The sequence below is a fragment of the Juglans microcarpa x Juglans regia genome, chromosome 1D, assembly GCF_004785595.1.
Source record: "Juglans microcarpa x Juglans regia isolate MS1-56 chromosome 1D, Jm3101_v1.0, whole genome shotgun sequence".
In the NCBI taxonomy this organism is placed as follows: Eukaryota; Viridiplantae; Streptophyta; class Magnoliopsida; order Fagales; family Juglandaceae; genus Juglans; species Juglans microcarpa x Juglans regia.
This window is the reverse complement of record NC_054594.1, coordinates 40114568-40258397: the sequence shown is the minus strand read 5'-3', so window position 1 is coordinate 40258397 and position 143830 is coordinate 40114568. Positions and strand designations below refer to the sequence as shown.

The 143830-nt window shown below is 38.1% G+C and overlaps 10 protein-coding genes and 2 long non-coding RNA genes across 17 annotated transcripts in view; 7 read left to right on the top strand and 5 right to left on the bottom strand.

Moving 5' to 3' along the window:
• The window catches only part of LOC121261536, an 8719-nt gene extending 1739 nt beyond the window's left edge, over nucleotides 1-6980 (top strand). Inside the window, exons 3-4 of one of the 2 annotated variants that reach the window (XM_041163971.1) lie at nucleotides 6638-6688; nucleotides 6791-6980. In XM_041163971.1, coding sequence (XP_041019905.1) covers nucleotides 6638-6688; nucleotides 6791-6931 — 192 coding nt within the window. In that variant the 3' untranslated portion in view covers nucleotides 6932-6980. Of the gene's footprint in view, nucleotides 1-6637 lie in introns of both variants that reach the window. The other variant, XM_041163963.1, reaches the window with a different exon arrangement.
• Nucleotides 6981-34826: 27846 nt separating this feature from the next.
• Nucleotides 34827-37348, top strand: LOC121262098. 2 transcript variants are annotated; one of them, XR_005940039.1, is made up of 5 exons: nucleotides 34827-35083; nucleotides 35403-35839; nucleotides 35933-35985; nucleotides 36968-37005; nucleotides 37192-37348. It is a non-coding gene; the product is annotated as an uncharacterized LOC121262098 (long non-coding RNA). The 2 variants fall into 2 exon arrangements; XR_005940040.1 differs by having other exon boundaries at nucleotides 34839-35083; nucleotides 35400-35839.
• A 40734-nt stretch (nucleotides 37349-78082) lies between these two features.
• LOC121247497 lies at nucleotides 78083-81670 on the bottom strand. The gene is made up of 3 exons (XM_041145835.1): nucleotides 81505-81670; nucleotides 81173-81315; nucleotides 78083-78283 (listed from the first exon to the last, which is right to left on the bottom strand). Exons 1-3 carry the CDS (start codon nucleotides 81668-81670, stop codon nucleotides 78083-78085), a joined length of 510 nt encoding a protein of 169 aa, XP_041001769.1.
• Nucleotides 81671-84558: 2888 nt separating this feature from the next.
• Nucleotides 84559-85086, bottom strand: LOC121247487 (transcription factor Pur-alpha 1-like). Its single transcript, XM_041145827.1, has one exon. The coding sequence runs from the start codon at nucleotides 85084-85086 to the stop codon at nucleotides 84559-84561; it is 528 nt and encodes a 175-aa protein (XP_041001761.1).
• A 1902-nt stretch (nucleotides 85087-86988) lies between these two features.
• On the bottom strand, nucleotides 86989-87477 carry LOC121247478 (probable uridine nucleosidase 2). Its single transcript, XM_041145817.1, has one exon. It carries the CDS (start codon nucleotides 87475-87477, stop codon nucleotides 86989-86991), a length of 489 nt encoding a protein of 162 aa, XP_041001751.1.
• Nucleotides 87478-90121: 2644 nt separating this feature from the next.
• On the top strand, nucleotides 90122-90595 carry LOC121247469 (uncharacterized mitochondrial protein AtMg00810-like). Its single transcript, XM_041145813.1, has one exon. It carries the CDS (start codon nucleotides 90122-90124, stop codon nucleotides 90593-90595), a length of 474 nt encoding a protein of 157 aa, XP_041001747.1.
• A 16733-nt stretch (nucleotides 90596-107328) lies between these two features.
• On the top strand, nucleotides 107329-112572 carry LOC121247461. The gene is made up of 7 exons (XM_041145807.1): nucleotides 107329-107351; nucleotides 107714-108147; nucleotides 108241-108293; nucleotides 109299-109336; nucleotides 109523-109841; nucleotides 111142-111458; nucleotides 111890-112572. Exons 1-7 carry the CDS (start codon nucleotides 107329-107331, stop codon nucleotides 112506-112508), a joined length of 1803 nt encoding a protein of 600 aa, XP_041001741.1. The 3' UTR covers nucleotides 112509-112572.
• A 761-nt stretch (nucleotides 112573-113333) lies between these two features.
• Nucleotides 113334-116228, top strand: LOC121259129 (O-fucosyltransferase 36-like). Of its 2 annotated transcripts, XM_041160628.1 has the most exons (3): nucleotides 113335-114829; nucleotides 115509-115758; nucleotides 115916-116228. In XM_041160628.1, the coding sequence occupies exons 1-3, from the start codon at nucleotides 113619-113621 to the stop codon at nucleotides 116090-116092; spliced, it is 1638 nt and encodes a 545-aa protein (XP_041016562.1). In that variant the 5' UTR covers nucleotides 113335-113618; the 3' UTR covers nucleotides 116093-116228. The 2 variants fall into 2 exon arrangements, with proteins under 2 accessions (XP_041016569.1, XP_041016562.1); XM_041160635.1 differs by lacking the exon at nucleotides 115916-116228 and having other exon boundaries at nucleotides 113334-114887; nucleotides 114918-115581.
• Nucleotides 116229-117439: 1211 nt separating this feature from the next.
• LOC121260644 (uncharacterized protein C23H3.12c) lies at nucleotides 117440-121911 on the top strand. The gene is made up of 8 exons (XM_041162592.1): nucleotides 117440-117974; nucleotides 118066-118130; nucleotides 118224-118322; nucleotides 118758-118805; nucleotides 119893-119962; nucleotides 120118-120189; nucleotides 120656-120784; nucleotides 121578-121911. The coding sequence occupies exons 1-8, from the start codon at nucleotides 117759-117761 to the stop codon at nucleotides 121719-121721; spliced, it is 843 nt and encodes a 280-aa protein (XP_041018526.1). The 5' UTR covers nucleotides 117440-117758; the 3' UTR covers nucleotides 121722-121911.
• Nucleotides 121912-122732: 821 nt separating this feature from the next.
• Nucleotides 122733-127247, top strand: LOC121259755 (26S proteasome regulatory subunit 7A-like). The gene is made up of 10 exons (XM_041161491.1): nucleotides 122733-122916; nucleotides 123874-123955; nucleotides 124422-124513; nucleotides 124598-124675; nucleotides 125096-125157; nucleotides 125480-125624; nucleotides 125755-125973; nucleotides 126073-126254; nucleotides 126412-126587; nucleotides 126839-127247. The coding sequence occupies exons 1-10, from the start codon at nucleotides 122830-122832 to the stop codon at nucleotides 126994-126996; spliced, it is 1281 nt and encodes a 426-aa protein (XP_041017425.1). The 5' UTR covers nucleotides 122733-122829; the 3' UTR covers nucleotides 126997-127247.
• On the bottom strand, nucleotides 124682-143481 carry LOC121262224. Its single transcript, XR_005940060.1, has 3 exons — nucleotides 143466-143481; nucleotides 142545-142553; nucleotides 124682-124874 (listed from the first exon to the last, which is right to left on the bottom strand). It is a non-coding gene; the product is annotated as an uncharacterized LOC121262224 (long non-coding RNA).
• On the bottom strand, nucleotides 127253-140347 carry LOC121258392 (protein STRUBBELIG-RECEPTOR FAMILY 7-like). 3 transcript variants are annotated; one of them, XR_005939381.1, is made up of 17 exons: nucleotides 140066-140346; nucleotides 137227-137359; nucleotides 137052-137123; nucleotides 136901-136966; nucleotides 136738-136809; nucleotides 136587-136658; nucleotides 135984-136055; nucleotides 135831-135896; nucleotides 135659-135721; nucleotides 135270-135568; nucleotides 131450-131733; nucleotides 131043-131314; nucleotides 129482-129614; nucleotides 128838-128974; nucleotides 128566-128722; nucleotides 128064-128369; nucleotides 127253-127732 (listed from the first exon to the last, which is right to left on the bottom strand). XR_005939381.1 is itself a non-coding variant. In XM_041159918.1 (17 exons), the coding sequence occupies exons 3-17, from the start codon at nucleotides 137340-137342 to the stop codon at nucleotides 128226-128228; spliced, it is 2025 nt and encodes a 674-aa protein (XP_041015852.1). In that variant the 5' UTR covers nucleotides 137343-137359; nucleotides 139809-139900; nucleotides 140066-140347; the 3' UTR covers nucleotides 128009-128225. The 3 variants fall into 3 exon arrangements, 2 of the variants coding, with proteins under 2 accessions (XP_041015852.1, XP_041015839.1); XM_041159918.1 differs by lacking the exon at nucleotides 127253-127732 and adding an exon at nucleotides 139809-139900 and having other exon boundaries at nucleotides 128009-128369; nucleotides 140066-140347; XM_041159905.1 differs by lacking the exon at nucleotides 127253-127732 and having other exon boundaries at nucleotides 128009-128369.
• Nucleotides 143482-143830: the final 349 nt, after the last annotated feature.

The following is a 143830-nucleotide window of genomic DNA, read 5'->3' as shown; positions in this document are numbered from 1 at the left end:
TAACTTGGTCAGCAAATCTTTTGGTCGAAATTGAATCCCGAAGTTGTTTCTCTCTCCTCTTTTTTCCTAGTTTTCGTATTCTATCTTTTTGTTTTTCTTGGACATGTGCATGCATCTTAGCGATGTCATTTTCTAGCGAGTTTTTGGCTTGTAATCGTAGAAGTGAGAAGCCTTGAAACTTTGGACCGTTAGGCGAGCAGATTTTCTAGCCAAATTCTAAGTTAAGCAAGACATTTTCAAACATGAAAGTTTCGAGATTTTCAGCTAATCAGTTTAAAAGAACATGGTCAATAAGGGGATGTTTAGAAATAAATTCCATCTCATCCCATCTCATTTCCTTCGCAAACAATTCAAACACAAACACTTTCTAACTAATCATTACAAATTTTTCAAACTAATCATTACAACTCTCACAAATTTCCAAACAAGAAACAAGAAACAATTCAACTTTTTCAAATCGCAAAACAAAAATTATATTTAAAAATTATATTATAACAATATTTTAATGTTATAATAATTTTTATTCAACTTTTTCTCTCTTCCTTCCCAAAATCCAATAAATACTTAACTCAAATCATCTTGTTACTATTCACAAATCATCTCACATTTACAAAATTCTCATCTCATCTCATCCCCCAAGCATCCCGTAAGTCTGTTGATTGAAAACTGATCCTAGCTAGGTGTAGTTTCTTGATTTTTTTTTTATTCTCTCTCTTTGTGTTTTTTCTTTTGCTGGGCATATGCATGAATCTTAGTGATATGTCATATAACTATCACAAAATGGCATGTTTGCTTTCAAAAGTTAAACTAAAAATTAGACAAAATGGCAACTGAAGGCATAAAAAATGTTGGAAACACCGTTGGATTGAGTTTTTACTTTCTGATAGCCAGGGTCAAAGAGGGACGGTAGGGTGGGTTTCTCGAGATACGAGGGTTTTAGAACTACCGGCAGAGGGTGTTCACACTTTCTGCTTGATTGAGAGTAGGAATTGGAATCACCGCAGGGGCAGGGGAGGAAGCTACCGTTTAGGAGAGACATGGGGAAAGACCTAGATTGTAGAGAATGACTGACTTTTCTGTAGCTCACAAATCCAGAGCTTATGCAATTGGCATGAACATATAATCCCTTATAATTTTCCATAATGGCACCCCATGTGGACCTTGAACCTCATTAGAACATATTTCGCCTCACAAGCATCCATATTTGTAATCTATAATAGTTCTAGCCAATGCACCCATCTCACGTGGATGTCGCCAAGTTCTTTAGAGTAGTACGAGATGGGAAAGTTGATGTCTTCAAAGAGTTTCTTAGTTAATTGCACTCTTCTAAACCGAGAGGTGGAGACGAAGACAAGGAGTGTTCATTGTTTGTTTTTTCTATCAAGTTCTCAAAAACTCATATGTTAATTGATATCATTGGATGAATATTTGGAAGACTTAAGCACCTCTAAGGGCATATTTTCTGTTTAGACTGCTTTCCCGTTGAAGATTCTTAAATTATACACGTGGCGAATCTTCCCTAGAGATACAGTCAAAGCAAAGAAAGTCGCTTTCAATGGGGCCTTTGCTCTCCAGATTTTCTTCCATGGGAGCGTATTGTTCATAATTACGTGACAAAAAAATCGAACGCTGAACACCTTTTTCTTCGATGGGGCCCAGAACGGCGTCTTCAACCCTTTGTTCATAAATTTGTGGAGTGCAATAGGTCAAAAAATTCATTGGACGCTAAAACCTACCAAGCTTGTGCTGCTTCGATGAAGCTTTTATTCCACCGAGAAAAGCCACCTGCAATCTCCAAATTGTTCACCGCTGAAGCATCCTTGACACCAGTCACGCTTAACACCTCAGGGAAAACTTCGTTTGGAACCTATCACCACAACTCAAATAATGCCAAAATATGATCTTGCTCCATCTTACCCTGCAATTTCCTATAATTTTCCATAATGGCACCCCATGTGGACCTTGAACCTCATTAGAACATATTTCGCCTCACAAGCATCCATATTTGGAATCTATAACAATTCTCCCCAATGCACCCCTCACACGTGGATGTCGCCAAGTTCTTTAGAGTAGTACGAGACGGGAAAGTTGATGCCTTCAAAGAGTTTCTTAGTCAATTGCACTCTTTTAAATCGAGAGTTGGAGACGAAGACAAGGCCCTTTCGTGCCCCTAAAGAAGGAGTGTTCATTGTTTGTTTTTTCTATCAAGTTCTCGCAAACTCATATGTTAATTGATATCCTTGGAGGAATATTTGGAAGACTTAAGAACCTCTAATAGCATATTTTCTGTTTAGACTGCTTTCTCGTTGAAGATTCTTAAATTAAATATGTGGCGAATCTTCTCTAGAGATACAGTCAAAGAAAAGAAAGTCGCTTTCAAAAGGGCCTTTGCTCTCCAGATTTTCTTCCATGGGAGCGTATTGTTCATAATGACGTGACAAAAAAATCGAACGCTGAACACCTTTTTCTTGGATGGTGCCCAGAACGGCGACTTCAACCCTTTGTTCATAAATTTGTGGAGTGCAATAGGTGGAAAAATTCATTGGACGCTAATACGTCCCAAGCTTGCGCTGCTTTGATGAAGCTTCTATTCCACCAAGAAGAGCCACCTGCAATCTCCAAATTGTTCACCGCTGAAGCATCCTTGACACAAGTCACGCTTAACACCTCTGGGAAAACTTCCTTTGGAACCTATCAAAATAATTTCTTATAATTTTCCATAATGGCACCCCCTGTGGACCTTGAACCTCATTAGAACATATTTCGCCTCACAAGCATCCATATTTGGAATCTATAACAGTTCTCGCTAATGCACCCGTCTCACGCGGATGTCACCAAGTTCTTTAGAGTAGTACAAGACGGGGAAGTTGATGCCTTCAAAGAGTTTCTTAGTCAATTGCACTCTTCTAGTCCGAGAGTCGGAGACGAAGACAAGGCCCTTTCGTGCCGCCCCTAAAGAAGTAGTGTTCATTGTTTGTTTTTTCTATCAAGTTCTCGCAAACTCATATGTTAATTGATATTCTTGGAGGAATATTTGGAAGACTCTAGCACCTCTAAGAGCATATTTTCTGTCTAGACTGCTTTCTCGTTGAAGATTCTTAAATTATACATGTGCGAATCTTCCCTAGTGATACAGTCAAAGCAAAGAAAGTCGCTCAACAAAGGGCCTTTGCTCTCCAAATTTTCTTCCATGGGAGTGTATTGTTCATAATGACGTGACAAAAAAACCGAATGTTGAACACCTTTTTCTTGGATGGGGCCCAGAACAACGTCTCGAACCCTTTGTTCATAAATTTGTGTAGTGCAATAGGTGAAAAAATTCATTGGATGCTTCTACCTCCCGAGTTTGTGCTACTTCGATGAAGCTTCTATTCAACCGAGAAAAGCCACCTGCAATCTCCAAATCGTTCACTGCTGAAGCATCCTTGACACAAGTCACGATTAACACCTCAGGGAAAACTTCCTTTGGAACCTATCACCACTCCACAAATAATGCTAAAATATGATCTAGCTCCATCTTACCCCGTAATTTCTTATAGTTTTCCATACCCCATGTGGACCTTGAACCTCATTAGAACATATTTCGCCTCACAAGCATCCATATTTGGAATCTATAACAGTTCTCGCCATTGCACCCCTCTCACGTGTTTTTTTCTATCAAGTTCTCGCAAACTCATATGTTAATTGATATCCTTGGAGAAATATTTGGAAGACTTAAGCACCTCTAAGAGCATATTTTCTGTTTAGACTGCTTTCTCGTTGAAGATTCTTAAATTATACATGTGGTGAATCTTCTCTAGAGATTTAGTCAAAGCAAAGAAAGTCGCTTTCAAAGGGGCTTTTGCTCTCCAGATTTTCTTCCATGGGAGCGTATTGTTCATAATGACGTGACAAAAAAACCAAACACTGAACACCTTTTTCTTCGATGGGGCCCAGAACGGCGTCTTCAACCCTTTGTTCATAAATTTGTGGAGTGCAATAGGTCAAAAAATTCATTGGACGCTAAAACTTACCAAGCTTGTGCTGCTTCGATGAAGCTTTTATTCCACCGAGAAAAGCCACCTGCAATCTCCAAATTGTTCACCGCTGAAGCATCCTTGACACCAGTCACGCTTAACACCTCAGGGAAAACTTCGTTTGGAACCTATCACCACAACTCAAATAATGCCAAAATATGATCTTGCTCCATCTTACCCTGCAATTTCCTATAATTTTCCATAATGGCACCCCATGTGGACCTTGAACCTCATTAGAACGTATTTCACCTCACAAGCATCCATATTTGGAATCTATAACTGTTCTCCCCAATGCACTCCTCTCACGTGGATGTCACCAAGTTCTTTGGAGTAGTACGAGACAGGAATTTTGATGCCTTCATAGAGTTTCTTAGTCAATTGCAGTCTTCTAAATTGAGAGTTTGAGACGAAGACAAGGCCCTTTCATGTCCCTAAAGCAGTGTTCATTGTTTGTTTTTTCTATCAAGTTCTCGCAAACTCATATGTTAATTGATATTCTTGGAGGAATATTTGGAAGACTTAAGCACCTTAAGAGCATATTTTCTGTTTAGACTGCTTTCTCGTTGAAGATTCTTAAATTATACATGGGGCGAATTTTCCCTAGAGATACAGTCAAAGCAAAGAAAGTCGCTTTCAAAGGGGACTTTGCTCTCCAAATTTTCTTCCATGGGACCGTATTGTTCGTAATGATGTGACAAAAAAATCATACGCTGAACAGCTTTTTCTTGGATGGGCTCCAAAACGGCGTCTTCAACCCTTTGTTCATAAATTTGTGGAGTGCAATTAGTGAAAAACTTCATTGGACGCTTCTACCTCCCAAGCTTGCGCTGCTTTGACGAGGCTTCTTTTCCACCGAGAAAAGCTAACTGCAATCTCCAAATTGTTGATCGCTAAAGTATCCTTGACATAAGTCACGCTTAACACCTCTGGGACCTCGAACCTCATAATTCCTTATAATTTTCCTTAATGGCACCCCATGTGGACCTTGAACCTCATTAGAACATATTTCGCCTCACAAGCATCCATATTTGGATCTATAACAGTTCTCCCCAATGCACCCCTCTCACATGGATGTCGCCAAGTTCATATCCCTAATAATGCACGATAAAACAATAGCAAATTCTGAATCCCAACACACCTTTTGAATTAGGAAAGCAAACCTTTGCCCAACTTGCCAGATGGTATTTCCTCCTAAAAACACCTCAAAGGAAGTCCTACTGCACCTTCTCACTGTGGTCAGCCACAGTTGGTGGAAACAAAGGGCATGAAATACGTGGGCCAGCTTGAGAGTGTGCTCTTGATCAAAGTGATCCTAACAACCTTTTGACAAATACACCATCTCCTATAAGCCAATCGACTAAATTTTCTCAACGATTTCATCTCTTATTTCCTTTGTCTCCAATGTGGTCAATAATTGGAGACCCAAATACTTAATTGGTGAAGAGGACATTTTGCATTCTAGAATAGTTGTCAAACTTACCACGTTCTCAGCCTGACTCACCTGGACCAATTTCGATTTGGTCAAAGTAATCTTCAAATGGACATTGGTTCAAAGCATAGGAATAGAACATGGAAATACTGTAGATGATTTGGATTGGCCTAAAAGAATAGAAAAGTATCATTTGCATATAAAAGATGACACATGCTAGTAAATTGACATTCCTTGCACTCTTTTTTTTTTTTTTTATAAGTAAAAATATTATATATATGAATAGGAGTAACCAAGTACACTGGACGTATGCAAGAAAACACCTTGCTCATACTAGCTAGCCCCAAATGACCCAAAAAGCCCATGAAAATTTGAAATCTATCCAAAGTACATCAAGCCCGAATTGGAATAGAGCACACCTCCCCAACCCACACCCCCCATAAGACTAATACTCCACCCAAAACTCCCTCTACGACGACATCTTCATAATGCCCTCCCTCTACGAGGACGTCTTCATAGCGCATGAGAAGTAGAGCGAAATTTCTCAAGGTTTTTTTGTTTGTTGAGATTTGAGTTGAAAAGAAATTGATCGAAGAAAAGAGCGGTTACTTTCTTATGGAGTTGTGGGAAAACCCTTGAACAAGAAAAAGTAGTGAAAGTTTGAGATTGAAAAGAATTTTGCGGGAAGCTCTTAAAGATGAGTGCGCTCCTTTAAAACTCCTTTTGACATTTTGCAGGTTTCTTTGTGGATTTTTTAAAATAATAAATTGTAGTGTATGGTTGCGATACATTTGTCCAAAAAAAGATATTTCAGTTGGGATAGCTACAACCATGCTACGTATCATCTTTATCATAGTTACTCCATCCACTAGTTTTGCTAGTGTCAGCGTCTTTCTTGTATACTTGGGTAGAGTACCATTACAAATTTACTAATAAATTCTGCTACCATTTTATGTTTTACCATTTGTTTCGGTTGTATTTTAAGAAATTGGTTTGATTAATGCTCGAAAGATATTATGATTTATTTCCACGGTGCAACTGACAACTCAAGTTTTTATACTGGCTGCTTTATACCAAATTCATTTATTCTGTATGGGGGATATAGCTTCTTGGAGTTAAAAGCATCTCAGGCAGTTCCTGTACTTGTTTTGATAACTTATTTTGCTTTGGCTTCTCATGAAAATGTTGCAAGGCAAACGATTCTCTCGATAACAGTGGATTTCTCTGCTTTGTGGGTTCTCATGTATGTTTAGTCAGCACTCTTGCTTTTTTCTCTACATTCATTTTTCAAATATTTTATTTTCATCTACTGTCGCTTTTAACTGGGGATGAGATCGTATTGCAGCGCCACCAGTGCTACCGGTTTAGCAATTTCAACCAGGTTATCTACGAGCTTAATTATTCTTTATATATACTGCATCTGTTTTTTGTATCTCATGTTAGTGTGCTTAGGTTTTCAGCCATCAAGTGTACAATGCAAATGTAAGGTGCTTGTACAATGTAAGGTGCTTGTGCATTCTGTGCTTAGCTTGCTAGTTTGAGTCTTACAGTTGTATGGTATTTTACATATAACATTGTCTACAGCTTTGAATTTTGGTCTTCTACTATAGCATTTATTGTATACAATTTTACACGCACGTGCTATCCCAACTCGTACTCTATACTGAACGAGGGAATCCGTCTTTGATTTTTCTTGTGCCATCTAAAATTACTTCTCTTTTGGTTTTTTGGTCCTACAATGGTTTTGAGGACAGAAAATATACTGTTTTCATTGACATTGCACTTTTGCCCTCAGTGAATTTTGCATATTGCCTGGTGATATGTAATCAGAGTTTATATTATTGGTTACTAAATGATGATAAAGCTCTTATTTCCCGTTGAATAGCGACATAGGAAGGTGGCTTTCTGGTCTTTTCGCTTCCAATTAATCCCAGATCATTCAAACCAAATATTTTCCTCTCGCATGATGTTCATCTGAGTTCAACTTTTAGCTGTTGATTGAAGATATATTCCTTATTTTCTTCTCATGCACTAGATCCTTCTCATAGTTTTTTGGTCGTTGTCATGATTCTTAAATGCTCTGATCACTCAAACCTTAAGAGTTAACTATTCATTTACACTGTAAATGGCCAGCAATGCGTGCTGTGATTTCAGGTTGCGGACCTTTTCCACCATACCCACACTGTACTCGCACTGCAGTCATGGTATGGTGCTTTTGGCATGGTCATGTTGTGGTCTGATCTTCTAAAAAGTGAAACCCCTACTATTTATTATCTTCCCCAACTGATCGAGCAGAAGAAAGTTCCACTTTTCAGCTCCATCTCCATTCTCGAAAGCTGAAAGAAACAGGTACCCAGAAAACTTATCACTTTATTGGTTCTGTTACCACTCTAGCCAGTATTTCTTTCTTAGCAATTTGTTGTTTCTTCAATATTCAACCTTTTTCCTAACTTGTTGATTTCAATGGTGGAAGCATCTCATGTAATTAATCCATGCAGTTAGCGGGTGATGCTAGTTTGCTAGATGGCTCTTATGGGAGGGAGGGAAACTGCATTTTAGAAGATAACATTTATAGTCGGCGAGTTTTCTTCCTTTTTCAATTTTTCCAACATTGTGTCTAAAAATTAAATAATAGAAAATTATCCTTGCCCCCCTAGAGGGCAAATCTCTTGACATGGATTCATCCATGCCAAAAGGTACTCTTTTACCTGCTATACTAACCCCTTATATTTTCCGATGCTGGACCTGATCCTCACAACTAATACAAAGCTTATCGGTGATTTGATATAGGGTTAATTACACTTTTCCCCCTTGAACTTTCACTCAATTCACAATGTGCCTCCGAAACTACTAATTGTATTAAAGTGGACCCTCGAACTTTCAAAACTTCCCAATCCCTCCCTTCTGTCTACCAGCAGCGTTAAATCTAATAGAAATTCAATACAAAGATATAATTTTCATCTAATTTATTATCATTGACCATATAAAATACAAAATAATATATGATATCAATTAATAATAAATCATTAATCATTAACCATATATAAAATTATTTTATACCTAAGTTGCAAGCAAATATGAATAATCTATGTATACAATGAAATTATTTGATATTTATTAACAATATATAAATTAATAAAAAATTTATTTAATGATTAATGATTTATTATTAATTAATAGCATATATTATTTTATATTTTATATGGTCAATGATAATAAATTAGATGAAAATTACATCTTTATAGTGAATGTTTATGCATATGAGCAGCACGTGCAGTGAATTTCCGTTAGATTTAACGATGCAGGTAGACGGAAGGGGGGATTGGGAAGTTTTGAAAGTTCGAGGGTCCACTTTGATGCAATTAGTAATTTCGGAGGCATATTGTGAATTGAGTGAAAGTTCGAGTGGGTAAAGTGTAATTAACCCTCTGATATATTTATGTTTCTTGCTTACATGTCTTTCAAAGTTTTTATTATTATTATTTTTATTTCACTTGTCCAAAGAAAGGTTGTGTATTTTTCAGTTTGATGGACCTGAAAAACAGTAGTACAAAATTCAAGTTATTTGAGATCCCGTTTGGAAAATTATAACCTCTTTAATTTTAGTTGTGGTAAATTAATTTTGAGTTAATTTTGTGTTGTATAGTTCTATAATTTGTCTGCAAATATTTTGGTCGAAATTGATCCCCGAAGTTGTCTCTCTCACTCTTTTATTCCTAGTTTTCTTATTCTATTTTTTGCTTTTCTTGGACATGTGCATGCATCTTAGTGATCTGTCATGTTCTGGCGAGTTTTTGGCTTGTAATTGTAGAACTGAAAAGTCTTGAAACTTTGGACCTTTAGGCCAGCAGATTTTCTAGCCAAATTCTAAGTTAAGCAAGACATTTTCAGACATTGAAAGTTTCGAGATTTTCAACTAATCGGTTTACAAGAACAAAGTAAGTCTATTGGTTGAAAACTTATCCTAGGAATTCCTTATTTTTTGGGTCTCTCTCTCTCTCTCTCTAAATCTGTTTTTTCTTTTGTGGGACATATGCATGCATCTGAGTGATTTGTCGTTTAACTATCGCAACTTTCAAAAATTGAACTTAAAATTAGACAAAATGGCAATTGAAGGCATAAAAAATGGTGGAAACGCGGTTGGATTGAGCTTTTACTTTCTAATAGCCAGGATCTGAGAGGTATGGTAGGGTGGGTTTTCCGAAATAGCTATTGATGGATACAAGGGTTTTCGAACTACTGGCAAAGGGTGTTCACATGAGTAGGAATTGGAATCACAGCAGGGGAGGGAATTACCATTGAGTTGAGCCATGGGGAAAGACCTAAATTGTAGAGAATGATAGACTTTTCTGTAGCTCAAAAACCAGAGCTTACGCAATGGGCAAGGAAGTGTTCTTCTCAAGGTAGTATATGGGGCGCCTTTTTTTTTTGTATGGTTTGAATCTGTATCTGGCTTGAAAGTGAACTTAGCAAACTGAGAATTGTTTTGAGTGGGAAATGTTTGTAATGCGGAGGGCTTGGTAGCATATTGAGGTGTAAGTTATCCTTCTTGCCTATGATGTTCGCCTCTCTTTGATTTTCTCAGTCACGACGGAATACAGAAGTTACAGCGTGACTTTTTTATGGAGTGGGAAGTGTACAAATTTCATCTTGTAAATTGGGCAAGAGTAAGCACTTCGATCTCTAAGGAGGGTTGGGAGTTTGAGACCTACTATTGCTCAACTGGTCATTATTGGGCAAATGACTACTGATATAAACAAGAAACGAGGGCTTTGGGGAAGGGTGTAATAGACAAGGTTTTGTGGGGCTTGGAGTGGTTGGTGCTCGACTAAGGGACATGGACCAGATGGGGTGTGGGGTTTTGGAAGCATGTAAGAAAGAGGATACGGGCTATTTTACCTGCATACTCAACTTGGGTTTGGAGAAGGATTCACAATTAAATTTTGGCAATTTATGATGTGAAGGTAAGGTCTCCAAGGAAGCATTTCCAAAAGTGTGAGATTTTGCGGGTGCAGGAAGCCTCAGTAGCTGATATTTCAGAATTAGCAGTGGTTTATTTATCTCAATGGAATGTCAATTCTTTAGAGTAGTACGAGACTGGAAAGTTGATGCCTTCAAAGAGTTTCTTATTCAAATTGCACTCTTCTAAACCGCCTGAGTCAGAGGTGAAGACAAGGTCCATTCGTGCCCCTAAAGGAGTGTTTGTTGTTCGTTTATTCTATCAAGTTCTCGCAAACTCGTATGTTAATCGATATCCTTGGATGAATATTTGGAAGACTTAAGCACATTTCATTGCAGATTTTCTGTTTAGACTGATTTCTTATGGAAGATTCTTAAATTATAAATCGGGCGAATCTTCTCTAAATATACAGTCAAGGCAAAGAAAGTTGCTTTCAAAGGGGCCTGTGGTCTCTAAATTTTCTTCAATGGGAGCATATTGTTCATAATGACGTGACAAAAAAACCAAACGTTGAACACCTTTTTCTTGGATGGGGCCCAGAAAGTCGACTTCAACTCTTTCTTCATAAATTTGTGCAGCACAATAGGTGAAAAAACTCATTGGACGCTTCTACCTCCCAAGCTTGCGTTGCTTCGATGAAGCTTCTATTCCATCGAGAAAAGCCACCTACAATCTCCAAATTATTCACCGTTGAAGCATCCTTAACACAAGTCACGCTTAACACCTATGGGAAAACTTCCTTCGGAACCTATCACCACACCACAAATAATGCCAAAATATGATCTAGCTCCATCTTACCCCCACAATTTCTTATAGTGTTCCATAATGGCACCCCATGTGGACCTTGAACCTCATTAGAACATATTTCGCCTCACAAGCATCCATATTTGGAATCTTAACAGTTCTCCCCAATGCACCCCTCTCACGTGGATGTCGCCACGTTCATATCCCTAATAATGCACGATCAAACAATAGGAAATTCTGAATACCCAACACACCTTTTGAAATAGGAAAGCAAACCTTTGGCCCAACTTGCTAGATGGTATTTCCTTTCAGAAATAGCTCAAAGGAAGTCTTGCTGCACCTTCTTACTGTGGTCAGCATAAAAGCGGGTGGAAAACAAGGGCATGAAATACATGGGCCAGCTTGAGATCGTGCTCTTGATCAAAGTGATCCTAACACCCTTTTGACAAATACACCATCTCCAATAAGCCAACCAAAGCTCAAATTTCTCAACGATTTCATCTCTTATTTCCTTTGTCTCCAACATGGTCAATAAAGGGAGACAAATACTTCATTGGTAAAGAGGACACTTTGCACTCAAGAATGTTTGTCAAACTTCCCACATTGTCAACTTGACTCACCAGGACCAATTTCGATTTGGTCAAAGTAATCTTCAGATGTACATTGCTTCAAAGCATAGGAGTAAAACATGGAAATACTGGAGATGATTTGGATTGGCTTTAAAAAGTCGCAAAATATCATTTGCATAGAAAAGATGAGACATGCTAGTAAATCCACATTCCTTGCACTTACCACATTCTGTTGCATTCTGGGAAGCAGAGGCCTGTGTATTTGCTCGCCTAAGATTCTCCATGCCCCTCCATTCGTTCAAGGGTAAGTACGACGCCCTTCCCACCTCCTTCCCTGTACTCTACTGCTACCAAATACCCAGCCTTCTTTCGACATCTTAGCGCAAGATATGCTCAATTTTGATAACCTACAGCCTTTCCTCCAATTTAGTGCAATCCCTCATCGTATCTGCCATTGGACAACCGCTCCACACTCTTCCCACCTAGAGATATTTGGCTCAATGACCTCTTGTTCTTCTCAGCAATATGCAGCACAAGGAATCTATCATCCGCCTGTAGCTCTAAACGCTTCAATTCTACCAATAAAAGCTTTGAGGAGCCCATTTGCCAACCAATCCAACCCGAACTGGTAAAAAACTAACAATAATCTTACGATAATGTAAAAGATATGAACAAAAGAGGTTAACTTTAGCGAAGTTCATGATGGCCATTAGAAAGCAGGACAGAGTTGAAACCAACACTCACAATGAAGTATTGAAGATTTCCCTCACAAATCAACCTTCTCTATGCTGAATGACCGAAACTTAAAACGGCTTCAGGGAATTTTATATGTTGCAAACAGACTTTAACAGGAAAACTTAGGTTTGTCACCATTCAATTTCCCTTATATGAATTATGTTCAGCTGCCTAATGTTTTTTAGGCTGATGTCTCCTTTGGTTGTTGCTCTGCCCCATCATTTGTTATTATGATACACATTGTTTATCTGTTGTGCATCTCTTAATGTGGTTTTTTATTGTGTTTATTGCTTTGCTACGTGAATGGTAAATGGTGAATGGAAACGCATCAAGAAACTGCCCTGTGAGATTTGCTGTGTGGGCTTGGACATTTTTAGTGGGGCAGTTCTGAAAACAAACGGTAAAGTCGTTTTCCTTTTATCTTGGCAAGCCCTTTATATTTACAGAACTCATTTCTGTCAATTCTTCATTCATTCAAAAATATTGTATTAAACCATGTATTTAAGATCAAACTTTTACCATCCACTAGATACAGTCAGCCAGGATTACATTTATGTGATCTTACTGGAACAACCCATGTTCTCATATTAATAGTTGTTTCCTTAGTCCACCTTAGTTGTTTACTTTGATTGTATATGGTCATTGACATAATTTGTTTGCTTGCATTATCAGGGAAAAATATATTTTAACGTCGTAGCTAATCAAGGGAAACAAAGTGAGTGAATGGAAATAATTCAGGTTCTCCAATTTATTTTTTGCGTTCAAACTAGGTCAACGGCAATAATTCAGGTTCTAAAATTTCACCAGGCTTTCCCATGCCAGGCCCACTTTTGTACAACCATTTATGCTTTCCTGAAAATTAAGTAGCTGATGTTTGTTTTGCATTTTTCTTCGAACACTTATCAAGCATTGTTTCCTTTGGTCCACTTTTGAGGGGTGTAATACGTGGTGGTATTGTTGTCCAGTGTGTTCTTTAGATCTTGGATTTTGATGTCTTCTTATTTATCAGCATAAATAAGGATTGTAATAAGCTTGCAATTAGCCATTTTATAAGCAATCATGTTTTCATGAGATAAATATTTGATTATGATATTACTCTCGGGACGGGAATGCAACTTGGTGAAACTACGTGGGTCCAGTGCTCCAAATTTTTGTACTGTAGTGTTTCCCTTTGATGATCTTCAATCCTGCAGTTGAAATGGATGACTTGTTCATCAAAGATTACGAACAACTACCATGAGGTAATTTATTTTTCCTTTCATTCTTCTTGTCTATCTGCTAAGTAAGAAGTTGGTAGTTATTGTCATCTTGAATCACCACCACACCTTTTTCATTGAAAAACAAGGACGGAGCAAGGGTTTTTATTTTTATTTTTTGATAAGTAAGAAGTTTTATTAATCCACGTAAATAGGCAATGTCTGAGTACAGATGAAGTATACAAGAAAAAAGCAGTGTTCCCTATTTTCAAAACATCGACCATTTCTTTCGATCCATGTACACCACATTAAACATAGAGGCACCATCTTCCAAATAGCTGCAATGTTAAGGTGGCCTCGAATCCCACTCCAACATGACAATAAATCCATCATCTTCCTAGGCATAACCCATGATACCGAGCCTAATGAAGATGTCATCCCATAAAGCCTAGACTACTTCGCAATGGAGAAGTAGGTGGTCTACTGATTCGCTACTGTGTTTACACATGAAGCACCAATCTTTTAAGTAGAGACCATGCTTTTTCAGCTTATCGATTATCAATAATTTCCCATGGGATGCCAACCAGCTAAAGAAAGCAACTTTGAGGGGAGCATTGCTCCTCCAAATGCTCTTCCAAGGGAAGGCATTGGAGGGGTGAACAGTCAATATCTTGTAATAAGAGCGAACTGAAAATTTCTTGTTCCTTGTACATGTCCATAGTAGTCTGTCCTCCTTTCTTGCTTGCACTTTCAGCGTATATAAAACATTCTAAAAGTCAGCAATGTCGCCCATCAGTGAAGATGCTCATATTATCAGCCACAGAAGCATCCTTATCTGACACAATCCTATAAAGAGAGGAGAAAGCGTTTTTCAAGGCCACATCACCACACCAAATATCATACGAAAAAATGATTCGCGTATCCCTTCCCACCTCAAATCTGGAATTACCGAGTATATCATCCCATCCATTCCGAATGAATTTCCACACCCCCACTCTGTAGGCCCCTCTTACTGCATTAGAGCACCAATCCCCCTAAATGCTCCCATATTTAATATCGATGATGCTTTTCCAAAGAGTGTCCATTTCTTGATGATATCGCCATAGCCACTTACCAAGAGGAGCCTCCTTGTTGAAGGTTCTCAATTTTCTAACCCCCACTTCACTACAAACACAAACACAAACACAAAGGGGTGCAGACTTTATCCCATTTGTTTAAATGGAATTTTTTCTCATCTTCTAACCCTTCCACAAGAAGTTATGGTAAATCTTCTCCAGTCTATTTGCCACTCCTGCAGGCAGAGGGAACAAAGATAAAAAATACGTTGGAAGATTAGATAATGTGCTCTTAATAAGTTTGATTCTATTGCCTTTAGACAAGTAAATTCTCTTCCAACCCACCAGTTTGCATTCGATTTTCTCAACAATCTCATCCCACATTGCCTTGGATTTATGAGGAGCCCCTAAAAGAAATCCCAGGTATTTCATAGGCAAGGATGACACCTTGCAGCCCAAGATGGCCGCCACTTCACTTCAATTATTAACCAAACCAACTGGAACAATTTCAGACTTTGATAAATTCACAGTAAGACCGGGGACAGCTTCAAAACAAAGGAGAGCTCTCAAGGAGCGAATTTGGTCGGGATTTGGGTCATAGAAAATCAACGTATCATTGGCGAAAAGGAGATGAGTGATTGATATGCTACCATGCGAGGAACCACCCACCGAGAAGCCCGAGATGAAGCCCCTGTCCACCACCCCCTCCAACATTCTACTTAGCACATCCATCACAAGAATGAGTAACAAGGGGATAAGGGGTCCCTTTGTCTCAAGCCCCGAGAACTATTGAAAAAGCTTTCGGGAGTGCCATTGAGCAAAATACAGAGTCTGACAGTTGTGATACAATATTTTATCCACTGACACCATCTTTCCCCCAAGCCATGTCTGCCAAGGATATACAACAAGAAATCCCAGTTCACATGCTTAAACGCCTTCTCTATATCCAATTTACACAAGATACCTAGGGTGCCGTCTCTAACTCTATTCTCCAAACATTCATTAGCAATAAGAACAAAGTGTAGGATTTGTCTTCCTTTAACGAAAGCATTTTGTAACTTCAAGATGATTTTCCCCATACCTTCGCTTAGTCGCTTAGTAAGAACTTTTGAGATGATCTTGTAGACCCCACATACCAAACTTATTGGACGGAAATCTTGCATCTCCACCGACCTCCCTTTTTGGGATAAGGGCGATGAAAGTGGCGTTAAGACTTCTTCAAATTTCATAAAAGAGTAAAATTCGAGAAAAACGTTCATGAGATCCTCCTTAACAATGTCCCAACAAGTTTGAAAGAACGCTATTGTGAAGTCATCTGGGCCCGGTGCTTTGTTTTTATCCATCCCTTTAAGCACGCTAAGCACCTCGTCCTCTTTAAAGGACCTCTCTAACCAAGTCGCACTTAATTGATCAATCAAATCAAAAATGAGTCTGTCTACCTTAGGCCTCCATTGATATTGCTCTGTTAACAACATGTCATAAAAGTGGACAATGTGGTTCTTGATAGTATCTCTATATGTCAAAACTCTACCTTTTGAATGAAGGGCCTCAATGGCATTGCTTTTACGAAGGGAGTAAGCAACTCTATGGAAAAACTTTGTGCTCTTGTCCCCTTCCTTCAACCAAAGGACCCGAGATTTTTGTCTCCAAGGATCTCCTCCATAAGAGCAATTTTTTCCAAGTTAGCTACTACAATCATTTTCCTTGTCTTATCATCGTCCAAAAAAGATCCATCCACTTCTTTATCATCAAATTGATGTAGCTCTTGGAATAAAGGAAGCCGCTGGTCATTAATGTTCCCAAAGACTTCCCAATTCCATTTTCTTAGATTGTTTTTGAAAGCTTTTAAGCTTCCCGGCCAAAACAAAACTAGGGGTGCCCGTGAGTTCATAAGAGGCCCATCACGATCCAACTTTCTCCATGAACTCGTTAACCTTCAACTACATATTCTCGAATTTAAAGTATCTCTACCCCCTATGAAGACCCCTGCAATCTAATAAGAGGGGGAAATGGTTAAAGCAAAGCCTAGAGAGCCTTTTTTGGCAAAGGTTGGGGAAATGGACCTCCTAGGAGGGAAAGACAATGAACCTATCCAACCTGGACCAGGTCCTCCCGTTAGACCAATTGAAATCTCCCCCCGCCAAAGGTAGATCTACCTAGTCCAGTTCAAAAATAAGTGCTGAAAAGTCAACCATGGTTGTACCGATGCTGGAGTCCCCTGATCTTTCACTCGGGAACTGAGTGACGTTGAAATCGCCTCCAATACACCACAGGATGTCCCACCAACTACACAAACCAGCGATCTCATCCCAAAAGAGTTGTCTTTTGCTGTTAACAGTTGGCCCGTAAACTCCTAAGAGCCCCCAACTGACTCCCAACCGAAACCATCTTCTACATTCGAGAAAGAGAAAGCTACCGAAAATTTGCCAATGAAATCCTCTACCAAATTAACTACTCTCTTATCCCACAACACTAAAATGCCCCCTGAAGCACCCTTGGAGACAAGCGTGGTCCATCCCACATAAGGGCAATTCCACAAGCTTTTTATTAATTGCCTGTTGATAGATTTCAACTTAGTCTCTTGCAAACAAATGACATCTGCCTTCCATTCCCGTAATAAATTCTTCATTCTAAGACGCTTGCTCCGGTCATTCAATCCTTGAACATTCCATGAAAGGGCTTCATGGAATGCTAAGGTTCACCCTATCATTGTGTGTCCCCCTGCTCACACTTCCTTCCCTTGCACCATAGTTTATGGAGCAAGCAAGCCTCTTAAGCTCCTTAGCCTTTTTAGCAGTAGATTTGGCAAGAAGTGGCTACCTTGCTTCTTTGGCAGTGAGAAGAGCTTTAAACTAGTCCTTAAATCCTTCGCATGAAATCCCGATGCAATGACGAAGATCCTATACCTATTGTAAAACCCAATCAAATTGCATGCCAGCCTATGACGGTGCCAGTGGCAATGAGCATAAAGGACTAGGTACGTCTCCTGCATCCCCTAGATCCATGTCAACTCCGAACTCCTTGCAAACTAACTGTAAATCAAACCCAAGTGAAGATTCAACATCCGAGAGAAACCCATCAATCGATGACTTATCATACCCTTCTGCCACTGTGCACAGAACCGGTCTCTAGATCACATAATGTTGAATGAAGGCCTTGGGCCCTAAAGGGAACCTCAAAGGGCTTAGAGGGACCTGATCGAGGCAGCCTGGTGGAGGATGATGCCTCACATAAATTTCTCTCATTCGTGATTAGGAACGGTACCAAAATTTGAGCCATAGGGTCCGCGGAGGCCATTGCCCTTTCTGTGTCTTCGGCGAGCTCCCAGAGGCCTGGGGACAGGCAGCGACACCCTTCTCGACCAACCCAACCGATGCTTTCAGCTTCAAGGGGATGTGCTTCTCAGCGTAGCTCTGTGGTTGCACCCTAGTAGTGGTCGTAGAGTTGTTGGCGACCGTCATTGTGTTCTGAGTCGTCGGTGGGGCAGCAAGGTTAATCGCCGGAGGCGTTATGCCTTTTCGGCCCAAGGCCAAAGACTATCGAGCCCGAGAGTGTCCCCTGGCTTTCCAGGCAAGATGGATGGGCCTAATGGGCTCGACCCAGTCCATCCTACTAGTAGGTGCTCGGGCCCCCCTTTGCTGTGGGCTCGGAGGCCCCTTTAAGTTCTCGCTCAATCCAGGTATTTCCTTCCCTAGACCTTTCAAGTTTTGGCCTAACCCCTTCAAGTTCTTCAAATTCACAAACCCTCCCTTTCCCACGTCCATTACCAAGCTTAGGCCTACATCCACTTTATTCATCAGTACTGAAACTTCCTCTAATACCCTAGACAACTGTCCTCTGACAGCCCACGAAATACCTTCCACCTCCCCCAACTTCGTACGCTCAACAGAGGAAACCCCACTACCCACAAGGCAATGGGAATCACATTCAACACTGGTCTTCGACGCCATGGCAGAGCTGCCCCCTATCAGAAAGTTTGCTGGTGACCTCAGAACAAAGGCATAAGAAACACCATTTCCAGGAGGCTTATCTGTTTCCAGCCCATACCCGGCCACCCCACCCCGATGTAAGCCACCCTCTGTAAACACCTCCGCAGGACCAGACCCCTTCTTGAGGTGGTTAGCGAAACCTTCCCAGCCGCATCCCTTCACACCTTCAGGGACAATCAAAGAGCCCCTCCTCTTGCCATTCCAGAATTCCTCCAAATGTAGAAAATATCCTCTATTGTTGCTGTGCCGTTGAAGAAAGAGGACCCCATTACCTAGCCTCAACTTTACGAAAAATCCATCACTCTGTCGAGAGACAAGAGCTTCCCTCCACCATCCTTGCCACCCATGAAGCTAATGTCCCGTTAATGAAGAGAAACAGAGCCATGTTTATGTTCCTCTCAGTGATGCGAAAACCTTTACCTGCCACCTTCGAGAAGATGAAGGTTTTAGACTCCACCATAAAACTCCCATCACCTTCCATCTTGGTAGCTAGTAAACAGAAGCAGGAAAAGGAAGAAAAGAAATAAATGAGAGAGGAGAGGGAAGGGAGTTAGAATCAACTCCGGTAAGAAGTGCTGGTGAAGGATTTTTATTTAGCAGGGCTGGATGAAGTTGTAGAATAACATCTTCAAAAATAACTCTTAACAAATGAATTATGAATTACAAATGAATTATTATTTAGGGGGGCTGGAACTAGGAATCTGTTTAGGTTTTTTTTTTTTTAATGTCTATGACTTGGTTGTGTGACGAAAAAAATGATAGACTAGAAAATGTGCAATGGTTTTATTGGGTTGAGGTTTTTGTGAGATATAGAGCCAAATTTTTCAAGGTTTTTGTTTGGAGTAATGCTCCTCATCATCCAAACTTTCATTATCCTCACATCATCTTATAATATGTCATTAGATGATTAGAGATTATTTATTATATTTCACTTATAAATCTATCATCTAATGACACATTATGGGATGATAGGAAAATGATGGAAGTTAGGATGATGAATAAATTTTTTCTTTTGTTTATTGAGATTAAGTTAAAAAGAAATTGATCGAAGAATAGAGCAGTTACTTTCTTGTGGAGTTGTGGGAAAACCTTGGAACAAGAAAAAGAAGTGAAATTTTGAGATTTGATTGGTATATCAGATTTAAAAGAATTTGGAAGCTCGAAAAGAAGGTTGCGCTCCTTTAGAACTAGTGATAAATTGAAGATGATATGTAGCTACAACCATGCTACATATAATCTTTATCATAGTTACTTCATCCACTAGTTTTCCCGTCAGGGTCTTTCTTGTATACTTTGGTATTGTACCATTACAAATTTACTAAAAAATTATGCTACCATTTTATGTTTTATCATTTTTTTCGGTTGTATTTAAAGAAATTGGTTTAATTAATGCTCGAAAGATATCATGATTTATTTCTACTGTGCAACTGACAACTCAACCATCTTAGACGGTTCCTGTACTTGTTTTGATAACTTATTTTGCTCTTGGCTTCTCGTGAAAATGTTGCAAGGCAAACGATTCTCTCGATAACAGTGGATTTCTCTGTTTTCTGGGTTCTCATGTATGTTTAGTAATCACTCTTGTTTTTTTCTCTCCATTCATTTTTCAATTATTTTTATTTTCGTCTACTGTCGCTTTTAACTGGGGATGGGATCCTATTGCAACGCCACCAGTGCTACCGGTTTAGCAATTATAACCTGGTTATCTATGAGCTTAATTATTCTTTGTATATACTGCATCTGCTTTTTGTTTCTCCTGTTAGTGTGCTTAGGTTTTCAACCATCAAGTGTACAATGCAAATTTAAAGTGCTTGTACAATGTAAGGTGCTTGCATTATGTAATATACCTCAAGGATTGAAATAAGATAACACTGATTTGCTCTCTTCGAGGGAGCTCCTTCAAGAAAATGAAAAGGAAAATGAGAGAAAAGAGAAAGAAATACGAAGAAAATTTTATATTATTCCAGAATAATCCTCCAGGCTCTTGGCTCAAGTACATATAGTGTGAAGTATTCCCCAATGCTATTCCCTATATGGCCCGTACTAATAACATCATAATGAGATACTCAAATAAGACTTTCTAAGCTCAAGCCCATTATGGATTACAATTAGATTTCCAGCAAAAACAGTAAAACAAACTATAAGATGGAATTCACGAAACACGTTCTGATGTGGTCCATGGGCCCTTCCTTTGATATAAGCCCGGAGTGTGACAAACTCTCCCCCTTCAAAATACCTTGCCCACAAGGTGCAGTAATGCTTTAGTCCTCCCTTTTTAGTCGAGACTAGCTTCTTACTTTCAATTTTCCTGAGCTAACCCACATCATCCTTAACAATGACACCTACCATTGAGAGAACCTCATAAGCCTTTAGGAATGATGAGTTCAGATGGTCTTCTTACTTTCTTCAATAATGTAATAAATGTCGCTCTTACTTTCCTTCTTCCTGGTCATATAATTTTTCAAATTGGTCTTCTCATCACCACTCTTGGTGGAGTGGTAGTATAGCAGTTTAGAAAGCTTTGTTTTATTTTGAAAATGCTCATGGATGCCAAGCTTGAGGTTCTTAAAGAATGCCTCATAGGACTTGCTCTAGTCTGGATCACCAAGAACATTAGTTTCTGCTGCTGAATTCACAAGCCCATTTACTCCAAAAGCACCACCAAGAATAACAACTTGCCCAATGTTCTTAGAAAATGCAAGATCTTGTTGGAGTGCTAATGCAATAATTGTAAGTGGGCCTAGTTCCATCACCATCACCCAGGTTAGAGGTTTGGTGGAGACAAATTTTGGGAGCCCCATCCATCAACAACATGGACAAAATCTGAGACTCGAAGTTTCGTTTCTTTAGTAATGGTGACATGAGATCCTTCAGCAACAGGGATGGCAGTTCTTCCAGCAACTTCAAGTGAACGCAGGGCATTTCTTGAGTTCAACAAGTAATGCCCAACAACTGCCTCTAAGCCCATTCCACAAATTGTTTGGCATGGTTCAACAAGTGCACCAATTTCAGTCATTGGATTTGGGAGATAAATGGTCTCATCTTCATCATCATGAATAACTCCATTAAGATAAAAATCAAAACCAAAGAAATGAAAAATATTATCCCAAATTTTGTTCCCCAAATGATTTCTCTCAAGTCCTTTTCCTTTGTCAAAAGGCCAATGAGTTCTTTGATTTTTAACCCAAAAATTCTCCTCAAGGAGGCAGGTCTCTAAACTCCCATTATCGACACTCAAATTGATGCTCATCGATATCCAAATTGATGGAGAATCAAAATCCTTAAGGAGTTCTCTCATTTTCCTTTGCTCATCAAGTCTTTTAGAGATGCTGCCACTAAAGTCAAAATCATTTGCTTGTTTCATGTGTAGGAACACCTTCAAAGCCTTTGACAAAAAATTGTAAGCAACATAACTTGTGGTCATGGCGCTCCAAGAACCCCTATCTCTCACAATCATTTTATCAAACACCCGACTTGCAAGCTTGATTATGGTGAAAGCTGCATAAATTCTCAAAAAAATATTCCCTATATCCATTGATTGCAGCGTTGTACTTTCTCCAACACTCAAGCACTGACCACAAGCTTTTTTAATAAAAGAGTATGTGAATTTTTTTTGTTGAAAAATCTCATTAAACATGTTAGGCTCAAGATTACCTCTAGATCTATGTACCTCCCTCAATTTCTTGTCAGCTTCAACCAATGATTTAATCCTCTTCCATGTTGTGCCTGAATGGTAGGCAACAATTGCAAATACAACATTTTGGCCAGTAAAATAGAGCAATGGAAGCTCATCCCAACACCAAAATTTCATCTCATACCCAAAACACATGACATAAGTCGACGGATTAAACCATAGGATAGCAAGTATACCTGTAAATCCAAGAGGAAGGGATCTCCGAGGATCAAGCAGTTCTCGTAACAACCTTTGGAGGAGAAACGAAAGATCCCGCATTCTCTGAACAAGACCATTGGTACCCCCACCAAAAAGCCGATTGTACGTTTCAACCTTTTCTAGAATCTCAGTAGCCTCAAGGTCACGTCGCTACCTTAATGAAGCTTCTCCAGGAATCAACAAGATAATGTGACGGTGACATAGAGGACATCTACACGGTTGGAGTGGTGACCGACAGGAAGGAAGAAGAGAAAAAATAATTTCTGAGATGATGAGGAGGTAAACGAGATTCTTAGGGAAGGATCAGAGAATGGTAGAAATGGTTTGGGATTTTTGGGAACATGAGAAGGAATAAGCTGAGCGGGCTTGATTTCATCTTTTTCTTCCACAACAACTACATCTTCCTTTTTCATTCCTGAAAGTTGCTAGCAAATTCGTCAAAGGACTATTGAAATACATGGTGCATTTTGTTGTGGCTCTCCCGAAAATCTTTCAGATGTTGTTGAATAACATTAAAGCGTTGAAGATTGTGTTCCATTAGCTCTTTGATATTAAGTAAGGATGAGTTGATGTTTTCCATTCTCCCAGATTGATGAAGTCGATGCCAAGGAAAGACTGGCTCTGGATACCACTTATAGCACACCTCAAGGATTGAAATAAGATAACATAGATTTGCTCTCTTCGATGGGAGCTCCTCCAAGAAAATGAGAAGGAAAATGAGAGAAAAGAGAGAGAGAAAATTTTAGAGAAAATTTTATATCATTCCATACTAATCCGCCAAGCTCTTGGCTCAAGTACATATAGTGTGAAGTATTCCCTAAAGCCATTCCCTATATGAGCCCGTACTAATAACATCATAATGAGATACTAAAATAAGACTCTCTATGCTCAAGCCCATTAAGTATTACAATTAGAAGTCCAGCAAAAACAATAAACACACTATAAGATGAATTCATGAAACACGTGTTGATGTGGTCCATAGGCCCTTACTTCGATATAAGCCCGGAGTGTGACACATTATGTGCTTAGCTTGCTAGTTCGAGTCTTACATATATGTGGCATTTTACATATAATGCTGTCTACGAAGAGTATTTTTCAAGTTTCCTTAAAAATATGAAAAGTGTTTCTTGGTTATTTTAAAGAATCAGACCCCAACCAATTTATAAAAAGCATTGCTATTCATAAGCACATACACCCCATACCATAATTTTATTTATTTATTTTTTATTTTTTTAAATTTTTTTTAAAGTTTTTATTTTGTTTTATTATTCTTAAAATAATTGAATTATTTTACTTATAATCTATATACCACATATTTAATAAGAGAATAAAATTAAAAAAAATCATAAAAGTAATGGTGTGTGGTGTATGAGGCTTAGGAATAGAATTTTTCATTTATAAAATCTGAAGTTATAAGTTTTTTTTTTTTTTTTTTTTAAAAAACACCAATTTAAATTGAGTGCATCTATTTAAAATAATATAGATACGACATATTATAACTTCTATCCTTTAAATTGAGTGATTCTATTTAAAATAATAATAATGATATTTTATATAGCATTTCATTAATTATTTTACCACTTGTTTTATTAAAATTCAACCAATTTAAAATATATTTGTATAAAGGATCTGTAATTATATTTAAGATTTTAATTATATTAATGGAGTTTTAAAATCTAATGGATGGTAGGGTTGAATTGTTTGAATGAAATTTTTTAGCAAGTTATCATATTTTAAGTCGGTTTGTAGAACATACCATCAATATCAGTTAAATTGTAAGATTTGATTTATAAGATTCAAATTAATTTTTTTTTAACAATAGTTTTTGTTTTACATTTATATAATTTATTTTAATTTTGTGTTTGGGTAATTATCGGATGAAAATTTGAAAAATAAAAATAGTAGACTTGTATTCTTTTCATATTTGAAGATGTTTTAATTTGATTTTAATTTTTTCTTTGAGAAAATAGAAAAATTGAGAATATGGTTTGAAATTGCTCATGCCTAGGGGTGTAATTTTAAACTGGAAAATCGGTCCGGACCGGACCGGTTTTACCGGTTTTGAACCGGTCCGGTCCGGGACCGGTTCATAAAAAAATATACAAAAAAAAATATTTTTATATATAAGTTATTAAGTTTTATACAATATATTGTATATATATATATATATTAATATATAAATTTATAAATTTATATGTGAAATTTTTATATATAATATATATAATTATATATATTCATATATGAAATAATTTCATATTATAATTTATAAATTATTACATTAAATGTTAATACTAATATATAACTTTATAAATAATACTAATAGTCTAATATAGACTATATAGACTATAGTTATACTTATAATTAATACTAAAAGATTTTACTAAAAGTTTATAACTAATACTAATATTAAATATATAGTTTATAACTAATGCTAATATATAACTTATAACTATACTAATAGTCTAATATTAATACTATTATATAGTCTAATATATTATTTAGCTTTACTAATATATAAGTCTATAACCATTTAATTAATAGTCTAATACTAATAGTTTAATATAGACTATAGTTATACTTATACTAATATAGTTATACTAAATCACTATAGACTATAATTATACTTATACTAATATAGCTATACTAAATCACTAAAAGTTTATAACTAATACTAATATATAGTTTATAACTAATACTAATATATAACTATACTAATAGGCTAATATTAATACTATTATATAGTCTAATATATTATATAGCTATACTAATATACAAGTCTATAACTATTTAACTAATAGTCTAATACTAATAGTTTAATATAGACTATAATTATAATTATACTAATATAGTTATACTAAATTACTATAACTAATACTAATATATATAATATAACTATACTAATAGACTAATATTAATACTATTAATCTATTATATAGTCTAATATATTATATAGCTATACTAATATATAAGTTTATAACTATTTAACTAATATTAATAGTTTAATATAGACTATAATTATAGTTATACTAATATAGTTATACTAAATCACTATAACTAATACTAATATATAACTATTCTAGTAGGCTAAATGTATATTACAAATATTTATATATATAACTATACTAATATTAAATTTATTACAAATATTTATATATAGTTATATTAAATTACTATAGTCTATTAAATGTATTACATTGAAAATATATTAAAAAATGTTTATATATAGTTATATTAAATTACTATAGTCTATTAAATGTATTACATTGAAAATATATTAAATGTATCAGCATTACAAATATTTATATATAGTTATATTAAATTACTATAGTCTATTAAATATATTACATTGAAAATATATTAAATCAAAATGTATCAGTATTACAAATATTTATATATAGTTATATTAAATTCATAATATCATTTAAGAATAAAACACATAGTCACGCAAGCTTCAGCCGGCCCTTCATTGAATCATTACTCATTAGTCATTGACTAATGACTCATTAGTCTGTAGTCATTACACTTCAAGTCTTCAACCCTAAAAAGTTAGAAACTAAAATCGCAGATCGCCGCTCCAGTGCTCCAAGCCTCCAGCCTCCAGCCTCTATCTCTCACGCACACGCAGCACGGCAGCACCGTTTTCAGCTCAAATCTCAATCTCTCCCGCTCTCAGTCTCAAATACTCTCTCTTCTCTCAGTCTCGTCTCTCCCGAGTCCAGTGTCTCACTCTCTCTATTTTGTAGTCTTCTCTCAACTCTCTCGGAGTCTTGCCGTCTCTCTGCCGAATCTGCCCCTGGGTAAGTTTTTTTTCCAGTTTTTTTTCTAGTTTTTTTTCAGATTTTTTTCCAGTTTTTTAGTAAAGTAATTTTTTGGAGTGAATCAGATTTTTTAGTAAAACAGATTTTTTATAGTAAAACAGATTTTTTATTGAAGTAATTTTTAGTAAAGCAGATTTTTTTATTTAAAGTTAAAACAGATTTTTTGTAATAACAGTTTGTAAAACAGATTTTTTTAAATCAGTTTTTTTATTTTATAAACAAATTTTTAATGACAAACTATGAGATTTACATTTTTAAAAAACTGGAAAACCGGACCGGACCGGACCAGAAACCGGTAAAACCGGAAGTACCGGTTTAGGAGGGTAACCGGTGCGTAATCGGTTTTGGAAAATACAAAACTGGTACATACCGGTTCGGTCTTAGATTTTGTTCAAAACCGGACCGGACCGGACCGGTTACACCCATACTCTTGCCTTTACTTGCCAAACAAGTTTCACCCCAACGGTTAAAAGGAAACAACGTCCAAAGCTACCGCAGCTTTTGACACTTGTTGATTCCCCTTGCGGCCGAAATATGTGTAGTTTTCTGATTGAAGTCAGATCGGAGTGAGATTTGCGAAAATTTCGATATAGATCCCCTTACTCTCACCATCTTGCTCCCTCTCGCAGTCTCCCAGCTAAACAACAACTATATTCTGTCCATGGTGAGTTAGAATGTTGTTTGGTTTGCTAATATATTATCAGTTTCATTAGTTCTATTTCTGTTATCTGGATATTTCGCTTGATATCTCTTTTTTCCCAATGAGTTCCTGTATTTGTTGGTGTGGCCGATGCCATTAGATGTATCAAGAGGTGTTTATGGTTTATTGCCTGCGTTTCAAACATTTGATGAAAGATCGGTGAGAAACGCCATTTGTTTTTTCAAGAAGGTATATTCATCCTTATCACTTGGTTGCTTACATGCAGTTCTCACTCATGTTGAGGCAGTTTAGGTGCATCTATTTTAAGTCTGATTTGTCCATTCCTTTGAGTAGGTTTGCTAAAATGCTCGAGTAGTAAGTGGAGGTGAGCATTAGTTAATATTGGAGAAGGCAATTATATATTCAGTGGTGAATGGTATAGTGAGTCATGAAATAATTAAAAAAATAGTGGGTTGTTGGCTTAATTGTGATCTTTATATTACTGCATGATTTTAATGAAGAAACTAGTAGAGTCAAACAAAATGATATTTTCTTCACCTCATTTTGTGCCAATCTTCATAGAAAAGGTTCTGACATGTAACTTATTCTAAATTAATTACATTAACTGTCACACGTCAGTTTTTCCTAAATTTGTAGTTTGAGACTGCGTTTGGTTGTAAGACTCAGCTGGGCTCAGTCTAATTTTAAGCTGAGTCTAACATCCAAATATCCAATTATCAAATTATTAAATTCATCTCAATTTAAAACCTCATTACACATGGAACCCACAACCTTTTTCAACTTAACATATCTTTATGCGTATGACCCATAATCTTTTTCAACTTCTCATAAAAAGTATTGAACTCATCTTAACATTCAAACACACTTTAAACTCAGTTTAGATGGGCTCCACATAATTCCCTCTACTACTCAACTCACTATTATTCATAAAGAATCGACTCAGCTCAACATTCAAATGTAGCCTATGAGTTAGTTTGCTCTCCATGTAATAAGTTTTTATTTCTGCTCACAAGTGTCTCACATGTGCTGCTGGCTAGAATGTCAAAATGACCCCTACAAAACAATAATGCACCCTTCACCATTTCACCTTCTCTCTCATTTCCTTAACCCTATTTTTTCTGAAAAATTGCATAACACAAACGAGTGGGCAACTCAGTTTTTGTAGCCTCCAATTATACCCATGTTATCCACGGGCATTTCTTTCATAGCCACAACTAAAATTAGACAAAACGGCTATTGAAGGCATAAAAAATGGTGGAAACACCAGAATTTGAGAAGGATGGTAGGGTGGGTTTCCCGAAACAACTATTGATAGATACAAGGGTTTTTGAACTACTGGCGGACGGTGTTCATACTTTATGCTTAATTGAGAGTAGGAATTGGAATCACAGTAGGGGAGGAAGTTACCGTTGATGGGAGGCGTGGGGAAAGACCTAGATTGTAGAGGGTGACCGACTTTTCTGTAGCTCACAAATCTAGAGCTTACGCAATTGACATGGAGGTGTTCTTTTCAAGGTAGTAGGGGGCACTTATTTATTTATTTTAATGGTTTGAATCTGTATCAGGCTTGAAAGTAAACTTAGCAAATTGAGAATTCATTTTAATCGAAAATGTTTGTAATGTAGAGGGCTTGGTAGCATAATGCGAAGTGGGAGTCGGATCAGAGGCTATACGAATGGAAGTTGGATGTTGGATTCAACCTCTGCCAAAGTCAAAGTCGGAGTCGAAAGTAGGGTACTCCGATTCAAACATTGTCGATGCTCAGTCCTAGAAATGAGGATGGAGGCAGAAATGAGGATCGTGGCCCATAAGAGGAAAGTAGAGCAGAGCTTTAATCAGCACGTTCGATCCTTCAAAGTAAGGGATTTAGTGCTAGGGGGACAGGAACAACAAATCAGGATGAAGGAAAACTTAGGTCGTGGTGGGAAGGGCCTTACGTAGTTTCAGCCAGTAACTGGCTAGGGTCTTATTGGCTCAAAGATGCGTAAGGAAAAGAGTTACCCCATCCTTAGAACGCAGAGCATCTGCGGAAGTTCTTTAGTTGAAAATGAAAACAGAATGTAAAATGATTTGCTTAATTGAGCGAAATAGTAATGAAATATTTTGTCCCTTCATTTGTTTCTATTTTTCTATTTTACTCAATAAAGGTTAAATAAAATATATGACCGACGAGAAGACCAAGAAAACCAAGTACCGTGTCTCCATGGACTTGCCTCAACCCTTGCCTTAGTCTACGAGGTCGACAAGAAGATCAGGGGAGCAAAGTATCGTGTATCCACGGACTTGCCTCATCCATTGCCTCAACTTATGAGGTCAATGAGAAGATCAGGGGAGCCAAGCACCGTGTCTCCACAGATTTGCCTCAACCCTTGCCTTAGTCTACGAGGTCGATGAGAAGACCAAGGGAGTCAAGTATTGTGTCTCCACGGACTTGATTTATCCCTCTCATTAGATCCATAAGGCTGACAAGAGAAAAAGTAAAAGTAAAAGAACATCGAGGGGAGAAACTAACATTCAAGGCCAAGCAACAAAGAAAAAATAAAAATTTATTAATACTTGGATAGAGGTCTTTACAAGGAAAGGAAATAATGTAAGTAATTTTACAATAGGGAAACATAAACAAAAACTAAGGTGCGGGAGTGTCAGGGTCTGGCTCAGGCGCATTGGGCTTATGATCAGGGGCGTCGGGAATCATATCTCTACCTAGGGTACAGTCGTGCTCAAGCGCGTTGAGGTTTGGAGGGAGATCGTTGGGGTCGAGGGCTCTTGTGTTTACCTGAGTGTTCTCCAAAACGTGGTCCCGCATCCTCTTTAGACCTTCAATGTATCTGTACAACCAAGCATGGTCGCAAATGAATATAATCAACCTCAACTACCCCTCTAAGCAGAGAACAACCTCTTGGACTTGAGACAAGTCGCTCTGTAGATCTTCAATGACCACATTCTGGGCGGCTAACCTTTTCTCAGCGCCCTTTTAACTTTTCAGATGTTTGGTCGGTCCTCCTCTTCTCTCGGTAGGTAGCAGCCTAGGCAGAGCCGTCAAAGAATCTTTTCGTCCTATCAAAGCTTTAGAAAGGGATTGGCAATCTTTGTCCAACTGCTCAAGCCGCTGAGCCTCTAAGTCTCAAAGGCCCCTCAAGTCAACATTCTCCCCCTGCAACTGGCTCAGTGACTCTTCAAGAGCTGCCACCTTTACAGTCAGTTTATCAACCGACTCTACGACCGAGCTCCTCGCTGCCAACACAGTTAGGACATCATTGTGGTTCAACTCGATCTGCTCCTTCATCGTGGAAAGCTCAATTTTTAAGGTCTTCCATCAACGACGAAGCTACTTGACTTGTTCCTGGCTCTTTTTGTGAGCAAGCTGAGCTTTCACCGGCTCCACTTCCAAATGCTTCTTCTTCTCCCTCTCCTCTTGAGCGCATCATAGAGCTTGTCGTGCCAGCGAATGTAGGGCCTGGTTCTCCCCTTTGACTGCTTCCTAGCCATCCATAACGAAAGCGGTCAGCCGAGATGCATCCTGTCACAAACAAAAACAAACACGGGAATAGTCAGTATAAGATTCCTAATCGATAAGAGGGCAGAAAAGAACAAATTGCGAGAGATCTTGGAGAAAAAGTCTCCATCAAATACTTAGTCACCCGTTTGAGAAACTCTGCCCGAGCTCCTCCCACCTCCAATCGAGCGGCAAGAGGAATGGCCTCCACTGAGCTCTCTTCGAAGGATGGCTAGGTAGTCACCTCCACATCTTCAATTGCGCCCGCAACCCTCTCAACAAGGCTGATGGCGGGCTGTGAAAGAAGGTGGCACTTAGTGGCAGAAGAAAGCTCCTCGCCAGAACTTTGAGGCCCCTATCTCATTAGGGCTTTGCAGACTCTTTCCTTCGGTCCTCACCTCCACGACCATCTAAATTTCCTTAGTAGGTGACCTCGCGACAGGTACGAGAGAGAGAGAGAGCAACAGTCGTCCTCTCAGCAGCAAGGTTAGGAACCGTGGCCAACTCTGGCTCCACTCCTTCCCTTCCATAAGTTCTCCCGATAGGCTCCTCGGCTAGAGCCATCATGAGCTCGACGGCGGGGCGGAATAAGCAGGGCCTTCTTGTGACAATTGAGTGCGAGGGGACCCATGGGAAAACATCCTCTCCACACCTGGGTGGGGGGGCCTTTTGCTCAATCTTCAGCAGCACCCTTGAAGACTTGACCTCCGACGGTGGATTGCGCCATGGACGGAGAAGAGGGGATCATCTCCACATTCAACTCAGGATGAGGCTCTACCAGAGTTGATCGACGAGGAGCCGATTCTAGAAGGGCCCCATAGAAATGCGTCGAGAGCATGTTGGTCTCCCGAGACAACCTGCACAGGTCCGTTGGCCGACTGGCACCGTAAAGACAGTAACCGTGACTGGCTTTGCTATCAAAGCTGCCGCGGAAGAAGGAGCGGTCGATGCTTTTGGGATGGTAGGACTCTCCCCCTGCCTCCTCGATGGATTCGATGGATGGATAGAGGGGCTGGTAGTGAGGCATGCACAAATGGTGGGGGACATCGTACCTCAATTAGCATCGAGGACTACCTTAAAGAAAATCGAGGAGGGGACACTGGGCTACTGTCGGCCCTAGCAACCTCCATGTGGAGCTTCTTCTCCTTGCCTACGGGAGGAGGGCTCGGGGAATGCTTCTGAGCCAGGGTGGCTTTGGACTGCATAGGAATGATGCGGTCGTAAAAAAATGGTGTGATCAAGATGAAGTAAAAATGCCCTTATATTTTCTTCCCCAATAAAAGCCTCCAAGAGGATATCGAATGGGTGATTCTTTACTTTGACCTGGGCAATAAGACGTAACTCCTCATGAGAGGTCTTCGGGATGCAGCAATAAAGCTCGCCACCAGAAGAAACTTTGACCTGCAAATATTCCCCTCACGTTTTATAAGGTTGTGGGTCAGAAGAAACTCACGACCAGTAAGGTTAGCGTGCTCTGAGTTTGATTCTAACAAAGATCGCCGCCAGAGAATGCAGCAATACATCAAGATCCTTCAAGCATTTGGGTGGAGTTAAGAGGGGCCAATCTGAGATGATCTAGCAGGTCATGGACAGGACTAGGGAAGGGTAACCTTAGCCCTTCGAGGCATAACCTGCATCGTTGACAGCCCCCTCACATGCTCCAGGAGCCTAAAAAATCACATTCTCCAAGATATGAAAGGTAAAAGCCAGTGATGACAAGAACTCAAAAGTGACGTTTGAACACCAGCTGTGACCAATATAGAATTGCTCCACGGTGAAAACCTCGGGCTGGTCTAGTTCCCCGGAAATCTTGGGTCGAACGACCTTATTGAGAGCCATTGAGATTGAGGTTGAGAAAAGTGACAAAAAAGGAAATGAGTCAAGCAAAAAGAATGAGAAGATTAGAGCACAAAGAGATGAGGATGTGGTAAAGGGGGGAGAATACGGCAGAACCGTGTTTATATAAAGGGGAAGTGACGGTTGGCCTTCTGTACCCATGTGTCAGACGATGGATGCAAAAGGGTTCGAATCTCGTAAAACGTATGACACAACACGACATGGGAAACCAAACGGCGCATTAAGACTGAGGAGCCTAATCGTTAGGATGATGAGGGTAAAAGTGTATAAGAATGAAGGAAAAGAGAAAAGAAGAGGGAAAATCAAATTATCATCAAATCGGTTCAATGAGAATTAGCAGGGTAATGGAGAGGGTAAAAAGGTCCAATCCAAGAGGTCGAGATCCCACAATCCAAAGGAAAGCCCATCGGTCTGATAAAGTGAAGATGATGGCCTTTGGTGGGCTTGTCCCACCAAGTGAGAGAACTGTTTGGCCCGGTCAAAGAATAATGAGGCGCCAATAGAAGTGGTCAGGGGTGACATATGCCGACCTGTCAGCCGCCTTGAATCATCACTAGCATGTGGATAATAGGAAGTGTGCGGGGGAAGCTACAACCACCAATCACCTGGGAAAAGGAAGGTGTGCGCCACCAAGATAGGCCGAGGGGATGTAAACTCTTCAAGTTCCGAGAAAATGTTTGCTAGGAAGCGTGTGAAAGAGGTAACCACGACTTATACACTGAGGAAAGAAAGGTGACACCACTCTAGCAGGTTGTAGGAATGCGTGCCCAAATGGCAACCATGGCTCTCCCCACGAGGGGGGATAAAGGGACTCGTCGGCCCTGACTGAGAAGGCGCCGAAATGTGAGTCAGAGCTCAACATTGTATTAATTATTTTCCTTAGGGTATCATGCCCCCTGACTGATTCACGTGCATGAGGCATGAGGTACGATAAGACAGCTTCTTGGGATGAAAGCAACAGAACTCCAAACTACTGTACGACAGGTTTGAGGGGTGAGATGAAAATTTTATGTTTTGTTTTGAAGTTTAAAATATTATGTTTTAATATTATTATTGTTTTAGGATTTGAAAAAGTTGAATTGTTTATTATATTTTGTATGGAGATTTTAAAAAGGTGTAATGATGAGATGGGATAAGATGATACTTTTGTATTTTGTCTTGTGCCCCAAACCTGCATCAAGGTATGATCAATCTCACGGAATTTTAAGGCAAAGTAAACATTTCCTAAAAATGAAAACTGACTTAAGCATCCAAGGATCCCCTAACCACTCCTGAGCTCCATTCTTTACTTGTATGTTTACAGGTCCCTTAGTCCACCTCCCATCTATCCAAGGAGTCCTCCCAGTACGTACGAAACACATCTAAAACAGTATCTATATTTGATAAGAGGCAAATTGTGGAACTAGGAATCTATGTGGGTTTTTTTTTTTTTTCCCCGAATGTCCATGACTTGGTTGTGTGACAATTGTGTGACAAAAAAAGAATGAAAGACTACAAGAATTTGCACTACAAAGAACAAAGGGTAGGGCTCTCTCGTGCTATCGTGAGGTTGAAGGGGGTTGGACAAATTCATCTAGATTCTTTGTGATGTCGTCATAATTTTGAGGAGCTTTGTTGCCGATTGAGCTCTGCCTGAGAGCTATTGAAGAGCTCTATCTAGAAACAGAACCATCAAAAGGAAAGAGAGGGAGACACTCTACAAACACAGAAAAACGTGTAGTATTTCACAAATAAAAAGGCTAAAACTATAATTATTGAAATTTATAAGAAGATTTTTGTCTATTGATAATTTTTTTAAAAAGAATGTTATACATCAGTCACTATTAACTCCCACATCCCCACACTTATAACTTTTTCATAAGGTGTATGAGTGTTTTTCATATAGTGTGAGAGTATTTTTTATAGGGTATGAGGTGGTAAATAGTAGTTGATAAGAATAATTTTTTTTTTTTTTTAAATGTAACCATTTTTCATAACCTACTTTTAGTTTACTAATAATAAAGAGTGCGGCACTACAACCATCAATATGCAACCCAATTTGGGATTCAATAAGTGTATTTCAATTTTTTTCTTTTTTTTATGTATTTTTTTTACACTCTTAAATATATATATTTTTAAAATAAATTAACAACATTATTAAAAAATACTTCTTTAATTACTAAGTAAAAAAAAAATATCAAAACACTATCGAGACCCACCATCAGTGGGTTTAGCATTTCTCATAAAAAGTAGTTTAATAATTAAAACCCAAACAACTTTATGATTAAAGTAAAAATTATTTAAATAACTTTTAATTTACAAATTATTTTATTTCACTTAATTATTATAATTTTTTTTAAATTTTTATAATAAAAAATAATTTAATTTTTAAAATAAAAATTATATTTTAATAATATTTTACTCAGGTTGCACCGAACCCCAACAGATCCGTAGTATATAGGTAGCATCGTTCTTCCGTTATCCGACGCCGCAGGCTGCGTGGCTTTCTTGCAGTGTTTAGACCCAGGTCGTCCCAAATTGTCTCTCTCCTGGTAACCATTGTTTCGAGAAGTTATCCCCTGAAAATGGTCCGCTTTCTTAACAAATGCTGTGCCGTCTCCACATTTCACTAGCCTATTGACATTAGAGTCTGGATTTGGCTGAATGAGCTCCCATGCCTATACTGGGTGCTCTCTTCTCTCCTCTACTTCTCCAAGTTCCTTTTTCTTCTTTATTTTCTCCTATCTTCAATCTCACATTCAGTTCCGTATGAATTCTATTTGAAGTTTTTGTTTTTCTTATTTTTAGTTGAAATCCCAATTCACTTTATTGCTCATTTTGATTACTCTATTTGAAAAAGTGTAAAAAAATCATTTTTTTTTTAGTGAGATCACTTTTTTACTAAGGGGTGCGCGATTGTTGTGTATCTGGACTTGAAGTGCATTACTCATTTTAGTTGTATAACTGGTGATATGCAGAGTCTGTCATTTTTGTATCTGTTAGCAGAGATTGCTACTCCGCAGCCTGCCTGCAAAGTCGTTTGTGTGCAATCAGGGCTCAAACCCTTATTCATGGTAAATTTTCATAAACTCCGTTTACCTCTGCGAACGTTAAAAGACTGTCCTATGCTTGGAAATCTTTGCGACTGCCTAAAGAACTAAACGTAAATGTGAAACACGTTGAGGTGCAAAGGAGTAGACTACTGATCAATGCAGTCGCAACTCTTGAACCCAAGGCCAAGGGTTTAGTTCAGAATAAAAATGGACAAAAGGGTTGCGATGTTACACACTTTGGTATCGATTCAAGTCTCCCGACAATTGAACTCAAGTAGTCGAGTGAAGACTCGAAGGAATTGGATGAGAGAGAGAGGTCGAGAAGGCTGAGAATATCGAAAGCAAATAAGGGTAACACACCGTGGAACAAAGGCAGGAAACACAGTGCTGGTAACAATATATTTATAGATCTTGGCTTCTGGATTTGTCAGTCTGTTTCCAGTATTTGTTTTACATAAGCTCAAATCTCTATATGCTGGGCAGAAACCCTTCAACGGATTAGAGAGAGAACAAAGCTTGCAATGCAGGATCCTAAGGTGATGTCGTGTAAGAATTATTTTACATGTACTTTTGAAATGAACTTAGTTTGTTTAGAATGAAGACGGTTATTTCGGTGGAACTTTCAACTTTAAATTCTTGCTCTTTCAGTTGCACCTATTTCATCATATAAATGCTTAACTGGACCATGTACTCATCTCATGGCACACATGGATGGTGGGTGGTGATTGATCACCGTACATCCTACTTAAAACTCATTTTTTTAATATACATTGGTAAGTAACAGGCTCACCCTACTTAGAGTACAAACTTCAACATGCTAGGATATGAAAATGTCAGGCAATCATGTTGGTGACTTTGAAAAGCCCCCTCACAATCCTTTGCTTTGCGACCGATGTCAGATATTAGGAGCATGGCCTGTCTCTTGTTCTTAAATTCCCTTCAGTTTACCGCTGGTCTACACAAAATCTTGCTCATATCCAACAATTTGTTGTTGAATAGTTTGAACTTTCTTGCTGCATGTAATGAGATTGTCAGGTTAAGAGTACAACATTATGCTGTATGAACTAATTCTCTGTGCTGATTTAAGGAGTTGGTGGCTGTTCAATACTTATTGCTAGACTAATACCTAACCAGTGTACACACCGTGACAGAATCGTAAGCAGATACCTGTCTAATATTTTTCAGAATATTTTATTTGCGTTTTCTCTTTTTGACCTGATAAGCCATCTTGAGTTTGTCCAAATTGATTTTTTTTTTTTTTTTTTTTTCTCCATCTGTAGTATCCTTGTATATTTGGAATAAGCTGTATTTAGTCTGTAGTCTCCTTGGGTCATCTTTTGACAATAAGTTAGATGGCCAATCCAAAGAGTTGGATATCAATGGCATGATTTATTATGAGGTGTCAAACATATTATGCATTTGTTGAGCATGAGAAAAGAGATGTTCGTATTGTCATTACTACCGTCCATTTGGATAGTTTAGAAGTGATTATTCTCTTAACAAAATTTGGTCGTGCAGGTCAGAATGAAATTAAGCAACCTAGGACACGCTCAGAGGTAGGCCCTGTACCATTCAGTTTATTAGCGTTTTAGTTTACCATGGACATTGTCCTAACCCTGGCAGACTCCCCAGTCTTTAAGGACTATGACAGGGATTCCGAGTTCATGAATTTCTATTGTCATACATCCCACCATGTCATTTCTTAATGTTGTACTTTCTATTTCTTTTAATTGATTGTACAGCACAGAGACAAGGGTGAAAATTGCAGTTGGAGTTCGATTGGGGAGGCAAAGGCGACGTGAGAAGCTGACAGTGCAGGAAGGTTGCTGCTTTGAGTGGCAGAATCTAATTGCAGGAGCAGCAAAACGAGGCTTTGTTGGCGTGGAAGAGCTGCAGTGGGATTCCTACAAGTTATTAGATGATGAGCTCAAGGAGTGGAGAGAGTGTTGAACAGAGGTAGATGATGGTTGGGACGTCGTTTCAGTTATATGGTTCATTTTGACTGATTTAACTTTATTTAAATTAAGAATGTGTTTTGTTTCGTTTCGTCTCATCTCATTTCGTTATTATAATTTTTTTAAATTCTCACACAAAAATAATGACAATTCAGTTTTTTCGAATCTCAATTCAAATTTTTTAAATTCCAAAACAATAATAATATTAAAAAATAATAATAATATTAAAAAATAATATTCTAACAATATTTTTTTCAATTTTTATCTTTTATCTAAAACAATCTCATCTCATCTTTAAATCCAAATTAACCGTGACATGCGATTTATTAAAAAAATATAAAATGACATCCAAAATCGCATAATAACATTTCTCTTGTTTTTCTGAATGTTTAATTTTTATAATATGATAAAATTGCTCTGCTCCTAGGTACAGGTACCCATTTTTTTCTTTTTCTGAAGTTCTGATTGGGCTGACGAAAGTTGGGTCCAATGCTGTCGACTGGGCCGACTGCAGTTAAGTTATGTCTTATAAAAATGCGTGTGAAATTTTTTTCAATTCTTCTATACACAGTCGTCCCATATAGATGCCGTGCAGTCAAATGACATCACGTTAGCTAATATTTTAAAAAAAAAAAACAAATACAAAAATGGAAAGAAAAGCAAATTGAAACCCATTTCTCTGGTTTCCCGCTTTTGAGGGTGCGAGACCAAAATCTTCTGGAAAAACTCTACATTCAGTTCCCAAAGGCTTCTTCCTCGTGTGAATGCAGAAAATTGGGGTGGGCATTTGCGTTGGGTGGATAAGTGCATATAATCTTTTGAGTCCCAGATGAACTCTCAAATAGGAACTTCTAAATATTTGTTTAGATAAGTGCATGAGCCCCAGATTTTTCTTTGAGTACGTGCATTATCCATATTTGTATTTTTTTTTCCTCACTCTGGAGAGGACTTCTATATATTTGTTACTTTCCTTTCCAACTTTATGTCTTTAATTGGGCTACCATGAAAGCTCCTTTAGTCTGGCAACTCCACATCAACGAAGTTTCAGTGCAAATGCATAATATCAAACCTGATCCCAAAGTATAAAAGAGGAATTACCTTACAATTCTCCCTCTCTTTGGCAATATACACACGTATGTCTATTCTGGCACATTTACAACAACCCCATTTAATTGCATGGCGTGAAGAGCTCAAATCAAATCAATTCAAGCTCACATTTACAGCAACCCCATCACGAAAGACAGCAAAATAAACGAAAGAAAAAACAACCGCTCGCAATTTAGAAAACTACTTTTCTGTTCAAAATAAACATCACGAAAGTTAAAAACCCGGCTTTTCTCTTTTTCTTTCGTCAGTTTTCCCCCAGCAACCAAACAGAGATTATGAAACACTGAAAATTTGCAGATATTTAGGAAAAAGAAGAATAAAGAAAGGCAAGTAAGATGAAGTAAAACTGAAAGGTGGACCTCGTTGGAATAGAGGAAATGGCACGGACAATCCGATAAGAGTGTTTAGAGGAAGAAGAGGAAGCAATAGAGAGTTGCAATGGCGAGCAAAGAGAATCCATGCTAGAAAGGAGGCTGACGAATGGAGGGAGGCTTAAAGGGAGGAGGCTTCGAGGGAGGGAAACGCTGCTTCGAGTGGTATTTGGCTTCAAGGGAGGGAGGAATGGAAAGTGGAAATACGGGAGATGGAAACTAAGAGAGGGAGAAAACGACGTGTTTGAGGTTTTTTTTTACCACGTCAGCCCGCGCTTACCCGACACTTACACGAGGCGACTGAATGTAGAGTTTTTCAACTTCTTTTCTTCCTTAGCTGCGTGTACAAGGATCTGAAACTTAAAACAGAATTGCTAAATCACCCAATAAAGTGTCCCAAGGATTTGTCTCGATGCAAAAGATTTTTTTTTTTTAATTTTTTGTACTTAGTGATTAAAGAAGTGTTTTGTAATGATGTTGTAAATTTTATTATTTTTTAAAAAATATTTAAGAATATAAATAAAATAAATAAAAAAACAAATAAAAAAAATTTGTTCTTTGTCGGTACCAACTCGTGCTACATCCTCGGTGGATGTAGCACTGCTCGAAACTTTAAAGGGAGCCACAAATTGAGAGATGATGAATAATAAGGAATGAATATTGAATGAATTAACTAGGCAACAATATACATGCATCAAAATTCAAAAAGATAATCACAGATAGTGAATATGAGCTCCGCGGGGAAAGGATTTTCTATCCATCTACGAAGACTCTGACACAGCAAAATCAGCAAGAAAGAAGGAAAGCAATGATGGTGATCATCATCATCATGGCGCCGTTGTAGTTTTGTTGGAAGAGGGGTGATGATTTTCCTACAGAGAGGGCACGTGGGATGATACTTCAACCAGGCATCGATGCATTGGACATGGAAACCATGCTTGCATGCGGGAAGCACCCTGAAACTTTCATGGCGGAAAATCTGGCTTAAACACACCGCACAGTCAGCGTCGAGGTGGTCGCGTTCATCACCATGATCACCATGTTCTTGATCATCACCAACGTCATCCTTCGCAGCAAACAATTTCCAGAACCAATATTTGGTGCATGCATGAATAGAGTATACAAGAGATGTGATCGTGAAGAAAAGCATAGTTTTTAGCATCTTGCCGTCGAATACCTGCTGCATGCAGCTGATTCACTCGAAACCTATTTATCAAAGAACCCTTGGCTCGGGGTATGTTTTTTCGGGGAAGTTGGGAATTGCTCAGTTCTTACTTAATTCTCTCTCTCTGTATATCAATTCAGAAATATTCAAGTTGACTGGGGCAAAGTCTCCAGGCTCGCTCTAACTTCATGGGATATAAAAAAATGTAACACGCGAAATAAACAATAAATGTTTCACATGCAAAGCCAAACAAGACTGAGAGTTTAAACTTTTGGGATAAACAATGATTTCATATAGTATCAGAGTAAAAGTCTTGAATTCGAACCCTAATTCTACGCTTTACTTCAATTAATTAAATATTTCACATGTTAACCTATTGAGAGAGAGTCTGGCCCACACGTGAGGGGAGCGTTAATATATAAAATAAATAATAAAAATCTATCTCTTCTTATTAGCTTAAACCTTTGAGACAAATGATGATTTCACAATACGGCATGTATACATTGATGAGACAAATGCCTAGTTTGTTTTCGCAGATAAAATAAGATGAATTGAGATAAAAGTTGAAAATTGAATAAAATATTATTATAAAATATTTTTTTAATATTATTGTTAGTTTGAAATTTGAAAATTTTGAATTATTTATTTTATTTTGTGTGAAAATTTAAAAAAATTATAATGATTAGATAAAATAAAATGAGATAAGATAAAAATGATTGTGAAAACATATAAAGTAAACTCAACATCTGATCAACAGGGCGAAGAATTGAATCAAATAGATAAAACCTTAACCTAATCAAACCCTGTGTGTAATAATGTCGATTAAAACCTTGCGTATGCCATATAGTTTAAACGGTCAAATGTTGTTGTTTGTGATACTGTGAGTTTTAGGAGTGGTTTGGATTAAAAATGAGTTGAGATAGATTGAGATGGTTTGTAAATAGTAGAATAAAAATTAAATTATTTATTATATTTTGTATAGAGAGAAAGTTATTTTAAGATTTAAAAAAGTTAAATTATTTATTATATTTTATATAAAATTTAAAAAAATTATAATAATAAATTAAAATGAGTTGAAGTAAATTCAAAGGCGCCATTATTGACTTTTCTGGAATGGAAAAGCGAATGATAGAACTGACTGGCAACAGGGTCTAGTTGAAAATGAGTTGAGAATGGAGATACCTTCAGCTGAGACATGACCATTATTGCAGTTTTTTTTTTTGATAACACCATTATTGCATTTAAAAAGGAGACTTAGGTAGGCTTGGGTCGTGACGTGACTTTTGATAATTTGTAAATAATAATGAATAATTAATAATTAATAAATATTAAAATATTATATAATAATAGAAATAAAATATATATATATATATAAAATAATAATAAAATATTAAATAATAATCCATGTCTTACTACATAGGTAAACAGATAATACAAAAATAAGCATACAAATTAATGTGATTTTATTAAATTTGTTAGTATATTTTATAATAAAAATAATTTTATAATTTGACGTATCAAATTAAATTACATCATAAAATTATTTTGTAAGTTTAATTTTATATAATTTATTTATAGATAAAGTATTTTTTTTTTTAAAAATGCAGCCCTAATAATCAAATTCCTTCATTATAATTGAACTGGAGAAAACTTGGTAAACCCATTCAAATTATGGGAACCTAATCTGACAAGCATGGACATAACGACGATCACGTGTTTCCCTTTTTTTTCCCCTTCCTTTTCTTGTTGGGGTGGTAAACTTTGTTTAATGAACAACAAGCATTAATACTTAGAATTAATGCACGCAATTTATACTTCTGGCCGCGAATGTGATATTTGGAGAAAGAGTGAGGTCATAATTTGTAAAGAGAAATATTATACTCATAAAATGATTAGAAACTGATATAATTTGATATGGTTTAACAGATTATAAAATTATATTTATTGTAAAATAGATCTGATAAATCATATAAAATCACGTCAGTTTGTGAGTTCATTTTTGTGTAATACTTTTATGACTATAGTACTCATCTTTTGTGAATAATATTAAGGTGATTTGTGAATAATAGTGAGATAGTTTGAATTAAGTATTTTATATATTTTGAAAAAAAAGTAAGAAAAAGTTGAATAAAAATATTATAAAGTTAAAATATTATTGAAATATTATTGTTAATTTATTTTTGTTTTGTAATTTAAAAAAATTGAATTATTTTTTGTTTGAAAGTTTTAAAAATTTCTAATGATTATTTTGAAAAAGTTGTAATAATTAATTAGAAAATACTATTCCCATAGTTTAAAAAAATTATAATGATTAATTTAAAAGAATTTATATTTTAATGATGTTTAAAAAAAGTGAGATGGGTTGAGAATTATTAGTTATGAATAATGATAAGGTTACTACTCTACTACTATCCATTTACTATTCTTTTTATATTTGATTTTTTTTTAATTTTTAATTTTACTTAGACTGCGTTTAGATGTTGAACTGAGTTGAATTGAGATTATAAAATATTGTTAGAATATTATTTTTTAATATTATTATTATTTTGAGATTTAAAAAAGTTGAATTGTTTATTATATTTTGTATTAGAATTTAAAAAAATTATAACGGTGAGTTGAGTTGAGATCCAAACCTACCCTTAGGGTGCGTTTGGTTATCAAACTCACTTCAACTCATCTCAATTCAGCATTATAATTTTTTTAAATCTCAATATAAAATATAATAAACAATTCAACTTTTTCAAATTTTAAAATAATAATAATATTAAAAAATAATATTCTAATAATATTTTATCATCACAACTCAACTCAACTCAACTCAACTCACTTCAACATCCACACACACCCTTAATGTTTAGTTATTACCAAACATCCGTTATAAGTCGTCAAGGACTCGAGGTGGCCGCTAGCAGCCCATATTCAAACCTTAGACTTTTGCAGTCGTTGGCACATAAATTACTTTCCCCCAGACTTCAGTAGTATTCTCGAATCTTTTACGTGCAGAATGCACGTTTTCGTCACTTCTTTCTGCGTCAAAATTGCATACAAATTACAAATTTTCTATTTTCGCATGCATGGCGCTTGTTAAATTAATTAAAGCAAGGCAATATTAATTTACTTCATGCAGCATGTTGACTAACTAGGCGTTCTGAAATAACTCCTTCGTATCGTTTCTATTATTTGCCTCGTGCTCGTTAAATAAATATGTAAATTATATTAGAAAAATATAATACATGTATGTTTTTTTAATTTTCTATTTGTCATTATCTTAACCTACTCCCTTCATTATCTATCACATGATAAAAAAATGGAAAGAATCTTTATCCTATCGTATACTGGAATAACGTTCACACGTGACGTGCAAGGATACTAACGTATAAGGATTGCGTGTTGTCAATCCTTTTTGTCATGAGAAATAAAAATATAACTAAACTAAGGGCTTCGTCTGATTAGACAAATTAGATAAAATGAGAAATAGGTAAATGATAATAAGATAGTTTGTAAATAATAATAAAATAATTTGAGTCAACACTATAACAAATTTGACTTTTAGAGACGAATTTTTTTTTAGACAGTTTTTTTTTTTTTTTTTAATCTCTAAAAGTCACTTTTAGGGACACAATTCAAATTTCGTCCCAAAAATAATCTCATCGTTTGAACAATAATTTATCGTTTAAACAATAAAATTTAGAGACAAAATTAGTCGTCCCAAAAAATAATGTACGTTCGAACAATTTGTTATACCGTTCGAACAATGTGTATTTTGTTCAAACGGTTTGTTATATTAGTTTGAACGGTGTAAATTCCGTTCAAACTATATATTAGTTTTCCTCATGTCCTCTAGCCCCAACAACCCCTATATTTTTTCTTCTCTCTGCAAATAGACCAGCAACCCCCATCTTTTAGCTAGTCTCGCCACCGATGTTAGGGACCCCGGTCTTGTCCCTAAACACTAAGTCTACACTTGCAACTGAGTCTTGCAAACTGAGTTTGCAACTATGCTTGTACACGGCTTGGACAACAACAAATTTAGTGGAGCTTGATTCACGGCTCAAGGTCCAACCTTGGGTGCCCCCCACCTTCAAGGGTGGTTGACCCCTCTTACACAAAGTCTAACCTCGGATCCCCCACCTTCAAGGTTGGTCGATCCCTTCAAGAACACTACTCTGTCCTCTACCTCAACCTCCAAACTTCATATTTCACAATCACAAATATAATCAATGGGATCCAACGAGGGACTCTCCCAACCAATTCACAAAGTTTGAGTTAACGCGTCATTTATCTCGTGGAGAAGTGAGAACTTCTCAAAAACACCAAGGAAGAAGCACCTCTCAATGAAAGCACCAATTAATGTTAGGGAGCCCGGTCTTGTCCCTAAACACTAAGTCCACGAGCTCACCTTGGTGATGATGGTGACCGAGTGATCCTTGCCAACTTGCTTGGCCTTCAACAAAGGTAGGTGTTTCGATGATGGTGGAATTGGGTAGGCTAAGTGTTTAGGCTTGTAATTCCAGATGGACAGCTAGGGTTTGTTCCTTAAGTATGGCACCAAATAGGTGGGGCTAGGGTTGAGAATTGGTAGTGAGGCTAGGGTTTTGGGTATGGTGCAATTGAGGTTGTCGAAATTGGCTAAAGGGATTAGGGTTGTCGCCCAAGGGAAATGGTGGCTAGGGTTTCGGGTGACAAGGCAACTAGGGTTGCTGAAAATGGTGTTTGGAGGGAATTATGGGAAGATTCCTGAGTGATAGGAATCTTGGAGGATTTGGTGGAGCTAATTGGGAAAGTCAAAGTTGACTTGAGTGATTTAAGGCATGATGGATTTAAGGGATTGAAGATGATGTTCAATTCCCTAAATCAAGGGATTTGAATTGGGAAAGTCAAGACTCCTAAAAGGAAAGTGTTTCCTTATGGAGAATGAAGGTTTCGGCTAGGGCACAAGGGAATGGAAGAAGGGCAAAAGTGGTAGTGCCAAGTATGGAAGTAAGTTGTGGGCTAGGGTTTGATGGAAGTGGCAGCAAGGCTATTGATGGAATGTGGATTACGGCAAACATTATAGTGGGCGACACTAAGTGTTTGGAGGGATCAAATGAGTATATATGGTGATCACGACAATGAGCATAAAATGAACACAAGCAATCTCAAGAACAATCCAAGAATACTTCAATAACAATGCTCACAAATTAATAAGAACAATGGATAGAAAAAGGAAGACAAGATAATGAATGAATAATACTCATAAGATTGATAAACCGAATCACACTTATTCACGAATTGCAAAGTGTGATTCTCTCCTTGGGAATTCACGAATTGTACCCCAAAGAGCCTAAGTGCTAAGCACCAAAATTATTGATCTCAAGAACAAACCGTCCAATAGGAAATTGTCAAAAGATATAAAAGAAAATACTAAATGTCCTATTTATAAGAGTTACAAATTGGAAACCCTCAAAAGGTTCCTTGGAATAAATAAATAAATAAATGAAAATAACATAGTGGCTTGGACCAAGTTAGCCATGGCATGCATGAGCCCATGGTGAGCTAAGATGGTACATGGTGGTCTTCGGGTTGGTCCATGGCTTGCTGATGGGCATGGCATGGTGTCATGCACCGGCCTGCTGATGGGCATGGTCTGGTGCCATGCAAAGCCTGCTGATGATGAGTCATGTGTGCATACTGCATGGCCCAGGCTTGTAGCCTGGGCGTTGGGCTGCAAAGCATGGGCTGGAGCCCATGCGCTAGATGGCATGCCTGATGGGCATGTGGACGCTCGCGCAGGGGCGCGCTCTAGGCTGAGTGTGCGATCACGCAGGGGGTGCGCAGGGGCGCGCATGGGTGGGTGGTGCAGGGCTGTGCGCCTAGGCATGCGCATTCCAGGCCGCGTGCTGTGTGGCGCGCAACTACTAACCTCGTTGGCCTGCATGCTGGGCGTCCCGTGCATGTCAACGCGTGGGCCAAGGCATGCATGTATGCTGGGTGCCCCATGTGTGTCACGGCACGGGCCAAGGTATGCGTGTAGGCTGGCCATAGTGCTGTCCTTGCCTTCCAAGGGTAGTGTCGAGGCTTGTCCTGGGGCCACTTTTCTAAGGATTTTAACACACTGACCCACCACGTTGTTCCTCTCCTTCCAGCGCTACTGGTAGTAAGTCCCCATCTCTCACTCTTTCTTTCTCTCGCTTGTCTTTGTATTTCTTTGTCTTTGTCTCAACTCCCATCTATTTCTCACTCTCTCTGATTTAAGCTAGCTAACGGGATTGTAAAACGACATGCCACAACCCATGGAGCTGGATTCATAAACTCTCACTTGGTTGATTTGTGCTCATATATCAGTTTGTGCTAAGTTTTTGTGTTCATTCATGATTTAAAGATTTAATGTAAAAGGCATAGGTGCTCTTTGAATTAGGACCCTATATTTGATTTTTTTTTAAGTCCAATTTGTTTTGGGATTACACTATGATTGTGGCTTAATGTTTAGGTTAATGTGGCAGAGTTTGTGCTTCTTTACTTCCTCATCCACTCATTTGTTTCATTAGTTTGATTTGCAGGCTATGGTTAGCGTTGTTTATCCTTTGTAAATGGAATTCTTCTTTTCATTTTTATTTCATTAGGGCAATTGAAACTAAACCCCTTGTTGGGATTATAATGTTTATTATAGTGATTTTAGTGTTTGTTCATTATACAATACTAATGCTCTGAGTTTGTATTAATTTACTAGAAAATATAAATGATTTTCATTATCTTGGATGGGCTTGAACTTTGTTAGAGGTTGTAGTAGCTGGAAGTTCATTTGGAATCTGATTCGTAGGTAGTGACTTCTTATGCTAGGCATGGTAATTGGCATTATGTGATCTAGTTTGATATCCAAATTATATTGATTTTTTGTTTCTAATACATCATTTCTCAGCTTTTGTAGAGTTTGGTTGGCTTTCTATTGGCAGTGATTAGATAGTCTGAATATTTTGCAAGTTCATGATATATAATAAGGCTTCATTGCAACTGTAAGATGTGGGGCATCTATTTTTAATTTTGTAAAGGCTGCATATAAAGTAGTTTAGCACTCATGCTAATCAATTGTAATGTCAAAAAAGTTGTGGTTAGCAAGCTTTTTTTTTCTCTCTCTACTTATTAAATTCTTTTTTGGGCTAGCTTTTCAATTTCTAATTCACTACAAAAAATTAACCTATTTCCGGCGACGGAAGTCGCCGCAAATACTAACGTTTCTCGCCGCAAATATGTTATTCTGGCTAAATATGTTTGCCCCAATATCGCCGCTTCTAAAGAGCTAAGTAAGACATTTTGTGCCGATTTTCGAAGATGGACAAAAATGCTTTACATTTCCGGCGATTATATATCGCCCGAAATGTCATGCATATCGCCAGCAAAGGCTTTTAAGAATAGATTAATTACTAGTTGCTAAAGTCTATTTCCGGAGATTAGTAGTCGCCGGAAATACTATAGTTCTGGCAAAGTTAATTCGCCGGAAAAACTGCCATTATTGGAGAACAATCGATTACTTGCGGCGATTATATAGTCGCGGCAAATAATGTCTCTGCGACTTATCACACAGGTGATGTAATTCATTTTCGGCAAGTTATATTCACCAAAAATGGTTTTTTTTTTTTTTAAAAAAAAAGTATGTCATTTTCGGCGAGTTCGTTTTTATATCATCTTATATATATATATATATATATATATATATGTATGTATATATATAAATGGGTTGGATACATAGATCAGAGGTGTGTTTGATAATTTGGGCCAACTTCTACCATTACAGAAATAATGCAATTTGGTTGAGAAAGCATTAGGTACATGGAGGATAATCTCCAACTGCAATATTAATAAACTTGCAGTAAACTTTTGTCAATGTAAACACCAAAACGTCTGGACTTTTTGGAGAAATTGTGATGAACTCTCTGATCTAAGTCTGGTAGTGGTTGAGGATGTAGATAACAAATATCGTAGCAGTTTCAATGTCAAACAAAGGCTCATGTGCTGAAAATAAAAGCCACACAATGATAAAGATTTTAATGACTTTTCTTTTCTTTCTCTTTTTTGGGGCTCAAGTACAGAGATCAAAACTTCATATACATGGACTTCATATGAAATGATGTCATTCGATTCTATGGACTCAAGGGTAAGTACTTCAAGATAAAATGCAGTCATTCAATTCTATGAAAACGATATTATACCCAGGAAATCGAGCAGCATGCAGTTAGAGAGAGAGAGAGATTGGTGGAGCCTAAAATAGTGAAAGAGAAACTCACAGGCGTCAGCGAGGCGGCGAGAAGGTGGTGAGGTGGTGAGACGGCAACTAGAAACAACCGTGTGAAGCCTCAAGCCAGAGAGAGAGAGAGGCAAAAACTCACGCTGGGGGGGGGATAATAGGGAAATTAGGTGCAGGGGGGTAAATTTAGGTTTTCAGTACTGTGTAGTACTTATTACGGTGACCTAGATGTTGCCTTAATAAGCAAGATAGATAGGAATTTCGGTTTTTACGACAATATTATTCGCGGCGACATAAAATCGCCAGAAATAATAATTTGTAGTGGCGATTTTTTTAAACGACAACGGCTGAATTGCTATAAACAAGTGTATTTGCGACAACCTTATCAGCGACGACATTAAATCGCCAGAAATAATCATTTATTCCGGTGATTCTGTTGATCGACACAAAGAATTTACTGTAACAGTAAAATAGGCTATTAGCGGCGATATATTATACATCGCTGGAAATAAAGATAGCCGGAAATGCAACTTTTTTTTGTAGTATAAGATGTTGTATGGGTTAGATAGCATCTTCGTCTTACATTATATATGGCTTTTGAGCTATGGAATTTATTTCTACTAACCAGTCAAAAATTAGATTAAGTTATTTGTGGTTATTTTTATCGATGAGTCTAGATACCATTTTCATGAATTTCGTGAAAATGATTTAGTTAGTGGCTTGTGCTCTAAATAATTTTTTCCGTATAACCAACAAGGCCTCCTTTCAACAATTGGGTTAAAGTAAATATTGAAGTGTAAAATGTTGTGCACAACTTTACTTCACCAGCAAGCATTTGCTATTGGATTGACGTTGAAACATTTGTTGTTATGGTTGCATGCTACATTAATTATACTAATGATTTGGGTAATTTGTTAGGAACATATGTTGTTGGTTTGTGAGCATTTGACGTTATGTATACCAATTTCTGGCTTGGTTTGCTATGGTTACATGCTACATTTAAACTACACCTGTTTGTTTCTATTTATCTCAGATTATAGTGGTTGGATTGTAGTGCTAAGTGTAAAGAGATAAACATACGAGGAAAGAGACTTTAATTGTTGAATTTTTAAAATCTTTGCAAGGACTTGGCCTTACATTGGCAGGGAATAGAGCAAAGTTAAAGGAGATTAAACTAGTGAAAGATGAGATACACTTCAAGCAACAAGATTTGGAAGTCATGCTATCAACTCGGTGGATTTGGATCTCTCAATAACTACTAGAGGTCCAAAAGTTGATGACCATTAGAACAACAAGATTGTTATACAATTTTATATGATTTGTTATAATCTCATATTTGACTACCTTAAGAGATTTTATATCTTTGTTTTTATTTATCATACGATTTTATAGATTTTATTAGCTTAATAATATTGGGACAATGAGCTTTTTATTTTTTTAGAAAGATGTTTTATTGTCAGTGATTGAACGGAAGAAATTACATTTAAATATAAAAATTAAGTCGTGTCAATATTGTCTAAAAAAACCATGTGAATGAAAAACATTAAATCAAGTGATATTGTTCAAACGTGAATTAAGGACGAAAAAAATGTGTCCCAAAAAATCTGTTCAAATGTAATTGTTGGCATTCAAATGACTATTAGGGATGAAAAAATTTTGCCCCAAAACATCCGTTCGAATGGACCTATTGGCGTTCGAACAATTATTAAGGATGAAGTTTTTTTTGTCCCTAAAAAATCCATTCGAATGGACCTATTGGCATTCGAACGACCATTAGGCACGAAAAAATTTTCGTTTAAAAAAAAAAACCCTTTTGAACGCTTTTAGGATATTTTATGGGATTTTAAGTAAAGAGAAAGAAATAATTGAATAAAAATATTATAACATTAAAATATTATTATAATATAATTATTATAATATTATTATTGACATATTATTGCGGGATTTTAGTAATGAGAGAGAAATATTATCTCACTATTATTAATAGATTTCTCATCTCATTTGTATAACTAAACGAGCCCTTAGAGACCTTAAAAAAAGTCTTTTATTTATTTTATGTTTTTAAAAAAATACTGCTGCAACGAAGTAAAAAGAAAACTTATTTTTACTCTTTTAAATTATCTTATTGCTCATTTTACAATCAATTAATGTAAATTCTACTATGTTTTTATAGTAGTTTCTTTATAAATGCAAAAACTTTATTATTATTATTATTTTATATGGACCTGAAAAACTTTATCTGAGCCCGGTAGCTTGGAAAGGCCTAAATTATACGAGATTTCTAATTCTGGGTATTGTTAAGTAGCAAATGTTGTTGTTAGCAAATATAGTTTAATTTTTAAAAGTCTCTCAAAGTTCTTAAAAAATACAGGGAGTGTTTGTAAGTTTCCTTAAAACTACGAAAAACGTCTATTGGTTTTTTGAAAATCCAAAATCTAATACATGATACGTGTGAAAATAAAGAATCAGACCCCAACAAGTTTATAAAATCTGAAGTTATAAGTTAATTAAAAACCCAAAATTTTGGCCTATATTTGAATAGATTAATACATGTTTATAGATTTTGTTTTACTAAAACTCAAAAATTCTTTCATTTTTCTAGAGTTATAATTTCTTCTTTTAAAGTTTTCATATTTTTTTATTCCTATATCTTATTCTATGTCTTTTTAATCAGATTTTTCCCCTGCGAAAATAGATGAATAATAAAAACCAAGCAAATTTTTTATTTTACTTAGGTTGAAAATTTTAATATTATCAATTATCAAGATTTGATATTAACTTTTTGGTATATATGATTGAGAAGTGGGTAAAGATTTGATAATAACTTTTTGGTATATATGATTGAGAAGTGGGTACTAAAAATACGTTAATTTATGAAGAATACATTTAGATACTGTCAATAGTTTTAGCAAGAGAGGTTAAAAAACAAAATAATTTAAATGGTTATTGTGATTGCTAAAGCCAAAAATCGAACAACAGACCAAAATGGAGAAAATAATTATCCCCGACCCACGATCATGGATCGGGTGTTAATATAGTGCTCTTTACATTCATCCATAAACTAAATAAACCTTTACTTAGAGTTCCCTTTAAGTACTTTAGAATTCCGGACGCTGCAGCAGAGAAGTCAGGTCCAAGTGAGTGCATAAATTGACTTACCATACTAATTGCAAAAGCTATGTCAGGGCATGTATGTGAAAGATAAATCAATCTTCCAACCAGTCTTTGAAATTGATCTTTATTAGTGACTTCTTTAGGCCTGGCAGGTTGTAACTCTAGATTTGGTTCTATGGGTGTCACTGCAGCTTTACACCCTAATAAACTTGTTTTTCCAAGCAAGTCAAGTATATGTTTCCTTTGTGAAACAAAAATACCTCTCTTAGACCTTGCAAATTCCATACTAAGAAAATACTTCAAACTGCACAGTTCTTTGATCTCAAAGTCATTAGCAAGTACATTTTTTAATCTTTCAATTATCACTGCTGTCATTTCTTGTCAAAATAATATCATCAATATAGACAATTAAAACAACAACTTTCCCTTCACCTGAGTGCCTATAGAATATAGTGTGATCAGCTTAACCTTGAATGTAACCCTGACTCTTTACAGCCCTTTCAAAGCGTTCAAATCAAGCTCTAGGGGATTGCTTGAGTCCATACAATGACTTTTTCAATTTGTACACTTTTTCTCTACCAAGTTTACCTTCAAAACATGGTGGTAATTCCATAAAAACTTCCGCCTCTAGATCTCCATTTAAGAAGACATTCTTTACATCTAACTGGTGTAAGGATCAATTAAAATGTACAACCAAATATACTAACACTTGGATTGAATTTATCTTTGCCACGTGAGCAAAAGTTTCTTGGTAGTCGATTGCATAGGTTTATGTGAATCCCTTGGTTACCAGTCTCGCCTTGTATCTTTCTACACTGCCATCAGCCTTGCATTTCACAGTGAACACTAGGGGTGAAAATTGAAGGTGTCGGTGCAGTTTTGGTCCAAAATCGAAACTACACCGATTTGCTGAAAAACCAACATCTTGACCGGTGAAGGGGAAGAAAACCATCAACGACGGTCTCGGTTTTCTTTTGGTCGATTTGCTGGCGTTGTCGATGGCATGATGAGAGAGAGAGAGAGAGAGAGAGAGAGAGAGAGAGAGGAATTATGGAGTGAAAAACACAGAAATTCAGTGATTCACATTTCCAAATTGATTCACAACAAAAAACTAGAAAATCTTACAACAAATATCACAAGATTGATTAGACACAGTCTGTAGAGAATCTGAGAGAGAAAGAGAGAGAGGGAGAGAGAACGACATTGTTTGCCAGAATTGGGAACAATGGAGAGGGATGGCTGGAGGGTGGGCTCCTTGCCGCTGGAGGGTGGACTTGAAAGGGGGAAGATGCGTCTCTATTGTCTTAGAGAGGAGAGAGAGAGAGAGAGAGAAACAAAAATGAAGAAGAAGAGAAGACGCCATGGAGGGGGGGAGGATTAAACCAAGTCTGAAACAGCGTCGTTTCAGACTTAAATATATATATATATATAATTATATCGGTCGGTTCACCGATTTGAACAGGGACCGAACCGGACTGGTGTCGATTTCTTCAAATTCCCATCACATCTCGTCCGGTTCTCCATCGGTTCTGGACGGTTCCAGTCGGTGCCGAACGGTTCTATCGGTTCCTCCTGTTCACCCTTAGTGAACACCCACTTACATCCTACACACTTCTTCTCTTTAGGTAAATCAATAATCTCCCAAGTCTCATTCTTCCGGAGTGCATTAATCTCTTCAAGAATTGCTAATTTCCAATCTGGATGGTCTAGTGCTTCATGAATATTCCTTGGAACAAATATGTGAGAAATTTTGAATGTAAAGACCTTATGATTATCAGAAAGTCTATGATAGGATAGAAATTTAGCAATAGAATGTGTGGTACATGTTCTAATTCCTTTCCTAATGGTTATCGGTTCATCAAGGTCTGCAGGTTTATCAGTAGGAAATATAGTAGAAGAAAGATTACCAAGAATTGTAGGCTGAAATTTCAGATGACCATATTTGGAGATGATTTCAGATGACCATGCTTTGGAGATGACGATTGACCTTGCTCTAACGAATATAGTACTAAGTTGCAAACAACTACTAACTAATAAATTAATAATCATAACTAAGCCATTACAAATTAAGAAAAAATAATTACAAAATTACAAATTCATCTAAAAGATATTAAAGTTGTCACATAATTTAAATAAAAGATAATAAAATACACTATTAAGGGACATTGTAGCAACATTACAAATAAGTGAATACAACTATACAAGAATAATATTCCAGACTTGTAATTGAGTTGTTTGACATTTGGGGTGGCCATGGGTGGAAAAGTCAATGAGCTACAATTTGATAAGAAAATTAATTAGAATTAAAAATAAGAAATAAAAATTAAAAATACAAACATATATTAGAAATGAGAAAATTACAAACAAAAATCTGACTAACCAAGATGAGATGGGGATCAATATGAAAATAGATCATTGGGTCCTTGGGCATGGGATTAGGATTTAGCATATGACAGTAAGATTATAAAAGCCAAAAAAATACAAGAAAAATAATTAGATATAAAAAATTATATAAATACAAAAAATAATTAAAGGAGAAAGACAATTGTACAAACCTATGGGCATATGGCAAATGACAGGGTCCAATACCACGAAGTTATACTATAGCGGAGGTAGACGTCATCTCATGTATTGATAGAACAATTAAATTTGAAATTAATACTGATGAAATGAATATAAATAAGTCAAAATAAGAAAATGAAATCAACGATTACCAGATTCAGTTTTATCACCACTCTCTTCCTCGTCAACCTCCTCATAGTCAAAAACATCTGAAACATGAATTTTCATCCCGTTAATCCAATTTCATGTGAAAATCAATGCCTCCACAGTTGTAACAAACAATGAACTCCAGAATTGATCCAATATGCGCTCTCCGGTACTAAAGGTCGACTCTGAGGCAACGATTCTAATAAGGATGACTAAAATTAGGGGTGTAAATTTAAATCGGAAAACCGGAAAACTGATCCGGACCGGACCGGTTGGATTGGTTTTGAACCGATCCGGTCCGGAACTGGTTCTTGAATTATGCAAACCGGCCAGAACCGGTCCGGTTCCATTTCTACGATTTTCGAGACCGGACCGGACCGGACCGGTTGGGAGAAAAAAATATAAAAATTAATATCTTATATATTAGTTTTATATATAATATATAATTTTTATGTGAAATTTTTATATATAATATATATAATTATATATCATATATAAAATAATTTCATATTATAATTTATAAATTATTAATCTTAAATATGAACATTTATAATTTGTTTGATTATATGTTATTAATATAATTATATATAAGATAATGTATTATAATTTATAAAATAAAAGTTTAATCTTGAAGATGAAAATTTAATTGATCATATGCTTTAAACATAAAATATATATATATTAAATTATATTATATATAGTCTAATATATTATATAGCTATACTAATATATAAGTTTATGACTAATACTAATATATAACTATATTAATAGTTATATAATATTAATACTATTATATAGTCTAATATATTATATAACTATACTAATATATAAGTTTATAACTAATATTAATTTTTTTTTCCAAAACAGATTTTTTTACTAAAACAGATTTTTTTAGTAGTACAGATTTTGTAATAGGAATAGATTTTTTGAAGCAATTTTTTTATTAACAGATTTTTATTTTTTAATGACAAACTTACATTTTAAAAAACTGGAAAACCGGATCGGACCGGACTGGAAACCGGTAAAATTGGAGATACTGGTTTAGGAGAGTAATCGGTGCGTAATTGGTTTTGGAAAATACAAAACTGGTACATACCAGTTCGGTCCTAAATTTTGTCCAAAACCGGACCGGACCGGACCGGTACACCCCTAACTAAAATACTGTGAGCTATCTCTCCAAAGACGAGATACTTCACGACATTAGTCTTCCACCATGCTAATGTATCAAAGTCTCGTGCATATGGGTGAAAATTTGCTGTCAAGTATATGTCTACCTCCGATTGAGCCTATGTAGATTGACGGACTAGAAGACGGTTATGCTCTAACCTCTCACCCCACGCCAACCTACGCCTTCTCCCCGCCTTGACTTCTAGATGAGGCGGGGGGTAAGTGTAGGTATATTACCACCCCTTATTATGGTAAACTCATCAAACAATCTAGCAATGGTTTCTCTAACCCATGTCACAACAAACTCAGCCCATGCGTTCCGTGCGCAAGTCCCAAGCCATATACCATGCCTTCAATTTTATACTGGGGGTAAAAAACAATAACCACATATAATAAAATCTTTAGCCTATTGAAATATCCTCAATACTTGTCTTATTTGACCCTCATCATCAATATCATCTCTAACATCCTAATATGGTCACCCCTACACATTTCATCAAACTTTTCTTTCACCTTACATATTTGCTGACAGAAATCATTAGATGTAGAGTACAAAGAACCAGATAGCCTCAATGTAACCTCATAGAAAAGCCTAAAAAAATCTACAAAAGTAGTAACATCCTCTCAATCATCATTAATAGGCTTCCATAATCTCCTCTACTCATCAAAATATTTTACATATTAAATGTATTTATCACTCAATAATGCAAAGGCCGCCTTATATTCTTGGGCCGCCTCCAACATCAAGAAGGTTGAGTTCCATCTTGTAGGAAGATCAGTACAAAAACCCTTATTGGATGTTATGTCCGTATTCCTCACAACAGTCTCGAATTTCTCCAATCTAACAGGAGAAGATCTCACAAATCTTATAGCTGTTCTGACCCGTGCAACCAAGTCATCAAGGTCTTTCAAACCACTAGTGACAATTAAATCCAAAATATGTGCAACACATCTAACATGTAAACAGTCACCACCTAAAATTATCTCATTTACCTCTCTAAGATAGGTTTTAAGATATCCCAATGCGATATCGTTAGATAAGGTATTATAAACTATAACTATCAAAACTTGTGCTAACCCCCACTCCTTTATTGCAGCCTTTAAGACCTTCCCAACCGTCTAACCCTTGTAATCAGAAATTTGACAAAATCTTACAATTTTTTTGTGTAGTGTCCAACCACAATCAATAAAATGTATAGTCAAAGACATATAATTATAATTTTGGATGGATGTCCAAGTATCGGTAATGAGGCAAACTACTTGATCTGCCAATTGGCCTTTCAACAAATCTTTCTCTTTCTTGTAATGCTTTTAAATATCGTTTGCATTGTATGACGAGAAGGAAGATTAAACCTAGGTTCCAAGTAATTAAAATATTCTTGAACCATTTCCATTCTACAAAGTGAAAGTAGCTTGTCCATGATCACCATATGAGCTAAATTTTTCCTACACTCATTAGGATCATACTTAGTATACCCCTTTTAACGTTGAATCCCCACTATTCTCATTTGCTATTTTTTTAGTCCAATCTCTAGTCTAGATTAACTCTTCTTTTGTAAGGATTTTAATATTTGACTCTTTTTGCATTGCTCTTTTAAGTAGATCTTTAATTGTGATGTATCATATTTCTTATAGTGATATCCATAAACTTTACTACAGTGGTTACACTTATCTTGAAACCCCCAACATAATTAAGAGTTTTAGATTGAAACTCTAAACTAATTTATGGATACAATCCGAAACTCTAAAGTCAAAAAGCTCACAAGAAATTAACACAAACATCAAAACACATGTACAAATCGATTCTCTATAGTACACAATTCACATCTTATCCTCCAACTTCTCTATTTAATCCCATCCTCAATAACTCAAAAAAAAAAAAAAAAAATCAAGTGGAAGTCAATGAGAGTTCGAGAATCAATTTAGAAACTTACCTTCGGCGACGGAGATGCAGACGGACGGCAATAGTCCTGATGGTGTACGATTGAGTCACAGACAGAGCAGGAGATTGGAAGCGACATCGATTGAAGAGAGAGAGAGAGAGAGGAATGGGGGTCTGGGGGAGGGAACTTAACACCCTATACCAGAACGATGTCGATTTGTCTATGACAAAACAATGTCATTCTGGTATGGAGTGTTTTAAAAAAACCTCAATCATAACACAACGTTGTTCTGTCATAGACAAAACATCGTCGTTTTATGACTGAGGTTTTTTCTAATATATAAATAAACATAAATATATTTATTATATATATATAATATTCTTTTATATTTATATATATTGCGGGGTGGGGGAAAAGTGGGCCGAGGTTGGGCCCAACCAGTCCTCACTCAGCGGGGCCACTCGCTCCCTGCATTTGGAGGAATGGGGATCTGCCTTGCCCATATGGGAGGGGGAGGGGGAGGGGGAGGGGGAGGGGGGGGGGGACAGGGGTGGGGCGGGGCAGCGAGGTGCAAGAACCCGTTGCCCACCCCTAGAGTACGTAGTGCTTACACACTTGACAACTGTAAATATCATTAGGGTCTATAATTATATTAAAGTCTTAATTATATTAATGCAATTTTAAAATTTAATGGATGGTAGGGTTGAATTGTTGGAATGAAATTTTTTAACAAGTTATCATATTTTCAAGTTGATTTGTATAACACATTTCATATAACTCAAAAAGTAAAATTTGATTTATAATATTCAAATTAATAACAATAATTATTTTTTGAATTTATAAAATTTATTATAGTTTTTGTGTTTGGGTAATTATTGGATGAAAATTTGAAAAATAAAATAGTCGACTTATATTCTTTTGATATTTGAAGATGTTTAATTTGATTTTGATTTTTTAAAATAGAAAAATTGAGAATATGGGGCAAACTTCTCATGCCTTTCTTGCCAAACAAGTTTCACGCCAACGGTTAGAAAAGGAAACAGCGTCCGAATACATTTATACCCCCGCAGTTTGCTTTTTGTTTATAAACCTCAGAGACTCGGAGCCTAACCGTTCTTCCCGAGTGAGGGAGAATCGCGGAGGCATAAAGATTGATGCGCCGGGCCAGGTTCTTGTTGTTGTTCTTGATCGTCTGACTCTGTGGTGTTTGGACTCTTGATACTTTTTATTTGTACGTACGTTGGTAGATTTGCGGGAAGAAGCGTGTGATATTTGATGGTGTTCTTGAATATAACCGGCTATCGTAAGACATTATGAGCGCGGTTCTTTGTTCGGTTTTTCTCTGCTGGGCAGTCCAAAGCTACCGCAGCGGCTGACACTTGTTGATTCCCCTTGCGGCCGAAATATGTTTAGTTTTCTGATTGAAGTCGGATCGGAATGAGATTTGCGGAATTTCCGATATAGATCCCAAACCCCTGGCCCTATTTACGCTCACCATCTTGCTCCCTCTCGCAATCTCCCATCAAATCAACAACTATATGCTGTCTATAATGTTGTTGGGTTTGCTAAAATATTATCGGTTTCATTTGTTCATTTTATGTTATCAGGATATTTCGCTTGCTATTTCTTTTTTCCCAATGAGTTCCTGTATTTGGTGGTGTGGCCGATGCTATTATAGACAGAACAGGTATTTATAGTTTATTGCATGCATTCCAACATTTGATGAAAGATCCGTGAGAAACGCCATTTGTTTTTTCAAGAAGGTATGTTCATCCTTATCACTTGGTTGCTTACTTTCAGTTCTCACTCAGGTCAAGGCAGTTTAGGTGCATGTATATTAATTCTGATTTGTCCATTCCTTTGGGTAGGTTTGCCAAAATGCTAGAGTGATAAGTGGGGGTAGTTACCTTACAAAATTTTATTTTGTTGGGTTCTGGTGGAGGTGAGCATTAGTTAATATTGGAGAAGGCAATTATATATTCTGTACTGAATGGTACAGTGAGTATTGAAATAATAAAAAAAAAAAGTGGGTTGTTGGCATAACAGTGATCTTTATATTCCTGCATGTTTTTAATGAATAAACTAGGAAGAGTCAAACAAAATGATATTTTCTTCTCCTCGTTTTGTGCCAATCTTCATAAAAAAGGTTCAGACATGTAACTTATTCTAAATTAATTACTTTAACTGTCACATGTTTCTACTTACTCAACATACACTAACTTAGTCAGCTTTGTCTAAATTTGTAGTTTATGAGTTAGTTTGCTCTCCTGTCTCCATGTAATAAGTTTTTTTATTTCTGCTTGCAAAGGTCTCACATGCTGTGCTGGCTAGAATGTCAAAATGACCTCTGCAAAACAATAATGCACCCTTCACTCTCTCATTTCCTTGACCCCATTTTTCCTGAAAAATTGCACAAACAAGTGGGCGGCTCAGTTTCTGTAGCCTTCCAATTATACCCATGTTATCTGTGGGCATTTCTTTCATCGCCTCGATTTGTAGCCCTTGTCATCCATGTGCAACTGCGGCTTCATTTTTGAGCATTCATTGCTACAATTTCGCCAAGGTACGGTTTGGTTAAAACATGCAAGTTCAGAGCCTCCTTTATGCATATGACTAAATGATAAATGATAGTGATGGATTATCTACTCTTAAGATGCTGGCTAACTACTACTACTAAAAAATTATAACACCACCTTAATTTTGGTTAAATTAATTTTGATTTAATTTAACTTGGTCAGCAAATCTTTTGGTCGAAATTGATCCCTGAAGTTGTTTCTCTCTCCCTCTTTTTTCCTAGTTTTCTTATTCTATTTTTTTGCTTTTCTTGGACATGTACATGCATCTTAGTGATGTCATTTTCTGGCGAGTTTTCGCCTGTGATCGTAGAAGTGAGAAGCCTTCAAACTTTAGACCGTTAGGCCAGCAGATTTTCTAGCCAAATTCTAAGTTAAGCAAGACATTTTCAAACATGAAAGTTTTGAGATTTTCAGCTAATCAGTTTAAAAGAACATGGTCAGTAAGGGGATGTTTGGAAATAATTTCCATCTCATCCCATCTCATTTCCTTCCCAAACAATTCAAACACAAACACTTTCAAACTAATCATTACAACTTTCACAAATTTCCAAACAAGAAACAAAAAACAATTCAACTTTTTCAAATCACAAAACAAAAATATTATTTAAATATTATATTATAACAATATTTTAATGTTATAATAATTTTTATTCAACCTTTTCTCTCTCCTTTCCTAGAATCCAATAAATACTTAACTCAAACCATCTTGTTACTATTCACAAACCATCTTACATTCACAAAATTCTCATCTCATCTCATTTCCCAAGTATCCCCTAAGTATGTTGGTTGAAAACTGATCCTAGGTGTAGTTTCTTTATTTTTTTTATTCTCTCTCTCTCTCTCTCTGTTTTTTCTTTTGCTGGACATATGCATGAATCTTAGTGATATGTCCTTTAACTATCACAAAATGGCATGTTTGCTTTCAAAAGTTGAACTAAAAATTAGACAAAATGGCAATTGAAGGCATAAAAAATGGTGGAAACGCCGTTGGATTGAGTTTTTACTTTCTGATAGCCAGGGTCAGAGAGGGATAGTAGGGTGGGTTTCTTGAGGTACAAGGGTTTTAGAACTATTGGCAGAGGGTGTTCACACTTTATGCTTGATTGAGAGTAGGAATTGGAATCACAGCAGGGGAGGAAGCTACCGTTTAGGAGAGGCATGCTTAGGAGAGGCATGCGGAAAGACCTAGATTGTAGAGAATGACCGACTTTCCTGTAGCTCACAAATCCAAAGCTTATGCAATTGGCATGAAGGTGTTCTTCTCAAGGTAGTATATGTGGGCACTTATTTATTTTTTAATGGTTTGAATCTGTATATGGCTTGAAAGTGAACTTAGCAAACTGAGAATTGTTTTGAGTGAGAAATGTTTCTAATGCGGAGGGCAAGGTAGCATATTCAGCTGTAAGGTAGCACATTGGATGTCGCCAAGTACTTTAAAAGAGTACGAGACGGGAAAGTTGATGGCTTCAAAGAGTTTCTTAGTCAATCACACTCTTCTAAACCGAGAGTCGGAGACGAAGACAAGGCCCTTTCATGCCCTTAAAGAAGGAGTGTTCACTGTTTGTTTTTTCTATCAAGTTCTCACAAACTCATATGTTAATTGATATCCTTGGAGGAATATTTGGAAGACTTAAGCGCCTTTAAGAGCATATTTTCTGCTTAGACTGCTTTCTCGTTGAAGATTATTAAATTTTACATGGTGCGAATCTTCCATAGAGATACAGTCAAAGCAAAGAAAGTCGCTTTCAAAGGGGCCTTTGCTCTCTATATTTTCTTCCATGGGAGTGTATTGTTCATAATGACGTGACAAAACAAGGGAATGCGGATGAACACCTTTTTCTTGGATGGGGCCCAAAATGGAATCTTCAACCCTTTGTTCATAAATTTGTGGAGTGCAATAGGTGAAAAAAATTCATTGGACGCTTCTAACTCCCAAGCTTGCGCTGCTTCGATGAAGCATCTATTCCATCAAGAAAAGCCACCTGCAATCTCCAAATTGTTCACTGTTGAAGCATCCTTGACACAAGTCACGCTTAACACCTCTGGGAAAACTTCATTAGGAACCTATCACCACACCACAAATAATGCCAAAATATGATCTAGCTCCATCTTACCCCATAATTCCTTATAATTTTCCATAATGGCACCCCATGTGGACCTTGAACCTCATTAGAACATATTTTGCCATACAAGCATCCATGTTTGGAATCTATAACAGTTCTCCCCAATGCACCCCTCTCACACGGATGTTGCCAAGTTCTTTAGACTAGTACGAGACGGGAAAGTTGATCCCTTCAAAGGGTTTCTTAGTCAATTGCACTCTTCTAAACCAAGACTCGGAAACGAAGGCAAGGCCCTTTAGTGGCCCCAAAGGAGTGTTCATTATTTGTTTTTTCAATCAAGTTCTCGCAAACTCATAGTTTAATTGATTTCCTTGGAGGAATATTTCGAAGACTTAAGCACCTCTAAAAGCAAATTTTCTGTTTAAACTGCTTTCTCGTTGAAGATTCTTAAATTATACATGGAGGGAATCTTCCCTAGAGATACAGTCAAAGCAAGGAAAGTTTCTTTCAAAGGGACCTTTGCTCTCCAGATTTTCTTCCATGGGAGCGTATTGTTCATAATGACGCGACAAAAAAATCGAAGGCTGAACACGTTTTTCTTGGAAGGGGCCCAGAACGGCATCTTCAACCCTTTGTTCATAAATTTGTGGAGTGCAATAGGTGAAAAAATTCATTGCACGCTTCTACCTCCCAAGCTTGCGATGCTTCGATGAAGCTTCTATTCCACCGATAAAAGCCACCTGCAATCTCCAAATTGTTCATCCTTGAAGCATCCTTGACACAAGTCACGCTTAACACCTCTGGAAAAAATTCCTTTGAAACCTATCAACACACCACAAATAATGCCAAAATATGATCGAGCTCCATCTCACCCCATAATTCCTTATAATTTTCGATAATGGCACCCCATGTGGACCTTGAAGCACATTAGAACATATTTCGCCTCACAAGCATCCATATTTGGAATCTATAACAGTTCTCCACAATGCACCCCTCTCACGAGGATGTCGCCAAGTTCTTTAGACTAGTACGAGACGAGAAAGTTGATGCATTCAAAGAGTTTCTTAGTCAATTGCACTCTTCTAAACTGAGAGTCGGAGACGAAGACAAGGCCTTTTCGTGCCCCTAAAGAAGGAGTGTTCATTGTTTGTTTTTTCTATCAAGTTCTTCCAAACTCATATGTTAATTGATCTCCTTGGAGGAATATTTGGAAGATTTAAGCACCTCTAAGAGCATAGTTTCTGTTTAGACTGCTTTCTCGTTGAAGATTCTTAAATTATATATGGGGAGAATCTTCCCTAGAGATATAGTCAAAGCAAAGAAAGTCGCTTTCAAACGGGCCTTTGCTCTCCTGATTTTCTTCGTTGGGAGTGTATTGGTCACAATGACGTGACAAAAAAACCGAATGCTGAACACCTTTTTCTTGGATGGGGCCCAAAATGGAATCTTCAACACTTTGTTCATAAATTTGTGGAGTGCAATAGATGAAAAAATTCATTGGACGCTTCTACCTCCCACGCTTGCGCTACTTCGATGAAGCATTTATTCCATCGAGAAAAGCCACCTGCAATCTCCAAATTGTTCACTGCAGAAGCATTCTTGACACAAGTCAAGCTTAACACATATGGGAAAACTTCCTTTGGAACCTATCACCAAACCACAAATAATGCCAAAATTTGATCTATCTAGATCTTACCATATAATTCCTTATAATTTTCCATAATGGCACCCCTTATGGACCTTGAACCTCATTAGAACATATATCGCCTCACAAGCATCCATATTTGGAATCTATAACAGTTCTCCCCAATGCACCCCTCACACGTGGCTGTCGCCAAGTTCTTTAGAGTAGTAGGAGATGGGTAAGTTGATGCCTTCAAAGGTTTCTTAGTCAATTGCACTCTTCTAAACCGAGAGTCGGAGACGAAGACAAGGCTCTTTCGTGCCCCTAATGAAGGAGTGTTCATTGTTTGTTTTTTCTATCAAGTTCTCGCAAACTCATACGCTAATTGATATCCTTGGAGGAATATTTGGAAGACTTAAGCACCTCTAAGAGCATATTTTCTGTTTAGACTGCTTTCTCGTTGAAGATTCTTAAATTTTATGTGGTGCCAATCTTCCCTAGAGATACAGTCAAAGCAAAGAAAGTTGCTTTCAAAGGGGCCTTTGCTCTCTATATTTTCTTCCATGGGAGCGTATTGTTCATAATGACGTGACAAAAAAATCGAATGCTGAACACCTTTTTCTTGGATGGGGCTCAGAATGGCGTCTTCAACCCTTTGTTCATAAATTTGTGGAGTGTAATAGGTGAAAAAATTCATTGCACGCTTCTACCTCCCAAGCTTGCGATGCTTCGATGAAGATTCTATTCCACCGATAAAAGCCACCTGCAATCTCCAAATTGCTCATCGTTGAAGCATCCTTGACACAAGTCACGCTTAACACCTCTGGAAAAACTTCCTTTGAAACCTATCAACACACCACAAATAATGCCAAAATATGGTCTAGCTCCATCTCACCCCATAATTCCTTATAATTTTCGATAATGGCACCTCATGTGGACCATGAAGCGCATAAGAACATATTTCGCCTCATAAACATCCATATTTGGAATCTATAACAGTTCTCCTTAATGCACCCCTCTCACGAGGATGTCACAAAGTTCTTTAGACCAGTACGAGACGGGAAAGTTGATGCCTTCAAAGAGTTTCTTAGTCAATTGCACTCTTGTAAACTGAGAGTCGGAGACGAAGACAAGGCCCTTTCATTGCCCTAAAGAAGGAGTGTCCATTGTTTGTTTTTTCTATCAAGTTCTCCCAAACTCATATGTTAATTGATGTTAATTGATATCCTTGGAGGAATATTTGGAAGATTTAGGCCCGGTTTGGATTCACAGCCCATCTCAACTCATCTCACTACTATTCATCAATTTTAACTCACAAATCTCACTACTATTTACAACACATCTCACTACTATTCACAACCCATCTCAACTCGATTTCGAATCCAAATGACTTCTTAGGCACCTCTAAGAGCATAGTTTCTGTTTAGACTGCTTTCTCGTTGAAGATTCTTAAATTATATATGGGGAGAATCTTCCCTAGAGATATAGTCAAAGCAAAGAAAGTCGCTTTCAAAGGGGCCTTTGCTCTCCTGATTTTCTTCCTTGGGAGCGTATTGATCATAATGACGTGACAAAAAAATCGAATGTTGAACACCTTTCTCTTGGATGGGGCCCAAAATGGAATCTTCAACACTTTGTTCATAAATTTGTGGAGTACAATAGGTGAAAAAATTCATTGGATGCTTCTACCTCGCACGCTTGCGCTGCTTCGATGAAGCATCTATTCCATCGAGAAAAGCCACCTACAATCTCCAAATTGTTCACCGCAGAAGCATTCTTGACACAAGTCAAGCTTAACACATATGGGAAAACTTCCTTTGGAACCTATCACCAAACCACAAATAATGCCAAAATTTGATCTATCTAGATCTTACCATATAATTCCTTATAATTTTCGATAATGGCACCCCTTGTGGATCTTGAACCTCATTAGACCATATATCGCCTCACAAGCATCCATATTTGGAATGTATAACAGTTCTCCCCAATGCACCCCTCACACGTGGCTGTCGCCAAGTTCTTTAGAGTAGTAGGAGATGGGTAAGTTGATGCCTTCAAAGGTTTCTTAGTCAATTGCACTCTTCTAAACCGAGAGTCGGAGACGAAGACAAGGCTCTTTCGTGCCCCTAATGAAGGAGTGTTCATTGTTTGTTTTTTCTATCAAGTTCTCGCAAACTCATACGTTAATTGATATCCTTGGAGGAATATTTGGAAGACTTAAGCACCTCTAAAAGCATATCTTCTAAACCGAGAGTCGGAGATGAAGACAAGGCTCTTTCGTGCCCCTAATGAAGGAGTGTTCATTGTTTGTTTTTTCTATCAAGTTCTCGCAAACTCATATGTTAATTGATATCCTTGGAGGAATATTTGGAAGACTTAAGCACCTCTAAAAGCATATTTTCTGTTTATACTGCTTTCTCGTTGAAGATTCTTAAATTTTACGTGGTGCGAATCTTCCCTAGAGATACAGTCAAAGCAAAGAAAGTTGCTTTCAAAGGGGCCTTTGCTCTCTATATTTTCTTCCATGGGAGCGTATTGTTCATAATGATGTGACAAAAAAATCGAATGTTGAACACCTTTTCCTTGGATGGGGCTCAGAATGGCATCTTCAACCCTTTGTTCATAAATTTGTGGAGTGCAATAGGTGAAAAAATTCATTGCACGCTTCTACCTCCCAAGCTTGCGATGCTTCGATGAAGATTCTATTCCACCGATAAAACCCACCTGCAATCTCCAAATTTTTCATCGTTGAAGCATCCTTGACACACGCTTAACACCTCTGGAAAAACTTCCTTTGAAACCTATCAACACACCACAAATAATGCCAAAATATGATCTAGCTCCATCTCACCCCATATTCCTTATAATTTATAATGGCCCCCCATGTGGACCATGAAGCGCATAAGAACATATTTCGCCTCATAAGCATCCATATTTGGAATCTATAACAGTTCTCCTTAATGCACCCCTCTCACGAGGATGTCACCAAGTTCTTTAGACTAGTACGAGACGGGAAAGTTGATTCCTTCAAAGAGTTTCTTAGTCAATTGCACTCTTGTAAACTGAGAGTCGGAGACGCAGACAAGGCCCTTTCGTGCTCCTAAAGAAGGAGTGTCCATTGTTTGTTTTTTCTATCGAGTTCTCCCAAACTCATATGTTAATTGATATCCTTGGAGGAATATTTGGAAGATTTAGGCCCGGTTTGGATTCACAGCCCATCTCAACTCATCTCACTAATATTCACTACTATTCATCAACTTTAACTCACAAATCTCATTACTATTCACAACACATCTCAACTTGATTTCGAATCCAAATGACTTCTTAGGCACCTCTAAGAGCATAGTTTCTGTTTAGACTGCTTTCTCGTTGAAGATTCTTAAATTATATATGGGGAGAATCTTCCCTAGCGATATAGTCAAAGCAAAGAAAGTCGCTTTCGAAGGGGCCTTTGCTCTCCTGATTTTCTTCCTTGGGAGCGTATTGGTCATAATGACGTGACAAAAAAGCCGAATGTTGAACACCTTTTTCTTGGATGGGGCCCAAAATGGAATCTTCAACACTTTGTTCATAAATTTGTGGAGTGCAATAGGTGAAAAAATTCATTGCACGCTTCTACCTCCCAAGCTTGAGATGCTTCGATGAAGCATCTATTCCATCAAGAAAAGCCTCCTGCAATCTCCAAATTGTTCACCGCAGAAGCATTCTTGACACAAGTCAAGCCTAACAAATCTTGGAAAACTTCCTTTGGAACCTATCACCAAACTACAAATAATGCCAAAATTTGATCTATCTAGATCTTACCCTATAATTCCATATAATTTTCGATAATGGCACCCCTTGTGGACCTTGAACCTCAGTGGAAAATATTTCGCCTCACAAGCATTCATATTTGGAATCTATAACAGTTCTCCCCAATGCACCCCTCACACATGGCTGTCGCCAAGTTCTTTAGAGTAGTAGGAGATGGGTAAGTTGATGCCTTCAAAGGTTTCTTAGTCAATTGCACTCTTCTAAACCGAGAGTCGGAGACGAAGACAAGGCTCTTTCGTGCCCCTAATGAAGGAGTGTTCATTGTTTGTTTTTTCTATCAAGTTCTCACGAACTCATATGCTAATTGATATCCTTGGAGGAATATTTGGAAGACTTGAGCACCTCTAAGAGCATATTTTCTGTTTAGACTGCTTTCTCGTTGAAGATTCTTAAATTATACATGGGGCGAATCTTCCCTAGAGATACAGTCAAAGCAAAGAAATATTCCTTGGGAGCGTATTGTTCATAATGACATGACAAAAAAACCGAACGCTGAACTCCTTTTTCTTGGATGGGGCCCAGAACGGCGTCTTCAACCCTTTGTTCATAAATTTGTGGAGTGCAATAGGTGGAAAAATTCATTGGACGCTTCTACATCCCAAGTTTGTGCTGCTTCGATGAAGCTTCTATTCCATCGAGAAAAGCCATCTGCAATTTCCAAATTGGTTGCCGCTGAAGCATCCTTGACACAAGTCACGCTTAACACATATGGGAAAACTTCCTTTGGAACCTATCACCGCACCACAATTAATGTGAAAATTTGATCTATCTCCATCTTACCCCATTATTCCTTGTAATTTTCCATAATGGCACCCCATGTGGACCTTGAACCTCATTAGAACATATTTCGCCTCACAAGCATCCATATTTGGAATCTATAACAGTTCTCCCCAATGCACCCCTCTCACGTGGATTTTGCCAAGTTCTTTAGAGTAGAACGTAACGGGAAAGTTGATGCCTTCAAAGACTTTCTTAGTCAATTGCACTCTTCTAAGCCGAGAGTCGGAGACGAAGACAAGGCCCTTTCGTGCCCCTAAAGAAGGAGTGTTCATTGTTTTTTTTTTTCTATCAAGTTCTCGCAAACTCATATGTTAATTGATATCCTTGGAGGAATATCTGGAAGACTTAAGCACCTCTAAGAGCATATTTTCTGTTTAGACTGCTTTCTCGTTGAAGATTCTTAAATTATACATGGAGCGAATCTTCCCTAGAGATACAGTCAAAGCAAGGAAAGTCGCTTTCAAAAGGGTCTTTGCTCTCCAGATTTTCTTCGATGGGAGCGTATTGTTCATAATGATGTGAATAAAAAATCGAAGGCTGAACACCTTTTTCTTGGAAGGGGCCCAGAATGGTGTCTTCAACCCTTTGTTCATAAATCTGTGGAGTGCAATAGGTGAAAAAAATTCATTGGACGCTTCTACCTCCCAAGCTTGTGATGCTTCGATGAAGCTTCTATTCCACTGAGAAAAGCCACCTGCAATCTCGAAATTGTTCACCGTTGAAGCATCCTTGACACAAGTCACGCTTAACACCTCTCGGAAAACTTTGTTTGGAACCTATCACCAGATTGCAAATAATGCCAAAATATGATCTAGCTCCATCTTACCCCATAATTCCGTACAATTTTCCATAATGGCACCCCATGAGGACCTTGAAGCTCATTAGAACATATTTCGCCTCACAAGCATCCATATTTGGAATCTATAATAGTTCTCCCCAATGCACCCCTCTCATGTGGATGTCGCCAAGTTCTTTAGAGTAGTACGAGACGGGAAAGTTGATGCCTTCAAAGAGTTTCTTAGTCAATTGTACTCTTCTAAACTGAGAGTCGGAGACGGAGACAAGGCCCTTACGTGCCCCTAAAGAAGGAGTGTTCATTGTTTGTTTTTTCTATCAAGTTCTTGCAAACTCATATTTTAATTGATATTCTTGGAGGAATATTTGGAAGACTTAAGCACCACAAACAACATATTTTCTGTTTAGACTGCTTTCTCGTTGATGATTCTTAAATTATAGATGGGGCAAATCGTCCCTAGAGATATAGTCAAAGCAAAGAAAGTCACTTTCAAAGGGGCCTTTGCTCTCCAAATTCTCTTCCATGGGAGTGTATTGTTCTTAGTGACGTGACAAAAAAACTGAACGCTGAACTCCTTTTTCTTGGATGGGGCCCAGAACGGTGACTTCAACCCTTTGTTCATAAATTTGTGGAGTGCAATAGGTGAAAAAATTCATTTGACGCTTCTACCTCCCAAGCTTGCATTGCTTAGATGAAGCTTCTATTCCACCGAGAAAAGCCACCTGCAATCTCCAAATTGTTCACTGCAGAAGCATTCTTGACACAAGTCAAGCTTAACACATCTAGGAAAACTTCCTTTGGAACCTATCACCAAACCACAAATAATGCCAAAATTTGATCTATCTCGATCTTACCCCATAATTCCTTATAATTTTCCATAATGGCACCCCATGTGGACCTTGAACCTCATTAGAACATATTTCGCCACACAAGCATCCTTATATGGAATCTATAACAATTCTCCCCAATGCACGCCTCGCATGTGGATGTTGCCAAGTTCTTTAGAGTAGTATGAGACAGGAAAGTTGATGCCTTCAAAGAGTTTCTTAGTCAATTGTACTCTTCTAAACCGAGAGTCAAGGACGAAGACAAGGCCCTTACGTTCCCCTAAAGGAGTACTCATTGTTTGTTTTTTCTATCAACTTCTTGCAAACTCATATGTTAATTGATATTCTTGGAGGAATATTTGGAAGACTTGAGCACCTCTAAGAGCATATTTTCTGTTTAGACTGCTTTCTCGTTGATGATTCTTAAATTATACATGGGCCAAATCGTCCCTAGAGATACAGTCAAAGCAAAGAAAGTCGCTTTCAAATGGGCCTTTGCTCTCCAAATTTTTTTCCATGGGAGCGTATTGTTCATAATGACGTGACAAAAAAATTGAATGTTGAACACCTTTTTCTTGGATGGGGGCCCAGAATGGCGTCTTCAACCCTTAGATCATAAATTATTGGAGTGCAATTGGTGAAAAAATTCATTGGACGCTTCTACCTCCCAAGCTTGCGCAGCTTTGATGAAGCTTCTATTCCACCGAGAAAAGCCACTTGCAATTTTCAAATTGTTCACTGCTGAAGCATCCTTGACACAAGTCACGCTTAACACCTCTGGGAACTTCGTTTGGAACCTATCACCACCTCACAATTAATGTCAAAATATGATCTAGCTCCATCTTACCCCATAATTCCTTATAATTTTCCATAATGGCACCCCATGTGGACCTTGAAGCTCATTAGAAAATATTTCGCCTCACAAGCATCCATATTTGGAATCTATAACAGTTCTCCCCAATGCACCCCTCTCACGTGGATGTCGCCAAGTTCTTTAGAATAGTACGAGACAGAAAAGTTAATACCTTCAAAGAGTTTCGTAGTCAATTGCACTCTTCTAAACAGAGAGTCGGAGACGAAGACAAGGCCCTTTCGTGCCCCTAAAGAAGGAGTGTTCATTGTTTGTTTTTTCTATCAAGTTCTCGCAAACTCACATGTTAATTGATATTCTTGGAGGAATATTTGGAAGACTTAAGCACCTCTAAGAGCATATTTTCTGTTTAGACTCCTTTCTCGTTGAAGATTCTTAAATTATACATGGGGCGAATCTTCCCCGGAGATACAGTCAAAGCAAAGAAATTTGGTTTCAAAGGGGCCTTTGCTCTCCAAATTTTCTTCCATGGGAGCGTATTGTTCATATGACGTGACAAAAAAATCATATGCTGAACTCCTTTTTCTTGGATGGGGCCCAGAACGGCAACTTCAACCCTTCGTTCATAAATTTGTCGAGTGCAATTGGTGAAAAAATTCATTGGACGCTTCTACCTCCCAAGCTTGCGCAGCTTCGATGAAGCTTCTATTCCACCGAGAAAAGCCACCTTCAATCTCCAAATTGTTTACCGCAGAAGCATTCTTGACACAAGTCACGCTTAACACCGCTGGGAAAACTTCCTTTGGAGCCTTTCACCACACCACAAATAATGCCAAAATCTGATCTAGCTCCATCTTACCCCATAATTCCTTATAATTTTCCATAATGGCACCCCATGTGGACCTTGAACCTCATTAGAACATATTTCGCCTCACAAGCATCCATATTTGGAATCTATAACAGTTCTCCCCAATGCACCCCTCTCACGTGGATCTCATCAAGTTCATATCCCTAATTATGCACGATAAAACAATAGCAAATTCTGAATCCCAACACACCTTTTGAAGTTGGAAAGCAAACCTTTGCCCAACTTGCCTGATGTCGTTTCCTCCCAGAAACACCTCAAAGGAAGTCCTGCTGCACCTTCTCACTTTGGTCAGCCACAGTAAAAGCAGGTGGAAACAAAGGGCATGAAATATGTGGGCCAATTTGAGAGTGTGCTCTTGATCAAAGTGATCCTAACAGCCTTTTGACAAATACACCATCTCCTATAAGGCAATCGACGCTCAATTTTCTCATCGATTTCATCTCTTATTCCCTTTGTCTCCAACGTGGTCAATAAAGGGAGACGCAAATACTTAATTGGTGAAGAGGACATTTTGCATTCTAGAATGGTTGTCAAACTTCCCACGTTCTCGGCCTGACTCACTTGGACCAATTTCGATTTGGTCAAAGTAATCTTCAAATGTACATTGGTTCAAAGCATAGGAATAAAACATGGAAATGGTGTAGATGATTTGGATTGGCCTAAAATAATAGAAAAGTATCATTTGCATATAAAAGATGAGACATGCTAGTAAATTGACATTACTTGCACTTTTTTTTTATAAGTAAAAATATTATATATATGAATAGGAGTAACCAAGTACACTGGACGTATACAAGAAAACACCTAGCCCATACTAGCTAGCCCCAAATGATCCAAAAAGCCTATGAAAATTAGAAGTAGCGTATGAGAAGTAGAGCGAAATTTCTCAAGGTTTTTGTTTGTTGAGATTTGAGTTGAAAAGAAATTGATCGAAGAAAAGAGCGGTTACTTTCTTGTGGAGTTGTGGGAAAACCCTTGAACAAGAAAAAGTAGTGAAAGTTTGAGATTGAATTGGTGTTTCCGATTTAAAAGAATTTTGCGGGAAGTTCTTAAAGATCGGTGCACTCCTTTAAAACTCCTTTTGACATTTTGCAGGTTTCTTTGTGGATTTTTTTAAATAATAAATTGTAGTGTATGGTTGCAATACATTTGTCCAAAAAACGATATTTCACCAGTTGGGATAGCTACAACCATGCTACAGATCATCTTTATCATAGTTACTCCATCCACTAGTTTTGCTAGTGTCAGCGTCTTTCTTGTATACTTGGGTAGAGTACCATTACAAATTTACTAATAAATTCTGCTACCATTTTATGTTTTACCATTTATTTCGGTTGTATTTTAAGAAATTGGTTTAATTAATGCTCGAAAGATATTATGATTTATTTCCAAGGTGCAACTGACAACTCAAGTTTTTATACCGGCTGCTTTATACCAAACTCAATTATTCTGTATGGGGGATATAGCTTCTTGGAGTTAAAACCATCTCAGGCAGTTCCTGTGCTTGTTTTGATAACTTATTTTGCTCTTGGCTTCTCATGAAATGTTGCAAGGCAAATGATTCTCTCGATAACAGTGGATTTCTCTGCTTTGTGGGTTCTCATGTATGTTTGGTCAGCACTCTTGCTTTTTTCTCTACATTCATTTTTCAAATATTTTATTTTCATCTACTGTAGCTTTTAACTGGTGATGAGATCCTATTGCAGCGCCACCAGTGCTACTGGTTTAGCAATTTCAACCAGGTTATCTACGAGCTTAATTATTCTTTGTATATTCTGCATCTGTTTTTTGTATCTCATGTTAGTGCGCTTAGGTTTTCAGCCATCAAGTGTACAATGCAAATGTAAGGTGCTTGTACAATGTAAGGTGCTTGTGCATTCTGTGCTTAGCTTGCTAGTTTGAGTCTTGCAGTTGTGTGGTATTTTACATATAACGTTGTCTACAGCTTTGAATTTCGGTCTTCTACTATAGCATATATTGTATACAATTTTACATGCACGTGCTATCCCAACTAGTACTCTATACTGAAAGAGGGAATCCGCCTTTGATTTTTCTTGTGCCATCTAAAATTACTTCTCTTTTGGTTTTTGGTCCTTCAATGGTTTTGAGAACAGAAAATATACTGTTTCTATTGACATTGCACTTTTGCCCTCGGTGAATTTTGCATATTGCCTGGTGATATGTAATCAGAGTTTATACTATTGGTTACTAAATGATGATAAAGCTCTTATTTCCCCGTTGAATAGTGACATAGGAAGCTGGCTTTCTGGTCTTTTCGCTTCCAATTAATCCTGGATCATTCAAACCAAATATTTTCCTCTCGCATGATGTTCATCTGTGTTCAACTTTTAGTTGTTGATTGAGATATATTCCTTATTTTGTTCTCATGCACTAGATCCTTCTCGTAGTTTTTTGGTCGTTGTCATGATTCTTAAATGCTCTGATCACGCAAACCTTAAGAATTAACTATTCATTTACACTGAAAATGGCCAGCAATGTGTGCTGTGATTTCGGGTTACGGACCTTTTTCACCATACCCACACTGTACTCCCACTGCAGTCATGGTATGGTGCTTTCAGCATGGTCATGTTGTGGTCTGATCTTCTAAAAAGTGAAAACCCCTACTAATTATTATCTTCCCCAACTGATCGAGCTGAAGAAAGTTCCACTTTTCAGCGCCATCTCCATTCTCGAAAGCTGAAAGAAACGGGTACCCAGAAAACTTATCACTTTATTGGTTCCATTACAACTCTAGCTAGTATTTCTTTCTTAGCAATTTGTTGTTTTTTCAATATTCAACCTTTTTCCTAACTTGTTGATTTCAATGGTGGAAGCATCTCATGTAATTAATCCGTGCAATTAGCGGGTGATGCTAGTTTGATAGATGGCTCTTGTGGGAGGGAGGGAGACTACATTTTAGAAAATAACTTTTATAGTCGGCTAGTTTTCTTCCTTTTTAATTTTTTCTTACATTGTGTCTAAAAATTAAATAATAGAAAATTATACTTGCCCCCCTAGAGGGCAAATATCTTGACATGGATTCGTCCATGCCAAAAGGTACTCTTTTACCTGCTATACTAACCCCTTATATTTTCCGATGCTAGGCCTGATCCTCACAACTGATACAAAGCTTATTGGTGATCTGATATATTTATATTTCTTGCTTATATGTCTTTCAATTTTTTATTATTATTATTTTTATTTCACTTGTCCAAAGAAAGGTTGTGTATTTTTCGGTTTGATGGACCTGAAAAACGAAAATAGTAAAAATTGAGTTATGTTGAGATAGCTTGGAAAGGCCTAAATTTTCCGAGGTTTCTAATTCTGGGTTTTGGTAAGTAGCAAATGATGTTGTAAGCAAATATATTTTAAAAGTCTCTCAAAATTCTTAAAAAATGTAGAGTATTTTTATATCAATTGTCAAGATTTGATAATAATTTCTTGGTATACATTGAAAATTGGGTACAAAAAATACATTAATTTATGAAGAATACATTTAGATACTGTCAATAATTTTTGCAAGAGAGGTAAAAAAAAAAAAAAAACAATTTAATTGGTTATTGTGATTACCTAAAAGATAGAGAAATTACCCAAAAAACAGTATTACAAATTCAAGTTATTTGAGATCCCGTTAGGAAAATTATAACACCTCTTTAATTTTAGCTGTGGTAAATTAATTTTGATTTAATTCTGTGTTGTATAGTACTATAATTTGTCAGCAAATCTTTTGGTCGAAATTGATCTCCTAAGTTGTTTCTCTCTCCCTTTTTTATTCCTAGTTTTCTTATTCTATTTTTTGCTTTTCTTGGACATGTGCGCATCTTAGTGATCTGTCATTTTCTGGCGAGTTTTCGGCCTGTATCGTAGAACTGAAAAGTCTTGAAACTTTGGACCTTTAGGCTAGCAGATTTTCTAGCCAAATTCTAAGTTAAGCAAGTCATTTTCAGACATTGAAAGTTTCGAGATTTTCAGCTAATCAGTTTACAAGAACATAGTAAGTCTATTGGTTGAAAACTTATCCTAGGAGTTCCTTGATTTATTGGGTCTCTCTCTCTCTCTCTAATTCTGTTTTTTCTTTTGTGGGACATATGCATGCATCTGAGTGATCTGTCGTTTAACTATCACAAAATGGCATGTCAACTTTCAAAAGTTGAACTTAAAATTAGACAAAATGGCAATTGAAGGCATAAAAAATGGTGAAAATGCAGTTGGATTGAGTTTTTGCTTTCTGATAGCCAGGATTTGAGAGGTATGGTAGGGTGGGTTTCCCGGAACAGCTGTTGATAGATACAAGGGTTTTCGAACTATTGGCAGAGGGTGTTCACACTTTATGCTTGGTTGAGAGTAGGAATTGGAATCACAGCAGGGGAGGGAATTACCATTGAGTTGAGGCATGGGGAAAGACCTAAATTGTAGAGAATGATTGACTTTTCTGTAGCTCTAAAACCAGAGCTTACGCAATGGGCAAGGAGGTGTTCTTCTCAAGGTAGTATACGGGGGCCCTTTTTTTTTTTTTTTTAATGGTTTGAATCTGTATCTGGCTTGAAAGGGAACTTAGCAAACTGAGAATTGTTTTGAGTGGGAAATGTTTGTAATGCGGAGGGCTTGGTAGCATATTGAGGTGTATGGTATCCTTGCCTATGATGTTCACCTCTCTTTGATTTCCTCAGTCACGATGGAATATAGAAGCTACAACATGACTTTTGTATGGAGTGGGAAGTGTACAAATTTCATCTTGTAAATTGGGCAAGAGTAAGCGCCTCAATCTCTAAGGAGGGTTGGGAGTTTGAGACCTCCTATTGCTCAACCAGTCATTATTGGGAAAATGACTACTAATATAAACAAGAAACGGGGCCTTTGGGGAAGGGTCTAATAGACAAGGTTTTGTGGAGCTTGGAATGGTTGGTGCTCGACTAAGGGACATGGACCAGATGGGGTGTGGGGTTTTGGAAGCATGTAAGAAAGAGGATAAGAGTTATTTTTAGGCATACTCAACTTGAGTTTGGAGAAGGATCCACAATTAAATTTTGGCAATTTATGATGTGGAGGTAAAGGTCTCCAAGGAAGCATTTCCAAAAGGGTGAGATTTTGCGGGTGCAGGAAGCCTCAATAGCTGATATTTCGGAATTAGCAGTGGTTTATCTCAATGGAATGTCAATTCTTTAGAGTAGTACGAGACGGAGAAGTTGATGCCTTCAAAGAGTTTCTTAGTCAAATTGCACTCTTCTAAATCACCTGAGTTAGAGGGGAAGACAAGGTCCTTTCGTGCCCCCAAAGGAGTGTTTGTTGTTCGTTTATTCTATCAAGTTCTTGCAAACTCATATGTTAATTGATATCATTGGATGAATATTTGGAAGACTTGTACACCTCTCATAGCAGATTTTCTGTTTAGACTGCTTTCTTGTCAAAGATTCTTAAATTATAAATGGGGCAAATCTTCCTTAGAGATAGTCAAGGCAAAGAAAGTCACTTTCAAAGGGGCCTGTGGTCTCCAAATTTTCTTCAATGGGAGCGTATTGTTCATAATGAATGACGTGACAAAAAAAGTGAACGCTGAACACCTTTTTGTTGGATGGGGCCCAGAAAGTCGACTTCAACCCTTCCTTCATAAATTTGTGGAGTGCAATAGGTGAAAAAACTCATTGGACGCTTCTACCTCCCTAGCTTGTGTTGCTTCGATGAAGCTTCTATTCCACCGAGAAAAGCCACCTGCAATCTCCAAATTATTCACCGCTGAAGCATCCTTGACACAAGTCACGCTTAACACCTATGAGAAAACTTCTTTCAAAACCTATCACCACACCACAAATAATGCCAAATATGATCTAGCTCCATCTTACCCCATAATTTCTTATAATGTTCCACAATGGCACCCCATGTGGATCTTGAACCTCATTAGAACATATTTCACCTCACAAGCATCCATATTTGGAATCCAGTTCTCCCCAATGCACCCCTCTCACATGGATGTCGCCAAGTTCATATCCCTAATAATGCACTATCAAACAATAGCAAATTCTGAATACCCAACACACCTTTTGAAATAGGAAAGCAAACCTTTGGCCCAGCTTGCCAGATGGTACTTCCTCTCAGAAACACCTCAAAGGAAGTCTCGCTGCACCTTCTCATTGTGGTCAGCCACAGTAAAAGCAGGTGGAAACCAAGGACATGAAATGCATGGGCCAGCTTGAGAGCGTGCTCTTGATCAAAGTGATCCTAACACCCTTTTGGCAAATACACCATCTCCAATAAGCCAACCAACGCTCAAATTTCTCAACGATTTCATCTCTTATTTCCTTTGTCTCCAACGTGGTCAATAGAGGGAGACCCAAATACTTCATTGGTAAAGAGGACACTTTGCACTTAAGAATGGTTGCCAAACTTCCCACAGTGTCAACCTGACTCACCAGGATCAATTTTGATTTGGTCAAAATAATCTTCAAATGTACGTTGCTTCAAAGCATAGGAATAAAACATGGAAATACTGGAGATGATTTGGATTGGCTTAAAAAAGTAGCAAAATATCATTTGCATAGAAAAGATGAGACATGCTAGTAAATCCACATTCCTTGCACTTACTACATTCTGTTGCATTCTGGAAACAGAGGCCTGTGTATTTGCTCGCCTGAGATTCTCCATGCCTTCCCCTCCATTCGTTCAAGGATAACTACGACGCCCTTCCAACTTCCTTCCTCGTACTCTGCTGCTACCAAATACCCAGCCTTCTTCTTTCGACAACTTTGCGCAAGATATGCTCAGTTTTGATAACCTACAGCCTTTCCTCTAATTTAGTGCAATCCCTCCGTATCTGCCATTGGACAACCGCTCCACGCTCTTCCCACCAAGAGATATTTGGCTCAATGCCCTCTTGTTCTTCTCAGCAATAAGCGGCACAAGGAATCTATCATCCACCTGTAGCTCTAAACACTTCAATTCTCCAATAAAAGCTTTGAGAAGCCCATTTGCCAACCAATCCAACCCGAACTGGTAAAAAACTAACAATAGTCTTACAATAATGTAAAAGATATGAACAAAAGAGGTTAACCTTAGCGAAGTTCATGATGGCCATTAGAAAGCAAGACAGAGTTGAAACCAACACTCACAATGAAGTATTGAAGATTTCCCTCGCAAATCAACCTTCTCTATGCTGAATGACTTAAACTTAAAACAGCTTCAGGGAATTTTATATGTTGCAAACATACTTTAACAGGAAAACTTAGGTTTGTCACCATTCAATTTCCTTTATATGAATTATGTTCAGCTGCCTAATGTTTGTTAGGCTGATGTCTCCTGTGGTTGTTGCTCTGCCCCATAATTTGTAATTATGATACACATTGTTTATATCTGTTGTGCATCTCTTAATGTGGTTTTTTATTGTGTTTATTGCTTTGCTACGTGAATGGTGAATGGAAACGCATCAAGAAACTGCCCTGTGAGATTTGCTGTGTGGGCTTGGGCATTTCCAGTGGGGCAGTTTTGAAAACAAACGGTAAAGTTGTTTTCCTTTTATCTTGGTGAGTCCTTTATATTTACGGAACTCATTCCTATCAAATTCTTCGTTCATTCAAAAAATATTGTATTAAACCATGTATTTAAGATCAAACTTCTACCATCCACTAGATACGGTCAACCAGGATTACATTTATGTGATCTTACTGGAACAACCCACGTTCTCATATCAATAGTTGTTTCCTTAGTCCACCTTAGTTGTTTACTTTGATTGTATATGGTCATTGACATAATTTGTTTGCTTGCATTATCATGGACAAATATATTTTAACGCTATAGCTAATCAAGAGAAACAAAGTAAGTGAATGGAAATAATTCAGGTTCTCCAATTTATTGTTTGCGTTCAAACTGTTGTATCTGCATTGTGGTTTGAACAAACTAGGTCAACGGCAATAATTCAGGTTCTGAAATTTCACCAGGCTTTCCCATGCCAAGCCCATTTTTGTACAGCCATTTATGCTTTCCAGAAAATTAAGTAGCTGGTGTTTTGCATTTTGCTGAACACTTATCAAGCATTGTTTCCTTTGGTCCACTTTTAGTTGCTATGTTTTGAGGTGTGTGATACGTGGTGGTATTGTTGTCCAGTGTGTTCTTTAGATCTTGGATTTTGATGTCTTCTTATCTATCAGCATAAATAAGGATTGTAATAAGCTTGCAATTAGCCATTTTATAAGCAATCATGTTTCATGACATAAATATTTGATTATGATATTAATCTCGGGACGGGGATGCAACTTGGTGAAATTACATGGGTCCAGTGCTCCAAATTTTTGTACTGTAGTGTTTCACCTTGATGATCTTCAATCCGGCACTTGAAATGGATGACTTCCTCATCAAAGATTACGAACAATTACCATGAGGTAATTTATTTTTCCTTTCATTCTTCTTGTCTATCTGCAAAGTAAGAAGTTGGTAGTTATTGTTGTCTTGAATCACCACCGCACCTTTTTCACTGAAAGACAAGGACGGATCAAGGGTTTTTATTTTTATTTTTTGATAAGTAAGAAGTTTTATTAATCCACGTAAATAGGCAATGCCTCAATACACAGGAAGTATACAAGAAAAAGCAGTGTTCCCTATTTTCAAAATATCAACCATTTCTTTCGATCCGTGTACACCGCATTAAACACAGAGGCACCATCTTCCAAGCAGCTGCAATGTTACGGTGGCCCCGAATCCCGCTCCAACATGACAATAAATCCATCACACTCCTAGGCATAACCCATGATACCAAGCCTAATGAAGATATCATCCCATAAAGCCTTGACTACTTTGCAATAGAGAAGCAGGTGGTCTGTTGATTCGCTACTGTGTTTACACATGAAGCACCAATCTGTTAAGTAGGGACCGTGCTTTTCAGCTTATCGATGGTCAATAATTTCTAATGGGATGCCAACCAGCCAAAGAAAGCAACTTTGAGGGGAGCATTGCTCCTCCAGATGCTCTTCCAAAAGAAGGCATTGGAGGGGTGAACTGTCAATATCTTGTAATAAGAGCAGACTGAAAATTTCTTGTTCCCTGTACATGTCCATAGTAGTCTGTCCTCCCTTCCTGCTTGCACTTTCAGCATATATAAAACATTGTAAAAGTCGGCAATGTCATCCACCTCCCAATCCTGTATAGCTCTAGAAAAATTCACGGACCAATGAAGAAAATCAGCGAAGATACTCATATTATCAACCACAGAAGCATCCTTATCTAACGCAATCCTATAAAGAGAGGGGAAATCGTTTTTCAAGGCCACATCATCACACCAAATATCATACCAAAAATTGATTCGCATATCCCTTCCCACCTCAAATATGGAATTATCGAGTATATCATCCCATCCATTCTGAATGAATTTCCAAACCCCCACTCTGTAGGCCCCTTTTACTGCATTAGAGCACCAATCCCCCCAAATGCTCCCTTATTTAATATCTTAATATCGATTATGCTTCTCCAAAGAGCGTCTATTTCTTGATGATACCGCCATAACCACTTACCAAGAAGAGCCTTGTTGAAGGTTCTCAATTTTCTAACCCCCAATCCACCACAAACACAAAGGGGTGCAGACTTTATCCCATTAGTTTAAATGGACTTTTTTCTCATCTTCTAACCCTCCCCACAAGAAGTCATGGTAAATCTTCTCCAGTCTATTTGCCACCCCTGTAGGCAAAGGGAACAAAGATAAAAAAAAAAATACGTTGGAAGATTAGATAATGTGCTCTTAATAAGCGTGATTCTACCACCTTTAGACAAGTAAATTCTCTTCCAACCCGCTAGTTTGCATTCGATTTTCTCAACAATCCCATCCCACATTGCCTTGGATTTATGAGGAGCCCCCAAAGGAAGTCACAGGTATTTCATAGGCAAGGATGACACCTTGCAGCCCAAGATGGCTGCCACTTCTCTTAAATTATTAACCAAACCAACTGGAACAATTTCAGACTTTGATAAATTCACAGTAAGATTGGAGACAACTTCAAAACAAAGGAGAGCTCTCAAGGAGCGAATTTGGTCGGGATCTGGGTCACAGAAAATCAACGTATCATCGGTGAAAAGGATATGAGTGATTGATATGCTACCATGTGAGGAACCACCCATCGAGAAGCCTGAGATGAAGCCCTTGTCCACCACCCCCTCCAACATTCTACTCAGCACATCCATCACAAGAATGAATAACAAGGGGGATAAGGGGTCCCCTTATCTCAAACCTCGAGAATTATTGAAAAAGCCTTCAGGAGTGCCATTGAGCAAAATAGAGAATCTGACAATTGTGATACAATGTTTTATCCACTGACACCATCTTTTCCCGAAGCCATGTTTGCCAGGCATATACAACAAGAAATCCCAGTTCACGTGCTCAAATGCCTTCTCCATATCCAATTTACACTAGATATCTAGGGTGTCGTCTCTAAGTCTATTCTCCAAACATTCATGAGCAATAAGAACAAAGTCTAGGATTTGTCTTCCTTTAACGAAAGCGTTTTGTGACTTCGAGATGATCTTCCCCATAACTTCGCTTAGTCGCTTAGCAAAAACTTTTGAGATGATATTGTAGACCCCACATACCAAACTTATGGAACGGAAATCTTGCATCTCCACCGACCTCGCCCTTTTTGGGATACGGGCGATGAAAGTGGCGTTAAGACTTCTCTCAAATTTCATAAAAGAGTGAAATTCGAGAAAAACGTTCATGAGATCCTCCTTAACAATGTCCCAACAAGTTTGAAAGAACGCCATTGTGAAGTCATCTGGGCCCCGTGCTTTGTCTTTATCCATCCCTTTAAGCACGCTAAGCACCTCGTCCTTTTCAAAGGATCTCTCCAACCAAGCCGCACTTGATTGATCAGTTGAATCGAAAACGAGTTTGTCTACCTTAGGCCTACATTGATATTGGTTCGTTAACAGCTTGTCATAAAAGTGGACAATGTGGTTCTTGATAGCATCTCTATCCGTCAAAACTCTGCCTTCCGAATGAAGGACCTCAATGGCATTGTTTCTATGATGGGAGTTAGCAACTCTATGGAAAAATTTTGTGCTCTTGTCCCCTTCCTTCAACCAAAGGGCTCGAGATTTTTGTCTCCAAGAGATCTTCTTCATAAGAGTATTTTTTTCCAGCTCAGCTACTACAATCATTTTCCTTGCCTTATCATCTTCCAAAAAAGCCCCATCCACTTCTTTGTCATCAAATTTCTGCAGCTCTTGGAATAAAGGAAGTCGTTGGTCATTAATGTTCCCAAAGACTTCACAATTCCATTTTCTTAGATAAAGAAGAGGCCCACCACGATCCAACTTTCTCCATAAACCCGTCAACCTTCAATCACATATTCTCGAATTTAAAGTATCTATGTCCCCTGTGAAGACCCCTGCAATCTAATAGGAGGGGGAAATGGTTAGAGCAAAGCCTAGAGAGCCTTTTTTGGCAAAGGTTGGGGAATTGGACTTCCCAGGAGGGAGAGACAATGAACCTGTCCAACTTGGAACAGACCCTCCCATTAGACCAAGTGAAATCTCCCCCCCGCCAAAGGTAGATCTACCAAGTCCAGTTCAAAAATAAATGCTGAAAGTCAACCATGGTTGTACCAATGCTAGAGTCCCCTGATCTTTTATTGGGGAACCAAGTGACGTTGAAATCGCCTCCAATGCACCACGGGATGTCCCACCAACTACACAAACCAGCGATCTCATCCCAAAGGAGTTGTCTTTTGCTATCAACAGTTGGCCTGTAAACTCCTAAGAGCCCCCAACCGAAACCATCTTCTACATTTGAGAAAGAGCAAGTTACTGAAAATTTGCCAATGAAATCCTCCACCAAATTAACTACTCTCTTATCCCACAACTAAAATTCCCCCTGAAGCACCCTTGGAGACAAGCGTGGTCCATCCCACATAAGGGCAATTCCACAAGCTTCTTATTATTTGCATGTTGATAGACTTCAACTTGGTCTTGCAAACAAATCACATCTGCCTTCCATTCCCGTAGTAAATTCTTCACTCTAAGACGCTTGCTCGGGTCATTCAATCCCTGAACATTCCATTAAAGGATCTTGGGCTTCATGGAATGTTGAGGTTCACCCTCTCATTGTGTGTCCCCATGCTCACACTTCCTTCCCTTGCACCATAGTTTATGGAGCAAGCAAGCCTCTTAAGCTCCCTATCCTTTTTAGCAGCAGATTTGGCAAGAAATGGCTACCCTGCTTCTATGGCAGTGAGAAGAGCTTTAAACTGGTCCTTAAATCCTTCGCATGAAATCCCGATGCAATGACGAAGATCCTTTACCTTTTGTAAAACCCAATCAGATTGCATGCCAACCCATGAAGTCGCCGGTGGCAATGAGCATAAAGGACTAGGTACGTCTCCTGCATCCCTCAGATCCATGTCAACTCTGAACTCCTTGCAAACTAACTGTATATCAGACCCAAGTGAAGATTCAACATCTGAGAGAACCCCATCAATCGATGACTTATCATACCCTTCTGCCACTGTGCACAGAACCCTTGAGGGGGTCTCCAGATCACAGAATGTTGAATGAAGGCCTTGGGCCCTAAAGGGAACCTCAAAGGACTTAGAGGGACTAGACCGAGGCAGCCTGGTGGAGGACGATGCCTCCTCACAGAAATTTCTCTCATCCGTGATTAGGAACGGCACCAAAAATTCGAGCCATAGGGTCCGTAGGGGCCATTGGCCCTTTCTGTGTCTCCGACGAGCTCCCAGAGGCCTGGGGACAGGCAGCGACACCCTTCTCGACCAAACCAACCAACACTTTCAGCTTCAAGGGGCTGTGCTTCTCAGCGTAGCTCTGTGGGTGCACCCTATTAGTGGTCGTAGAGTCGCTAGCGATCATCGGTGTGTTTTGAGTCGTCGGTGGGGCAGCCAGGTCGACCGTCGGAGGCATTGTGCCTTTTCGGCCCAAGGCCAGAGACTCTCGGGCCCAAGATTGCCCCTTGGCTTTCCAGACAGGATGGATGGGCCTAATGGGCTCGGCTCAGTCCATCCTACTAGTAAGCGCTCGGGCCCCCCTTTGATGTGGGCTCGCGGGCCCCTTCAAGTTCTTGCTCAATCCAGGTATTTCCTTTCCTAGACCCTTCAAGTTTTGGCCCAACCCTTTCCAAGTTCTTCAAATTTACAAACCTTCCCTTCCCCACGTCCATTACCAAGCTTAGGCCTACATTCACTTTATTCATCAGTACTAAAACTTCCTCTAATATCCCAGACAACTGTCCTTTGACAGCCCACAAAATACCTTCCACCTTCAGCACTGGTCCTCTACGCCATGGCAGAGCTGCCCCCTATCAGAAAGTTTGTTGGTGACCTCAGAACAAAGGCATAAGAAACACCATTTCCAGGAGGTTTCTCTGTTTCCAACCCATAACCAGCCACCCCACCCCGACGTAAGCTACCCTCTGTAAACACCCCCGCAGGCCCAGTCACCTTCTTGAGGTGGTAAGCGAAACCTTCCCAGCCACATCCCTTCACACCTTCAGGGACAATCAGAGAGCCCCTCCTCCTGCCATTCCAGAATTCCTCCAAATGCAGAAAATATCCTCTATTGTTGTTGTGCCGTTGAAGAAAGAGGACCCCATTACCCAGCCTCAACTTTCTAAAAAACCCATCACTCCGTCGAGAGACAAGAGCTTCCTCCACCATCCTTGCCACCCATGAAGCTGATGTCCCATTAATGAAGAGAAACAGAGCCATTTTTCTGTTCCTCTCAGTGATTCGAAAACCGTTACCAGCTACCTTTGAGAAGATGAAGGTTTTAGACTCCACCATAAAACTCCCATCACCTTCCATCTTGGTAGCTAGTAAACAGAAGCAGGAAAAGGAAGAAAAGAAATAAAAGAGAGAGGAGAGGGAAGGGGGAGATAGAATCAACTCCGGCGAGAAGTGCCGGTGAAGGGTTTTTATTTAGCGGGGCTGGATGAAGTTGTAGAATAAAATCTTCAAAAATAACTCTTAACAAATGAATTATTATTTAGGGGGGGTTGGAACTAGGAATCTGTTTGGGTTTTTTTTTTTTTGAATGTCTATGACTTGGTTGTGTGACGAAAAAAAATGAAAGACTAGAAAGCGTGCAGTGATTTTATTGGGTTGAGGTTTTAGTGAAATGTAGAGCTAGATTTTTCAAGGTTTTTGTTTGTTGAGATTGAGTTGAAAAGAAATTGATCGAAGAATAGAGCAGTTACTTTCTTGTGGAGTTGTGGGAAAACCCTGGAATTGAGTTTTGATTGGTATGTCAGATTTAAAAGAATTTGGAAGCTCGAAAAGAAGGTTACGCTCCTTTAGAACTCCTTTTGACATTTGGCAAGTTTCTTTGGGGATTTTCTTAAATAATAAATTGAAGAGTATGGTTGTGATAAATTGAAGATGATATGTAGCTACAACCATGCTACATATCATCTTTATCATAGTTACTCCATCCGCTAGTTTTGCCGTTAGGGTCTTTCTTGTATACTTAGGTATTGTACCATTACAAATTTACTAAAAAATTATGCTACCATTTTATGTTTTATCATTTTTTTCGGTTGTATTCAAAGAAATTGGTTTAATTAATGCTCAAAAGATATCATGATTTATTTCTACTATGCAACTGACAAATCAACCATCTTAGGCGGTTCCTGTACTTGTTTTGATAACTTATTTTGCTCTTGGCTTCTCGTGAAAATGTTGCAAGGCAAACGATTCTCTCGATAACAGTGGATTTCTCTATTTTCTGGGTTCTCATGTATATTTAGTAATCACTCTTGTTTTTTTCTCTCCATTCATTTTTCAATTATTTTTATTTTCATCTACTGTCGCTTTTAGCTGGGGATGAGATCCTATTGCAGCGCCACCAGTGCTACCGGTTTAGCAATTACAACCAGGTTATCTACGAGCTTAATTATTCTTTGTATATACTGCATCTGTTTTTTGTTTCTCCTGTTAGTGTGCTTAGGTTTTCAGCCATCAAGTGTACAATGCAAATTTAAAGTGCTTGTACAATGTAAGGTGCTTGCATTTTGTAACACACCTCAAGGATTGAAATAAGATAACACTGATTTGCTCTCTTCGAGGGGAGCTCTTCCAAGAAAATGAGAAGGAAAATGAGAGAAAAGAGAAAGAAAGACAAGAAAATTTTATATCATTCCAGAATAATCCTCCAGGCTCTTGGCTCAAGTACATATAGTGTGAAGTATTCCCCAAGGCTATTCCCTATATAGGCCCGTACTAATAACATCATAATGAGATACTCAAATAAAACTCTATGCTCAAGCCCATTACGGATTACAATTAGAAGTCCAGCAAAAACAATCAAACAAACTATAAGATGGAATTCACGAAACATGTTCTGATGTGGTCCATGGGCCCTTCCTTCGATATAAGCCCTGAGTGTGACAAACCCTTCCCCTTCAAAGCACCTTGCCCACAAGGTGCAGTAATGCTTCAGTCCTCCCTTTTTAGTCGAGACTAGCTTCTTACTTTCAATTTTCCTGAGTTAACCCACATCATCCTTATCAATGACACCTACCATTGAGAGAACATCATAAGCCTTTAGGAATGAGGAGTTCACATGGTCTTCTTACTTTCTCTAATAATGTAATAAATGTCGCTCTTGCCTTCCTTCTTCCTTGTTTTTTCAAATTGGTCTTCTCATCACCACTCTTGGTGGCTCTTGGTGGAGTGGTAGTAAAGCAGCTCAGCAAGCTTTGTTTTGTTTTAAAAATCCTCATGGATACCGAGTTTGAGGTTCTTAAAGAATGCCTCATAGGACTTGCTGTAGTCTGGATCACCAAGAACATTAGTTTTTGCAACTGAATTCACAAGCCCATTTACTCCAAAAGCACCACCAAGAATAACAACATGCCCAATGTTCTTAGAAAATGCAGGATCTTGTTGGAGTGCTAATGCAATAATTGTAAGTGGGCCTAGTGCCATCATCGTCACTTTTCCAGGATAGAGGTTTGGTGGAGACAAATTTTGGGAGCCCCATCCATCAACAACATGGACAAAATTTGAGACTCGAAGTTTCGTTTCTTTAGTAATGGTGACGTGAGATCCTTCAACAACAAGGATAGCAGTTCTTCCAGTAACTTCAAGTGAACGCAGGGCATTTCTTGAGTTCAACAAGTAATGCCCAATATTTGCCTCTAAGCATATTCCACAAATTGTTTGGCATGGTTCAATAGGTGCACCAATTTCAATCATTGGATTTGGGAGATAAATGGTCTCATATTCATCCTCATGAATAACTTCGTTAAGATAAAAATCAAAACTAAAGAAATGAAAAATATTATCCCAAATTTTGTTCCCTCAATGATTTCTCTCAACTCATTTTCCTTTATCAAAAGGCCAGTGAGTTCTCTGATTTTTAACCCAAAAATTCTCCTCAAGGAGGAAGGTATCTAAACTCCCATTATCGACACTCAAATTGATGCCCGTCAATATCCAAATTGATGGAGAATCAAAATCCTTAAGGAGTTCTCTCATTTCCCTTCGCTCATCAAGTCTTTTGGAGATGTTGCCACTCAAATCAAAATCATTTGCTTGCTTCATGTGTAGGAACACCTTCAAAGCCTCTGACAGAAAATTGTAAGCAACATAACCTGCAGTCATGGAGCTCCAAAAACCCCTATCTCTCACAATCATTTTATCAAACACCCGACTTGCAAGCTCGATTATGGTGAAAGCTACATAAATTCTCAAAAAAAAAATTCCTTATATCCACTGACTGCAGCATCCCACTTTCTCCAACACTCAAGCACTGGCCACAAGCTTTTTTAACAAAAGAGTATGTGAATTTTTTTGGTTGAAAAATTTCTTTAAACACGTTAGGCTCAAGATCACCTCTAGATCTATGTACCTCCCTCAGTTTCTTGTCAGTTTCAACTATCAATGATTTAATCCTCTTCCATGTTGTGCTTGAATGGTAGGCAACAATCGCAAATACAAAATTTCGGCCCGTAAAATAGAGCGATGGAAGCTCATCCCAACACCAAAATTTCATGTCATACCCAAAACACATGACATAAGTCGACGAATTAAACCATAGGATAGCAAGTATACCTGTAAATCCAAGAGGAAGGGATCTCCAAGGATCAAGCAGTTCTCGTAACAACCTTTGGAGGAGAAACGAAAGATCCTGCATTCTCTGAACAAGACCATTGGTACCCCCACCAAAAAGCCGATTGTATGTTTCAACCTTTTCTAGAATCTCAGCAGCCTCAAGGTCATGTCGCTGCCTTAATGAAGCTTCTCCAGGAATCAACAAGGTAATTTGACGGTGACATAGAGGACATTTACACGGCTGGAGTGTTGATCCATGATGCCAAACAAGCATAATGCAATTGTCTGTAAATTCAACGAAAATCTCGTATTGAAGAATTGTAAAGTCTCGGAGCATCAGACGCATGACAACGGGTTGAGTGGTGGAATAGATATGGTCTGTCACCATGAGCTCAGGATGGAACGGAAATGAGAGTGAGTTCATCCTCTCACCGTCACAAGAGAAAGGAGAGAGAGAGAGAGAGAGAGAGAGAGAGAGAGAGAGAGAGAGAGAGAGAAAGAGGCGACGAAGTCTTGAAGGCTTGATCGACGCCACCGGGATCGAACTCCTATATGATGGTTAGGCCTCTTACGATTAATGAGTCGTTGTTGCTAGTGGTGACCGACAAGAAGGAAGAAGAGAAAAAATAATTTCTGAGATGAAGAGGACACGAGATTCTTAGGGAAGGATCAGAGAATGGTAGAAATGGTTCGGGATTTTTGGGAACATGAGAAGGAATAAGCTGAGCAGGCTTGATTTCATCTTTTTCTTCCACATCAACTACATCTTCCTTTGGTATGTCACAGATTTGATCTTCGAATTGGTTGAAGCTTTCCTGAAAGTTGTTAGCAAATTCGTCAAGGGACTGTTGAAATACTTGGTGCATTTTGTTGTGGCTCTTCCAAAAATTCTTCAAATGTTGTTGAATAACATCGAAGCATTGAAGATTGTGTTCCATTAGCTCTTTGATATTGAGTAAGGATGAGATGATGTTTTCCATTCTCATAGATTGATGAAGTCGATGCCAAGGAAAGACTGGCTCTGGATATCACTTGTAACACACCTCAAGGATTGAAATAAGATAATACTTATTTGCTCTCTTCGAGGGGGCTCCCCCAAGAAAATGAGAAGAAAAATGAGAGAAAAGACAAAGAAAGACAAAGAAAATTTTATATCATTCCAGAATAATCCTCCTGGCTTTTTGCACTTAGGAATAATCAGGAATATGGTGTCAATTATGAAGAGACATTTGCTCATGTGGCTAAGATGACTACTGTTCATACGATTATAGCTCTTGCTGCTTCCAATGATTGGCCACTACATTAGATGGATGTCAATAATGCTTTTCTTCACGGGGATCTTAAAGAGTGTATATATATGAAGCCACCCCCGAGATTGTTTTCTTCTTCGACTTCGCATGTGTGTAAGCTTTGTCGCTCCCTTTATGGTCTCAAACAAGCTCCGAGGGCCTGGTTTGATAAATTTCAAACCACTTTATTACAATTCTCATTCAAACAGAGCAAGTATGACACTTCCTTGTTTCTTCAAACATTAGACATGGGTATTGTTGTTCTTTTGGTTTATGTTGATGATATTGTGATTACTAGTTCCGATTCTGTTTTACTTGGCCAGCTCAAGATTCATCTCTCTGAGTCCTTTCATATGAAAGATCTTGTGTCTCTCACATATTTTCTTGGTCTTGAGGTGCATCATAGTCCATCTGGTATTTCACTCAATCAACATAAGTATGCTATTGACCTTGTGGCTACAGCTGGCCTACATGAGGCCACCTCTGTTGATACTCCCATGGAATTGAATGTCAAGCTTCGCAAAGAGGAGGGTGATTTACTTGTTGATCCCAGTTTATACTGGAAGTTGGTAGGTAGTCTTGTCTACCTCACCATTACTAGACCGGATATTTCCTTTGTAGTACAGCAAGTCAGCCAATTTCTTCAGACCCCTCGTCATCTTCATTTGGCTGCTGTCCGTAGGATCATAAGCTATGTTCAAGGCACTTCTGCCCGTGGCCTATTCTTTCCTGCAGGCAATTCTCCTCGCCTAACTGCTTACAGCGACGTTGATTGGGCCGGTTGTGCTGATACGCGTCGATCCAGCACTGGTTGGTGTGTGTTCTTAGGTGATGCATTGATCTCCTGGAAGAGTAAGAAGCAAGACAGAGTTTCTAAGTCTTCTACAAAATCTGAGTACCGGACAATGTCTCTTGCTTGTTCCGAAATTATTTGGCTTCGAGGTTTGCTTGTTGAGCTAGATTTTTTTTAGACTGATCCTACACCTATACATGCTGATAATAGTAGTGCCATTCAGATCACGGCCAATCCTGTCTATCATGAGCGCACGAAGCATATTGAAGTCGATTGTCACTCTATCCGTGAAGCATTTGAAGCTCGTGTTATCACTCTTCCACATGTTTCTACTAAACTACAAATTGCTGATATCTTCACTAAAGCTCTGACTCGCCATCGACATTGTTTCTTAAGTAGCAAATTGATACTTGTTGATCAACCCGCATCAATTTGAGGGGGGTTGTCAATGGACAGCTTTGCTGTTCATAATTATTCTTCTTTCCTTCTATTCTTCTTTTCTTATTTTACACCTTTACGACATTTACTTAGGCTTGTACAATTAGCATATTGACAGAAGATATAGTTTCCATATTAGGCTAGAGTGCTAGAATCACTCGGCAATTAGTTTTCTTTCCATGTATAGTTCTCTTGTAAAGGTCATATATAATATACAGATCACTGAAAGGCCAGGCATCGGGCTATTCACACAATATTTCGACTCACTTTGACACTGCCACCCTATGCGAGAAGTTTTGAACTTCCTTGGGTTGGCCCCGGCGCAGCTGCACCCCTCACATCCTGTCTTCTCGGGACTTCCCCCTGTCAGAAGTTTGGGCGCCTTTCTTTTGATTGGTTCCTTCCATTCCCCAGCCGACGAGCCCTGTTCTTCTGCTCTTCTTCTTTAATCTTCTTCAAGGCGTAGCAGTCTCGTATACTGTGTCAATTGTTCATGTGATACTCATAAAACGGGGGGCCCTCCACCCTACGGGGAAGTTCTCCTTGGTGTTCCATCTGAGCGTTTCCCCCTACTGCTAAGTTCGCGTGGGCGCGACTCGCTCCCTTAGTCTGAGCCGGTGCTTCTCTCTTTCTCTTCACATCTGGCGGTCCTCGCCTCTCACCTCCACGGTTATCACGGTTGAGACATTGCGCTAATGCATTTATCTCGGCTCGCTCCATCTCAGCCCGTCGAGGGGCCTTCAGTGCCTCCAAAGTATCTTCCGCATTGATAAACTCATCTGTTCGGTCTATAAACTCTCTCAGCATGGTGGGGTCTTCCATGCTATCTTGGTCATGAATGGATTCAGCGGCCAGATACCCCCCAGCAGTGCTGCTAATGTGATCTTCTTGTCCTGATCATCAGTGGTCATGCGTTCTCAATTGAACCGTGAGAGGTAAGACTTCAGATTGTCGTCGTCTCGTTGCTTGACCTCCATGAGGTAGGTCGCGGGGCGTCTCCTCTTGCGGCTAGCTAGAAACTGTGTCATGAAGAGGCGCGCAAGCTCCTCAAAGCTTCCTATTATCCTGACATCAGCCCCCCGAACCAGCTCCGGGCCACTCCCTTCAGTGTTAGGGGAAGGCCCGGCAGGCGACCTCTCCAAGGAAGCCGTGTAAAGTCATATGGGCCTTGAAAGTTTCTAGGTGCTCTAGTGGATCTTTGGACCCGTCATAGGCTTCCATCTGGGGAACTTTGAATTTCAGAGGAAGGGGCATGGCTAAGATTTCTTCACTGTAAGGGAGGTCAGAGCTGATTAGCAGCTGGTCTATGGTTTAAGGGGTGTTCATCTTCTTTTCCATATTCGCACATTTGTCTCCCAACTCTCAGATTTTGAGGTGTATTTCGCGCCTTTCTTCTTCCGCCACAGTGTCCGCCAGGATTTTTCACGAACCCTCTTGCTCGTTGCCATTCGGTTCTGTGCCTCCCACCAGCTCCTCGTTCGCAAACTTGAGAGCCACGTTTTCTTGGCGAAGTGCTCCGGCCTCCTCAGTCAGCTTCCTGATGGTCTCCTCCATGCTTGCAAATCGTGCTTCCATTGTTTCTTCCTCGCGGTCTTCCCTTCTCGTAGCTTGGGTCTGCGTCGCTGCCGGCATGTGAAGTACATGTTGTTATGGAAAACTTATCCCACAGACGGCGCCACTGTTGATGTTGTGTTTTGCAGTCCGAACAGTTCTGCAAAGCCCAAGCTTCCTGATACCTGCAACTAAGAAGAAGATGATGCTCCCGTGGCCTTCGAGATCACTTCGATGCGAAGAACCCTTTTGCTCGTTGCCACTCGGTTCTGCGCCTCCCACCAGCTCCTCATTTGCAAACTTGGGGGCCACGTTTTCTTGGCAAAGTGTTCCGGTCTCCTCAGTTAGCTTCCTGATGGTCTCCTCCATGTTTGCAAGTCGTGCTTCCATTGTTTCTTCATCGCGATCTTCCCTTCTCGTAGCTTGGGACCGCGTCGCTGTCGGCATGCGAAGTACACATTGTTATGGAAAACTTATCCCACAGACGGCGCCACTGTTGATGTCGTGTTCCGCAGCCCGAACTATTTCGCAAAGCCCAAGCTTCCTAATACCTGCAACTAAGAAGAAGATGATGCTCTCGTGGCCTTCGAGATCACTCTGATACCTTAGTCAATGATTGTTCTTTGGAGAAGGAAAATATAATGCAGAATAAGAGTTGCACAAACTGAATCGATCCCTTCCCATAAGAAAGTTACCCCTATTTATACCTGAGTTGGGCCCCCAGTCGAGGGAGATCGTGGCGCGTCAGATGTCAGGCCTGCCACCACTCATTCGTTGTCCCCCTAGTGGGGGCCAGTCTGCAGCCTTGTGAGGGATCGTGCCATGTCTATTGTCCTACGTCTGTGCAGCCACCACCTCTCTGTCATGCCAGGAAATGTCAGATTGCGGGAGAGCCGTCCTTGGCTCGTGGGACGCTCCATCGTGCGTCGGATTTCCTAACATCGATCTGGGCGGGCTCGTGCCCAGGATTTGATATCCTGGGGTCGGGGGTATGACGAGACATTGCCCACCGGGCTCTGTAACTCGACTTTGCAGTCCCCAATCCTCCCGAACCCTAAATGGACAAGCCCGGATAGGCTAGTCCCGTGCTTACTCGACTTCCCGACCCTCTCGCCCCGGATCTTTGGCCCCTTACTCGGACCCGAACTTCGCAGTTCAGCCTTCCTAGGCCTGGGCCCCTCAGGAATGGGCCTCGACTTTCTTAGGCATGGCCCCTACAGGAGTGGGTCTTCCTTCACAGTTTCTGTTATCAGGATATTTCGCTTGATATTTCTTTTTTCCCAATGAGTTCCTGTATTTGGTGGTGTGGCTTATGCAATTTGATGTATCAGGAGGTGTTTATGCCTTATGGTTTATTGCCTGCATTCCAAACATTTGATGAAAGATCCGTGAGAAACGCCATTTGTTTTTTCAAGAAGGTATATTCATCTTTACACTTTGTTGCTTACATACAGTTCTCACTCATGTTGAGGCAATTTAGGTGCATCTATTTTAATTCTGATTTGTCCATTCCTTTGAATAGGTTTGCTAAAATGCTCGAGTGGTAAGTGGAGGTGAGCATTAGTTAATATTGGAGAAGGCAATTATATATTTTGTAGTGAATGGTATAGTGGGTCATGAAATAATAATAAAATTTAGTGGGTTGTTGGCTTAACTGTGATCTTTATATTCCTGCATGTTTTTAATAAAGAAACTAGTAGAGAGTCAAACAAAATGATATTTTCTTCACCTCATTTGGTGCCAATCTTCATAAAAAAAGGTTCTGACATCTAACTTATTCTAAATTAATTATGTTAATTGTCACACGTCAGCTTTTTCTAAATTTGTAGTTTGAGGTTGCATTTGGTTGTAAGACTCAGCTGAACTCAGTCTAATTTTAAGCTGAGTCTAACATCCAAACACACAACTCTCAAATTACTAAACATATCTCAACTCAAAACCTCCTTACACGTGGGACCTACAATCTTTTTCAACTTAACACATCTTTTATACGTTGGACCCACAACATTTTTCAACTTTTCATAAAAAGTAATAAACTCATCTTAACATCCAAACACACTTTAAACTCAGTTTAGATGGATCCCACATAATTTCCTCCACTACTCAACTCACTACTATTCATAGAGAATCGAGTCCAGCTCAACATCCAAACGTAGCATAAGAGTTAGTTTGCTCTCCATGTAATCAGTTTTTATTTCTGCTCGCAAATGTCTCACATGTGCTGTTGGCTAGAATGTCAAAATGACCCCTGCAAAACAATAATGCACCCGTCACCATTTCACCTTCTCTCTCATTTCCTTGACCCCATTTTTTCTGAAAAATTGCATAACACAAATGAGTGGGCGACTCAATTTTTGTAGCCTCCAATTGTGCCCATGTTATCCGTGGGCATTTCTTTCATAGCCACCACTAAAAATTAGACAAAACGGCAATTGAAGGCATAAAAAATGGTGGAAACGCCAGGATCTAAGAGGGATGGTAGGGTGGGTTTTCTGAAACAATTGCTAATAGATACAAGGGTTTTCGAACTACTAGCGGATGGTGTTCATACTTTATGCTTAATTGAGAGTAGGAATTGGAATCCCAGTAGGGGAGGAAGTTACCGTGAAGGGAGGCGTGGGGAAAGACCTAGATTGTAGAGAATGATCGACTTTTCTGTAGCTCACAAATCCAGAGGTTACGCAATTGCCATGGAAGTGTTATTCTCAAGGTAGTAGGGGGCATTTATTTATATTTAATGGTTTGAATTTGTATCAGGCTTGAAAGTAAACTTAGCAAATTGAGAATTCATTTTAATCGAAAATGTTTGTAATGCAGAAGGCTTGGTAGCATAATTAGGGGTGAATTCGGTCCAATCCGGTCCATACCGAGGAGGTTTTGTGGACCGGACCGGACCAATTCGGTCTAGGGTTTTCTCACCCTGGACCGAACCGAATAGGCATAAGGACCGGTCCGGTCCGGTCCAACCCTATTCCAGATAGACCAATAGCCCAACCTTATTCTTCTATTTTTTTCGGCCCAATAGTAAAATCCACTAACATTTTATCCAATTTGAAGAAAAAAAAATACAACTTATAAAGTCACCCACAAAATGCTTATAAAAAAAATGCAAGTTACAAAACTATTCACCGATTCTAAAAAGGAATAAATTATAAAGCAATATGTTAACTAAATTACACTGAATAAATTTAAATAAAAGGTTTTACTACAAAAAATAAATTTTATCTATATCCATCAGAAACTTCAAAAAAGAAATAACTACTTGATTTTCTTACTACTAATCCACCCAAACAATTTAAACAAGGTTAAAACTAAAAATTATACTAGATAATGAAAGAAAAGTAAAAAAACATTCCCAAGCAAATTTGGCTTCTAAAAGGAAGAAAGGAAAAAAAAACCATTTCCAAGCATAGATAATAAAAACTAAAAATTGTACAGGTCCCAAATAACTAAAAAATTAAAAGCTTTAAATACAAATTACAATTTACATCAATGCAAATTATACAATTATTCTCCTGGTAGCTCTTAAGTCCTAGCTTCCTACATCTTTTGGCTTGGCATACTTTTCACTTTTCACTTTTCACAATACGCTGTAAAATGTAAACAAAAGAATTATTAGCAAACAGCAAAAGTGAAAATTGAAAACTAACGAGTTAAAATACATTTCACCTCATTAACTTGCATTGGTTGTAGACATTGTATTTGAAGCCTCCATAGAATTGTCACCGTCCCGAACAAGTTCTATACAATAACAAAACATATTATATAAATTTTCATAACATATAGTATTATAGATCATAAAAGTTATAAAATGAAGTACTTATAAAAAAAAAGTTATAAAATGAAGTAAGAAACATACCTAACTGCCTCTCAAAATCATTCACCTCATTCATTAAAGTCCTAAAGTTGATTGGAGTAGAAGAAGAACGAAGCCAATTCTGTGTACAAATTAGAGCCTCAACCATCATCGGAGATAAACTACTTCGAAAAGGATCAAGGACATGACTCGACGTGCTAAATGTAGATTCAGAGGCCATTGTAGATACCGGTATTGCGAATACATATCGTGCAACTTTTGAAAGTACACGATATCTAACTGAATTAACCCTCCACCAAATAAGAATGTCAAAACTTGGGAATGCCTCCTCACAACTTTCAAAGTGTTTTCCGACTGTAACCGTTGCTTGAATATGGCCATTCTTTCTGTCGTCCTATCAACTCTACCACTACCGCTACCATCTGTAGAATTTACTTCTTCGCGTGGGGGACTTGTGCACTGTTGTTGTAGATCAGAATTGTTGCCTCCCTCATTATCAGCGTATGCCTCATACATGTGGATTAAAGCATTTTTAACCTTCCAACTCAAATCAACAGCTTTTGTGGGATCATTGGCATACATGCATTCCAATACAAAGTCAAAATATCGCATCTTATACCGAGGATCAAGAATAATCCCAACAAATAACAACATATTCATATTATCTAAATCGCCCCAATATTTGTCAAATTTTTTCTTCATATTTGTAGCCATTAATCCCACCAAGGGGCTTCCTATTTCACACTTCACATCAATTGCATCGGATATTTTAACTAACTTCAGAAAAAAAGAGTTGCAAGTTACATATTCATTCCCAGAAAAAGATAAAGTTGTATCATGAAATAGTTCAAGAAACTTTACAAACAACTTTACTTTCTCTCAATCGTTATTATTGAGAGGCCCTAACTTCTTTGATGTTCTCCTATTCACCACATCACCAATTTGATCATCATCGTCATCATCGTCTCCAACACTACTAAGGAATTCCGAATCTTCTTCTTACAACCGTTCAAAAACTTTTCGAAATTTTAAAACCCCTTCTAACATAAGATAGGTGAAGTTCCACCTAGTCGGTACATCTAAACAAATGCCACTTTTGCTTGCAATTTCTTCCAACCCAATACATTTTTTAAATGTACTCCACCTTTGAGGTGAGGACTTAACATATTTCACAACACATCTCACATTCACAATTGACTCATCAAATTTCCTCAACCCCTCACGGACAATTAAGTTTAGGATGTGGGCACAACACCAAACATGCAAGAATTCATGTTCCAAAACAGTGTCCTTCCTATACTTGGTTTTTTTCTTCAAATAAGAAACTGCTCCGTTATTAGAACTTGCATTATCAAGTATGATTGCAAGTACTTTTGGTCTCTCCCAATCATACAAGCACATCTCTATGGCCTTACCAAGTGTATCACCCTTGTGATCCTCAACCAAACAAAAAGAAAGAATTCTTTTATGTAGTTTCCAATTATCATCAATAAAGTGTGCCGTGAGACACATATAATTGAGGTTTTGCATGGATGTCCATGTATCTGTGGTAAGGGAAACTCGTTGCCCTTGAAGAGCACTTCTTAACTTAGTTTTTTCTCTTATATATGCACTAAAGCAATCCTTCGCAACCGTGACACAGGATGGAATCCCTACCCACTTAGGGCAAACAATGAGTATAAACTTCTTGAAACCCTCTCCTTCAACAAACCTAAAGGGTAACTCATCAAGAATAATCATTTCTGCTAAGACTTGTCTGCAAGCCTCAACACTAAATGATATGGGCACAAATCCCCCACTATCACTTCTTACACCCGCCTTCCAACCGAGAGTAGTTTGAGACTTATCCGTCTGTCTCAATGGACATTTCTTACATTATTTTTCAATGTGATACTTCATGGACTTTGTACCGTTGGTCTTCGTATCACATGCATATGAAGCACCACAGTAATTACATGCAACCCTAGGTTTAGTTGGATCACCTTTTGGTATTATTGTAAAATGATCCCAAACCATTGACCTATGTCTACCACTACCACTCGGTTTAGTATTAGCACTTGCATTGGGTGGGAGTGGAGGAATGCCTTGCCCATGTGTAGCCTATGTTGACTCTACATCATCTGTAGTAGAATCTTGTGGAATAAATTCTGGAATATAATCCATCTAGAAAAGAAAGAAAGGGAATTAAATACTAATTAAGGGTTTAGTTCTTACACGATCTCATCAAGAATAATTAAGGGTTTAGTTCTTAGAAAAAATATTTCACCTAAAAATACACAATCTGAAAAAACAATATTTGAAAAATATTGTTTAGTCATTGATCAACATTAACAATATTTGGAAAAACAGTACTCTTAAAAGGGGGAAAACCTAGAACTGGACAACATATATAGTACTAGTGAATCAGTGATCTGTGTAACATTATTCCCACATTACACTTCAACCATCATTTTCTTAAAGTTATAAACCTCATAAAACCCTAATTATTAATAACACAAACCCAATCAGTGATTAGCAATCACAATTCACAATTCACAAAACCCTAATAAAACCCTAATTATTAATAACACAAACCCAATCAGTGATTGGCAATTCACAATTGACAAAACCCTAATAAAACCCTAATTATTAATAACACAAACCCAATCACAATTCACAATTCACAAACACAATCACTAAATGAATAAATTTTGGATTCAAAAACCCCAATAAAACCATCTACCAGATTTCGGATTCATTACCGTGGTCCGTGATTGTGAATTTGTGAGGCCAATTTCCCCAGAGTTTGTGCGTCAATGCGTGGGTCTATGCGTGGCAGCGTGGGTCTGGGTCTGGGTCTGGGTCTACGTGGGTGACTGGGTCTGGGTCTGCGTGGGTGGCTGGGTCAGTGATTAAGAGACGAGGGACAAGAGAGAGGCGAGACAAGGGGCTAAGAGAGACGGGACGAGGGACTGAGAGAGAGGCGAGACGATGGACGAGAGAGAGGCGAGACAAGGGACTGAGAGAGGCGAGACGAGGGACTGAGAGAGAGGTGAGACGAGAGACGAGAGAGAGGCGAGACGAGGGAGTCAAGCTGTCGAGTGTCGAGGGACTAAGGTCTGAGAGAGGCGAGACGAGGGTCTGTGATTCATGAAGACTCGAGAGTCCGAGACGAGACAGAGACGAGGGACTGAGAGAGAGGCAGCTTGTGCAGTTGTGCGTAGACTTTAGGGTTTGCAAAAGAGAGGAAACGGTGCCGTTTCGGGATTGGGTTTGTGTTATAATTTAGTTATAATTTATATATTTGTAATACATTTAAATTTTTAATAGACAATAGTGATTTAGTTATAGTGATTAGTATTAGTATTAGTTATAAATTTATATATTGGTATAAATATATTTAATATTAGACTATAGTTATAAAATTATATATTCATATTAGTTATAAACTTAGTGATTTAATATAGCTATATAATATATTAGACTATATAATAGTATTAATATTATACTATTAGTATAGTTATATATTAGTATTAGTTATAAACTTATAGTCATTTAGTATATTTATATAATATATTAGACTATATAAATTAATAGTATTAATATTATACTATTAGTATAGTTATATCAACTTATATATTAGTATTAATTATAAACTTATAGTCATTAGTCATTAGTCATAGTGATATTAATAATTTAATACTATATATAGTTATAACTTATAGTCTTATAGACTTATAGTGATTTCTTTTTAATTATAGACTATAGACTATAGTTATAGTATTATAGACATAGTGATTTAGTTTAGTTATCAATTTATAATTATATAATTATATTGATGATGTTAATTGTTATTTGTTACTAACTTAGAGTATATTAATGTATTGTAATTTATGATATTTCTAAGTTAATGCATAAATTATAATGAGCTATTTACAATTTTTTACATTTTGTATACGAAGCAATAACTAATAAGCATAAATAATTTAATTATCCATGATTTCATACATCCATACATGCTTTATATTTACTTGAAAGTTGCAACTTAGGTCATAGTCTCATCAGTGTTTTAAATTTCGTACCGTATCGGCCGGTACGGTCGAAATTTTTCGTTTCGACCGTCCGGCCGGTACAAGTACTATACCTATTCCGTTCCGGCCGAAATACCGGCTGGTACCGGCCTCAATTTCGGCCTATACCGGCCTATATTTCGAACTGTGTGTTTTTTTTTTTCCTTTTTTCAAACTACAAGCTTATTTTTTAACACCTAATTCAGACTAGATTATTTATAATTTATATATATATTTGTATATAATTTATTTATATATATAATTTATTTATAGATTGACTATCCCGAAACGCTATCCCGAAACGGTACCGGTATCGAAATATTTCGTTCCAGTGCCTTGACCGGTACGGCGTCCGGTACAGTATTCAAAACATTGAGTCTCATAGATGTCAGTGGTCACTGGTCACACATTAGTTAATTATGAATTGATAGGTTAATTTATAATATATGATTAATATAATTCACAATTTGTAATTACATATTTAAAATTTTATATTCTAAATGGGGATAGTTTAGATAAAAACTACATAATTTATTATACAATTATTATATAAAATAATATATTTAGGGATAGGTTAGATGAAAACTACATAATTTATTTTACAATTATTTTATAAAATAATATATTTATTTAAAAAAAAAAAAAGATTTCGGTCGGTCCGGGCCGAGAAATCTCCATCTCGGGACAGGACCTAACACCGAAATCACACTACTTTCTGGACCGAGACCGACCCTCCATTTCTTCGGTCCGGTCCGGTCCGGACCGAACCGGTCAGTCCGGTCAGTTTTTCCAGTCCAAACCGGCCACCTTACACCCCTAAGCATAATGCAAAATGGGAGTCGGATTCAACCTCCGACAAAGTCAGAGTCAGAGTCGGAGTCGGAAGTAGGGCACTCCAATTCCAACATTGTCGATGCTCAGCCCTAGAAATGAGGGTGGAGGCAGAAATGAGGATCGCGGTCCATAAGAGGAAAGTAGAGCAGAGCTTCAATCGATGCGTTCGACCACGATCCTTCAAAGTAGGGGATTTAGTGCTCAGGGGGATAGGAACAACGAGTCAGGATGAAGGAAAACTTGGGTCGTGGTGGGAAGGGTCTTACGTAGTCGCAGCCAGTAACTAGCCGGGGTCTTATCGGCTCAAAGATGCGCAAGGAAAAGAGTTACCCCATCCCTAGAACGCATAGCATCTACGGAAGTTCTTTAGTTGAAAATGAAAAGAGAATGTAAAATGATGTGCTTAATCGAGCGAAATAGTAATGAAATATTTTTGTCTCTTCATTTGTGTCTATTTTTCTGTTTTCCTCAATAAAGGTTAAATAAAAGATATGACCAACGAGAAGACCAGGAGAGTCAAGTACCCTGTCTCCATGGACTTGCCTCAATCCTTACCTCAATCTATGAGGTCGACAAGAAGATCAGGGAAGCAAAGTATCGTGTCTCCATGGACTTGCCTCATCTCTTGCCTCAGCTAACGAGGTCGACGAGAAGATCAAGGGAGCCAAGTATCGTGTTTCCACGGATTTGCCTCAACCCTTGCCTCAGTCTACGAGGTCGACGAGAAGACCAGGGGAGTCAAGAATCATGTCTCCATGGACTTGACTTATTCCTCTCATCAGATCCACCAGGCTGACAAGAGAAAAAGTAAAAGTAAAATAACATTGAGGGGAGAAACCATTCAAGGCCAAGCAAGAAAGAAAAAATGAAAATTTATTAATACTTGGACAGAGGTCTTTACAATGAAAGGAAATAATGTAAGTAATTTTACAATAGTTCCCATAAACAAAAACTAAGGTGCTGGAGCATCAGGATCTGGCTCAGGAGCATTAGGGTCTGGCTCAGGCACATTGGGCTTGTGATCAGGGGCGTCGGAGTCAGGAGAGAAGAATCATATCTCTGCCTAGGGTACAGTCGTCCTCAAGCAAGTTGAGGTTTGGAGGGAGATCGCTGGGGTCGAGGGCTCTTGTGTTTACCTGAGTGTTCTCCAGAACGTAGTCCCGCATACTCTTGAGACCTTCAATGTATCCGTATGACCGAGCATGGTTGCGAATGAATACAATCGACCTCAACTGCCCCTCTAAGTGGGGAACAACCTCCTGGACTTGAGACAAGTTGCTCCGCAGATCTTCAATGACCACATTCTGGGCGGCTAACCTTTTCTTAGCTCCCTTTAACTTTTCAGATGTTTGGTCGGCCCTCATCTTCTCTCGGTTGGCAGCAGCTTAGGCAGAGCTGTCAAAGAATCTTCTCACCCTATCAAAGCTTTAGAAAGGGATTGGCAATCTTTGTCCAACTGCTCAAGTCGCTGAGCCTCTAAGTCTCGATGGCCCTCAAATCAACATTCTCCCCCTGCAACTGGCTCAGTGACTCGTCAAGAGCCGCCACCTTCGCAGTCAGTTTATCAACCGACTCTACGGCTAAGTTCCTCGCCGCTGACACAGTCAAGACATCATTGCGATTCAACTCGATCTGCTCCTTCATCGTGGAAAGCTCAATTTTTAAGGTCTTTCGTCGGCAACGAAGCTGCTTGACTTGTTCCTGGCTCTTTTTGTGAGCAAGCTGAGCTTTTACCAGCTCCACTTCCAGACGCTCATTCTTATCCCTCTCCCCTCGAGTGCATCGTAGAGCTTGTCGTGCTAGCGAGCGTAGGGCCTGGTTCTCCCCTTTGACTGCTTCCTGGCCATCTATAATGAAAGCAGCCAGCCGAGATGCATTGTCACAAAAAAAAAAAAAAAAAACACGGGAATAGTCAGTATAAGATTCCTAATTGATAAGAGGGCAGAAAAGAACAAACAACTACGAGAGACCTTGGAGAAGAAGTCTCTATCAAATACTTGGTCACCCGTTTGAGAGACTCTGCCTGAGCTCCTCCCACCTCTAATCGAGCTGCAAGAGGAATGGCTTCCACTGGGCTCTCTTCGAGGGATGGCCGGGTAGCCACCTCCACATCTTCAACTGCACCCGCAACCCTCTCAGCAGGGCTAATGGCAGGCTGGGAAAGGAGGTGGCCCTTAGTAGCAGAAGAAAGCTCCTCGCCAGGACTTTGAGGCCCCCTCTCTCATTGGGGCTTCGCGGACTCTTTCCTTTGGTCCTCACCTCCACAACCATCTCAATTTACGTAGTAGGTGACCTCGCGACAAGTACGGGAGATAGAGCATCAGTCATCTTCTCAGCAACAAGGTCAAGAACCGTGGCCAACTCTGGCTCCACTCCTTCCCCTCTATAAGTTCTCCCGATAGGCTCCTCGGCTAGAGCTACCATGAGCTCGATGGCGACGGCGGCAGAAGCAGGGCATTCTTGTGACAACTGAGCAAGATGGGACCCATCGGAAGACGTCCTCTCCACACCTGGGTGGGGGCCTTCTGCGCAATCTTCAGCAGCACCCTTGAAGACTTGACCTCCAACGACAGATTGCGCTATGGTCGGAGAATAGGGGATCATCTCCACGTTCAACTCAGAAGGAGGCTCTACCAGAGTTGACCGACGAGGAGCCAATTCTAGAAGGGCCCTACAGAAATGCGTTGAAAGCATGTTGGCCCCTCAGGACAACCTACACTGGCCCGTTGGCGCGACTGGCACTTTAAAGACCGCAACCATGACGGGCTCTGCGATCAAAGCAGCCACGGAAGGAGCGGTCGATGCTTTTGGGATGGTAGGACTCTCCCCCTGCCTCATTGGTGGACTCGATGGATGGATAAAGGGGCTGGTAGTGGGGCATGCACAAATGATGTGGGACATTGTACCTCAATTAGCGTCGAGGACTGCCCTAAAGGAAATTGAGGAGGGGACACTGGGTTGCTGTCGGCCCTAGCAACCTCCATGTGGAGTTTCTTCCCCTTGCCTACGAGAGGAGGGCTGGGGGAATGCTTCCAAGCCAAGGTGGCTTTGGACTGCATAGGAATGACGTGGTCGTAAAAAATGGTATGATCAAGAGGAAGTAAAAATGCCCTTATATTTTCTTCCCTAATGAGAGCCTCCAAGAGGACATCGAATGGGTGATTATTTACTTCGACCTGGGCAATATGACGTAACTCCTCGGGAGAGGTCTTTGGGATGCAGCAACAAAGCTCGACGCCAGAAGAAACTTTGACCTGCAAATATTCCCCTCACGTTTTATAAGGTTGTGGGTTAGAAGAAACTCACGGCCTGTAAGGTTAGCATGCTCCGAGTCTGATTCTAACAAAACTCGCTTCCAGAGGATGCAGCAACACATCAAGTTCCTCCAAGCATTTGGGTGGAGTTGAGAGGGGGGCAATCTGAGATGATCTAGCAGGTCACAAACATAATGAGGGAAGGATAACCTCAGCCTGCAAGAGAACATGCTGGGGAAGATGGCAACCTTCGAGGCATAACCCTCATCGTCGATAGCCCCCTCACGTGGTCCAGGAGCCTAAAAAATCACCTTCTCCAAGACATGAAAGGTAAAAGTCAGTGACGACAAGAACTCAGAGGTGACGTTTGAACGTCAGTTGTGACCAATATAGAATTGCTCCGTGGTGCGAACCTCGGGCTGGTCTAGTTCCTTGGGAATCTTGGATAGAACGGCCTTCTTGGGAGCCATTAAGATTGAGGTTGAGAAAAGTGACGGAGAAGGAAATGAGTCGAGCAAAGAGAATGAGAAGATTATAGCACAAAGAGATGAGGATGTGGTATAGGGGGGAAAAGAGGGCATAACCGTGTTTATATAAAGGAGAAGTGACGGTTGGCCTTCCATACCCATGTGTCAGACGAGGGATGCGAAAGGGTTCGAATATCGTAAAACGCACGACACAACACGATGTGGGAAACCAAACGGCGCATTAAGACTGAGGAGCCTAATCGTTAGGCTGAGGAGGGTAAAAGTGTAAAAGAATGAAGGAAAAGAGAAAAGAAGAGGGAAAATCAAATTATCATCGAATCGGTTCAATGAGAATTAGCAGGGTAATGGAGAGGGTAAAAAGGTCTAGTCCAAGATGTCGAGATCCCACGATCCAAAGGAAACCATCGGTCTAATAAAGTTAAAATGACAGTCTTTGGTGGGCTTGTCCCACCAAGTGAGAGAACTGTTTGGCCCAGTAAAACAATAATGAGGCGCCAACAGAGATGGTTAGGGGTGACATATGCCGACCTGTCAGCCGCCTTGAATTATCACTAGCATGTGGATAATAGGAAGCGTGTGGGGGAAGCTACAACCACCAATCACTTGGGAAGGTGGGCGCCACCAGGATAGGTCGAAGGACGCAAACTCTTCAAATTCCTAGAAAACGGTTGCTAGGAAGCGTGTGAAAGAGGTAACCACGACTTATACACTAAGGAAAGAAAGGCGACGCCACTCTAGCAGGCTGTGGGAATGCGTGCCGAAAGAGCATCCATGGCTCCGAGAGGGGAGAGAGAGGGACTCGTCGACCCTAACTGAGAAGGCGCCGAACGTGAGTCACATTGCATTAATTATTTTCCTTAGGGTATCATGCCTCCTGACTGATTCACATGCATGAGGCACGATAAGACAACTTCTAGGGATGAAAGCAACAGAACTCTAAACTACCTAGTATAAAAGCCTAATCAAGGTATGATCAAACTCACGGAATTTTAAGGCAAAGTAAACACTTCCTAAAAAATAAAACTGACTTAAATATCGAAGGGTCCCCTGACCACCCCTAAGCTCCCTTCTTTACTTGTATATTTGCAGGTCCCTTGGTCCACCTCCCAGCTATCCAAGGAGTCCTCTCGGTATGTACGAAACATGTCCAAAATAATATCTATATTTGATAGGAGGCAAACTGTGGAACTAGGAATCTATGTGGGTTTTTTTTTTTTTTAAATGTTTATGACTTGGTTGTATGACGATTGTGTGACGAAAAAAGAATGAAAGACTACAAGAATTTGCACTACAAAGAACAAAGGGTAGGGATCTCTCATGCTGTCATGAGGTTGAAAGGGGTTGGACAAATTCATCTGGGTTCTCTGTGATGTCGTCGTGATTTTGAAGAGCTTTGTTGCCAATTGAGCTCTGCCTGAGACCTATTGAAGGGCTCTATCTAGAAACATAACCATCAAAAGGAAAGAAAGGGAGACAGTCTATAAACACAGAAAAACGTGCAGTATTTCACAAATAAAAAGGCTAAAACTGTAATTATCGAAATTTATAAGAAGATTTTTGTCCATTGATAATTTTTTAAGAGAAATGCTATGCATCAACTACTATTAACTCCCACACTCTACACCTATAGCTTTTTCATAAGATGTGTAGATGTTTTTCATATTGTGTAAGAGTGTTTTTCATAGGATATGCGGTGATTAATAGTGGTTGATGAGAAAAATTTTTATTTTTTCAAAAGTGTAACCATGTTTCGTAACCTACTTTTAGTTTACTGATAATAAAGAGTGCGGCACTACAACCATCAATATTCGACTCAATTTGGGTTTCAATAAGTGTGTGTCAATTTTTTGCTTTTTTTCGTGTATTTTTTTAACACTCTTAAATGTATATATTTTTTAAAAGAAATTAACAACATTATTAAAAAATATCTCTTTAATCACAAAGTAAAAAAAAAAAAAAAAAAGTTTCAAGACACTATCGAGACCCACCATCGGTGGGTTTAGTATTTTTCATAAAAAGTAGTTGAATAATTAAAACCCAAACAACTTTATGATTAAAGTGTTTTTAAAATTATTTCAATAATTTTTAATTTACAAACTATTTTATTTCATTTAAATATTATAATTATTTTAAATTTTTACATAAAATTAAAAAAATAATTTAATTTTCAAATTGTTAAAATAAAAATTATGTTAAAAATAATATTTTATTAAAACCAAACGAAGTGATTAGGTTACACCGAACCCCAAACAGATCCATAATATATAGGTAGCATCGTTATTCAGTTCAACCGTTATTCGACGCCGCAGGCTGCGTGGCTTTCTCGCAGTGTTTAAACACCCAGGTCGTCCCAAATTGTCTCTCCCCTGGTAACCATCGTTTCGAGAAGTTGTCCCCTGAAAATGCTCCGCTTTCTTAACAAATGCTGTCCCGTCTCCCCATTTCACTAGCCTATTGACATTAGAGTCTGGATTTGGCTAATGAGCTCCCATGCCTATACTGGGTGCTCACTTCTCTCCTCTACTTCTCCGAGTTCCTTTTTCTTCTTTATTTTCTCCTATCTTCAATCTCACATTCAGTTCCGTATGAATTCTATTTGAAGTTTTTGTTTTTCTTATTTTTAGTTGAAATCCCAATTCACTTTATTGCTCAATTTGATTACTCTATTTGAAAAAGTGCTAAAAAAAATCATTTTTTTTTAGTTAGATCACTTTTTTACTAAGGGGTGCGCGATTGTTGTGTATCTGGACTTGTAACTGCATTACTCACCTTAGTTGTGTAACTGGTGATATGCAGAGTGTACAATATTGTAGTTTGCCTCTTAGTGATAATCGCTGAGACTGTCATTTTTGTATCTGTTAGCAGAGATTGCTACTCCGCAGCCTGCCTGCAAAGTCGTTTGTGTGCAATCAGGGCTCAAACCCTTATTCATGGTAAATCATCAACTCCGTTTACCTCTGCGAACGATAAAAGACTGTCCTATGCTTGGAAATCTTTGCGACTGCCTAAAGAACTAAACGTAAATGTGAAACACGTTGAGGTGCAAAGGAGTAGACTCCTGATCAATGCAATCGCAACTCTTGAACCCAAGGCCAAGGGTTTAGTTCAGAATAAAAATGGACAAAAGGGTTGCGATGTTACACACTTTGGTATCGATTCAAGTCTCCCGACAATTGAACTCAAGTATTCGAGTGAAGACGCGAAGGAATTGGATGAGAGAGAGAGGTCGAGAAGGCTGAGAATATCAAAAGCAAATAAGGGTAACACACCGTGGAACAAAGGCAGGAAACACAGTGCTGGTAACAATATATTTATAGATCTTGGCTTCTGGATTTGTCAGTCTGTTTCCAGTATTTGTTTTACATAAGCTCAAATCTCTATATGCTGGGCAGAAACCCTTCAACGGATTAGAGAGAGAACAAAGCTTGCAATGCAGGATCCTAAGGTGATGTCGTGTAAGAATAATTTCACATGTACCTTTGAAATGACCTTAGTTTGTTTAGAATGAAGACGGTTATTTTGGTGGAACTTTCAACTTTAAAGTCTTGCTCTTTCAGTTGCACCTATTTCATTATATAAATGCTTAACTGGACCATGTACTCATCTCATGGCACACATGGATGGTGGGTGGTGATTGATCATCAGTACATCCTACTTAAAACTCTTTTTTTTAATATACATTGGTAAGTAACAGGCTCACCCTACTTAGAATACAAACTTCAACATGCTAGTATATGAAAATGTTAGGCAATCATGTTGGTGACTTTGAAAAGCCCCCTCACAACCCTTTGCTTTGCCACCGATGTCAGATATTAGGAGCATGGCCTGTCTCTAGGCCTTAAATTCCCTTCAGTTTACCGCTGGTCTACAGAATCTATAATGACATAACATGCTGGTGTCAAAATCTTGCTCATATCCAACAATTTGTTGTTGAATAGTTTGAACCTTCTTGCTGCATGCAATGAGATTGTCAGGTTAAGAGTACAACATTATGCTGTATGAACTAATTTTCTGTGCTGATTTAAGGAGTTTGTGACTGTTCAACACTTAATGCTAGAATAATACCTAACCAGTGTACACACCATGACAGAATCGTAAGCAGATAACTGTCTAATATTTTTCAGAACATTTTATTTGCGTTTTCTCGTTTTGACCTGATAAAGCCATCTTAAGTTCGTCCAAATTGACTTTTTTTTTTTTTTCCCATCTATAGTATCCTTGTATATTTGGAATAAGCTGTATTTAGTCTGTAGTCTCCTTGGGTCATCTTTTGACAATAAGTTAGATGGCCAATCCAAAGAGTTGGATATCAATGGCATGATTTATTATGAGGTGTCAAACATATTATGCATTTGTTGAGCATGAGAAAAGAGATGTTCGTATTGTCATTACTACAGTCCATTTGGATAGTTTAGAAGTGATTATTCTCTTAACAAAATTGGTCGTGCAGGTCAGATTGAAATTAAGCAACCTAGGACATGCTCAGAGGTAGGCCTTATACCATTCTGTTTATTAGCGTTTTAGTCTACCACGGACATTTTCCTAACCCTGGCAGACTCCCCAGTCTTTAAGGATTATGACAGGGATTCCGAGTTCATGAATTTCTATTGTCATACATCCCACCATGTCATTTCATAATGTTGTACTTTCTATTTCTTTTAATTGATTGTACAGCACAGAGACAAGGGTGAAAATTGCACTTGGAGTTCGATTGGGGTGGCAAAGGCTACGTGAGAAGCTGACAGTGCAGGAAGGTTGCTGCTTTGAGTGGCAGAATCTAATTGCAGAAGCAGCAAAACGAGGCTTTGTTGGTGAGGAAGAGCTGCAGTGGGATTCCTACAAGATATTAGATGAACAGCTCAAGAAGGAGTGGTTAGAGAGTGTTGAACAGAGGAAGATGATGGCTGGGCTAAAAGGTAGCAAGAGAACAACTATGTCCCCTGAGCAAAGGCGGAAAATTTCAGAAGCAATCTCCGCCAAATGGGCTAATACTGTAAGTAGGTAACATGGTATCTAGAAGAAGTTCCGTGATTCATGTTTTCTGCATAAACCTTACTTGCCAGGTCCTATCTTGGAACTCTTCTATTAGATTATGAGTTATTTCTTGATGGCCTTGACTGCTCTATCTAAGATAGTTTGATAGTTTGTGAATAGTAGTGAGATAGTTTGAGTTGAGTATTTTTTGAATTTTGGGAAAGGAGAGAGAAAAAGTTGAATAAAAAATATTATAAAGTTAAAATATTGTAAAAATATAGTTTTATAATATTATTTTTGTTTGGGATTTTAAAAAAGTTGGAATTGTTTTTTATTTAAAATTTTGAAAAAGTTGTAATGATTAGATTGAAAAAGTTGCAATGATTAATTTAAAAATTTTGTATTTGAATTATGTGGGATGAGATAAAATGAGATTAGATGAGAATTTTATATCTCATCCTATGCCCAAACCTGCCGAATTGTTATGAGGAAATCATTTGCTAAACTGTATCCTCACTTTCTGAAAAAGAATGCTGGAAGAGAATAGTTGTCTTATCCATCAAATATTGGGTTACAAGTGCAAGGCTTTGCACATTCCATAACACCTCTATTCCGTCACTGATAAAAAACCAGTGAATAACACCTCTATTTCAATATGACTTCTCAAAACAAATGGCTTTGTTATTGCAAATTTGCAATCAAATGATGAGAATTGGTGCATATAGCACTTATATTAAGTTCTAAGATTTCACCAAGTTCATCTTTTCTTGCTGATCCTATAAAACTGAGTTTCATGATGTATATAATATGTATATATATATTATATAAGTATAAAACTTCATTAAAAAGTGCAAAGGTACAATCCAAGTGATGCATATAATAGATACACCTAAAGGCTGATTTTCATGACATTGCCCGCTTGTCCAAGCAAAAAACAAGATCCTTTTAAGTGTGAAAAAAATTATAGGAGAAACTTGTATTTTCAAAACTCTTCCCAATTAAAAAGATGTTCCCTATCCAACGTCTAGATTGCATTTGAGCTAGACAACTATGAGTTATAGTTTCTTCAAACTTTATGTCCCACTTGAACATCTATCTTGTGTTCTTCCTTATGTCAATAATCTATAGTAACGGATTGGTTTGCTCAAAATTTTGGGGTACTCAGACTAAATCTTTCAGTTTTCCATAGAAGCCAAGTTCCCTTTTTTACCGAAACCGATTCTTGGTACCAATTCTACTTTGTAGAGTTATGCTTTGTGGTTTTAGTTGTGCACCTGATAAATTTATTCTCAAAGTTGGATTTTCCTACATTTTATCAGGACTACCGTGATCGGGTCTGCGCTGGCTTGGCTAAACATTATGGGATACCACCTAATGCTGAAAGAAATCCACAGAGAAGGTCAAGTAGTGGTATACAGACGTCTAGAAGGAGCCCCACAAAAAAAAGAGATTGTGCAACGGATAATTCTTCTATGGTTGAGAATAAAATCCAAAATCAACAATTAAGGTTGAGGAGACATAGTGAACCCCGTTACAAAGATCCCATGGCGAATTCTAAGCTGGAGATGATAAAAAACATTAGAGCAGAGAGGGCAGCTGCAGAAACTAAAAAAACTGTAGCTGTTGAACGAGCAAGGTAAGTTCATGTCTCTGTTCTCATACTTAAATTTGGTTAGTAAAGAACTATTTAATTGACCTGTCAGGATGTAGCCTTGTAATCAAAGGATGGGTTTGGGATGAGCTATATACTTAGACATCCTGGGGTTTGATTTGCACCAGGAGTTCTCTTGAAATACCTGAGACTATGGCCAGCTCAAATAAGTGAGAGGAAAAATGGTTTCCAACTCATCACTTAAGTGGTTTAATGGTCTGATTACTGATGCCGTTGCTTTCCTGTCATAGCTTAATTATCATTCCCGCCCCCCTCCCAAAAAAAATAATGTCAGTCTGAATCAACCCACCTGCTGACCTGCATCAAAAGGCAATGTATTTCCATTCTTTGATTGCCATTTGATTAGCTACTTCGAAATTCTTGGAACTCTAGGTTTAATTTGTGGCAAACTGCAGGCTATTGATTGTTGAAGCTGAGAAGGCTGCCAAGGCCCTTGAGGTTGCTGCAATGAAGAGCCCTGTTGCTCGAGCTTCCCTGATGGAAACCAGAAAGCTTATAGCTGAAGCAATCCAATTGATTGAATCCGTAGAGACTGGTCAGAACACTTCCCATGAGGATGGCGGTTACCCTTCAGTTGCCTCAAAAGGACTAATTGGCCAGGTTGAGAAGGATAGGAGTGAAAAAATTGAAGTTTTAAACCAAGCAGAGCCAAGAGAAGTAATTGGAGCCCCAATGGTACAAAGAAAGGACGAGGACCTTAACTTTCGCAAGTTTGCCTTGCATGATCTACTGAACAGTGAGGATGAACTTTTCCCAACCAGCTTCAGTGGCTCTGGCTCGTCTCCTTTCAGTTTTGAGAGTCTAATGAAGCAATCAGGTTCAATAAATCGCCATGACCAACCAAAACTAAACCAGCATAGCGACTATGGAAGACGACCTCTACCAAATGGAGACAAAGTTGAGTCTCTGAAAGAGGAAACACGTTCTGAGTCAGTTGCCGTAATAAAAAAATGGGTTCGTGGAAGGCTCATTGAAGTGGCGAAGAGCACAGTGTTAGCGCAAGAAACATCATAAATTATAACACCATTCATATTTCAGTTTGCCGAACATATGAATGTACAATGCAAGTCTTTGATCTCGGGGCTGTTTCAACACTATAACCTTTCTATCTTATAAAGGAGGCCACTGCAGTCTGCAATATTAGTATCAACATGAACGTAGATTAGTTAGAAGGTCGACATAACAGGCTGAACGTGTGGAGAGGAATACGAGGAAAGGACGAAAGCAAATCCTATACGAGAAAACGATATTTAGAGTCAAGTATGCATAACAACACGATATTTCCCTGAATAGGCTTCCTTTAGCTGACGAGGGAGACATGCACAACAGCAACAAAATCTGTTACAACTAATATTTTGAATCAATTGGGAGTAAGAATCATGGGAATGATCGGATATGGATCCAGATATTTGGCTATATTTGGTTTTACATCCAGATTTATAATGTATCCGTTCATCCGGCTATCTGTTCGTTTGGATGGTTTGATCTGTTCGACTACAGTAGCAGCATTAAAACTCAGTTTAGATTAATAAACACTTTCAACTCATTTTATCATTATAACTTTTACAAATTCTTATATTAAATATAATAAATAATTCAACTTTTATAAATCTCAAAATAGAGATGCTACCTGCATGGTGTAAGGCAGGTCCTCACTGTCCATTCCTATCTCAAAATAATAATAATATTTAAATAATATTTTATTTAATTTTCATCCCGACTCACTGTTCAAACCTAACCTAACCTATGAGTCGGGTCGGCCCGGGTCAACAACCACCGGTTGAAACGTCGTCCAAAAATGGGCTATACATTATTGTGAGGTGGGCCGGTAACGTGTCATTTTCCTCCACCGACACAAAAACTCGATCATTATTTTCTTTCCTTTCTTCCCCTTCACTCCTCGCCTTCTCATCTCGATCGAATCCTTATGAGGAGATATATCAAACAGTTTTGTGGTCAGCTACATCAATTTCAGTGCGTTCAAATGTTTCTTCCAGATCTCAACACAATTCCCTTTTGCTTTGATACTCCGGTGATTCTCTAATGCGTTCGTCGTCACTCGGTCAGTGACTTTGGGGCGGGCGGAGGAAAAAAAAAAAAGAAGAAAGAAAAGCGAAAGCGAAAATGGAGCGAGGTTCGTCGTCGGACGAAGAGGACGACCGCGAGAACCTGATCCTGCAGAATGACGACGTCAAGCACCTCCCTCCCACTACTCGCTCGCCCTTCCACATTGACGATTTCCACTCCACAATGCGCCGGCGATTCCACCTCCACCTCAACAAGAGGTACCTACTCGCCATCCTCCTTCCTCTTCTCATCCTCGTCCTCTACTTCTCCACCCGCAACCTCTTCCCCTCCGGCCTCAGATTCGACCGCATGCGCGAATCCGAATTGCGCGCTCTTTATTTGTTGAGACAACAGCAACTAGGGCTTTTCAGTTTATGGAATAACTCCCAGTTGGAAACGGGGAACCGTTCGTTCGTACAGTCGACCGCATTGCTCGACGATCTTAAATCTGCCCTACTCCAGCAGCTTTCCTTGAATAAAGAGATTCAGCAGGTTCTCTTGTCGTCCCATCGATACGGGAACTTATCCGAGTTCCAATCCGATTTTCAGGACCCCAGTCTAAGCGGTGGTTATGGTTTCGGTAGGTGTGGAAAGGTGGACCAGAAGATGAATGCGCGAAGAACCATTGAGTGGAAGCCGAAATCAAATAAATACTTGTTCGCAATTTGCCTGTCCGGGCAGATGTCCAACCATTTGATTTGCTTGGAGAAGCACATGTTCTTTGCGGCTCTGCTTGACCGGGTTTTGGTCATTCCGAGCTCCAAAGTGGATTACCAGTACAATAGGGTCTTGGATATTGATCATATTAATGAATGCTTTGGGAGAAAGGTTGTTGTTTCGTTTGAGGAGTTTTCCGTGGCTAAGAAGAATCATATGCACATAGACAGTTTTAAATGTTATTTTTCGCTGCCTCAGCCTTGTTATGTGGATGAGGAGCACATTAAGAAGCTAAAATCTTTGGGACTTTCAATGGGGAACCCTGAGCCTGCTTGGGTTGAGGATATTAAGAAGCCAAACAAGAGAACTGTTCAAGATGTCCAGTCCAAGTTCTCTTCGGATGACGATGTTCTTGCAATTGGAGACATTTTCTATGCGGATGTGGAGCAAGATTGGGTGATGCAGCCAGGTGGGCCGCTTGCTCACAAATGCAAGACGCTAATCGAACCAAGTCGTCTTATTTTACTTACCGCACAGCGTTTTATTCAGACATTCTTGGGAAAGAACTTCGTAGCACTTCACTTTCGGAGACACGGCTTCTTAAAGTTCTGGTATGTCTACGTTTTCCCTGTCCAGTGTCCAAATGGTGATGTTTATTTGTCACAGTATGTTTGACGATTGACATCGTTGAAGTATGTGGCTTTCTTACAGCTATGCATATGTTGCAATTGTTCGGTAACAAAAAACTTTTTAATCGTGAAAACTCAATTTGTTTACCTCCTTTTTTTACCCACTTGCACAACAAATATGGCGTTTTAATTTCTCATTTTTGCCTACTAGCTATGGTTATTCATTGTATGCCCAGTATGTGCCAGTTAATCCTAGCTTACGAGGCTCTGAGGAAAGGTAGATGTGCAATATGTAAGCATTTGCTAGCGATTTGCATCGCGTTGTATCATATATGCATACCTTTGTTGTAGATATTCCCATCCCTTCCTTAGGTCGGATGTACCCTTATCCTTTCTTGAGGGAGAGAAATTCTGGGTTCGAGTTACTTATGCAATCCTATGACAAGTAGAATTCTCTTTTTATATGATATTTTGTTAATAATGTAAAAGCAATATTTGCTCATGCTCCAATTTTAAGTCACATTTTGAATGCTTGAATGGAAGGACTAGCTTTTGAGCAAATGTGACTTTTTATTTGCATTCTGTATATGGATGCGTTTATGTATGCTTGCTAAGAAAAATTTTAGCATCTCAGTACCTGTAATCTTGTTTAATTTTCCAGCAATGCTAAAATGCCCAGTTGCTTTTTCCCCATTCCTCAAGCTGCGGACTGCATCACTCGAATAGTTGAAAAAGCAAATGCGCCAGTCGTTTATCTTTCAACTGATGCAGCTGAAAGTGAAACTAGTTTGTTGCAGTCACTAGTTGTGCTTGGCGGGAAGGCTGTACCACTTGTTAAAAGGCCTCCTCGTAGTTCAGCTGAAAAATGGGATGCTTTGTTGTACAGACATGGCCTTGAGGATGACTCTCAGGTGAATTAAGCTTCTTTTTTACTTAAAAGAAATTATTTCTTTTCCTGTTTGTATATTTGTATAGCTTGGGTGCAAAGAAATTGTCTGAACCTAATGATCTTATGGTTGTCACTGAAATCCATATATTAAATCCATTTTCTGGATTTTCATACTGAAGGTGGAAGCTATGCTGGATAAGACAATCTGCGCACTGTCTAGTGTATTCATTGGAGCCCCTGGATCAACATTCACAGAGGACATCTTGCGACTGCGTAAAGACTGGGGTTCGGCATCTCTGTGTGATGAGTACCTCTGCCAAGGTGAAGATCCAAACTTTGTGGCAGAAAACGAATGAAAGAAGATACAGAAATGGTGTGAGATTTTGAGTCTTAAAAAGAGGCTATTTCTGTATGTACCTCTGCACGATAGTTGGTTTACCCCGAAATTTGTTAACATTTATTCCAGTGTATGATAATAGCATTCTTTTTTTCTTTTTTCTTGTTCCATTTGATGATGCGATAGCCTCGGCTGAGTATTATATGTGCGTGGGCAAATGGTGCTTGTAAATCTACTCTCTGTACCTTCCCCCTTTTCACACACAGAAATCAATATTTGGGTTGCAAAAACTGCTGTTTCATTGCTTGAAATAATAGTTTTCTGGATTATTTTTCCTGGATATTGGACGCGAAAAGAATCACAATGGTGATGTAAAACGCAGCAGTTATTAAGGCCAAAGTGGTTCATCAAGGGGTCATAATTTCGACTTTAAAAATTATGAGTTCTATAAGTTATAAATCGTGCAGATATATCGTATGTTGTCAAACCCAATACAGGAAAAATAAAACTTTTTTAACTGATGTATAAAGATGGGCTAATAAATAAGATTGTGCATAATTAATACTTGTAATTAATTAAGAGAAAACCTTGTAATTAAGAGAAAACCTTATGGGCGTTTGAACTAATATTGATATAATAGAGTTATTCTATTCTCAAATTGGTGTATAGAATATATCATTCACATAATTTACGTTTTAAAATTTATATTTCAAATCAAATTATGCCGTGTAAGTATTTTATTATGTATGTTCCACACACCTACTTGAAAATATAATTTTTAGATATAATAATATAGAATAATTATACTTATCATCTTCACACATCATTCTTGTTTTAATTTCTTTTTTTCATTTTTTATATAATAAATATGTGGTGTATGGATGATAAGTAGAACAGTTTAATTAGTTTAACAAGAATAAAATAAAATAAAAAATAATTTAAAAATGTATAAAATGTCTTGTATAAAATGATGAGTAGCATTCAAAGATATATATAGTTAATTAACCAATTTGGTTGGATATATAGTAAGCCCAATTGGCGGGAAAGGATAGGGTTAGGGCTTTGGTAAACGTCCGTTGGGTTGGGGTTGGGTCGAAGAAAGCAAAGAGTCGGTAGACAGAGAGACAACCCCACGTGGAACTGACTCATAGTGTGATTGAATTTAAAGATGAGTTAGAATAAATTAAGATGGATTATAGATAATAGTGAAATAAATTATAAATAATAATAAAATTTATAAATTAAAATTAATAAATAATAATAAGATGAATTGCGAATAAAACTTTTCCGTCTATCCTACACCCGACTCGCACTGGAAAAACCCGTAATTAGATTGGACCGCTTCTTAACTTCCCTCCACCGGTATCCGCGTCACTCACCCACTGACACTCTCGCTCGCCGCCTCCCCTTCTCTCTATCTCTCGTCTTTGTTACCTTCCCGCATTCTTCGCAGCTGTACCGAACGTCTCAAAAAGCCAGAGCCTTTGTGGGTTTTTCTTATTGACTTGGAATATACTATATACAGATCCTTTCCTTTTGATTCTATTTCAATTTTTAATTATATCAGAGGGGAATCGGAATTTTGAATGATACTATTGAAAGTACGTTAGGGTCCGAGGTTAGGGTTTAAGGGGTGTGTAACAGGGAAATTCAGGAGAAAGAGAGAGAAAAGCAAAAAACAAAGCATGAGAGCGAGATTGGTGGTGTTCCCGATAAGAGGGAGGAACTGGTGCTTCTCTAGATCCATTAATCATTCTCTTGATTCTTCTTCTTCTTCTTCTTCCGGTTCCGCTTTTTCTCAAACACCTTCCACATTGAAAGATCTGTGGCGGGATATCTCCTCCAATCCCAAGCCCTTCAATGCTAATGCCGAACTCCTCGTCGATTTCGTCTCTCTCAAGGTCTTCTCCTCTCTTTTCGCTCTCCCGTCTTCGTCTGCTAGTGATGCGAAATACTGATTATTATTATTATTTTTGCTGGATTCTAATGAAGATGAATAGAGCTTGGGTTGGTCTGGAGAAAGCGCCTCAAGGAACTATCAAGAACAAGATTCACGGGTGAGCTTCTGTCCTTTTCTTCCATCCTTTTTACCGCGCTTGAGCTTAATGTTTTGTTTTTCTTCGCTCACTGTTTATTAGTATATGATTTAGATTGGGACTGCGGCTTTTGGCGCGAGTTAAGCCCTCTGAGATTTTCTTCAAATCTATCACAAAGGACGTCACAAATGTCGAAGTTACCTACCCGTTAAGGTTTCGCCTTTTCCTTTTTTTCGCTTTGCCTTAACTTTTTCAATTCAACAAAAGCTTATCGCTTTACTCTTACTTTCACTCTGCTTTTAGATGGTCTGCTCTAGCATTGTAACCTATAGTTCGTTACTCACTTAAATCAGTCGTTTGCGTTTGTTGCTCTATCAGAAGGATTAAAAACAAAAAAGAAAAGAAAGAAATTAAACCAGCCATTTGCATTTGTTGTCATATCAGAAAGATGAATAAAAAGCTTTTTTTTTCCTATCCAATTTTACATTTTTGTCATGGTTTTTATTCTTTTCTATTTCATCACTAGCTGACATCTCATCTGAAGAAGGATGTAACTTGGAAAAAGTAAGTGGGCCTAGGGCTTCGTCTTTGCCACCTTTTTTATTTTCTGTAATTCTGCCATGTTGACAATATTTTTCATTCTTGCAGTTTAAATGCACGGCTTGTGCGGCGAAGATTACGACATATTGCCATGAGGTAATTTCTTTTCCTTCTTTTTCTTGCCCATCTAATAAGTACAAAGTTCAAAGTTTTTGCCATCTTTGAGGCAACACTAATTCTCTTTTACCAGCTATACTTGTTCACCCCTTAGTTTTTCTATTGCTGGAAAATCTGACAATGAAGCATGGCTGACCTTGGATCTTCTGAATGAATATGCTATGATGGCTCTACGCTCTGATGAATTTGTCCTCCCTCCCCCTCCCCCTCCCCCTCCCCGGAATATTTCCCCAAAATTGAGTCTTTAGGGAAGACTAGGAAAGTTGTTGCAAAAATTCAAGCAAATAAGATGATTATGTCAGCAGGAGATAATCTTTACATATGCACCCAACTAAGATGTAGCATTACTCTTTTTTCTTTAATCGGTAAACAAAATTTTATTGATCATAAGAATAGGCAAAAGTCCAGGTATATGGGACATATACAAGAGCGTTGCCTTGGCTGGCTAGTTCAGCGATACAAGAAATTCATGGAAACTCATTCCATTGGAATCAATTATAACTGACTAATGAAGTAAAGTATTGAAAGACAATTTCCTAAGCTCTTCCATTTATCACTCTCGATCTTCGAGGCTTCTGTCATTCCTTTCCCTCCAAATGCACCACCATAAGCATATTGGGACCATCTTCCATATTATTGCAATGTGGAAGATTGCATCATATTATTTTCCCAGAGGCTTCCGTGATTTTTTCAAAATTCTGGCCATCATGTCTAATGGCATAGATTTGTGTCAGAAGATGACTATATTAATATTTCTTGAGTTCTCTTCGGGACATATTCCTCCTGAAGTGGTCTGGTTTTCATGTAATAATGTTTGGAGAGAGAAGGGGAGGGGGGGGATCTATGATTATTTATGATGAGCTTTATGTACAAGGAACAACATTAAGATCCATTAGTAAAGCTTCTATGATAATGGCCCTCAGAACTAAAAAAAGCTCATTGATGCTTAGATACATTCATATTAATTTCTTATAGGTCTGTTTAAGCTGTATTTGATTTCTATTGGATTTTATTGGCATTCTATGAGTGTGAGAACATTGATATTGAAATGCTATCTGATTTACAGGGGAACTATCATCCACAAGAAGTACTTTTATGGTTCAGTTACATTGCTTCCTTTGACAACTGTGTTTACTGTACGTATGTGTTTCACTTCAAAATGTCTACTCTGCTTCACTGTGATTTGGATTCTCAAGTTTTGAAGCTATATGCATTGATATAGCTTGATATCCAAATCAATTTTCCCATCGTATCACAATGCCTTTTATTCTACTGCTTGTTTCTGTTATAGGTTTTACCATTGCCCAACATTCCATTCTTTTGGGTTTTGTTCCGCACTTATTCTCACTGGCGAGCTCTACAGGTGTGTACATGCTAGTTATATTGCAACTATTTGTTTTATGATATGTGAACATCGTAAAAATAAGCTTTGTACAATTTAAAATGTGAAATTGGAGTTAATGAATGCACTTAGGGGCAGAACCAAGCCCCCCAAGCCGATGCTTGGGTCCTCCCCTGAAATGCACTAGTAAAGATAGCCATTTGTTTCAAGTTGATTGGCAGAGGACTTAAAAGAATGTAGTTTGAATCAGTGTAAAAAACAACTATGGCCTTGTTCTTTTTAAAGATATATGTAAGTGACTTTGTTATATCCTTTAGATGGTGACTTTCTGGTTTATATTATTTGCCTTGCCCGAAGTTTTGTCTTTCTCTGTAGGATGGTGTTGTTGGCCCTAGCATCAGCGTTTTTTGTGTCCTGTCACTGTATTATTTATTAAACTACATCATTTTCATCCCATCTTCTTTGTTTGTTAATACTGATGTTTTAGGGAAGTGAGAAGCTCCTTCAGCTTGTCTCAGATAGTTCTTCAACTATGACCTCTACTACAGGGAACGGGAATGAGGCCAAGCATGGTGACTCTCTTCATGGAATCCATAATTCACTTGGTTTTACATGGGTAAGTTAAATTATGCATTCTGATACGGTGAAGATAACGAGGTTGCTATTTTGATTGGTATCTGAGATCAGTCATAGCAAAGAACTCTACATTTGTCTTTCATGGTCTGAGCATCAACCCCCACCCCCAAAAGAAAAAACAGAAATCCAAGCTCCCCCCAAATTAGTATTTACTGTCAAAAACTGCCTCGTAGTTTTGAGCCTGTGGATATGGAGTTTTGCATATTGATAGATTATGACAAATATACTGAGTTATCTTGTCATAAACTTAGTATATCCAAATACAATTGCGTGAGGAAGTGGTGCTTTTTGGTATTCAATGGGGTTATTAATTTAACAGAATACAACTGCATGAAGAACTTCTCCGGCACTTGTAATGGCTAGTATTTACACCAGTTATCCCCACCTTTGTCTATGTGAACCGTTATTTTGTTGCTTTGACCATGGTCCATGGATATGTTGAGCCTATCTTTTTGTACAAAACATTGACTTAACCAAACCAAAGGGGCTCTTGATATGCCAACTATGCCTGCTTGGTTTGGATTTTCCACTTGGAAAATCTTAAAAACTGATTAAACCCATCATTTTGTACCTATGTTGGATTTAACCAAACCAAACGAGCTCTTTTTATGCCAACTAAAGTTGATTACCTGCATTTTCTAGTTTTCTTGAATAGGTCAATTCTGCTATACACACGCACGCGCACACACATAATTGGAAAGATTCAACCTGTGTGGATTTTCGTTGTGGCGGCATTTGATAAAAACCATGTTTTTATCTTTCTTTGTAATTAGGTTTTGCAGCCGTCAAAGGAACTTGAGGAACTTGTTCATCGTGGAGATGGGCATGACGGTCTCAGCAAATGTACCATTTCGGACATCTGCAAGGTCTTTGATTTGAACAGAAATGATGTTCTAAAATACAGGGATTTTATGTAATTAACGTTGTCATATCTGCCATCTGAAATGTAACATCTTCAGAGTCCATTTAGTGGAAACGAAGTACGTTGTCCTAATTTTATTTTTTTGAGCCTTTTCAATATTGGGTAGTAAAATAACTGTGCCCCCCCATATTGTAAACTCTGAGCGATTGAATAAATTTTGAATATACAAGGCACCTTTGATCAAAGCGTCCTAATACCGACATTAGGAATTAATATGTCTATATTAATTTTGAAAAAATAATTATAATTGAGATATTATTAGTAGAATTTCCCTCTTTCATATGTTCAGCTAAATAGAGCTCTTTATTTTTTTAGGGTGGGGGCCGTATAGATTGTGAATAAGATTATAGTCTCCAGGTATAAAAAGGGTCCAACCAAAAAATTGATTTGCTTAATGAGAAAATTTAGTTATAAGCTTTATTTTTTCCACATGAAGTTTTTTACATCAGTTATGTTAAACAATGATTGGTGTTTGAGTAAAAACTATATAATAGATCTTACTATAAGTGATGTGTCAATATACTAACTTTAGTAGTGTTATATATGTACTTATACTTTTATTTATAAAATTTATTTAGTTACTTTTATTTTGAATTTTAAAATTTCATGATTTTTAATATATCAATAATCGAGACATAAAAATGTAAGTTTTTTCTTAAATACATTAAGGCCCTATTTGAATATAAAAGTACTCTCAATTTATCTCATCTTATTTCATCATTATAATTTTTTCAAATTTTCATATAAAATATAATAAATAAATTAACTTTTTTAATTCTTAAAATAATAATATTATTAAAAATAATATTTTATTCAACTTATTTAAAATCTTCTCATATAATCTCACTATCCCAACAAGTCTTTTAACATTTTCTACCAATTTATATATAACAAAACTCTTGATTAATCGATTGAGCCCATGAAAGACAAAAAATGTTATTAATAGAATAGAAAGCGGAAAGACCAAAACCGACCCGGATGCACCCTCCGGACCGCCCTTTATAAAGTAGCCATGGGTAGAGACCAGAAAACATATTTTGCTGTATCGTTTTAACTATTCTTCACTCGCAAGAAAAGCACAGAGATAGCATCGGCAGATCCGTATGGCGCCAGAGCCCGAAGACGATTTGAAGGACGAGAAGAACCCTCGTCCACTTGACGAGGATGATATTGCTCTTCTTAAAACTTATGTATGACTTATCTTTTCTATTTCTCCCTCAAACCCTAAGTTGTGTCGTTTTCTCACTTCCTCTGATTCATAGGCTCTCTGGTTTAACTTTGGATCTTGGTTTTATTTTAATTTAGGTAGTACAATTCTTAGTTTTGTCGCAGCTGAATCCAGCTGTTCTCAATATTGCTCCGTCACTTTTCTGTTGACATTATACTTAGGATCGTGATCGTCTATTTTGGTTTTTTGGAGTATTGGAAGCTTTCCTCGTTGCTTCTATTGTTGTTTGGTTCCGAATGTTATTCGGTAAAAAGAATCCAAAATTAGGCTACCTGTTAGCGATCCATGTTAAAGACCGGGTTTGATTCGTTTTCTTTATCTGTCTGATTGATATACGAGTACTTGATTTTACTGATAAAGAAAAAAAAGATATACGAGTTCTTGATTTGAATGTATGATTTCTCAGTAGAATACTTATTGTTTTGGATGGATTCACGCTGACAAAGAATGCTTTTCAGAACTGAAGTTTTTTTTTAACTCTACGATAGATTTTGCTCTCTGTCTCACTGTACGGTTTACCTGGTTTTAATCACTGGTAACACGTATTCGCTGGTAATAAACTTGCTATTTTTTCTTTCATCTCAAAAGTTGATAGTGAAGGAATTGGGCTGTTTGCGTTTAATATCCTCCTGGTTGGTTAAGTGCAATCTTACTGAGGATAATAGTTTGCAACCTTTTAATCCAAGACCAACATAACCCTGTCTTGAGAACATCTCATCTTAATTTCTTCAACTGTTGAGTCTATTCAGGGGCTTCCTTCCTTCCGTTTCCTTTTAAAATGTGCATACCTCATTTTAATTATGTATGGGTTGATTTTGTACGTAATCCCCCCCCCTCCCACCCACTCGCACTCCCTTTTTCATCCATTACGGTCCAGTATTTTAGACAATATTTTTACCAATCTTAATGCTCTGTGCAGGGTTTAGGTCCCTATTCTACAGGTATCAAGAAAGTAGAGAAGGAAATTAAGGAAATGGCTAAGAAGGTCAATGATCTATGTGGTATGCTTCTCCCCACCCCCCCCCCCCCCCCCCCCAGCGGCTCTCTCTCTCTGCTTTTGTGTAATTGACTTGTGAAGGGATTGGTATAATTTATACAGAGGTGATAATTTAAAATTTTGTGTAGCATAATCTTGCATGTGCACACTACAAAAAGTTATCCTATTTGATAAGTATATGTGAAAAAGATGTGGAATGTTAAAAACTGCCTCATGAGTTGCTTTAAGGTTTACTTACGTGCATCATAGTACCTTTTGATGATTCCTAGTATCAGCCTACTTGGTTGGTGATTTTAAAAATTGTTAGTTTAACATTAAACTCTTTTCAGTATGCATTCTTCTATATGTTGTATGTGTGTTACAACTTGATATATGTTCTTCCTTCTGTTCATTGTCTTTACTGCATGTGCTAGCTGTTGCAAAATATCTGAATACTTAAATTTGTAATGTTGATCTGCATTATTTTATAGGCATTAAGGAGTCTGACACTGGTCTAGCTGCACCAAGCCAGTGGGATCTAGTTTCCGATAAGCAAATGATGCAGGAGGAGCAGCCTCTGCAGGTGTGTCTTTCACTTCAGGTTCTTTTTAGCTGTGAGATTTTGTACGTATATAATCTGGAAGCATTGACATGGTTTGTCAATCAGGTGGCAAGGTGCACTAAGATCATCAATCCAAACACTGAAGATGCCAAGTACGTTATAAATGTTAAGCAAATTGCAAAGGTATACTTTTATTCTTAATTCTTCCTTTACTTGGCATGGTACATTGTAAATTATCCATTAGGTTTAAAATGTGAGGTTTTCCTTATAAAACCATAAGGAAATCCATAATTTCACGTTGTTCCTATCTTTGAAGTTTTTCTTTTCTAAGCTTGAATTTACCCTGAATTTGAATCAGGATGATCTCTCACTCTCTCTCTCTCTCTCTTTTTCCTTTGAAATATGTACAATATATTTTTTTGATTTAGAACGGTTGATTGTTTTTAATGATTCCTGGTCTTTCTGAAATTGCTTTCTGTCTCTTATATTTTATTCCTGGAAAACATGCCAGAACACAAGTTTTTATGGATTATCTCTAACATTTTACCCTGAGCATGCTTTTAACAATGTGACTTGATTTGATTTCCACTTTCTCAACTGCAGTTTGTTGTTGGGCTGGGTGACAAGGTTTCCCCGACTGACATAGAAGAAGGCATGCGTGTGGGGTAGGTTTATTATTTGTCAACTTCACAGAATTTGCTTCAAAATTTGTGTTATGCATGTTTTAATAATCTCTTTTCAGAATATCCATTTTTTCTCCTTATTTTGCATTCTCGCAACATTAGTATCATGGAGTTTGCCGCCAAGGAGAGATGGTTCATTACTCTTATTTTTTTCATATTTATATTGTAATTTGTACATAAGGACAGAAATATAGATTTAAGATGGATGTCTGTGGCGTTGACTTCCAAAATTTTGGCTTTCTTTTCCTATGAGATGGATAATGTTTGTCTTCTCCATGAATTGACTTTCATTCTGTCATTGCAGGGTTGATCGTAATAAATATCAGATCCAAATTCCTTTGCCTCCAAAAATTGACCCGAGTGTGACCATGATGACAGTGGAGGAAAAGCCCGATGTGACATATAATGATGTTGGTGGATGCAAGGAGCAGATTGAAAAGATGCGGGAAGTGCGTAGCCCATGTTATTTTTCAGTGATATATTTCTTTCTTGTCGAGAGAATCAATATTCATTACATGCAACATAATTAGTCACCTTAGATTGTTTGCATTTATGCATTACTAATGTTGGTTTCTTTAGGTTGTCGAACTGCCCATGCTTCATCCTGAGAAATTTGTGAAGCTTGGAATTGATCCTCCTAAGGGTGTCCTCTGCTATGGTCCTCCAGGTACAGGCAAAACACTTTTAGCTAGGGCAGTGGCTAATAGAACTGATGCTTGCTTCATTCGTGTTATTGGGAGTGAGCTTGTTCAGAAATATGTTGGTGAGGGAGCTCGGATGGTTCGAGAACTTTTCCAGGTTACCAATTGTGCAAGCTCAGTAGTTTCAAACTTCCCTTTGTTACTCATATTGTTTGAATCGTCAGTCATCTAACGAGTACTGCTATGTCTGCTGCAGATGGCACGTTCAAAAAAGGCTTGCATTGTATTTTTTGATGAAGTTGATGCCATAGGGGGTGCACGTTTTGATGATGGTGTTGGGGGAGACAATGAGGTTCAGCGCACAATGCTTGAAATTGTGAATCAGCTTGATGGGTTTGATGCACGGGGAAACATCAAAGTTCTAATGGCTACAAATAGGTTGGTTAAGTTGGTACCTATTGTTGCAGCACTTCTGGCTAGCAGTGAACTTTGTGTTCTCTTCTGGAATGGAACTAGTCCTCTCTTGGGATGCATTCACAAGCTTCTAACAGTAGCCTGGCTCATGTTTTGGATTTTGTTTCTCTCTTTTTTTCAGGCCTGACACACTAGATCCAGCACTTCTACGTCCTGGACGATTAGATCGTAAGGTTGAGTTTGGCCTTCCTGATCTGGAGAGTAGGACACAGATATTTAAGATCCATACAAGAACAATGAACTGCGAAAGAGATATCCGATTTGAACTGTTGGCTCGGCTTTGCCCAAATTCAACTGGTCAGAAATACTTTTCTTGTTATGGTTGAAATTCAATTGTCCGTATTATAAAATGATTTTCGTTTGTTATGGATTTTGCTTAATTTGACGGGATAGCTATACTTTTTACTTCCATTTGTTGGGTGAGGTTCAATTTCCACTTGTCACCTTCATGATTTTGTAATTTTTCAGGGCTCTGCCTGTTTGTTATTTTTCCAGTAGGCCAGGTATATGTTTGGACATTGGCATTCTGACATGTATATCTCTTTCAGGAGCTGACATAAGGAGCGTGTGCACAGAAGCTGGAATGTATGCCATCCGAGCACGAAGGAAGACTGTGACGGAGAAAGACTTCCTTGATGCAGTGAACAAAGTCATCAAGGGATACCAGAAGTTCAGTGCGACTCCCAAGTACATGGTCTACAACTGAGCCCAGCTGTTTTGCTTCCTTTCCCAAGAAAATGTTGAAAGCACTTTTACATCTTTTAAAGTTGGGATGGCATGAGCCACTTGAGTTCATTTGAGAGTTGCTGTTGACAACATCTTAATTATCATTTGAACTTGCATCTGCTCTGATTAATATTGCTGGATCACTTTGCCGCATAACTCATAGACCACTTGTACTGCTGTGAGTTTCGCTTTGTCAAAGTTGTGAGAAGTGTTTGAAGCCATGTTTTATTATCATATGCTGTGAATGTTCATTCCTTGGTTGTGGAATAGCTGCAACCCACAACTACGAGAAATATGTAAGCCTTTTCTAGCCCTTTGATCTGTGATCTGACCATTTTAAATTCGTCCGCACCATTTTCTATGGGGCATAGGCAAAAATTGAAACCCCTGCATGGTAAATATCAAAATCGAATCCCACGAAGCAACAGAAAAGTCGAGAGTAAAAAAATCGAACGTGAAACCGACATGGAGGATGAAATAGAAAAAGTTGAAACCTGCGGCCAAAAACCAACAATGTGGCAAATCTTGTTGACTATGCTTAATTTAAGTGCAGTAGGGTTGCATGAGTAATCTTGATGGAGATACCCTCGATTTGTCGCCTTGAGAAAGTCGTAAATAAACTCAATTCCTATGAACATGACTTGCATGGAGATACACTTTTGTATGGTCCATATCACTTTTGGATAGCAACATGGACAGCTACAAGTTCAGCTCAACTGTCACAACTGTGCGTTAGATTGATGAACGAAAAAGCTAGCCATTCAGATGGTACTTTAATGTTTTCAGCCATAAGTTAGCACCACTTAGCTCATGTTGTAGAGTCTGGTAAAAAGTAGGGTCCAGGCCTGGCTTCCAAATCTATCAGTCCCCTTCGGACATGCCATATTTATGCTGGACTCACTCAGAGTCAGGATTGCAGGTCTTTCCATTTGCACTTTTAGCATCAAAGTTAGTTTCAGCACCTGGTTCGAATTTTTAGAACTTTTCAGAAATGATAAAAAATGCTTAACCATATAATGTCAACAAACGTATTGCACAAGCTTCTACTTCTGGTAACAAATGGTGCAGCAGGCTAAATAACTGGTATGTACAAGCTCCATTCAGGGAGTAAAAAGAAAAAATGAAAGAAAAAGAAGAAAAACCAAAAAACTTTGCCGTTTCTGCTCTGTTTTATCAAAGAAGAATTTTGCAGATGTTGGAGGCATGGATTCACTCGTGCGTGTCTGAGTTGACGGCTCTTTGGGATGCTCCTAGGTCATTTGCAATTGTTCTCTTACTCATGTTCGTTCGTTGCACTAAACGAACAAGCGCTTGAACCACTTCTGACATAGGTGGTCGAAACTCAGGCTCCAGCTGCCCCATAAAACGAAAAAATGACAGATTAAAAATTGAACATCAGTGCAGATTCGTAATTATTCTTATATCATTTCCATTTGCTAGCCATACAATATAATCCTCCAGAATATGCTGGCAAAGTAAGACATTTTTGCATAATTCCCGCTACCAATGAGCTTGGAACATGCACTCCAAATTCTAATTTATTTATTACCTGGATGCAAAGTGCAATGACATCAGCAAACCGTGAGAGAGATTTAACTGGGTAGAGCCCTTTAAGGGCGGGATCAACCATTTTTCCAAGAGCATCAATATCATGGAGCTGAGGTGTTGCCCATCGAACCAAGGACTGCTCAGATCTTGGCCTTGTGCTGTCAAAAAATGTTCATATAAAAACCAGAAAGATCACAATTATACTTCTAAAACCTCGAGAAACAGATACTTTAACTTTGACGAGATCATCACTACGGTATCTTTATGCTTTACCTATCAAATGGTTTGCGCCCGCTAAGAAGCTCCAACATCACCACTCCGAAACTGTAAACATCACTCTTAAGAGTATACTGACCAGACATGGCAACCTCAGTTGCACTATATCCAGATCCTGCATTCCGGCTCAAAATCTGCATGTGAAACAAATACATTTGATCACTTGCCTGCACAATTGGCTATAAATTCAAATATGAATCAAGTGAACATGGAATATGCACGCTTCAAAATGTTCCAATACTGAACAGTTGGTTAATTATCTTAATTTGTTACACTCATATCATGAAGTTTCTTTTACAGTAATATAGTTGGAAAGACCAAAAACTGGTAAGCATCAATATATGAACAGGGCAGTCAATGCTTCTAGCTATTAGATATCTAGAATTAACCTATCAAACATATAGGATGCCATCAACACAAAGAAAAATCTAATGCAGAGGGCTTATACAGTTGGTGAGTAAAAACAATTAAGTGAAGAAACAGAGGCAGACATAGCAGACTATATCATAACCCATCTCATCTTCAAAAATCATTTGCGCTAGGAGAAGTCAGATCATGAGAAGTTCCTATAGAGTTGTCTAATGCTACTGGAACATAAAATTATTCACATCAACAATTTGTAAACTAGGCTCAGAACTTACCTGATCTGCATTTGGGACAAGGCTTCCTAGGCCAGAGTCTGACAGGTGAGGATTCAGTTCTGCATCCAGCAAAATGTTGGCTGACTTGATATTCTTGTGAACTACAGATGGAGAGCAAACTTCATGTAGGTACCTGAATGAACAGTTCATTCATGAGTATCAGGCAACTCATTAACAAGTGTCACAGAAAAAAAAAATATACTATGTTCTGTAAAAAGCTCGGTTGCCCCAGTTTCTCTTTTCAGCATGGCCAAGTGTAACGAATTAGATATTAAATCTCACATAGCATAGTCTGGCTATATCTTTGTACAGTGAAAACCAGATGTGCCATTGCCACAGCGCAACTAACAAAAAATGCTAAAAGCAGAAGGATATGACTCTCCTTCCAAATACGATACAAATATGAGTCACCCAAAAAGTGCCTAAGAGCACTAGCATTGGACTCATCAAATGAGTCCAATCTTTAAAATTTGATGATTTTAGTTTTAAAATCCTGGCATTGGATTCACCATATGCTCAAATGTCAAGCTTTTAGCTACAGTACATTTCCCTTCATCTTCAAATTTGAAGACTCACTATTCACACTCTATAACCATTATTTTATTTACTTAAATTATTGTTTTCCAATTTTGAGCCACAATATATTTAAGTTGGGAAATAACAATTTAAGTATCAAAATAAATTATTAATTAACATATAATTAGTGTAATTGTAAAATATGAAAAAAAATAAATTAAAGATATTATTATTAACAAAATACTATTATATTATTATTTTGATGAATCCAATAACTAATCCAATATGGGGTTATGGATAGAGATGTTTTGGATTTATGAAAAATATGTACTTTTCATCAAATTTTGAAGATAAAAATGATGAATCCAATGCTCAAGAATTGTTGGCAATTTGCTAAACTTCATAATAGCAACAATTAATGCTCTAACTTGGATCACCCACCAAAAAAAATAATAATGAAACTGTGAGTCCCATAAGCACCAACAAAAGCTAAAAAATATTTTTATTTTAAAAGCAGTCATACATACGTGACTTAATACCCCATAGTTTAAACTAAAAGTTATTTTCATCCACACAAATAATGTACATAAGCTAAAGGTTATTTTCTTTTTACCAAATAATGCTCTAACTTGGATCACCCACCAAAAAAAATAATAAATGGTTTTTCAGGTAATGAAACTGTGAGTTCCATAAGCATCAAATAAACAAAAAAAAGTTATTGTGCCAATTTTTCTATTTTCAAGAGTTGAAAAAATAAACTTGATGAAAAGTGCAATTTGAAATGCATGTCAATGTCGGTAGATGTAACATTACACACAATAAATATCCATACTCTTTTCTTTTCCATCTATGATACAGCTATTAAGTTATCATTCATTCAAATTGGATAAAAAAAAAAAAAAAAGTGAGAGAGAGTAAAGAAAAGAGGTTGGGATGAAAAGGGGCATATATGATAGTGAGATCAAGGAACAAGTGAATTAATTGAAATCTTTTTTTTTTCTTTGAAATCATGATTTCTTTTGGCCATTTAACCACAATAACTTACTCCAATGCACGTGCAATCCCCAAAGCAATCTTGACGCGGGAGTTCCACGTCAACGGTTTGCTGTAATCATCATATAGATGAAGGAAGTCATGAAGTGAGCCACTTTTATGGAACTCATAAACTAGCAGATGGTGCCCATGCTCTGAACAATAACCAACTAGCTCTGCTATATTTTGATGATGCAGCTGGGAGATGTTTGAAACCATCTCTGTGAATTCTTCTGACAATTCAGCAGGAAGGGCAGATGAATCTATTTTCTTCACAGCAAGAATCTTTAACATTTTCAAAAAAAGAGAGATCAGTACCATCGTAATAGAGTACCTACAACTTCTCAGCTTGAAACATAAATAAGGATGCAACAATGAACCATTGACATGGCAAACGAAATTAGCATGTGAGAACTATACCTTCCCGTCATCAAATCGACCTTGATAAACACGTCCAAAAGACCCCTCACCCAGAAGGTTTTCTACACTGAAGCTGTCAGTAGCCATCTGCAGGTCTGCTACTGAATATGACGTTGCATTTATAGGAGCTATGTTAGCTTTCTTGGCAACAATAGGCTTCTGGGGAAAACAATCTTCATCAAATGATTTGTGACGATCGATGGGTGGGGGTCTAAGATTTATTGAGGCATTAGTATCAAAAGAATGTGTCTTGATTACGGAAGAAGTTTGTACCGCCTTCATTTCTGTAATAAAATGTTGAAGACAATTTATTGATAAGAATAAAATGTTAAAGTCAGTTAATTTCTTGTTCTGACTTTGAATGCTCATTAATTGTCTCTTAACAATAAAATGTTAATATTAAAGACAATTAAGGAGCATTCAAAGTCAGAACAAGAAGAGACCAAAGACATCGAAGCAGAATGGCTTGGATGTGAAAAGCATAGGCAATGGCACTAACCATGATATAAGCAAGATTAGTAAAGAGTATTTACCTAGTAGGCAATGAGTTTTAAATTTTGGATGCCTAAATAGGTTTAACCAAGAAACAGGTAAATCAACACATCATAGTTATTCCCCTGACTAATGGATATTGTTTGACTTCTTCAGCTACAAATTCTTTGTTCACTGATAAAAGTTTTATGGTAATATAGTCAATGGAGAATTCAAAGAACTGCATGTACAGACAACAAAATGGATCAGACCATGAAGTTAAGCACACATAGTTCCTTGAACTCTGTAGTCGAGCAATTACTTGGCATCATCTTCCAATCTCGGGTCTGTATATTTAAATTCTAAATTTCGATTTGGTGTCAAATAGTTTGCAACAGAAATAATAAACTTTAATAACTTTCCCTTTTTGTTTTCAAAGGTGATCAAGAATTTCAATGAAAAGCTCAAAAGGCATAGCTGGACATATACAAGATAAACACCTAGTTGGATAGACTCCAATAATATATCAAATAGTGGAAATAACTTGAGTAGTCATAAGAAAGAAGGTACAGAAGTTAGCAGTAAATAACACTGCCCCATCCATTTTTTGTCTGTCCATCTTCTTAAACCTGACTTTTAAGAGGACACATACTCATATAAAAGCCATAACTTTCAGAAGCTTACTCTATAATACTTCAAACCATCTCTATTGTTCATTTATATGCCAAAATAAGTAAAATATGAATAAATGAAAGTCTTTTTCAAAGTGCACATCTATATGCAACATCCCATAAAAGAAATAAGAAAAGGTGAAATGGGATGGAGGGGGTAACTGTGGCGCCCCCAATCCCCCTTATAAAAATACACAGGGATCGAGACGCCAGGATGGTGACAACACGGTCACACATCCCAACGAAGTGCCAGTGTGTGTACATGCAACAGTGTTCAAATAAAATAACGCAGCGGATAGTCAACTAAGTACCAGAATTTAATTACAATCAAACATCAGTAAAGATTTAAATAGCAGTTATACAGTCATCCATAAAATAAGTTACAATAGTTTTAAATGTACAAACGAGTGATCCCAGATCACTCCTCAGGCGGAGCCGTCTCCTCAGGCTCGCCTCCTCCTCCTCATCAGCATCAAAATCTGCGACACCACAAAATGGTCTCGCAGGTAAGTATAACCCAAACAACAACGTAATACAAAATGCATTAAATGCAACTAACATGCATGCACATGAAAACATGCATTTTTCCACAAAACATCATTTTCCCCGAAAATGATGAATTTTCCAACACACACCAAAATCCCATTTTGGTCCAAATTATCCGTAAATCATTTTCCCAGAAAATGATTTACCCAAAAATCAACTCGCACTATTTTCCCAGAAAATAGTGCATTAATCCCAAATGCACCATGCATTATTTTCATATGCACCATGGTCTCCCCTATGGACCATCCGCACGTCCTGGCTTCGCAGCGGTGCTCAGTTCCGCGCCCAGCGCGTACGTGGCCAAGCACTCACACTACGCAACGAGCGATGCCCAGTTCCGCGCCCAGCGCGTACGTGGCCAGACATCCTCTAGTCCCCGCCAGCAGAAGGACCACGGAGTCGGCACGAGACCATCTCGTCCGATCCCATTGTCGCCCGGCGACAACCCAGGGGACGTTACTCAGTATATTCCGCTCCCGAGTAACCAGAGGAGCTCCACCGAGTTAATGCCCCATCTCGGCTTGGGGTCGTGATACACACGCACCAAAAATATCATCACATAAAATCATAGCTTTTCAAATCACATGAACATGAATGCAATACACGAAAACCCAGTTTTCTTTTACAAACATGATCATGCATGAAATAATGAAATGCACATGTACCAACACAATATCCAAACCAACAAATCCAACCAACCCATCAACAACAAATATCCAATCAACCAAATCAACCAAACAACTCCAATCACAAATCCATCCGACCCCCGAACTCCTCGGACTCAGTCCGGCATGCCAAAAACACAGTGAAATGGGTTAGTGCAAAAATACATTTAAATTACGAAAGTTCTTTGGAGAAATACTTACAGTGCAATATAATAATTTTCCGAGGATCGCGAAGTTGAAAAAGGCGACGTTGAGCAACACCACAGTGTAAAATACACTGTGGCCGTGGGTCACAAATACCAACTTTTCAACGAGGACAAACGAAGACCCAAGATTGGTAGGGTAGGGCCTAGGGAGGTCGGTGAAGCTAGTGGTGGTGGTGGTTTGCCGTGGGTGGCAGCGCAAGGGCGGTTTTAGGCCCGAAAAGTGCAAATCGGAGATGGACTTGGTGGGGCTTCACCGGTGACGGATCGGAGCTGGGGTTGGGTCCAATGGGTTGCCAAGAGGCCGGGATGAAGTGGTAGGAAGATGGTGGCCGGAGGTGGCGCGACGGCGGCGCAGTGGTGCATGGAACGCCGCGGCTTCAATGGGTTCGTGGTGGTTAACGGCGACGATGGAGGAGCTGAAAATGGAGGGAGGTGATCGCCGGCGGCAGGGGGAGCGGTGGAGCCGGGCGGTGTCGACCACCGCCGGCGCACGGCGGCGGGCTGGGGAGGAAGCCACGCACGGCGAGAGAGAGAGAGAGAGAACTCGCGCACCCCGGGGAGGAAACCGGGAGAAGAAAAAGAAAAAGAAAAAGAAAAAAAGAAAAGAAGAAAAGAAAAAGAAAAGGAAAAGAAAAATAGAGGGAAAAGAAATGAGGTCCAATCCTCATAACTTGGGTGACGAAAATGATCCAACGGAAACGATTTTAAAACCACAAGTTAAATGAAATAATTTAAACGTAATGGTAAAGTCAAATTGAAATAATTAAATCCCACGGTAATTAATTAAATATGAAAAACAATTTAAATGCACAACAATAAATAAATATTAAGAAAGCACATAAAAATTAATTTCCACCAATTAAAATCATAGAAATAAACTCACTAAAAATCCAACCAATTTAAAATAAGAGAAATTATTTTAATTACATAAAAATAATTCCTTCAGTAAAAATACACTAAAATACGGGGTGTTACAGTAACAGTATTCATCTCTCTATTTCCAATCAGGATAGTCAACAATTGTGTACACCATAAAGCAACCTAAAGAAACAGCATTAACAGCAAGCTGAATCAAATGATAGGACTGAATTTCTAATGATGCTTAACTCATCAGAAATCAGTAAGCATCATGAGAATTTTAGCTCAGCATTTCTACTGATGCTTAACTATTCTTTGTTAATACCATATCTATATATATATATATATATATATAAATGAATACCTAACAATGCTTACCAGAAATGTAAGATGCATATGTTACCTTGGACTTCAATTGAAGCAAGAGGAGCAAAGGGCTGATTATCAAGCTTCTCAATATCTGACAATGGCCTCCTGGATCTTCTCTTCATTAAAAAGAATGCAACTATTGCCCCAACAATAAAGATGGATATGACTATTCCTGCTATGCCACCACCTCCTATTCCTGGTTTGTTGCCACCTCCCGAACCATCTGATGGGCTTTCATTGCCACCAGATTTGTGATTTGGTCTTTTTCTGGCTGGAGGTGTACCAGGTGGAGGCGGGGGTGCAGGCTCTGAGCTCCATGAATTTCCATTTTTCCTGTCATGAAGATTGTTCAGATTCAAATTGTAGGTTATTTGTTCTCAAATGAAGAATGTAATACAATTGATGATACTGTGCGATACTTACTGCAGATTAATGTTTTGCAATTGTTCAGGAATCCAGCCAGTGAAATGGTTATTTTCAATATTCCTACGAAGCAAAAACACAATTACTTGAACAGGATGAAATAAAGGTTGCTCCAAGGAAAGAGAAATATGTGAGTGTCCTGCTAAACTAAACTTAAACACTAATTACTCACAGATTCTCCAGGGGAAGATTGGCAAGGACATCAATATTGCCTGTAAACAGGTTGTTTTGCAAATACCTGTGTAAAAGTAGATAAATTAACCAAAAGAGGATCAGGCTCTTTACCAAGTACCCATAGAAGAGTAGATAATCGTTCAAAACTTACATTGAGGTCATACTTGAGAGGGAGCTGAAACTCTGTGGGAGGTTTCCCGGCAGAGAATTGAATGAAAGATCCCTGAAGAAGGGAATAGACATTGTCACTGGCTCTTTCAAGCAAAACCAACTTGAAATATCACAATACCTCACCACACACACTGAGGTGACTGGAACTCATAAAACTTCAGAAAATATTAAGATAAAGATTATACATGAAAAAAGAATCAATTACTCAAGAATGTGATCAAAATTCACTGAATGCATACTAAAAATATGGTGCCACTTGCAATGTGAGAGAGAGAGAGACAGACAGAGAAAGGAAGTGAGTTTGCTTGCAGCTTGTCAGTTCAGTCAGAGTAGAAAAAATCCAGATTGCTTTGTTAACTTATTTCATTTTTTTTTTTTTTTTGTAAGTAAATAAGTAGCTTTATTGAATAGAATGAAACTAGGCAATGCCCAAGTACACAGGAAGTATACAAAGTGAGACACCTAATTACATTCTAGTGAACTGAAAAGAAAATAGAAACTCATGGACATTCCCACCCTTCAATACAATAGCAGAAAACCAATAAGTAAATAAGTAGCTTTGGAGGGAGAGAGGAGATCTCACAATGTAGAGAGAGAAGAAAGTTGTCCAAAGGCGTCAAACAGTTGTTCCTGTAGTTGATTGTGACTGATGTTTCTACACCCCCAAAAATGCATGTTTAGTTTGAAGGTTGGGAAAAGTTGCCTCAAAAAATGAACAAGAAAAAATTACCCACAGGTATTTAAGAGAAGCCATCTGAGAAATGGAATAAGGGACGCCTTTATTAAATGTATTATAAGCAAGATTCCTGCATGCAAGAGAACAGCTTCCTAAATCACCATAATCGGACCGGAGAGGGTAAACAAGAGGACAATAAACAAGTGGCATATGAAGCATACAGTTGTGACACATTTGGAGGAAGTGAATAAGGTATCTCGCCTGCAAGATTATTATTGCTCATGTCTCTGCCAAATTTTCAAATCACCAAATCAAAACAATTAAGTTTAGAAAAGAATGAGCCAATATGACATATGAGACTTTTGATCTTACAGGTTGGTTAACATGGTCAAACTTGAGAGATGGTACCCCATCGATCCAGAAAGTCCAAGCCCAGACAATTTACTGACATAAAATTAGAAAAAGAGCGCGTATGAAAAGATCATCACTCATATTGATGCCTAAGGACAAACTCTATCAAGTGATGAAAGGGGCAATAGAGAATCACATTTCTGTCACTCGTGAGCCTGTGCAAGTAACGCCTTTCCAAGACTGCCCACATGGGTCATCACCAGTTGAACTCCATTGGGTTAGCTGAGGAGGAGAATTTAAACTGCTATACATGTCCCTCAGAGCAGCAGCTGTTGATCAAACATGCCACAAGTTGAATAAGAATATAATATAACCTCAAGTCTGAATCAAATTTCCAGACTAGTCAAAAATTGCCATGGCATAGGTGTATACCATGTGCAAGAATAGCTAAATCTACTAAACAATTAATATTATACATAACTAAGCATACTTGAGTATCCATATAAAAAAAAAGCTAGCGTACTTGAGTCATTTGATGATAATTAAATTCTATTAAAAAAAAGTATGAATGTTAGCCCATTGATTTCTGAAACTTGGTTGAGCTTCTTGATCTTCTCTTCCCTCAGTCCCCTTTGTTCTTTTTTTTTTTTTGATAAGTCCCTCACTCTCCTTTGTTTCCATGTTAGTGATGTAAAATCTCATGACGTTTGAGTAATTACTTATAGGCTCTTCAGCTTTCTTGAAAATTCAATAATTTTTATGAATCCACTGCTTATGAAACTAAAAAAGCATGGGTTGTGAAAACCAAAAAGCATGAGTTAAAATGCTCTTCCATGAAAATTACTAATGTAATCAGCTCTATTATTTTTCATTTAATAACTTTTGATGTAATTACATATACTATTTACTTTTCATTTAATGAAATCTACACTGAGGGTGAATGATGTGACTAAACAGAAGTAAAACTCCCTTAAGAAGAATCTAATGGTATTTTCTTTTATTGAACATTGAACTGGAGTGTCTCTTATTGGAATGGAAAGAAAACCATAAGGTCTTTATAGGCAAATAAAATAAAATTAGCAAATCATAATATTTATGAGGGGAATGTGATGGCGTGGCTCAACGGGAGCAAAGCTCTCATTTCAACAGTTATACATGCTATAGTAGCACAATATCATCTCAAGGTTAAAATGATGTAGGCTGCATACTTGTGACGCATAGATAATGCATGATAGCCTATCCCATCAGTAGATATAGCTTCATTCTTTATACAGTAAAGTTTGTCATCCTATCTATAACATTGCATACCCCCCAATACAAAGTTCAATGAGTCAATGTGACTTATCAAAAAAAATAAAAATGTATGAGTCAATGTCATCTGTCACCATCTCCTCAGATATTTTCTAGAGAGACATATTCCCAGAAAATGGTTGACCAGCCTTTTCTCAGATCAGCTTTCTAGGGTATGGGTGCAACAGATTTCCCTTGCTTACCAATAATCATCAGCCTTTGCAATAAGGGTGAGACAGATCTATGAATATGATTAATTACCCCACCAAATGTAAGTGAAACTACACTGCCTTGTCTCAGAAGTCATGACAGATATAAACCATGCAAGTGCTTTTATTGAGCCTCTAGGTGCTATATATCTTCTTACAGAACCAGAAAGCCAGTGGAAGCAAAAGAGTATATATTCACAATAAATGACAGAAAATAACTTAAGCATTTGTTAATAAGAAAGTAGTTAGCTGCCATGGATGCCATTGAAATGAAAGTGGGTGGAACTATGGACTGGTACAATACAAGCATACCCACTGACTGGAATAATCAGAAAATTGAAGCCTTCTCACTTTCTAGGGCAATGTTCTTGCATAGGATGTAGCTTTGTATTTGGGATAGAAACTCTTTTAGAAATTTCATTTGTTACTCAATCCGAGTAACTTATGATAGCGATTGTTCTGCTTGGCTAGAATTTTTAAAATTTGCATGAACACGAGCCTTTCCATTTTTCTCTCCTTCTATAAGTGAGCTTTTACTCATTCAAGGAAAATAGAGAATATGTTTTGGGGATAATAAAGTCAAAAAGCAACTCCAACAAACCCGTAAAGCATAGAAGGATCAATCAACATAACAACTGTTGTTTGACTTCAAAAGGATTAACCAACATATTATCTATCGGTTAGCAGTTTAGGATCATCAAGTTATCAGCAAGAGTATCCCCTGAATGTTTAACATTTCCAACTCTGAAAGGCAAAGGAAAAAGCTTGGCAATCTTCAATTCAATTTTTATGGAAATCATTTGAAGCGTCATTCACAGATGTGTGCTTTGTGTTAGCAATTTCATAAGACAAAGTATCCCAATTGAATGAAATAGCTCGTTCTAACCCCTGGCTATTGTGCCCAATACCAATGCGCAGTAGTCATATTTCATGAAGATATATAGCTATAGCCAAATCTCCACCTCTCTGTCAAAGACCCACCAAATGGCCCCCAAAAGACAAAAATTCCAATCCCAAGTCCTCTATTCCATGAGTAAAGTGGTTGCAGTTCTGGAAAATACCCACACCATTCCGATGGGCATGATGTAGCTACATATATTAAATTAATCAATACAAAAATCGAGAATGCCAAGGCTAGCAATTGCATTGTAACAAACCATACTTCGTTGAAATTTTATGACATTTAGCAAAAGAATTCCTTCCCAACTACTATGTGTAACAGATAAAGAGTTGTCACCACAAGCATAGCCTACCAATCATATCAATACCCAGAACTTACAGCAACTACAAGAAAGCAACTTTCCTCATCAGATAACTCCTCTCCAAATTCTTAACGCTACTATCTGCTCCCAAAATCAGTACAGACCGTTTCTAACATGCAAATATGAAAGGAAAGGTTGAACTACAAGAAATCAGTTTAATATTAACTATCATGCCAGGAATAGTAGAAGCCAAATAGAAGCCAGGAGAAGCACGAATAAAATGGAGGTTTGATTTAAGATTAGCCATGGAGTGGAGATGGGTTGAAGCAATGACCTTCTGATGGGTCTGTGGCAGCATCAACGGAACTGGGCCTCGGTCCCAAAATGCAGAGGCTGAAGACCACTGCCGCCACTCTCCAATTCTCCAACATCTCTCTCTCTCTCTCTCTCTCTCTCTCTCTCTCTGAGCCCAGAATTATCCCACCTAAATGCTCTCTCTTTCTTTTCCTTTTACCTTTACTTAAGACAGATTGTACATTGTAATCCTACATTTGCAGCCAGTGCCCGAGAAAAGCTGGCAGGCACAAATTTCCAGAAGAATCCAAAGCCACATAAAACATTTTATGTTTATCACTGTTTATATTTTTTCATATTTTTTATTCTATTCCCAATTGGATAATTGTCCCCTAGTATTTTTTTTCCCCTGGCTCGGATGTTGGTTTATCTCCCATATACTACAAGATCAAATCATTTTCATTATCTTTGTAACGAAGGAATCAAATAAGATAAAACATAGGAATTGCCCAAAAAACGAAATTATTTATCGGAATGGTTAGCTTTCATAGTTTTTCAAAGTTCATTTATTTTGTTGATAAATGAATGGCTACGGCAAGCTACCGGTAGCTTTCATGACGTATACAGAGATTACTTCGAAGCCATAAACCTATATATATCTTTTCTTTCTTCAGGGGAGAGTGATGTTGAAGAAATTAAAATTACCGATTTTTTTTCACCGTGAAGAAGACATGACAGCGAATGTAAGCGAACATGATTTAGATCTTTTAACTACTGCCACTCTGCCCACATGATATTCTTTACTTGCATACCAAATCCGATAGTTTTGGTAATAAAATCTTCCCTTTTCTTGTCTTTATTTCCAAATGATTACAATGGTAGATGAAATCAAAACATCATTGAATAAAAAAACAAACAAGAAAAAATAAACAGGCTGATCGATAAGTGTTTCTATGGGTGGGACATATGTTATTAATGAGAAATATACCAAAAAGCCAAAATCTGGTTAAAAGAAGAGTGATGCTATTTAAAGATACGAACATTGAAAGGGGAAAAGAAGGATTTTTGTTGACAAATATGGAGGAGTGGTTGCGGAGAGAGGACCCACAGCTGGGCGGCCATTACCCGTTAATTAGCCGTGTCCGTAGTCGGTGGCCTGTTCCTTGACTCAGCTTTCTCTCTCTGTCCAAACCAAACAAGTTTGATACCTATTTTGCGTCGTCACGGACATGGCTTATGTCTTGCGTCCTCTACTGTACTGAACGGATAGATTCTAAATCAAATAAAAAAGGGTGTCATGATCATGCACAACTTCGGTAAGGGGCTCCCCCTCCACTGGTGGGTGTGGGAAGGAAATCAAGCTCCTTGCCCATTGCTTTTTTTCTTTTTTTTTTTTTTTTTTTTTAACGTGTGTTTTTCTTTGTTTCAGATTTCCTATTTTTTGTTTTATAATCTACTTTTTTTTTTTAATTACGTATTTATTTTTGGGGTCTTTAATTTTTTACATTTTAAAAATTATTTACATTTTTTTCTGTACTTTTATGAGATGACTGACATGGAATTAATACGTGTACATGTTTGTGTTACATGACAAATCTGTTAAAAAATTATAACGTCATAGATTGACTGAAATATCTAATTCCAAACTTCATTAAACCCAACAAGCTGTAAATCTCGAAAATAAAAAAAAAAAAAAAAAAAATTATAGATTTTTAAATTTGTTTTTTAGAAATGAAAAGTACTCAGACTGAGTTAGGGAAAATTATTGATAACGCGATTTACTTTTGAAACAATCATTTCTTATTGCTTAAGAATTATGTCAAATTAGAAGCCTTGTATTAGAAATTTTAAAAGAATCTTAATTAATTCGTCAATGTAGGACGTTACATCACATGAACCAATTATACATAAAATGTTGAAGAAAATTGTGTGAATACAATAATCTAAAAAATAAAATGCGACCTTGAGGTGTCATGTAGAACATGATCTTTAAGAGGATAATTGTCTCCACTCGAAAGAGTTTGTTGTGAGGTTACAAGCAATTCACCTCCATGTTTTTAACTTGTGAAAGATCACAATTCTAAACTTGTGACTTTTTAACTGGCAGTTATTGGTTTAAAGTTCATGATGCATGTTTCATTTTAAGACCAAGGTGTATACTTAGCCTAATGGTCAAGCATATCCCTTAGGAAGGGAGGATACTGGTTCAAATATCCAGAAGTGCCTTTTCAATTTTTGAAGTATGCACCATATCAAAATGCCTATTCGGCCCACGTGCAAAGCTTGGCCACCCAAGCATTCTGTCTAAGTCCAACACTTTACTTATTCCACAAAATAAATAAAAGTGCACTTGTAAAGTTTAGAACTCCTAAACTTTCATTTGAAACAACACATCATTACCACTGAACTAATGAAAAAGTCTTTTTGCAGATGATTTCGCGCACCAATATTAAATGTAAGGCATTCGTTTAATAAAACAATACGAATTGAAAACAAAAATGATTTTCGTGAGACAGAACCTTATTCTTCTCTCAAAAAAATTTTTATTTTATTTTTTTTGTAATAAAAGAAATCTATGTAAGTGTTAGCATGCGGTTTGATGCGCTAAACCGCTTGTACCTAACAAGTCCCCTGAACCAATATATCTCTTTGTGATAGTGGTTCACGAAAATAAATAATAACTCACATTCAATAAATTCACATATTTAATATCACAATCTATTATAAATCTTACCGAAGATATCACCCACCACATGTCCACAAAGCCAAAAGATATGCTAATAATTCTTAGAAGTATTTCTGATCTTTCTCGATAGTCATTCTTATATATATTGGGTTTGCATTGATACAAAGTCCATGCAACTGTTCTTGATTTTTTCATGCGAGTTGGTTTTAGCGTGCAACCATTAAGGGTTATGACGTAGAACAAATAGCCTTTAATTGCATGGAGAAAAATGGAGTGAAACTTGTTAGAAAATGAGGAAAGAGAGAAGCCCAAGTCCAAGGGACCGATGTTCACCCAAAATTTATTGTTCATGAATTGAACAAAAGTCATGAGCTTGTCTCTGAAGCCTGAATACAATTGATGATCAGCATGCAATGTATAGGTTAAAGACATTCGATCGACGATATTGATAATCTTCAGTTTTTATAATCTTTAATTATTGGGTTGTTCGAGTTAATTAGTTTGCGTACTGTGACACCAGGAAAAGTAGTTTATAGGCCAACTTGTGCATGTATTGTTAAATTGCGGATCATATCACATGCTTTCAACCCAGTTGGCCCGGCCTGATAAGACTTTGAAATCGTCGACGCTTCTATTTATCTGCCTTTCTTTCAGCATCAGGATAGAGCCTCCAGCTTCGATGAGACCAAGAAACTGTTCAGATCGGAACAGATCAAGTGTAAACATATATTAATTTCTCAAAAATGGCAATCACCTTCTTCTTCTTGTTTGTGGTTTTCATAGTTGAAATGAGTGTGCTGAATTACGTTGTGGAGCTCACGGCCCGGCCATCCGATTTCCTTTCCGACATAATTATAAAGACAGCCAACCAGACCAGTACTGTGGCTGTCCTGGGTTTAATCTATTTTGCACCGAAACAAACGATACGGTGCTGGAGCTGCCAGTTTCCGTAAAGTTGTCTGTCAAGGGGATTGACTACAAATCTCAGGTAATTCAAGTACTACATGCTCCGCATCATTGCTTGCCAAGAAAATTTCGGGGATTTAATATATCTGCCTCGCCATTCCAATTCTTTAAGACCACCTTTATGATTATGCAATACTCAACTGATCCCGGACA

Bases quoted from the DNA above. Each gene is read 5' to 3' on its own strand.
- LOC121247497 (XM_041145835.1), bottom strand. From the start codon at position 81,670: ATGGAGAAGGCATTTGAGCACGTGAACTGGGATTTCTTGTTGTATATG. The intron at 81,316-81,504 runs GTTTGAGATAAG...TCTGTGACCCAG, and splicing joins CTTTTTCAATAATTCTCGAG to ATCCCGACCAAATTCGCTCC. The intron at 78,284-81,172 runs GTGTCATCCTTG...GTTTTTTACCAG, and splicing joins CAGCCATCTTGGGCTGCAAG to TTCGGGTTGGATTGGTTGGC.
- LOC121247487 (XM_041145827.1), bottom strand. From the start codon at position 85,086: ATGGAAGGTGATGGGAGTTTTATGGTGGAGTCTAAAACCTTCATCTTC.
- LOC121247478 (XM_041145817.1), bottom strand. From the start codon at position 87,477: ATGATTGAAATTGGTGCACCTATTGAACCATGCCAAACAATTTGTGGA.
- LOC121247469 (XM_041145813.1), top strand. From the start codon at position 90,122: ATGGAATTGAATGTCAAGCTTCGCAAAGAGGAGGGTGATTTACTTGTT.
- LOC121247461 (XM_041145807.1), top strand. From the start codon at position 107,329: ATGAGCTCCCATGCCTATACTGG. The intron at 107,352-107,713 runs GTGCTCACTTCT...ATCTGTTAGCAG, and splicing joins AGCTCCCATGCCTATACTGG to AGATTGCTACTCCGCAGCCT. The intron at 109,842-111,141 runs GTAAGTAGGTAA...ACATTTTATCAG, and splicing joins CCGCCAAATGGGCTAATACT to GACTACCGTGATCGGGTCTG.
- LOC121259129 (XM_041160628.1), top strand. From the start codon at position 113,619: ATGGAGCGAGGTTCGTCGTCGGACGAAGAGGACGACCGCGAGAACCTG. The intron at 114,830-115,508 runs GTATGTCTACGT...TTAATTTTCCAG, and splicing joins CACGGCTTCTTAAAGTTCTG to CAATGCTAAAATGCCCAGTT. The intron at 115,759-115,915 runs GTGAATTAAGCT...TTCATACTGAAG, and splicing joins GCCTTGAGGATGACTCTCAG to GTGGAAGCTATGCTGGATAA.
- LOC121260644 (XM_041162592.1), top strand. From the start codon at position 117,759: ATGAGAGCGAGATTGGTGGTGTTCCCGATAAGAGGGAGGAACTGGTGC. The intron at 117,975-118,065 runs GTCTTCTCCTCT...ATTCTAATGAAG, and splicing joins TCGATTTCGTCTCTCTCAAG to ATGAATAGAGCTTGGGTTGG. The intron at 119,963-120,117 runs GTACGTATGTGT...TTTCTGTTATAG, and splicing joins CTTTGACAACTGTGTTTACT to GTTTTACCATTGCCCAACAT.
- LOC121259755 (XM_041161491.1), top strand. From the start codon at position 122,830: ATGGCGCCAGAGCCCGAAGACGATTTGAAGGACGAGAAGAACCCTCGT. The intron at 122,917-123,873 runs GTATGACTTATC...TGCTCTGTGCAG, and splicing joins TTGCTCTTCTTAAAACTTAT to GGTTTAGGTCCCTATTCTAC. The intron at 125,974-126,072 runs GTTACCAATTGT...TGTCTGCTGCAG, and splicing joins TGGTTCGAGAACTTTTCCAG to ATGGCACGTTCAAAAAAGGC.
- LOC121258392 (XM_041159905.1), bottom strand. From the start codon at position 140,162: ATGTTGGAGAATTGGAGAGTGGCGGCAGTGGTCTTCAGCCTCTGCATT. The intron at 136,967-137,051 runs GTAAGATCAAAA...AAAATTTGGCAG, and splicing joins TTGACCATGTTAACCAACCT to AGACATGAGCAATAATAATC. The intron at 136,056-136,586 runs GTGAGATCTCCT...TCCCTTCTTCAG, and splicing joins CTTTCTTCTCTCTCTACATT to GGATCTTTCATTCAATTCTC.